General features: G+C 56.1%; 1 protein-coding gene across 1 annotated transcript; it reads right to left on the bottom strand.

Moving 5' to 3' along the window:
- Positions 1–8,288: 8,288 nt before the first annotated feature.
- Positions 8,289–69,865, bottom strand: SYT7 (synaptotagmin 7; the record flags this gene model as incomplete). Its single annotated transcript, XM_079707737.1, has 16 exons — positions 8,289–8,393; positions 10,574–10,773; positions 11,277–11,391; positions 11,774–11,943; positions 15,374–15,644; positions 20,189–20,324; positions 25,158–25,280; positions 29,285–29,653; positions 33,048–33,272; positions 34,190–34,321; positions 38,286–38,365; positions 42,508–42,638; positions 65,493–65,574; positions 66,438–67,357; positions 67,407–67,555; positions 69,849–69,865. The coding sequence occupies 16 exons, from the start codon at positions 69,863–69,865 to the stop codon at positions 8,289–8,291; spliced, it is 3,225 nt and encodes a 1,074-aa protein (XP_079563863.1).
- Positions 69,866–129,426: the final 59,561 nt, after the last annotated feature.

Below are 129,426 nucleotides of genomic sequence, written 5' to 3'. Positions count from 1 at the left end.
ACATGCCTGCTTGAGGCAGAACTGCCCCCAGAAGAAGGCCTGGCCCAGGGGCAGGGGCTTGGCGTTGCGGCTGGTGTCCAGGACAGACAGGTGTGGGAAGCCGGGATTGGGGCCCTAACACCATAGCTGCCCTGTTCCTCCACCAGGGCTCACGGTACATACCTCCCTCCCCAGGTCCCCTAAATTTTGTGTGGGGAAGGGGGGACTCAGAAGGCAAGGTCTCTGCCCTTGCCTTTTATTCTGTTCTCTTCTTCCAGCTTGTGCCTGGAATCTTGCTGGGAAAGAGAACATTCCCTCCCTTCCCCACAGCCTGAGCCTTCCAGCTGTCAAGTTTGAAAAGAAGCCACTGTGCCTCTAGGGCCTCGTGCACTGGAGAGAGAGGCTCTCTACTCTGGGCGGCTGCTCCAGTGTAGCCACTGCCTGTACTCTCCATTCCCTTAAATGGGCACCATCGGGGTGGCTGGCATGGCACGGGGCATGGGACGATCACTGTGTGCCTCCACTCCGTCACCAGGACAGCCTCCGGGGCTGAGGAGTGAGGCCTCGCTCTGCAGTTCCCAGGGCCAGATCTTTCCCGTCCAAGCAATAATGGGAGGAGGGCCCAGGGCCAGGGCCACTCAGGGACACTGTCGGGGGCAGGGCCCCCCCAGGGTAGCGTTTTCTTTAGGAAGAAAAAAAAAACTGGCTGTAAACATAAATTATATTTCTCGGAGAAAGAATGTGCGTTTCCCACATGCCTGTTTATTTATAAGCCCTGGGAGCACTGGGTCCCGTTGCTGTGGGGACTGTGGGCTCCCCCTGGCACTGCCCTCTGTCCATGTGCTCCAGCTCTATGTCACAGTGGCCCCGGCCGACTGTTGTGTCCTGTCTGGGGAACAAGAGCTTGTCTTCAGTCACAAATGGCTTTGGCTGCTCAAGACTGCTCTCTCATCTGGCTGTATCTTACTCTCTGCCACCTGGCCACCACCCCTCACCCCCAGTCCCCCTTCCTTGGTCTTCTCCAGCTCAGTTCTCAAATTCCTGACTCTTAATATGTTTCTGAATCTCAAGCTTGGCTGACCTTTCTCTATTCTTTCACTGGCACTGACCCCCATCCTCCCTGTCTGACTCTGTTCTTCCCTCCTTCCATCTCCCTGGCTCCATTTTCCTCTCTCTGTCTCTCCCTCTTAGTCTTTTTTTTTTTTTTTTTATACACAGTCATTACTTTCTCCCCTCATTGCTCAGAAAAAAAAGAAAGTATAAATATTTAAAGAAAGAGAGAAAATTGTAAAACCGCAAGCCTAGAGGCCCATCTCCCTTGAGAAGATGCTGCCAGGCCACCATCACCATGGCAACAGGGATGATGTCATGCAAGGCCCAAAGGTCAGGCCTGGCCCAGCAGCTCTGCTGGCCACTGGGCTGGACCTGGGGGTTAGGAGGAGGCTGGGGATAGATCTGAAGGAGTCAGCTTGGGAGAGTGAAGGCCTCCAATGGACAGAAAGTGCTCTTAGGGTGGGAAAGATTGGAGGCTGCCTCCTTCTTAAGGAGGAAGAGGAGTGTGGGGGTTGGCTGCAGACCTTGTCCCTCCCAGGGCTCCTCAGGTGCCCATGCTCCCCCTGTTGAGGCTCCATCAGGGCCAGTGGTCCCTCCTGGGGTCTTGGGACTTGCAGGAAGGAACTTGAGTTCTTAGTCACTCAGGTGGGGTAGGAGTGTCAGCCATCCAGACTGTCCTCTTGCCCTGTGATTCCTATGATGGCATATTCCCCTGGGCCTAGAATCAGAAGGCATGGATTTCAGTCCTGGGACTTCCCCGGTGGCACAGTGGTTAGGAATCTTCCAGTGCAGGGTACATGGGTTCGATTCCTGGTCCGGGAAGATCCCACATGCCGTGGAGCAACTAAGCCCGTGCGCCACAAAAGCCACAACTACTGAGCCTGCGTGCCACAACTACTGAAGCCCGCGCACCTAGATCCCGTGCTCCACAACAAGAGAAACCACCGCAATGAGAAGCCCTTGCTTGCCGCAACTAGAGAAAGTCTGTGCGCAGAAACGAAGACCTAACACAGCCAAAAATAAATAAATAAAAATTAATTAAAAAAAAAAAGAAAGCATGGATTTCAGTCCTAGTTCTACTATTGACCGAGAGATCTTAAGCAAGTCATGCCCCTCCCTGCCCCCCAGGCCTCAGTTTATCCATCTGCACACAAGGAGCTGGGTTTATTTAGAGCTGATGCTGCAGCTCAGCACTCCATGCAACCTGGTGTTTGTCCACCTTCCCTTTATGCAAATCTTAGAGGTAGGGGAGGGGGGTGCAGGGGAGCCACAGTTATCCTGGAATAACTGCCGGCCCAGCTTCCCTTCCTCTCTCTGGTCCGTTTCCCTGTGCCTCTTCCCCCGTTGCACTCGTGCGAGGACTCTAGGTCCCGGCCAAGGCCCTGTGATGAGTCCCCCTGGGCCCTCCCGAGGCACACAGGGCTGTGCCTTTTTGCATTGTCAAGGACGGCACCCTTAGCCACAGCCACTCGCCAGCCAAGCAGGGCTGCTGAGGCTGAGTTTCTCTGCAGGGAAAGAGGAGAGAAATGTGTTAGGGGCCCGGGAACCAGCTCTGCTGCTTGCTTGCTCTTCACATCAGGAGCCGCTTTCTCTTGGGAAGTTAGAGAGTTGGGTTAAAGTGGGTGCTGATGCCTGGTTTGAGAGCGCTATTGAGGGTCTCTGTCTCCATGTAGAAATGGGGGAGACTAGGATAGGAAAGGAGCTGTTGCCAGGGAAGCTGGGTGTCACAGCTCTCCTTGGTGATGGAGAGAGACCTGTATTAGGAGTCTTAGCTAGACTGCTCCCCACCCCCATCTGCCTGCTGGGGACTTCTCACTTGGCCTTGGGGGAGCAGGGAGAAAGGGAGACGCCTTTTGTAGGGGCACTTGTTAACAGTGACCACATCGACCGTTCCGCACGTTGTGGGGGGGACGGTCAGGGGTGGGCGGGCCATGGGGGAGCAGGGCAGAGGCCAAGGGAGTTGGCAGATCAGACCAGGAAGGCAGGCTGTGGGGACTGTGATGAGACCAGAGCAGAGGCAGCAATGGGGCAAGGGACAGGCCTGGGGAGGTAAGTGACTTGCCCATAAATGGGTGTTAGGTCTCCTAACCCAATGCTCAATCCGTGCCACAGGAGATCCTCTCTGTCCATGGCTGGTGGTCAGGTCTGGGTGTGGAATAAGTGGGAATCGTAGCCTGTCTTCCTCCCGGGGCCTCCCAACAGCCAGATCTGCTGGCCGGCGGAGCAGCAGAGATTGGATCCTTTCCTGGCTTCATTACCGCCATCCCCCTCTTCCCATCCACACTCAGGGGCTTCGGAAAGTAGGAGAACAAGGTGCTCGGGACCTGGGGGCCCTGCCCAGAAGCACCTCCCTCGCATCCGATGCCACCACATCAGCTTGCTCAGCCATCACCCCAGAGCTTCCTTAAGACACCTGGGCACTCTCGTTCTGAGGATGGACATTTATTAGCACACCCGAGTGTGCTGCACGGAACATGTATTCAGACAGGGATCCTTGCCCAGGGGGGCTCACAATCTAAAGGTGACACCACACATACACACAGGACACAGACACAGAGAGCGGGGCATCTTCAAGGGACACAGATGGTTGGGGAGACACGAGCTGGGGCATATGGGGCATGTTCAAGCGTTGTCCTTCTGGTTGTCTTTGTTGGGGAGGGAGAGGGAAGCAGGACGTGGCCTTCCAGAAAGCAGCGGAATCCAGGAGGGACTTGCAGGAGAAAGAACACCAGAGGGCACTGGTTCCAGGCACAGGGAGGGATGGGGAGTCTCTGCAGGCATGGATGAAGAGAGACCCCACGAAGTGAAGGCAGGAGAAGGCAAAAAAGGCCAGGAGGAGGCCTGGAGCCCATGGCATGGGGCTGCCACCTCTGCCAGGCCGAACTGTCCTGCTTTCAAGCCTAGTTTTTCCAGAGCGAGCCTGAACAGAAGTCCTGGCAAGGAGTGCTCGTGTGAGGCTACCTCCCAGACCCTAGGGCTCCCTCCAATCTCTGAGCCAGAGATCAGAACCTTTTAACAGGACACTGAAACCAAGCTGTTGGAAATTCATGGGGCAGAAGCGGAGAGGGCGGGCAGCTTCAGGTGGGGGTACTTAGTGCAGGAGGCACCGTGGCCCCTTCACTCGGAGTGGGCAGGGGACACACGACAACAGAGGGCACTCATTTCTTGGGTGCCTGTAACAGATGTAGCACCTTCCTTCTGAAGCACCCCGAGAGCCGCCAGGCCTCGGCTTCTCCTGGGCTGTGTGTGGGAGGGAAGGGGAAAGGGCTGGGATGGTTATTGCTCTTTTGTGGACGGAGGGAACTGACACCAGGAGGAAGGAACTAGCTTGCCCGGGGCCACTGTGTCTGGAGAAGGAAGACACTGGGGCCCAGCTTCCCAGGTCCTCAGGTTAGGACTGGCCTTGGGTGTTTTTGAGTTGGAGAGACTTTTACAATCCTAAAGGATGAAAGCAGAAAAGGATGGAGAGAAGCCACAGGTCCAGCCAACAGACCCAGAGCTTCGCAGGGAACAGAAGGGGGAGGACGTGCTGGCCTGAAACCACAGTGGCCCAGCCAGTGTTCAGGTGGTGGTGGGGAAGGTGGAGGGTCTCCCTTTGGTTTGTCTGACCTGCCTTGGAGAGGGCACTCTCCAAGTGCCTTGGAGGGTGGTTCCCCTGGGAACTGAGGAAGGGGATGTCGGGCTGGGTGAGCTAAAGGGGCACCCCTCAGGCCCCGAGGAGGCTCCACTCCCAATAAGCCTTGCTTGAGGCCTGATCCAGGGGGTATGGCTGCTCCTCTGCCTTCTGGGTAGCTGGTGGGCTCATATGCTCAGCCTGAGGATAGGCTGGAAGGGCCTCATCACCCGTGAAGCCAAATCCCAAAGGTGACAGGTGAGGGGAGATGCAGCCCCAGGCTCCCCATTCCCTCACCCCACTGCTTCTTCCCCTGGAAGGAGAGGGAGAGCTAGGACCCACGGAGGAAACAGCCAAGGCCCTACTTTTTCACGATCCTTTATTAATCAGAACAGGCCTTGCCACAAAAAGCACGGCCCATTCCCACAAAAATATGATTTTGCAAAGAGGAAATCTTGCTGGCTTAGAGGGTGCGTGTGGTGGAAAAATTTTGTATGATTCTTTTTTTCCTTTTTTTTTCTTCAGTTTTCCTTCATTTCTCTTCACTGCAAATTTTTTTGTGATAGTGGGTTTTTGTTGTTGTTGTTTTTATAAAACACTTGCACTCAAGGACTCAAACACAATACAAACAGCGACCACCAATCCCCACCCCTGGGACCCCAGAGGGGCTGGGGACTCTGGGGGCTTCCCTTGGCTTTTTTTGTGGCTGTTTTCCTTGTCCCTTCCCTGGCGTCTGGCGCCGGTGGGCAGGTGCGGGGCTCTGGAGCAGGTGGAATTTGTACAGCAATTACGTGGGGAGATGGTCACAAGAAAGGATACCTGAATAAGATAACGACTAAGTCTAGGGTGCCCACAAAGATGGCAGATGACCGCTCATGAAGGGACCGGGGACACAGTGGAGAAGAGATAGATGGGCCCAGGCAGGCCTCAGCTATCCCTGGAGGCTCTGTGGGGGGAGGGGAAGGCGGGCCTTGCCTTCAGGCTACAGTAATAATACTTTACTCACGGGTAGCACCTTCAGAATCCTCCTGCCTCCACCTCCAGGTCAGGTGACAGCGGCCTTACAACCTCCCCTATGAGGTAGGTGAAGTATTATTACCATCATTTTACAGATGGGGAAACTGAGGCCCCGGAAGTGTGGGTGATTTGTCCAAGGTCCTAGGATGGTGACAGGGCACGAGGGCCCTCCCCCCACCCTCAAGTTCCCCCTTTCCTTGTTCTTCTATAGCCTTAGACCGCCCCCGCCCTCACCCCATACCACCCGCTGCTTCCCTTGCTAGCCCACCCAGGCCTTGGCCCACTACTTGCCACCCTCCCCCGCATCCCGGAGCTCAGGGTGCCCGTCGCGGTTGGAGAACCGCAGGCCCGGTTCATCGACGTGCCTGGGTGGGGTCAGATTTGGAACAGGCACGGCCTGGAGACGCTCTCTTCGTGTGTGATTGGCTAAGAGCTTCGGGGACCGGGCTCGGAAACCGGGGATGCAGTTGCCCCGCCCACTCAATGCAAGTGGGTTCAACCCCCGACTGCTCTGTAGCAGACACCGAGGCCTGCGACTGGGCTCTCCCAGCGGCCTCCGGCGGCGTGGAGGGGCACAGGATTCCAGCGAGGGATGGAGGATGGCGGATCCCCTCCGCTTCTCAAAGCTCACCCTTTCTTCGCTTCCACTGTCTCCGGGGTCGCTGCCCTCCCGTCCCCGCTGGGGGCTGGTTCCCCAGCCTGCCCGATAAGGACTGTGCCGTTGGGGCAGGCCCCCATTTTAAGCAAAGCTACAATATGGAAAAATTGGGATTTACAAGGAATGTGGGTGACTGTTTGCTTTACGTTAGCACTCTTCACTCTACAAAATGATTCACCTACTTTGTATGATATTCCTCTAGATCCTTGGGGTTAGGGAGTAGGGGCGGTGGGGGGTGGTGAGATTCTAGGTAAGAAACTGTTGATACGGGCAAAAATGTGAGCGTCTACTGCACAGAGCAGAACGCTCAGCTAAAAGGGAAGTCTACTTAAGGAAAATGGTTCCCGACTGCCTATGCTTTTGCCGTGCTAAGTGGGGGACCCTTTCCAGAGTCTCCTTCCTGGGGTGTCAGACCCATCTGGGGTTGAACTGTGCCCCCAGACCTCGTCCACAGACTGTAGTGTCAGGGCGCCACCTCGCGGTGTGTGCCAGGAATGTCAGGCCCAGGCTCGCGGACCCCTGGATTTGAGGCTGTCACCAGCTGTCTTGCATCAATACCGGGACCGGCGTGGGGGTGAGTGGGCTTAAGCAGGGATCATCCCGAAATCTGCTGCCTCCACGGGGATGCCAGTTCTCGTCTCTGCAGTAGCTGAGGCAGAGGAACCGCAGCTTCTTTGTGTGGGGGCAACCTCAGAACTCACAGAATCCTGGAATGTTCCCTGCTTCCTCTGCCTGAAGGGACCAGGAGGGAAGGTGAAAGGAAAGTCCTGGAGAAGGTCAAGTGATGGAAGATCAGAGACCACGACGGAATGAAAGGGAAGGTCTATGAGCACAGGGGATGGAGGGGTGGAGGTGCGTGGCTGGGGAGGTCTGCACAGAGACGAGGAAAGGGAAGGAAGCTGGAAGGCGTGGCAAACGTTGCCAGCGTGGCTGGGATACAACATCTGGGAGGGCTGAGGGTGCCTTTGGATGAGGGTGTTAGGGAAGAGACCTAGTGGGGGCTTGGGACCCCTGAGACAGAAGGGAGCGGGGGAGTCCTGGTGGAATGTGATACACACAGTGGGTGCCTAAAAGGCATGAACTGATGTTCAAGAGATGAAATTGCTGGGGAAGGAGCTAGTGGAGAGTTCTGGGGAGGCGGGGGTGCGGGAGGAGGAGGCAGCCCAGCTCTCAGCCCAGCCCCTGTCGGCCCCCTCTTCCCCACCCCACCCTTCCTCCATCCCTGCCTCTCCTCTCCCCCCCCCCCCCCCCCGGCTCTGTGCACTGACTTCTCAGCCTCCAGCCCTACCTCACTTCACGAAACCCTGCCCTCTCTGCATCGTCTTCAGCACTGCGGGCCCCAGGGAAACAGGGAGCGAGTTCCCCCACCCGCACACACGCACGCACGCACGCACACGTACACACACACAGTGGACACAAGTACACAGGGCTGCGGCTCCAGGACCCCGGAGCGGGCTATATACTATCCTCGGGATTCAGGGCCCAGCCGGCACCTGAAACTGCCCTGGAACAGGCCTCTCTTGGTCGGGCCGGGGCCAAACGCCTCGACCTCCCCTCTCCTGGGCCCACGTTGGGGGCTGGGGAGGGGGCGGCCTTTCTCCACTCCAGGCACTGCCTTAAAGAAAACGGGGGACCGTGCCCACCTGGCGGGCCTCTGGAGGGATCTGCTCGTCTGCCCGTCTGGCTCTCGTGCTCAGCCCCCCACTTCTTTAGTATCGGCAAGTCAGGAAGGAAAGGGGCAAAGCAGGAAAATGGCTCCCAGAGCCCCTCCACCAGAGCTGGACCGGTGGGGAATGGGGTTGGTTCTCCCTAGAAATGGGGCTGGATTCCTGGGACCCCTCCCTGGCCGAGCCCTCAGGATCCTTCCCTCACCCATGGCAGGGGGGCCAGGCCAGGCATTGTGCATAAAGTGGTGAGGGCACGATGGGGACCCAGGCCCTTGGCCCCCTGGGCCTCCCTTGGCCCCATTCAGGCCTTCAGCTGGTGCCACTGAGCCACAGGCTGCCGGGGACGGGCAATCATGTCCTTCCAGTGTTTCACCTCCCCGGGCCCACTCTTCCAGGACAGGTAGATCTGGGGAGAAAGGGAAGAGGACGGCATTAGTGGCATTCTCTGAGGCGTTGCCCCTGTGTCATTGTGGAAATGGAATGTCAATGGTGGTGACACTCCATTTCCACAATGGCCTGTGCTCATGGGGACCAAGGGGCTTCTGCCTGCAGTGACAACCTACCCCACAGAGGCCACCCTCTTTTCCTTGTGCTTCCCCTCGGGAGCCTGGGCATGCCTGGCCCTTCCGAATTAGACTCCCAGACTCTTTTGTGGTTTGGGATTGATGGGGATGGAGGCAGTTCTCTCCCACACCCTTCCCTCCCCCACCTGTTGGGCACGGCCTATCTCTCCTTACTGACAATCACTCCCACCTCCTGGGCGCTTACTACACACCAGACACTGAGCTAGGGACTTTATATACACAGATCATCAAATCCTTACCTGTAAGGCAGGTATGTTATTATCCCCATTTTACAGATGGAGAAACTAAGGTACAGAGAGTTAAGAGACTGACCCATAGTCACAGGATTTATGAGTGGTGCAGAGGGATTTAAATCTAGGTCTTTTGGGCTCTATACTATCGGCCCAAGCCTACCTCCCTCTGTGTTAGGGGCCTCACAGCCTTGGAGGGCTGTGTGCATGATCCCCGGGCTGACACCAGCCTTGTGACTGGCGATTAGCTAAGAGCACAGGGCTCTCTAAGCTACCCAGACCAAAGTGAGAACAAATCCACCTTCACCTTGGTTCAGCCAACAGAAGGTAGGACTGTTTCAAAGGGAGCTATAAGTGGTATCCAAAGAATACCCAACTCCAAAAGGCTAAGCTTCAGAAGAGCTTACAAGTAGGTATGGTTACTTGGCCTGAGCTCATCAAGGAAGGGCTCAGCAGGTCCTGCTAAGAACACATAGTCCCACTGGGGTGTAGGTGATGCTGTCCTGGGGACCTGTCCCACTTGTGACCACAGGTCGGCAAGTCATACTCCCTGGGCCTTGCTAGATGGCGGGCAGGGCTAGCTCTCCTCTTTGGGGCCAGCTGCTTCTCTTCCACCCCCAGTAGCTAGGTTCTCCATTCCTATCTGTCTGAGAGGTGTCTCCACCTCGGCCCCCTTCCCTGTGGGTGCCCAGGTCACCCCTTCCCATTTCCCTCATACAGGGCTGTGCCCTGAGTGATCCATGTTCTCCCTTCACTTGCTCCTGGCATCTACCCTTCCCCTCCGCCTGCCCTGATCACTGGCTTCCTGCACTGTTCCTGGTCAAACTTCCAAGCCTAAATGGACACACATGCCCTTACTAAGAACTTTTCAAAAACAACTTTCATTATAATAGTAGCTAACATATATGTTCCAAGTTCTGAGCTAAGCATCTCTCTCACCTGTGTTATTTAATCCTCCCAGCACACTGTGAGGTTAGGATTGTCTTACTCTCATTTCAAGAGGAGGAAATGAGGCTCATAAAGGTTATGACTGTTAAGAGGTGGAACTGGCACCTGGATCCAGGTAGTATGACTATCAAGCACATACTCTCAACACCAAGCCATAAACAAACACAGGAATAGACATTTCAAAGTAGAAAAGTGGATGCGTTTATGTCACAGAATCGTATCCTGCAAAAACTCAAGGCCAGGCATGGATTTGGGGTTAAAATAGGATGAGGAGAGGTTACTTTCTACAAGGAGAATGTCCATGTATCTCAGGCAATTCTTACGCCACCCTGTGAGGTGCTGTAGGGTTGGTATTAGTAGCTCCATTTATAAATGAGAATGCTGAAGCTCACAGAGGCAAGTGACTTGGTGACCTTGGGGAACCACGATGAGGTGGGAACCAAAGCCAGGTCTTTGGAGCCTGACTACAGCTCTCAATACTTGCCTCACGCAGCTCGCCCTCTACAGATGGGACGCTGGGTGACATTGCTCCGATGTCCTTACCCTGTCAGAGGGTCCTGTCCAGAAAACCCTCTTCTGGGGATCCAGGGCGCTTTTTCCTACCACTTCCTTCTTTCCCTGCTCTTCCAGTGGTCTGTCCTGAAGTGGTGGACCCACAGTAGGACACTTAGGGAGAATCTCGTCAAATCCTCTCATTTTGAGATGAAACGGAGGTCCTGACAGGGGAAGGGACTGACCCTCTCTCTCCTGCTGTCCAGCCCTGTGCTCACCCACTACCCCGGCTGCTTCTTTGGAGAACAGACCCTTGCTGGGTGGCCCCCTACCTTGCCAATGACGTCGTTGCGGCTGAGCTTGTCCTTGTCCATGACGGTGATGATGATGGTCGTCTCCCTCAGCTTCTCCGTAGGGATGTCGAAGGCAAAGGACTCGTTGAAGATGGGGTTCAGGTTCCTCTTCATTGTCACCGTCTTCTTCTTCTCCACCCGCTTGTCCTTGTACATTAGCCACACCTTCACATAAGGGTCTGGGGGACAGGTGGGGGAAGGGTCAGAGGAGCGGCGGGGGGAAGCTGGGGCAGGAGGGGTTGCGTGTTTTCCCCAGAGGGTGAGGAAAGCCCGAAGGAAGGAGGAGGGGGATGTGGGGGGTGAGCAGATGGAGGGGCCGCAAGGGGCCTTAGCCATCACCTAGTGCCCTTCCGTGAACACGAATGAGAAGACTGAGAGGCCAGGTCTCACCCGAGGTCACGGACGAGTAGTGTTGGTGCTGGGACTAGAACCCAGGTCTCCCCACCATCGTGCTCGTTTTCTTCCTGATTCTGGGAAGGACAGTATCCAAGGTGATGCTGACCCTGAGGGTGCTCCAGAGACAGCACCAGGGCTCTAGGGTAAAGGAGTTGGGACTGGAGGTGGGGCACGGGGGACAAGGGTGAGGGCCACAGCCAGGACCCTGACGTCCACATGCAGTGAGACTCCCGTGCACCAGGACCTCCCTGGCCCGTCTGCCCTCTGCTGCGAGAAGCGCCAGCACCTGACGTGCCCCCGATGTCCATGGCTTTGAGGTTCCGGGCTTTGATGATGTTCACGATGATGGAGTTGGCAGAAGGGTTGTAGCAGAGAGACAGGAGCAGCTCCCCTCGGCTCCCCTGGGAGGGACAAGTGGAGGGGTGAGGCTGGGCCACTCCTCTCAGCTCCCCTGGGAGGGAGAACAAGAGGGCTGTGGGGACAAGGGGAGCCCCCACCCACCCCAGGACCCCTCCACTTGGACCTGGGTGCTTACCCGCCCCCTCTGTCTGGCACGGATGCGCACCTGGTCTCCCCTCATCCGGCAGGTTTGGGCCCTGCTCCCCAGGTTCTTTATCACAGCCCAGCCTCCCCTGAGATTGCGGGGGGGAACTCTGCTCCGTCAGGCCCGCCCACCTGCCCGGCCCCACCCATAACCCTCCCAATTCCCTGAGCTTGTGAAGGGACTAGGACCGGGCCAGGATCTGCCAGCCTCCCAGCCAGGACCTGCAGGTGGGGCCTTACACTCCCATCGCTGCATGGCTTCAGATCCTTCCAGAAGGTCTGCATCTGGGTCAGGTCCACCTTGTTGAGGGGGATGGACACCTCCCCGATGGGGTCATTGCGGCTGAAGCGGTCGTAGTCCAGGACCTGGAGGTAGAGGACTCTCTGCACCACCTTCTCGTAGGGGAAACCTGGGAGACAGACAGCACAGGGGAAGAGCAGGACAGAGTGGCCACACGGGGCCGGGGCAGGGCAACGCGCCTGGGCAGCAAGGCCCCGGGAGGAAGGGGAGGGCTGGCCCTGTGTCTTCCTGCTGCCACCCAACCTGGGTGCAGCCGGCAACACCCACGTTCAGACCTTCCTGAAATGTTAGCAAGGACTGTCATGGTCTCATCTGTCTCCCTTGACAGTTCTGCGAGGTGGATGGTATCTTGTCCATTTTACGGATGAGGAGACTGAGGCTCCGATGGCTTAACTTACCTGCCCAAAGTCCCACAGCTAATAAAGAGCAGACTGGGACGATTCATTCACTGGTTCATCACGTGTCCGTCTCAGTGACTGGGCAGTGGCCCCCTTGCTCTCTGGGCAGCCCTGCCACTACCAATCATCCTGAGACAAGTCTGGGCAAGTGGCCCTGCCTGAGATGGCCACCGCTGGCAGAAAGCAAGCCCCAGGAGGACTCAGGGCAGAGGGAAATGGCAAAGGCGAAGAAAAAGCAGTAGACGCCTGTCCTAGGACTCCACGCTTCCCCTTCCTCCTCCTGCTGATGCATCAGCCAGTCCTTCCGTCCTTCCTCATCGACCGGCAGCTGTCCCTGTCTCCACTGCCGCCTCCCCATCCAAGCCGCCGGCACCTCTTGCCTAGAGAGTTGCAAGAGTTTCCAAGCACCCCTCCCCGCTTGTGTACTTTCTCCTACAGCCCTTTTTCAACACGGCAGCCAGAGTGATCTTTTAAAAATAGAAATCACATTATGATACTCTCCTGCCGAAAGCCTTTCAGTGGCTCCCAGTGCACTTAGAATAAAAGCCGTGCGCCTTGTCTTGGCTTCAAGTCCTTCCACAACTTGGCCCGCTGTCCTCTCCCTGCTCATCTTGTGACCGCTCTTCACTCAATGACTGAACTCCAGCCACCCTGGCTTTTCCTGCCCTGGCCCCACCATGCCCCGTCCTGGCCAATCCTCTTCCATCAGGTCTCAGCTTTCTTTCCTGACGTCCCAGATGGGGTCAGATCCCCTGTTTTATACACTAGCACTTTCCTTTCGCAGCACTTATCACAGGCTGTACTAGAGATTTATGTTTCCTTGAGTCTGACTCTCCCACTAGGCCAGAATTTCCAGGAAGGCATCTCTGTCCTCAACCACTGGATCCCAGCATCTAACACTGTTTCTGGCACATAGCAGGCACTCGATTAAATATTTGTTAAGTGAATCAATAATTGAACAAATGAATAAATGCCCATGAAAGGGCATGGAGTGTGCTGGGCTGGAGCAGGAGATGAGGCCAGAGCGGAGAGCCAGGGGAAGGAGCTTGGATGGGATGGTAAATACTAGGGAGCCGGGGAAGGTCTGAAGCTGGAGTCACGGCCTTGGGAGGCTTAGTCAGAGGAGGGGCTGGCCTGGGGGTGCAGTGGGTGCAGGCCAGCCTGGAGGCCTGAGGTGCTGAGATCCTGAACCAGGGTGTGAGCAGGAAGAAGAGAGGATACTTACTACCTTAGCTCAACTGGTGGAGAAGATGAAGGGAGAGGAAGGGTTCTGGAGGATTCTCGCACCTTTTGCAAAAGACGCTGGAAGCACAGTTACCTCTCACCAGAGCAGGTGCACTGGAAGAGGAAATCCTATGCTCCTTCAGCCCCCAGACCCTGAATTCCTTCAGGGCCTCTTCCTCATATTGAGGGGGGTTATGGGCCATGTCTTGCTCACCTCGGAGTACCCCAGGGACCTGTCCAGGTGACTTTTTTTTTTTTTTTTTGCCACGCTGTGTGGCTTGTGGGATCTTAGTTCCCTGACCAAGGATTGAACCCGGGTCCTTGGCAGTAAAAGCACGGAGTCGTAACCACTGGACTGCCAGGGAATTTCCCAGGTGACCTTTGGCATCCCTTCAGGTAAAATGCATGAGGACAAGTGTTCTGGAAAGGTTGAAGGCTCCAAGAGGTCCCTGTGCCTGAGTCAGCTCTTTCAACACCAGAGGAGGCAGTCTCTTATCTGGCAAACTCCTATTCATCCATCAGAACCCATCATGAATGGCCTCTCTTCTGGGAAATGTTTTTCAGTGCCACCAAGGGGAGTTTATATTGGGTTCTTGCAGCATCTGTCATGCAATGTATGGCTTAATTATCTACACATCTGTGTCCTCCAAGGAATGCCTTGAGGGTCACAATGGTGCCTCATTCTTTTCTGTACCCCAAGTACCCAGCCCATACTTGATGCTGGGTAAATGTCTGCAGAAGGGATCAGTGGATTGGGGCTCTGCCCATGAACTTCACCCCACCAGCTGGCTACATACACCTGCAGACAGACAGCCAAGCCTCTCACTGGTTGTGCCATCTCTAAACCTGTTCCCATGCAGAACTGAGGAGGGAGAAAACGAACAAGCACTCACTAGCTCACCCTCAATGATTTATTTAGTGGGTGAGCTGGCTGTCACTGTGCCAGCTGAAGGGGTGAGGTATCAAGTGGCTGGTACACCAGAGGGGAAGATTCCTGATTCCCTGGGGCACACACTGTAGGTTCTGAAGAGCCAGGGCACCAGGCATTTGGTGTTGTAGGGATTTATTCTCACTGGTTGAACACAGCTGTCAGGAAAGGGTAATGGTTTCTCTAAGTGGGGTCCAGGCACCCAAAGGGCCTGGGACAGAAATCACTCCCTGATCACACACCCAGTCTCCTGGTTACCTTGAATCCTCAGAGACAAGAGATAAAGATGGGACTGCAGGAGAGAGGAAGGATATTTGCCTCTAGGACCCTGGGGCATGGTTCAGAGCTCTTGTTCCTGTGCATCTGGAGGGGCCTGTCCCGAATAGGGGGAGGGGTCAGAGAAGGGGAGCCGATGGAGTGTTTAACAAACTGGTATAAAGTGTTTTCTGGGTGTTGTAAGTGCTTTTACAATTCACTGAGTTGTTTAACCCTCACTAGTATCTTTATTTTACAGATGGGGAAACCATGGCACAGAGAGGTTCAGGAACTTGCCCCTGGTCACACAGCTAGTAAGTGGCAGAGCTGAGATTCAAACTCAGGCAGCCGGGGCCATGGGAAGAGCCTGGGCTCTTACCCACTACGCTATGGTCGCTGCAGGTGCCCCACCTCTGGATCCTGTGGCTGCCTCCCTTCCTTCCTGCACGCCTGAGGATGGGTCTTGTGTCCGGGCCGTGGCCCAGCTTTCCTCCTCGGCCTCTGGCTGTGATGCTGGCTCCACTCAGCCCTGTCACCTCATCCCAGCTGGACACAGTACGCAGCAGGTTAACCGGGCCGAGTTGCTCACCCGTGTGTGTTGGGACGCGCGTGTGCGCGCGCCTGTACGTGTGCGTTTGTGCATGTGGCCACGTGGAGGGGGGAGGGTTGGGCGGGGGGGGGGGGTGGAGGAGGGGAAGAGGGGGACTCTGGGGGCAGGGGGAGCACAGCCTCACCTTCAAAGAGGAAGGTCTCGTTCCAGTGGGGGTTCAGGTTCTTCCGCTTCACCTTGGTCTCTAGCTTGTGCTTCTTGTCTGGCAGCAGGTAGATCTTGACGAAGGGGTCGCTGGTGCCGCTGAAGTCCTTGGCTGGCAGCTCCTGGGCCTTCATGATCTTCACGGTGAGCGTGGACTCCTGGAAGTTGTAGCCGACGCTGAACTGGATCCGGCCCAGGTTCTCTCGGCTGCAGCCCTCGTGGACCTCGTCCTCCTCAGAGCCTGGGGAGAGCTGGGGGCGGGGGGAGAGGCAGGCAGCGCTGGGGAGGATTCTGCTTCCCTGAAGCCCCCTCTGCAGCCCAGCAGGGTTGGGAGGCCCCGCTGTGCCCAGGGCCAGTCCAGCCGCCTCCTCCCCCTGGTCACCACGCGGGGCTGGTGGTGGCACATCCCACATTCAGATCTGGGTGAAGATGCTGAGGTGGAGGGCAGGTGCCTTGACCAGGGTCACACAGGGAGGGAGGGGCAGAGCCGGGACAGCCCCTGAACCCCAGAGCAGTGCGCACCCCGCTTCCCAGCCTCTCCTCGGAGCCCCGGGTCTGCTTCGCCTCCCCTGGTGCACGCTGGGACCCCCCCAGCCCCCTCCTCCATCTTTCCACTCTTCCAACAGCCCTGCGGGGTCCCCTGTGAAATACACCGACACAAAAACCTGGGCTACAAAACAGATGAGGGCGATTGTTCTCATCTCAAAAGAGTTTACCACGATATTTCTTTGGAAAGTGACTCTGGGGTTCTGAGGATGATGTGATTTACAAAATGAGAGAGGCGAGTTTTCAGAAGCAACGTCTGTTTGTGTAAGGCAGGGACACTAAGAGTACAGATTCCCAGGCCCCATCCCTGGGGAGCCTCATTTGATGGGGCTGGGGTGGCCCTGGGCGGCAGAATTGTGTAATAGGAGCCTCAGATGACAGTACTGCAAACCAAGGCTGAGGACCACTGGAAGGGAGGCTACACCTGCATTCAGTCCTCATCCCCCGGAGGTGGCACTTGAGGCGACCCAGCAACCGACAGACATGTGGGGGGTGGCATGGTGTCCCATTCCCAGGAGGATGTTGAAAAAATAGGAGGTAATTCTGGGGAGGGTCTCCCAGCCAAGTGTTTCCAGCTGTGTTTGCTCGTTGGGGACACCTGGTTAGGTTTTAGAGTCTTGCCCATCCCCCAGCCACCTAGTGGTTAATAGATAACTAATAAGGACCTACCGCATAGCACAGGGAACACTACTCAGTACTCTGTAACGACCTATATGGGAAAAGAAGCTAAAAAAGAGTGGAGATATGTATACATACAACTGATTCACTTTGCTGTACACCTGAAACTAACACAACACTGTAAATCAACTATACCCCAATTAAAAAAAAAAAAAAAAAAAAAAAGAAAAGCGCCTGGGCTTCCCTGGTGGCGCAGTGGTTGAAAATCTGCATACCAATGCAGGGGACATGGGTTCGAGTCCTGGTCTGGGAGGATCCCACATGCCGCGGAGCAACTAGGCCCGTGAGCCACAACTACTGAGCCTGCGCGTCTGGAGCCTGTGCTCCGCAACAAGAGAGGCCGCGATAGTGAGAGGCCCGCGCACCGCGATGAAGAGTGGCCCCCGCTTGCCACAACTAGAGAAAGCCCTCGCACAGAAACGAAGACCCAACACAGCCAAAAATAAATAAATAAATTAATTAATTAAAAAAAAAAAAGCTCCTGAGGTGATTGGGTAAGAGCCAGGGTAGGACTCAGGGTACCATATTTATGACAAAACCGCTGGTACCGGTTTGCTTTCCCTCCTTCCCCTGCAGGAGACTTCTCTGTGCCCTCCCCCTTCATCCTGGAGAGGTGACCCCAGGCTCTGAAATACTACCTAATACAGATGATAAGAATGTGTATAGTGTGCCCCAACCGCGGCGGAAGACTCTTATATCACCTCTTCTTACTGAATCCTGACAACAGCCGGGAGAGGCAGTTATCACCGCTCTCCAGCTGAGGAGACTGGCTCAGAGAGGTTAAGTCACATGTCCAAGATTACACAGCAGTATGGACTCTCTCTGACTTGAAAGCCCACCCTTTCCACCAAAACAGGCCCACATCCCAAGAAATTTTGAGACTTGCTCCTGCAAGCCAGTGAGGACTCAACTGCCCTAGACGAGGAGCACGCAAATCACACTAACGGTAGTAACTACCCTGCTCCTTGGACTGTGCGCTTTGCCCTCCTTTACTCCCTACAACATCCTGATGAGGCAGGCACTACCGTGCTCCAGCTTGGTTGGGGGCACAGAGAGATAACTGCCTCAAGTCGCCTGTGACTAAGAGATGAGCCCGGAGTTCGAACCCAAGTCAGCGCCCAGCCACCATGAGTGCCCTTCCAGCTGCCCTCACTCTCACACTCAGATCTGGGGCTTCACTAGCCACACCCCTGGTCCTGCCTGGAGGTGGAAGGGGGGCTGAGCTGCCTCCCTTGCTCTTCTCACAGTGGAAGTGGGTCCCTCAAGCCCTGCCCCTTGGCGGGATCCAGGCAGCCCTGCAAGCTCCACCCAGGCCCGCTGAGAATCTGGCTTCCCGACCCAGATCCAGTTTTCCCCCTGGCGCTCCTTCCTTCTCCTCCTACCAGCCCCACTCCCTTTTAACCTCAGTTTTTGCATCTGTAGAATGGGACCATGAGACAGACCTATGTTATGGGGTTCCAGGGAAGGTTAAGGGGGGGGTCTACATCACTTTCGTGGTCCTGCTCTGTGGCCTGGCGCCTGCCACTGCTGGCCATGGACTGAGAGCCTGGGCATGCAGTCCCTGCCACGACCACTTGCCCCTCCACATTCCTTCTAAAGTTGGGGTGGAGACCCTGGTGACTGGAGCCCAGGTGGCCCCAGCCTCACCTGAAGCTGGTCACTTGGATCTTGGTTCCCAAACAAGGTAGTCTTGGGTGAGAGGCCCAAGCTGGGCCAGTGGACTTCACCTCAGAAGTGGGCAGTGGCTCTGTGCCCACCCCCAGCCTTCCCAAACCACAGCCCTGAGCCTTAATTAACCAGCTGGGGCGAGGCCTGGATCTGTTTCCATGGCAACCAGGCTAGCCACCCCCACCAAGGGCTGGAGGAGGTGCTGCCTGAGCCCCAGCTCCAGCAGAAGTAAGCAGGGCAGGAGTAACTCAGATGGGGATGCGGCCCAGCCTCCTCTCTGACCCCTCTCTGTCTCCTCGGTCCCTTTGTCTGTAAGGCTGAGGGTGCCTGACTCCTGTTTCTCCACGCCTGGGGCAGGGAGATCAGCCGATGGTTTACTTCTGCCCTGTTCATCTTCATCATCACTATTAATGTCAGTGACCCAGCTTTGGCCTAGGGCTAGGCAATTAGACCCTGCCTGCCCACCTCTGAGCATCTGCTGAGCACGTGAGAGGGCGCTGGGGCCTGCATTTCCTCCTTCTGCCTGCGGCTCTTGGCTCCCCCACCCCGGGGGCAGCAAGGGGGAGGCAGGCTGGCTGGGAAAGGGCTGTCCCTTCTGGGAACCTGGCTACCAGGAAGCTGTAGCCAATTAAGAGGCTGCACAGAGAGGCAGGATGGACTGTGGCGATGGCCCGTCCAGAGGAGAGGATGGCCGGGCTGATCTACATGGATGGGGGAAGACAGAGAGAAGGTGGTGGAGGACCAGGCACTCAGGGCCCCGGGGGCAAGGAGAAGGGGAGAGGTGGGGAGGCCCAAGGGAGACCAGATCTGGAACATGGAAAATCTGATGCTCTAATATGCATCCGAGAGAAACGCAGATTTGGGGGCCCGTAGCAGGCTTGCTGACTGGGAATCTGCATTTTAACAAGATCCCCCAGTGATTCGTGTGTCTATCACAATTTGAGAGGCACTGGGCTAGAAAACAGGAGTGCGGATGGATGGTTAGAGCCAGCCGAGCCCTGAATGGCAGGAGGGTGGGGCCTGGGGGTTCCGGGGAGGCTGGGGGCTGCGGTGTCAGAGCAGTGGGCAAAGGGCCTCTGAACTGAATGTCAGGTCTGGCGAGGGCCTGAGAGCCCACCGAGCCCCCTTGCCTCTCTCTTTGGGAGGACGTGGGGAGACCGGGAGGAGGGAAGGGGGAAGAGGAAGGGGGGCCGTAGGGACCTAGCAGGCACCGGGTTCCCACCCTCACGTCCTCGCCCAGCCTTCCTGGAAACTCTGGGCTGCCAAGCCTGTGACTGACTCTCGCCTGAAATTTCCAGCTGCCAAATCACAGAGTGCTCGCTCGCCCTGGGGCCTTGGTCCCTCCAGGAGCTCTTTGGAAAGTACAGATGAGGCAAATGGCTGTGACTCACTGCTGCCACCAGGGGGCGCCATGTGAAGCCACAACCTCTCCCGTGGCGAAAACACCCCAGATCCATAAGACAGGGATCCCGGGAGGCTGGGGTGTGGACAGGAGAACCCCAGCACAGCTGTCCCCTCATAGGGACTAGGACCAGAGGAGTTCTCCTCTCCTGTTCTCTTTGGGCCTCAGCTGGCCCCCCAGCCATGAGGATTGGGGATGGTCCCTGGGATGGGGATATGAGACCCGCTCCACTGGGAGCGCCACCCGAGACCGCTACTCAGTGGGATGCCACTCCAAGAGAGGGGACACCTTCCGCCCCCAAGCCCTCGCTCCACTAGCCTTTCCTTCTAGGATCACATAGCAGGTTTCTTGGGCCCCTGCTCAATCCAGAGACTGGAGGAGGATGGGAATTCTTAGTCTCTCTTGACAGATGACCATGCTGGTTCCCCTGCACGACTCCCACGCTGTCACCCATCTCCACACCTGCCCCTCCCCCTGCCCCGGGCCTCCTGCCCTTCTCACCATGAGCATCTCACTGGTGAGGGAGTTGACGAGATCTGAGACGGAGGAGTGAGGCTCGGTCCGGCGGTCAGATTCATCGTGGGGCGTCTGGCCCGGCACTGGGGCTGTGTTCACTGCCTTCCCTCCCGTAGGCAACCTGGGGGCGGGAGGAATCCGAATGAGCATGGACCTAGAGGTGGGCTGGGCTGGACGCCACGGGTCTGGGTGGCAGCAGAACCTTCTGAGACCCAAGTAGCTGCCACCTCCTGCGGGCCAGCGGGAGCTACGCTTTTGTCCATGGGGAGCAGGGCCGTCCCCCTCGCCTCTGCCCCGGCGTGATCCGGCTTTGACTTCCCCTGGCAGGGGCTTTTTCGGCCAGTGTTCCCACTCCTCCTGTTCCCCAGAAAATCCCCCACCCTTCAGCCCCTGCTTGCATGGTGGTCTCTGAGCATCCTCCCTCCCCAGAGGCTCCATCCATCCCTGCTTGACCCAGCCTGGGAGGCCGGCGGGGAGGCTGCCAAGACGGCGTGTCCTCTCTCCGCATCATTACCCTAGGCAAACACGCCCAGAGCACCTGTCTCCTGGAGGCCCCACCTGTTTGTTCAGGCTCAGCGGGAACACGGGTGCCCTTTAGACACGAGACTGACCACGTGAGCTCAGGACCACTGTCCGCACAGCTCTGTCCAATAGAACTTTCTATGTCCACCCATGGTGATTGAGCATTTGAAATGTGGCCAGTATGACTGAGAACTGAATTTTCACGTTTGTTTGACTTAAACGAATTTAGATTTAAATAGCCACCTATTGGACAGGGCAAATCTACATTCCCTTGCCCAAACCCGACCCTTCTCCCACTCTGAGGACTACACATTTGATAAGGCTCTCGCCCAGGGTCAGAGAAAGACAGGGTCCCACTGAAAAACCCAAGATCTGACAGCTCCACTACAGGCGCTGTGTGCACCCCGGCTCCACGCTGTCCCCAGCAAGCTGGGCTCTCTGGCCCAGGGGCTGGGTGGTGAGCCCAGTCTCCGTCTAGCTGGGGTTCAGGAAGGGGGCATTAAAAGCCTGCCCAGGGACCAGGCTGGAACACCCCATGAGGAGGAGAGATGGGGGCAGGCAGCGAGGAAGACGGGCTGATGGAGAGCACAGGGCTCAGGATGGGCTACAATAGAACAGCTTCGAGAGTACCAGAGCCACAGACTCAGAGACACACACAGGCTGGACACAAGCCGTGGCCCTCGGAATGGACCAGCCGCCAGCACACGGTTGACTACGACAGGCAGACAGACATGCGCAGGATATGCCAGGCCCTGGAGGAGAGACATCAGGACCCAACAGCAGGGTGTATGCACGCGCGCGCGCACACACACACACACACACACACACACACACGAGTGCACACAAGCCTGACAGACACCCAGGGCAACAGGGAGAGAATGGCAGGGGCAACCAGGCAGGTCAACCAGAGCAGCAAGATGACAGACATAGAGCGATGTGCGCACTTAGATCCTGAGAGGACACACGTTCAGGGAGGCCCCAGCATGCCAAGGTGCGCGTGTGAATTGGGAAACGCTGAAACAAAAAAGCAGGGAGCGGTTTCAGGGACAGACACTCTGAGAATCAGAGGCACGGCGCACCTGCTGTGAGGGCCTGGCCTTGCCTGGACGACACGGAAACGCCCCACCCCACCCGGGAGGCGCGGGGCGCCCTCCCAGAGGTGCGGCCAGAGCAGAGCACGCGCACATATACACACATGGACATGTGCTCACACAGACGGGCACGGGGAGGAGGAGGAGACTGAAATAGCTGGAGAGGTAAAGTCAGGTTAAAAATAGAGTGGGAGAGGAGGAGAGAGCCGAGATTGACTGCTGAAGGTATGAGAAAGTCGGAGTTATTCTGGCCACACCACAGCGTCAGCACAGCTGCAAAGCAGCCTGGGAAGAGATGGTCAGCACCACTGAAGCTATCGGAGGTCACGGGACAGAAGGAGACAGAGAGACAGGAGCACAGAGGCAGAGGGAGAGGCGGAGGGCCCGTCACTGGCCCAGGGACATCCCTGTGAGGAGCAGATGGGAGGAAGGAGACGGGGAGGGAAGGAGAGAGAGAGAGGCCGAGAAAGGTTAGTCGGAGGCGAGTGAAGAGGCTGCGGGGTGGACGAGGGGACGAGGAGAGTAGAGGCAGAGAGGAGGCGGGGGACACACACTGGGACAGAAGAAACATGGTGGCTTCGGAGCGACGGCAGCGTGGGGGTGGCCAGGTCCCGCCTGGCCCCGCCCCCGACTCCAGTGGGGGTGGGGCCACGGGGGAAACCATTCGGATCCCAAGGAGCAAGGGTGAGAGGGTGGCTGAGAGCATGAGGTGCGCATGGGTGCAGGGCAGCATGGGCGAGGTGGAACGGGCACAGCAGGGCGTGGGAGCCAGGGCGGCCTTGGCCTCCTTCCCTCCCTCCTGGGCCCAGCAGCATTCTGAAGTTCTTGGGGCCCCGGCGCTGAGGCCCAGGGGCTTGGGGGATCCTGGATGCGGGGCTTCAGGTCCACCAAGGACCCTGGGAGTGGGGGGCAGCGACTTGCTAGATGCACCCCACTTTGCTTGGGACCTGGAGTGGCCACTCCTCCTCCCAGGGCCCTCCTGTCTCCCAGGAGCCTGCTGCTAATAGACCTCGGGGGCAGAACGTCCTCCCCAACAACAGCCAAGGGCCACCCACCCGTTACCCCGGTGACATCCGGCCAAGGGGTCAGCTGGGTGGAGAAGGGGGCACTGGGGCCGAAGGGCAGACCCTGGGTCTGGAGGCAGAAGCCGAGGAGCAAGGGACAGCTGGCCCAAGCCCACCATTCCAAGATTCATGCAGCCAGGAACCCAGAGGGGTGGAGCCTTAAAGCGCCTTGTGGGTGGTGCTAATGCCAAGCTTGGGGACGGGGAGAGCGCTGAGCAGGAAGCACCCTTGCAGTGGCCGATCACCTGGGAAACCCCCCAAGAGCCACGAGAAATGAGCTTCCAGGATGGGGTGGGCGTGACCGGGTGGGAATGGCCTGTGTCCACTGGGAAAGTCGGGCTGGGCTGGGGCGTGGGCCCAGGGCCTCCAGCTCCACACTCACCCTTCCCAGGAAGGCAGGGGACAACTGATGTAATGATCAGAAGGGGTGAGTGTGTTAAAATATGGAGTGAGACCTGAGTGGCAAGGAGGTAAAAATAGGCTGTGGGCGAAAATGGAGCCACAGCTAGTTAACACACGGGTGACATGAAATCTCGTTTCCAGCCTGCATCTGCTCCCTCACGCTTCACACCTTTCTCGACAAGGGGGTCCTTAGCAGGTTTTCAGAGGGCTCCAGCCCTGCTCCTGCAGCCTCTGGCCCATGGTCCCTGGCCCTCTCCCCATGGCCCTCTGGCCCGCCTGCAGCCCAGCTCTGAGCCCCGAGCTCAGAAAGCCAGGACCCCGGTGGCTCCAGTGGGCTGGAGGTGGCAGACTCCGTTCCTCCCGCACCCCAGGACGCGGGCTCGGGGTGTGACACCATCTGTACCACTGAGTGAAAGAGCTGGTTCCACTCTCCCCTCCCACTCTCTGGGGACTTCTGGCTTTGTCCACCATAGACATGCAACTGTGAACTCGGGATGGGAAGGAAATAAGAGAGTTGGTTTCCAGAAGCCACCAGAGGGACAGGCAGGTCAGCTAACTCGGTCTAACACACAGGCCCCTGGCAGCAGCCCGGGACAGTCCCTTCCTGCACCTTCAGGCCTCTTAATAAGCAAGTGTCAGGGTCTCCGCCTGGCTGACAGGCTCTGACAAGTGCCCCAGTCCGAGGGTCTGCTCCCTCATTAGAGGCTTAGCATGTCCGAGCTCGAAGGGGTCACCCTGTCCAATCCTTCATGTGACAGGTGAGGAAGCAGAGGCCCAGAGAAGGGCTGTGACTTGCCCAAGGTTGCAGAACGAGGCTCTGGTAGCAGAGCTACAAGGAGGCAGCCTGGCTGCCAGCCCACACTCTCCTGTAGGCCTTTTCTGATGAAAAGTACACCTGACCAAGGTGATGAGCCCTCCTCCCACGATCACAGGTGTGTGGCTGGCCCAGCCCAAGGCCAGGTGGGAAAAAGCGGCCAGACCAGGTGCAGGATCATCCCACCTTAGTGATGCTGCCTGAACCCTGGGACCTCTGATCTTTCCCCGTCCCCTTCCCCGTGAGAGCGCTTCTAACAGGAGCATCAGAAGATGCCTCCCTGCATTCCTGGTGGCCAGGGCCATGGATGGTTGAATGCCCAGGCCTCGGCTCAGCCTGTGCTGTGGCCACACAGGCTACTCCTGAGGGCCAGCAGCAGGGCTCCCGGTGACAGAGGGCCTGACCAGCCCCTGCCGGCTGCTCTCACCCCCACCCCCCACCCCCTATCCCATTTCCTCCTCCTGGTACCTCGGGCTCAGGGGCTGCCTTTCTGGTCACCAGGCCTCTCCCAGGCCCCAGACCCTCCCCACCAGGGGCTCCCCTTCCATCAGCCGAGAGCAGCCGTATCACATCTCTGCGGGGTGTGTGTGTGTGTGACCATCACCCCAGCGGGACCTCCAGGCAAGAGGGAGGTTGAGGTGGCGGGGATGAGGGAGAACAGGCTGGCGCCCCTTCCCTAACATCCCCGCCGCCCACCAACCACCGGAGAAACTGGGATTTCTGGGTCGGGGTGGGGCAGAGATGAAAGATGAGGGTGCAGCAGAGGGGAGCCAAGCGGGAAGATGGGGCAGAAAGGCTGGCTTGCTCCGGGCGAGGGCAGGCATGCCCGGGGAGCAGGCTTGATCCAGAATGGTCCCAGGACAGCCACACGGGCCTCAGACCTGAGGGACACCAGCAGGGTGGCAGGTGTGAGGGCACCGGCTGGGGAGGGGGCTGTCCTCCCGCTCCAGCATCCGCTGAAGGCGCCGCCGCCTCGTCCAGCGACCGGCGGTCGAGGCTGGTGGCCTCTCCACGCCTCCTTCTCTGCCGCCGCCGCCGCAGGCCCTCGCCTGTGCTCGTACCTCTTGTCCCCCTGAGCGTTCTGGTTCTGCTGGGTTCCTGGGTTTTGCAGGTCAGGGATATTGGCAAAGTCATCCTGTTCCGAAAGCCCTAAGACCAAGGATAGCACCACCATCCGGCCTTCCCTGCCAGGGGTGGGCAGCCCACCAGCCAGGGTGAAAGGAGGCGGCCCCAGGGGCGGAGGCGGGGAGGGGAAGGAGAGAGAGACAGAGACAGAGACAGAGACAAAGAGAGAGAAGAAACAAGCGTAAGAAACTGGCCCTGCAGAAGAGAAACCAAACTTCAGCACTGTCAACAGTTGTAGAATAGAGCAGGAGGCGGCAGGGGACAGAGGGGAGGTGTCCACGGCCTGAGACCCAGCTAGCCATGGGGAAGGGGCTGGGCAGAGGCCTGCGAGGTGGCGTGCGACCGGGACGTCCCCAGGAAACACGCGGGGAAGGCTGCGGAGAGTGGAGCCCAGGCCCTGGGACATGGTCCCTTTCCAAGGTTGGTTCACCTCCGGCTGAACACAGGCCAGAGGCTACTGGCTCAGACCATCTGGGCCCCTGGGAGGAGAGGGAGGGCTGTGCTGCCATCTTGCTTGGGGACCGCGCGGGTGGGCTCCCAGGCGGGAGGTTCTCAGAAGGCTTGGAAATCCAATGGGCACTGCACCCAGTTAAGCCCCTCATAAAGACATCTCTGGGTCCTTTGGTCAGCCAGGTGTGCTTGATGCCAGGACGGGGGTCTCAGGAGCTCCCTCCCCCAGGTCCCTGGACACACGGCCCATTGGAGGAGAATGCGAGCCTCTTCTGGCGTAGGGCGTGCTGGCCGTCGCGGGCCTCCTCCTGCGTCCACCTTCCTGGAGATCCGGGGAGTAACCACAGAGGTTTTGGGGGCCAGTTCAGGGGCCTCTCCTTAGAGGAGCAGTCCAGAAGTCATCAAAAGGCAAAGGCGGAGAGAGAGAAAGTGCAGGAAGCTGGCAAAGTCTGGAGACGTCCCGGCAGGACTCGAGGTAGCCTGTGTCTGTGGTGAGGACAGTCTGGAGGAGGCTGGAGGGGTCCTGCTCTGAGGGAGGCTCAGTCCAGGTGGACATGGAGTCGCCATGCGGGCAGCAGTGTGTGGCCAGAGGTCAAGATGAGACATCTTTAGTGTGAGGCTCTCTCAGGGAACCGCTGGGCAACTGCAGGGCTGCCTGCACTTTCCGGGGGTGAAGAGTGACCCTCTGCCTCTCAAAACCATCTGAGTTCGTGGGTGTCTTCTGGGTGCTTTGCTGGGCTCCTCCAGTGTTGAGCTCTCATCTGAACAAGGGGAGAGGGATGCTTAGATGGGGCAGACATGAAAGCATGTCTCAGGAAGGGCCAAGGGAAAGATGGTAAACCTGATGGAAGGTTCTGGAGGGTGGGAGATCCTGGGTTAGGAAGTCTGCGACTTCAACCACCATCCAAGAGGGCGAGGTTCAGAGAGGAACCGCTAGCTATGGCTGTTTTCCAGAGAAGTTGTCAAAAAGGGAACTCTACCAGTGAGAAATGATAACCGAGGGGAGGGGCGGGGGTCCGGGGGTCTTGGAAAATGGGAGATGGCCGTGGGGTCCGAAGCTAGGTGGACGCTGCCTTCTTTGTCTTTGCATCTTTGTCCCGGGCACGGTTGCTCCAGGCTGACACTTGCAGCGGCATCTAACTTTTGGGAAACAACTCCCCCCTTCCCTCAGGACGAATCCTCATTTTCTTTGTTCCCTGCCCACCGGTACTGTTTCAGAGTTGGTAAAATTCCATTTGGCTCCTAGGGAGCTGGCTGTGCTGGGGGAAGGCAAACCCGACGAAAACAACCTGTTTTTCCCTGGTTAATGCATTTTTTGGATACTCCTTTTGCTCTGCTTAAAAACAAAACGGCTCCTCTGCATGAGTTGCCGATTTGTCGTTCTCCGTGGCATCACGGGGCGCAGGGGCGAGAATGAAGGGCACGAGGTGGAGATTTGGGGGAGAAGCTAGTGGTGTTGAGAGGAGTCACACCCACGAAGCAGGAGGAATGCCTTCTCCCTGCAAGGGGTGGGGGTGGGATCTCGGGGGGCCCTGGCTAGCCTTCTCACCCTGACTCTCTACCTGGGCCACCAGCATTTGGGGCAAGAGGAGGACGTCAGAAGCATGCCAGCTAAACTGTAAGGCGGGGGTCAGGGGCCGGCAAACTACAGCTGGTGGCCTGATTTTGTACAGCCCACAAGCTAAGAATGGTTTGTACCTTTTTAAAGGATTGTTTAAAAAAAAATGTGATTGAGACCACGTGTGTCCCTCAGAGCCTAAATTGTTTAGAATCTGGTCCTTTACAGAAAAAGTTTGCTGACCCCTGCTGTGAGGGACTACAGGTGGAAGAGGTAGGGGCATGAGGAGAGCTCTGGAGGTGGCCAGCAGGTGAGGGGCACGAAAGCTGCGGTGGGCAGAAGAAGCGCAGACAAAGATGCTGGCACGTGAGTGATGCTATCAAATCTTCGCCAGCTAGAGAGGCGGGGAAGAGTGGGTACCCTGGGGCTTTCCTGCCCCTGGTTCTTTTCTTCCCAGAGCCCAGGCATAGCCCTTGCCCCCATGTGATGGCTGCTAGAATGCAAGGCAGGAGGATGGCTGTGCAGAGAGCAGCCTGCAGTCAGGAGGAGCAGAGGGTTGCAGGCTTCTGGCTGGTTCTCAGCTCTGTTCAAGGCACAGCAGAACCAATGTCCACCACTCTCCTAATCCACGCTGGTGCCACGGCATCCGTCCCAGGACAAACCGCCACCTGGAGGCCAGGAGGCTCTGCTGGGCATCTTGTCTCATGCAGGCATCCAGCTGGATTCCCAAGGGTCCTTGGCTGGGGGAAAGCCCCAACAGACGCGCTGCCCGGTTTTGCCAAGTAGAGTCACAGGCAGCATGTCCTGCCTGGCCAGGGCCACAGGCCACTTGCACGGGTATGGGAAGCTGGCGTGGTGGGGTGTCTTCCATTGGGGTGCTCCTTCCAGGGGCAGCACTCCTGACCACCCTTTCGGGCTGGGGTCTCAGCCAGAGAGGCAGGATGCTCTGAGGACTTGTTTGCCTTCAGAATCCCCACATCTTGCCAATGAGCTGGGCCTTGACCTTGGCCTTCCCCTTCCTCCTCCCTTTCTCCTCTCCCAGGCTTAGTGTGCTGGTCTCCTGCTCCGTGAAAAGTGCTCCCAGGAAAGACCTGGGTGATCAGAATAATCCCCAGAGCCTGGAAGGAAGGTCACGTTAGGCCAGAGGAAGGAGGTGATGTCAGGGACTGAAGCCCAGACCTGTCCTGGGCTCTGAGAGTGAGTGTAGATGCCCAGAGGGACACTAGGGAGAGGGCACCCTGGGCAGGGCTCTACCAGTGAGGGCGGGGCACGTGGGGCACACGGTGGGGGGCTGGGGTAACGCACACAGCAGAGGGGAATGGCTAAGGCCAGACACCGATGGTGTCTTGTTACTTCTCTGACCTGTACACGCGAAAGAGGGCTCTGATTCAGAAACGTTTTCTAAAGCTTCGGGGGAACATCCGAGGTTTGTCCTCAGGGAATGGGTCATGGCGGGAGCCAGGGAGGGAGCTGGAGGGCAGGTGGCTACAGAAGGTCAGAGAGGCAGAGGACAGGGCCCACAGCAGGGACAGGGGAAGTGGGAGGGAGGAAGTGGCGGCAGGAAGATGAGCAGAGTTGGGTTACAGGGAAGACGGAAACTGGAGGGGAGGAGGCGAGGCCTGACGGATGGAGTGAAGGCGGCCAGGTTTGGGAGGAGAGGAGGAGAGAGGTCACAGGAGAGCAGGGAGGGGAGGGAGGCCAGGCGAGCCTGGGACTGGCCGGGAAGGGGAGAGACAGACGCGGGGACCTCAGCAACATCTCCTAGTGTCTCCACTGACTTCAGGGAGGAACTTCTCCAAGCCCTGGGGGCACTGAGCGGGGCTGGAGTCCTCAGAGGGGTGGCTCAGATACAAGTCCTTCCACGGGGGGGCTTTAGGCACGAGCCGCAAGCCACAGGAGGCTGGGGAGGGGGCAGCGGAGTCTGCTGGGCACCCTGCCTCGGAGATGGAGGGCTAAGATCGTTCTGGGCCAGCCACTCCCAAGGAGGCAGGGAGGAAAGAGGCTGGGTCGGGGAGCGGGGGGTGGGGGGCCGGGCCACTCATGGGGGGGACTTACAGGAAGGATTTCATGTCCAAGCCTCGGTTTCGAATCTGCCCCACCACGTGGTCCCAGCTGCCTGGGTTGGAGCGGCTGCGGCCGCCGGCCGGCCGGTACTTGGAGCCGGCCGAGGAGCCCTGCCGAGCCTGGCCCCGGCCGTAGGCCCGAGAGTTGGGGCCCGGCACGGAGGCCGCGTGGGCCTGCAGCTGGCCCAGGCTCTGGCTGGTGGTGGGCTGGCTGGTCTGCCGGCCCCGCTGGTGCTGGCTCAGCGGCTGCTGCAGGCTCTGCTGCCGCATCAGAGTGCAGGGTCGCTGGCATTTCGGCTCTCCCGTGGAGCTGGGGATAGACTCAAGGGTAGTGGTCGTGGACAGGGTGGAGTCCTCGAAACTTGGGGCGGGTGGAGGAGAGGAGAGAAAGGAGAAGCAGGTGAAGGGATCACAGTGGAGGAGAAAGAAGCCTAGAGCCAGGACGAGGAGGCCCCAGTATGGGGCGCGCTCTGCCGGCCCCGGCCCTTGCCGGGCCTCCATCGGAGTTGTCGCCACTGCCGTCGCCGCTGCCACCCCCTCAGCCAGGCAGCTGCGGAGCCCCGAGCCCACCCTGAGGCCCCCAGGCCGGCCCCGCCCAGCAGACCCGCCCCCCACCCCCCCGCGCCCGCCCTGGCCCTGGCCCTGGCTCAGCTAGTGCCCGATACCTCCTGTCTGATGGTCTGGGTGGGGCCGCGGGAGCTGCGGAGGCTGCGTGGTGAAGGTAGGTCCCAGGGCCCTGCGGCTGCCTGTCATGTTGGCCTGGGAGGGGGTGGAGGGAGCTGGGCCACCCCCTCCCGCTGTCTCACTGGGGGACCCCGGGAAAGTCTGCCTCTGCGTTCTAAGTACTACTGGCGTCTGGGGACGCGAGGAAATCCAGGCCAGCCCAGAGCTGGCCTAGTAATGCATGGTGAGTCAGCGGAAGCCAACGATTCTCATGCTTGGTCCTCAGACGCTGGGGCGCGTCCTCGGGCTCCCGGACCTCTGCCCTGTGGCTGGCGCTGACTTAGGGTTCAGGCTCTGGCGCAGATCTTTGCCCTCCTTCTGGGGTTCCTTGTTTCTGAGGCTTAGTGTCAATTCCCGGGATCTTGGGAATGACTCCCAGTCAGAGGAGGGGACGCAGGGAAACCACCTGGCTGGCCACTTTACCATGGTTCTGACAAAGAACAGGGTAATTATCATGTCCTCTGTGCACCTGCCTCATGGGCCACCAGGATCTCTAAAACACGCTGGGAACAGGGCAAGGACAGACAGGAGACAGGACACAGCTCATCAGAGGTGGTCTGGGGTCAGAGAGACCCAGGGTTCAAAGCCCATCTCTGCCGCTTCTTAACTGTGGGACTTTGGAAAAGGGAGTTCACCTCTCAGTCTCCCCTTCTGTAAAACGGGGTAAAGATTCCTGAGTTGCCTCCATCACACAGTTGCCACGGGGACCAATGAGGTCAGGCCCAGGGAAGCATGCTCCCTTGCCAGTGGAAGCTGCAAATGTCTCAGGAGGTGGAGATAGAAGGAGTCAGAGACCCCTGGCCTCCCCAGGCAACCTGTCTGCTTTGTCTCCTGGCCAGAGATTTCAGCGCATGCAGGGCCACAGCCTCAGAGGGCCCAACCTCCACTTCTTCTGTTCCTTCCCTCCATCTTCCATTCCAGTTGTCTAGGGCAGGGGTTGGCAAGCTATAGCCTGTGGGCCAAATCTGGCCCGCCACTTGTTTTTGTAAATAAAGTTTTACTGGAATACAGCCACTGTCATTAATTTACATCCTGTCTGTGGCTGTTTTGGGGCTACAAGGCTGGGGTTGAGTAGTCATAAGAGAGACTATGTGACTTGCAAAGCCTCTTCCCTATCAGGCCTTTTATAGAGATGGCTTGCCACCTCCTGGTCTAGAGCCACAGGGTAGCCGTCATACCCCCGAGCTGCCTGAGGGAGGCCCCAGGGCCCTTGGAGCCACTTTCACCACTGCAACCAGACCTCAGCCTGGCTCACCCCCTGAGCCTATCCTGGGAATCAAAAGGACAACAGTTAGGCTGCCCCTGTGTGCTGAGAGAGAGAAAGAGAGAAGAAGAGTGAGAGCAAAAGAGGGAGAGAAAGTCAGAGAATAGTAAAGAGAAAAAGAAAGAAAGAAAGAAAAGAAAAGAAAAGAAAAGAAAAGAAGGAAGGAAGAAAGAGAGAACAGCAAAACAGGGCTTTAGCTGGGGTCTTGGAAGGAGCAGCAGCCTTGCCTGGCTCAGGCCTGGAATCAGGGCGACCACCAGAGGCAGGCGCAGGCCTGGCTGGCCAAGGAGGCCCACAGCTCCCGGGGGTCAGGCCGAGGAAGCGGGTGGATGGCACTTGGGTGGCCGCCTCCTCCTCCGTGCTTGACCTCATTTTGGTTTTCTGTCACATCCCAAATTAGTCCAACTTACAACCTCTCAGTCACAGGAAAGTAAAATTGGTTCCTCCAGGCCTGGAGCCAGTGGATGGCGGGGAGGCCTCAGCCAGCCTGGAGTCTGTGGCCAAAGCCACCTGGCGTGGGTGGGGCACCGGGCCTGGCTCTCTGAGGGGGTGTGGGGCTTCCCTCTGGGGTTCTCCGGAGGCTCAGTGTCAGGGAGAAATCCGCTCGTGCTCCCTCAGGCCAACAAGCAAATGAGGTCTCAGCATGGTGGCCCTCGGTGGTCCCAATGGCGGGGAACACAGGCTTCCTAAAGAGAACCAGCCCAGCCGCTAAGAAGGGGTCAGGGCTGTTGGCCTTCTAAGTGAGAGGCTGCTCCATTAGCTGGGAATGAGGCAGTTCTAAAAGCTGAAAATGGAACCTATATCCCAATGGGTGAGAACGGCCATAGTTCAAAGGATTTAGAGCACGGAAGGCTCAGCTATGGGGAAATGGAAGGTTCTAAGAGCCAAGATGAGAATAAGGCTGCCCCATGGTGGGAGGGGAGAACATATTGTCTGCTGAGAACAGGAGCCAACCCTATGTCTGCTGCTCCCAGGGAGGGACTGACTGTTTGGCCAGCTCAGACAGTTATTAAAAAGGAAACAGCTCTTCTGTCTGATGTCCAGACCACCTTTGTCAGAAAAGAGAAGTTAGCTAGGGCTCAACAACCCAACCTCCAAGAACACACGATCCCAACAGCTGAGAGAGGGACCGCTCACTGACCAAGACTGGGACAGCCAATGGGGATGGCCGAGATGAGGATGAGCCAATGGGGACATCCCGGCTGCTCAGGGTTGCCCTGTGGAACAGATGGTGTCACGGTGCAAGCAAGACTGGGACAAGCCAATGGAGTCGCCTGATAGTCAAAATGAAATGGCTTAACCCCTGGGTCTAGAGCCATCTGCTGGCTGCAAGAGGGAAAGCCCGGTGGCAGATGAGTGGCAGAAAACAGGCTGAGAGCGGGCCAGCTCCCCAGGGATGGATGGTCCAATGGCTAACAACAGCAGCCTGATGCCCATGGAGGCTGAGATGGAGAGGCCAATCAAAGAGGATGGGATGACCCAAGGACTGAAATGAAGCTGCCCTGGGGGCAGAAAATGGAATGACCTGGTCACTGGCAAAGAAAGAAACTGATGGGGCAGCAGCCGGAGGCTGAGATGCACAGTGCATGGCTGAGTTAGTCGTGCCCGATGGCAAGGATGATGGGAGTCTCGTGAAGGGATGAGATGAGCCAGGGGCCGAGGACGGCACCTCTGGGGGCAGCAGCGGGCATGCCAGGGGTCCTGCTGTCCACACTGGCGGGGGCAGGCCTGAGCTCACGGCTCTGCCGGCCGTGGGGCCATCACTCACTTGGACAAGTTGAGCTTCCCGGCGGCCAGGTGGCTCTGCACCATCCGCCAGCGGCCTCTCCCCGCCTTGCCACCGCTGCCCGGCTCGCTGGGGGCAGCGCTGCCGCTTCTCAAGGCGTCCTCTCCGGGTGGCGGCACCGGCGCCAGCTTCTCCCCCAGCCGGCCTTCCCGCTCCACTGCCAGCCCCGCAGCGGCGGCCACTTTGGCGCCAGCCAGGAGGGTGCCACTGGAGGCACCACGAGGCAGCCGGTCCAGAGGGGCACCGGGGGTGGCGGTAGGGGGACAGAGGGCAGGCCACACGTGGGGGTGGGGATGGGGTGGTAAGAGGGGGAAAAACAACGACAGATAAAAGGAAGAAAGAGACAGTGAGAGAGGAGGAGGAGAGAGACAGACGGACAAGAGACGACAGAGAGAGAGAGAGAGAGAGAGAGAGAGAGAGACATCAGCACTGCAGATGGGTCACCAGCGGAGCCTGCAGAGAGGAGAGAGGGGACCGGGCGGGCTGGGGTCGGAGAACAACGCACCACGACAGTGGAGGGGGGCCCCTCCCCACCGCCTGGGGCTGGGGCGGCAGGGGTGGGGGGAGGACAGCCACCTCCAAGTCTATCCCACAGGACAACGAAGGGTTAACGACGGAGGAAGAGCGGGCTGTCCAGGCCAGGAGGCCCCAAGGCAGGGAGAGAGAGAAAGCTGTGTTAGTCAGAGTCCATCAGCACCACCACCATCACCGCCACCACCGCCACGACCACCACCGACCACCGCCAGAGCAGCCAGGGCAGCAGCACACAGCAGGGAGGAGGAAGCGAGCCACACCGAGAGGGAGGGACCAAAAACGGGCAACCCCATCCTGACTGCACAGAGGGGGCCGGGGGGGCCACGGGGACCAGCTGGGGGGCCGGGTGTGGCCGCGGAAGGGGTGCTCCTGGTGGCTAGCCCTGGGGGAGGGGACAGGGGAGGGGCAGGCAGGCGAGGGGGGTCAGGAGGGGTTGCTCGTCTCCATGGTCAGCCTGCCCATGGGGTGCGCGGGTGGGGAGGGGGGCAGGAGCAGGAGAAGTGAGGGGCCGGGTGGGATGGGGGGAAGGAGGGCGTGCGCGGATACTCGGATACTCGGTACATATGATCAAACCAGGTAAAGTCACTCACTTGAGGGACAGTCGTGGGTCGCCATAAGGGGCGTAGGGTGAAATGTTTAGAATAAACTCCTTGGGAGGGTAGGAGCTCCATTTCTGCTGCACTGTGCTCTCATTGTTATTCCAAAAGTCTCTGTCTAGATCACTGGAGGGGCAGAGAGAGAGGGGAGAAAACAGGGAGATACAAGAAGAAACAAGAACTGCAAGTCCTGTGCGGCGGGCAGAGGGGCCGGGCCCGGGGCACGGAGGGTGGGGCGGGCCGGGGTCGGCTCCTGTGAGGGGAAGAGAGGCGGGTGGCACACGCACGGGCGCACGCGCACACACACACGCGCACACGCTCCAGGGCGGGAGAAGCCGCGTGCAAGGAGGCGAGCTGCAGGCGGGCAGACTGGAGCCTCGCACCGGGAAGCTGGTGGGAGAGAGAAAGATGGTGAGAGAGGAGGGGAAGGGGGGGCCGGGGACACGGCCTGGGCTGGGATGGCGATGGCGTGGGGAGTGGGCGGAGGACAGGGTGCTGGCTTCTGGCTGGAGATTGCTGAAAGGTAGATCAGACCCTGCTGCCCACGTGCTGGGCCTCAGTCTCCCTGCCTGTCGAACCCGAAGGCTGGCTGTAACCGCTGAGCCATCCGCTCTCCCATGCCGGGGTTGAGGCCCCAGTTTTGGAAGACCTGAAGTTCTGCCCCCTTCCAGCTACCTAACGGAGCCACTCTTGGGACAGGCCCAGCTCCCTGCCAGGCTCTCCTCCTCCCACTGGCCTGAGGTCCCCCTGGCCTCCTCTGTTCTCTCCCGGCCTCGGGAAAGCCTGGGATGCAGCCTTCACAGAAGATTGGCCAGATCTCAGCTGAACGGAAGGCATTCTCTGCTCATTGCAAAAGTGGTGGCTGGGTCACCCCAGCAAAGGGAAGCGCCTCCAGGCCTCTGACCTGGTGGTTGTCTGCAGGTCACGGGGGGGCCCTTCACGTGGAGGCCTGGGCCTGTGCAGAGGAAGCCTGCCTTTCTCTGGGGGGACTGATGGGCTGACTCAGCCTCCAGCCCTTGGCATGTACCTGGCCTGCCCCTGTCCTTTTCCAAACTGGAGCTGCTGGGTCTGGAAGGGAACGTGTACCCCAGTCTCCCCACCCCCTCCTGTTCTGTGACATGTCCTACCAAAGAAGCAGATATGCTAGAAGCACAGAGAAGGCAGGGACCTCCAATGGAGGAGGGCAACAGAAGCCTCAGCAGAAGGCATGGCCTGGAAACCCCAGGAGGACCAGGGGCTTCACCAGCTCGTCAGGCTCCTGGGACCCTGAAGAGCAGAACTGGGAGCACAGGGAAAGGAGGGCAACTCCCAGGCCAAAGGAACATTCCGGAAAGGAGCCACGCCTGAGCCCTCAGGAATGCGTCTATGGGAAGGGGCCTGGGGAGGAGAGTCAGGGGTGGGCCTGGCGTGTGCTGAGGCCATGCCACTGCTCAAGGCCGAGGTGAGAGCCCTGCTCGGGGGAGGCCACTGTCGGGAGGCACACCCCCTGAGGATGGAGGAAACGTGTTCTTGGGGGACCTGCTTCTCCCCCACACCACCCCCAGAGTTTGACCTCAACCTTGGTTCTCAGCCTTAGGCTCGGGAACAAAGGAGAGAAAGAGGGAGAGAAGCTGAGCTGTCCCCACAGGCCAGGAGGAGACAGTGGCCCTGGGCTGAGGGTGGGCAGGGCCCCCTTGGGCCTCCCTGGTGTGGTCAGTGTCTGCCAGTCCAGAGAGCACCTTGGAAACATCTCACAGGAGACTCTGTGCACAGGATCCAAGGCTAAAGTCCTGAGCCAGCTCACAGGGGCAGTGGGTGCCGGAGGTGGGAGAGGCAGGACAGTCCACTGGGATGGAACCCTACTGGGGGGGGGTCTCCCTGGGGAGGCCCCCTCCACAGAAGAGCCTATTCCCTATTCCCACCAGAGACACCCTTTGGCCCCCTCCCCTAGTGTAACAGAGAGATGGAGCAGTTGGAAGGCCTCTCTCCCCCTGCCCCCTCCAGATCTCCAAAATCGAGGGCCATCCAACCCTAGGTCCTGGAGAGAAAGATCCAACCAGGGTCATCACTGCTAGGCTGGTCTCCCACCCTATGCTCCAAGGAGCTCCAGGGTCCCTTGGGTTGTGCGCTGTGGCACCAGAAAAGAGGATCTTTAATTAAAGAAATGTGTGAAATGCTGATTCCTGTACTGCAGGACTTCTCAGAGCCTTTAATGTGCCAATGAATATAAGTGTTTCCCAAACTTAGTTCGTCATGGAACCCTTGATTCATGGGATCACTATTAATCTTTTATGGGGCACAACCGCTCTGAGGAACACAGTTTGAGAAACAGTATTAAAGAATGCAGCTTCGCAGAATCCTTGATAACACGATCCTTTTGGAGGAGGTCCTAAGCCCGGGGGGAGATTGTGCAGCAGGTAAGAGGCAGAGACCTAGGAACCTGGGGGCATGTAGACAAGAAAGGTGGCTTCCTTCCCTTGGGGCAGAGGGTCTGAAAGCTCGGCAGGGTGGGAGGGGGCAGGGACTGCAGGGCCACAGAGAGGCAAGGGACGACCTACTGTTGCCCTCACTTTGTCTTAGAAAGCCTGCAGAGCCTGCTCCCCGCCCCACTGCCCCCTCTCCGCTTCTCTTGTGGGCCCTTTTTAGGTCTATCTAGTGCACACACAGCCTTATCCAGGAAGCTGATGGTCAGCTGGCAGAGACAGGCTCTCTGGCCCAGACCGTGGCTGCAAACTCGGTTAGAGGCCTGGCCTGGAGGTGGCAGGTGCCGGGCTGGCCCCGTGCTCCCGCCATGTGGTCCCTCCCCTCTTCAGAAAGCCTGGGGCCTGGGCTCTGCCACAGCCCCTGAGACCTGCCAGCTCTCGGCTTTGAAGACTGGAGAGCCTGCAACCAAACCCAGCTTCAAAGGCTCCCCGCAGCCTCCTCCCAAGCCCAGCCTCAGCCTGGCCCACCCCTTCACTTACCCGCCCTCCAACAGACACACACCCACAGCTTCTGCGAAGGCCCCAAACAGGGTCAGAGCAAAAGATGCAAAAAGAGGAGGGGGGCCGACGAGGGGCAGGGAGGGAGCCCTCAGGAGAAGGGGAGAGGAAGGAGGGAAGTAGGAAGAGGAGAAGATGGACCAGGGGAAGGGCAGGAGGGAAGGCATGGGCAGGCGCGGCTGGGGCCTTGAGTTGAAGGAGGCAGGGTGGGGCAGGGAGGCTGGGGGAGGCCCTGCTTCCAGGCGGAGCCCTTGGCTGGCAGGCCAAGATGGAGGGGCGTCCAGCAGCCTCCCCGTGAAGGCCTAGGCCAAGAAGTAGAGAGGAAAGGGCCAGGCCATTGGCCAAAGGGTACAGAGCCCTCTAGGGAGAGCCCCACCCCTACTGCCCTGGTCCCAGAGCCCCCAACCAGGTGAGAACCTTCTCCCAGCGTCTCCCAGTGACCCTCAGCAGGGGTCTGCAGGTGGTGTGCAGCGCAAGGCAGACCTGCCGACCTGAAGACGGATCTCAGAGCCAGATGGGGAAACCGGGGCGAGCCAGAGGCAGCAAGATGTGCAGTGGGGATCGGGTGTGACAGGGGAGGGGAGAGTCTCTCCCCATCCCTCTGCTTTCCCTGAGCAGACCAACACTGGGTCCTGCTGGGGTCCCCAGGGTTTTTGCCCGTCCTTCTTCCAGGTTACCCTCAGAACACTGGTGGGGTCTGAGGAGAGAGTCTGAGCCGCCACCACCCACCCCCAGAGAGGGGCTCCCCAGCCCCAGGGCTGGGGGAGGAGCTCGGAGGTGCAGGGGAGTTAGGCAGGGCTTGGGGACAGCGTGTGTGTGTGATGTGAGGGTTGGAAGGAGGAAGCGGCACCCGGGGTTGAGGGAAGAGGCAGACGGTGCTGGGAGCGAGAGCAGCCAGAACACGGGGCTGGGGGCCCTGGAACACTGTGAGGGTCTGGGAGGCACAGGCAGGAAAGGCGGAGCCCTGGGCCACCCTGAGGTGCTGGGAGTGGGTGTATGGGACTGGGCTGGGGAGAGAGCAAGGCAGCAGGTTGTGAGGGGGAAATGTGTGTGTGGCCAGATCTGCGGGGGTGGTCCTCCCACTTGGGCTGCCTGCGTGCCCCACCCCAAACTCGAAGCCTGGCACCTACTTGATGGCCTTCTTCTCGCTGCGCCCACGCCCTGAGTCTGGCGTGCCCACTGTCTCCAAGGAGTTCTTGTAGCGTTTGCCCTGTGGAGACAGCACCAGGGTCACTCCTGGGAGACAGGGCTGGACTCTCCCTGCCTCCCCAGAACGGGGCCCTGGGAGGAGGGGAGTACACTGGAGCCCAGCCTTGGCAACACGGTCTGGGGCCAATGTGTGAGGGTGTCACCACCTTGGGGTGCCAGCCCTACCAATCCCTGATCCCTGGTGGGCAACTCCTGGGCCCCATCGGGCTCTAGGACTTGGCCTGCCCCCTTGACCTGCACCCCATCCCTGACCCCTAGGGATGAGGTCCCTCCCATCTGCCTGTCTCCTGGGGCTCTGGCTCGGCTCCCAGAAGCATATCTCCCTCTGCCGTGGACAGACGGCTCTCAGGTGCCTGGCCACGTCCCACTGGCCACGTCACTGCCCCCAGATGGTGGGGTGGCATCCTGCAGGGCAAGGTTGGCAGTGGCCAGTGACGTGAGTGGCAGGGGTGGGGAGAGGGCCCGTGCCCAGTCCTGCCGGGGCCATGTCCGTCACTGTCTGGGGGCTCCCTGGGGTCCCTCCTGCCCTGGGCCCGTGAGGCAGGGCAGGGCCTGAGCACCCTCCTTCACAGGAAGGCAGCCTTGGGAAGCGAGGCTGCCCACTGACGCTGGGGCCGGGGGCAGCCTGGCTCTTCCTCAACCAGCGCGAGTGGAGGGAGGGGCAGGGCAGGATGACGGGGTGGGCGTGCCGGGTGCCCTGGCTAGAGGAAGGGCTGCGGCGGTGACAGGGCCTGCTGCCAGGAAGGTGAGCACCATTCACCTTTTCGGTTTGGGTTTCTAAATTTAGCTCACACAGAGCCCGGCACCATTAGCATTCCTGGCTACAACCAAACGTCCTCACGCAAACCCGGGGCCACGGGCCTGGGCGGGGGAAGGGGGCTGTGCAGGGGCCGGAACTGTCTCCCACTGGGCGCTGGCCTGCCCCTGCCCAGCCGAGTGGGGTCGGGGACACACACACATGCACACGCACATGCACACGCACACGCAGGCACACATTCCTCCAGCATCCCGTCATGTGAGCCAAGACCACAGCCACAACAGTCAATTATTGCATCCTCCCTAAAGCAAAATAAAAGCCGCACAGCCGCGTTCCCCGACGCTCCTGCCAGCTGCAGCCCCTTCCGGGGACTGGAGCCGCCTGTTTAGGGAGAACAACAGCGGAGCTCCCAGGAAGGGGGTGGAGGTGGGGGGAGGGCCCTCATGCCACCTCCAGTACCCCTGTGTCTCAGGGGTGCCAGGGTCCTGTCCCAGCAGTGCCCCACATTCTCCATGTCACCCTGCTCACGTCCCTTGCCCTCTGCAGCCTCCCTTTCCCCTCCTGTCCGAAATGGTGTGATGTCACTGGATCAGCCCTGGGTCCCTCACCCTTCAAGCTTCTCATCACAGATATTATTACTCTGCTTACCTACTTCAGCTCCCACCCCTGGGAACGTAGGCCCCAGTGGCAGGGACTGTATGGGCTCTGGTACTTGGTGTGGAACCTGGTACCCGACAGTTCCCCAAATCCATTAACTGGAAGCCCCACCCACCCAGGGGTCCAAGCCTCAGGCCGTTACCTCTGAGCCAGAACTTTAAGAGTTAAAAAACAGAGCTGCTGGATCCCCTGGGTCCACAAAAGCTGCTCTCTCTCAGCTCAACTCCGGTCCCTCCCATCATTACCCAGAAGTTCAAATCCCAAACAATTCCTAGTTCCAGCTGGGAAGATCAGGAGCCTGGAGCCCCTCCCTGGTGGCCAAGGGCCCTTCTTGGGCAGGACCCTCAGGCAGGAGCCCCGCACCCCGTTCTCCAGCAGATGCGGCAGCGTGGGGCAGGGAGCACCCAGCTGAGAGCCCCCCTGTCCCACCCCTCACCCCTTCGCCTCTTTCTTCCTCGTCTTCAGGGAACTTGCTCTGGTCAGCACCCTCTTCGAAGGCTGGACCGTTGCCCCTTCCCCAAGGCCCGGCACCTGGTTCACCCAGGGCGTTCTGGGAGCTTCTGCCCGTCCCTCTTCCTTCCACAGCTGAGAGAGGCTTCCCCCCCAGCTGCAAGGACCCCTTTGCAGAGGAGCTGGGGCACACGGGGGACAGAAACCAGGGCAGGACTTGCCTTGGGGGTCAGGGGAAGTTAATGGGGCAACGATAGGAACCCCAGGTGGGGTCCAGGAGACATAAAACAGCTCCAAAGGAGGCCAATCCCCCAAGCCTGATGATCAGGGAGGGGGTTGGCCAGGCTGATCCGGAAAAAGCCAGTTGGAGATTAAGGAAGTTATTAATGTTTGGAAATGGGATCTGGGCTGTCAGGTATCACGTCACTGCTGCTGAGGGGACAGGCAGGCAAGGAGAGCCCAGCAACTGTGCAGGGGGAGCATTTCAAAGCCCCTTCCACGGAGCATGGAGACAGCCTGGACAAAAAGCTCCCTGGCTTCTGAGACCAGAGGGTGGAAGGGGGTGGCAGGACTGGGGTGTCCTAGGCAAAGTAACGTTCTATCAACAGCTCAGAGGAGCAAGTCAAGAGGGACATACTGTGGTCTGGACCCCTGAGGAAGTTCTGGCTGGAGGCTGGGAGGAGGGGCTGGGCCAGGGAAGGTTCTGCAGCTCTCAGCTTCCCAAGGCACTTACTGCACTGACAGTCCCCCACCTGCTACAAAAGCTGTCATCTCTGAACTCCTGTCTCCAGGTGAGTGGGGGTAGGGCTCTCAACAAACACAGAGAAACACACACACTGCAGCACTTAACGTGGGGATCTGATGAGATGATCCACATCCCACCATACAGGGCCAAACACACACACACACACGCACACACACACACACACACACACACACACACTACCAATGCCCTCAAAGTCGACACCCTTAGCACAAAAGACCCCCACTCAAGGTCACCAGCAGCGCCTGTTCATACAACCCTCCCCTGCCTTCAAATACAGACAGACAGACAGCCGAACGGGCCCTGCAACGAGACGCACAGGGCTGCAGTGCATGCTCAGCCACTCCCAAGCCTCTGAGGACATTCGCACACACAAGCACGTGGCCAAGCCCCTCCTCCACCTCCCCTGAAATTCTGAGACAGACAGAGAGACAGGAAATCCAGGAACAATGCAGGGCAGCCAGTCTGGCACCTGCATGCAAGCAGTGGGCCCGAGTCACACACACACTCGCACACACTCACACGTGGGGCAGGGCTGGCCTTCTCCCTGGCTCGTCTCCAGGGAAAGGAGCTGCCTGAAGCTGAGCATCCCGGGATGAAGGATCACACTCCCATTTCCCGGGTTTGCCTTTCCTGAAGGAAGCACGTTGTGTTATGGGCCTCTTGGGCCCTCCCCAGGAGCATCTGCCCCCTTCTCTTCTTTAGGACTAAGGCACTGAGCCCCCGCCTACACAGCACCCATGGCCACAGCCCTTCCCCCCACCGCGCCCCCCGCCCCTCTATGGCCGGGCAGGGAGAGAATGGGGCTCCCAGATGCGGCACCCTGCCCTCACTCCCACCGTTCTCAATCTGGGGCATGGAAGGTGCCTGCCAGGGACCCTTCTTCACCTAAGCCCGCAAAGGCCCCACGCCTGGGACACCTCTGGGCCCACCTTCGGGGGTCCCCCCTGCAGTCCCCAAAGTCCCCATCGCACTTCTAAGCTGGGGCAGCAGGACGGGGGTTGAGTAGGGCTCTCGAGGCTCAGCCCCACTCAGGGAGCTGCCGGGGCGCAGGGAGGGCGGCTCAGCCCAGCTCCTCCGGTGATGAATGCCCCTCCTGATGGTCTCCTTACTTACTGATGGCCTAATCCTGCTCGTTAATTTCCCAGCCCTCGTTAAAAATGAAAAGAAGTCGTTTGTGCTTGTACAAACCCTCAGAACCAGGATGGATGTGCCGGCGCCGGTGGGGGGGGCGGGTCAGGCGGAGCCTCCTCATTGGACAGGAGGCCCAGCTCGGCCACGCCCAGCCCTGTGCTGGGGGCCGCGGGCGGAGGGCACGGGGCGCTCGGAGCTGTGTGGGAGGGGGCCTCGATTCTCAGTCTGCGCGTGCGTGCGTGTGGTGTGAGTTTCCACGGAAGTGTGCCTATGTGGGCAAGTGGGTCATCTGCGCGCGCCCTTGAGAGTGTTCACGAGCCTGTAATTGAGGGGGGGTGGGGGCAGGGCCAGGCCCCGTCCCCGGGGCCCTTGGGAGCCTCACCAGTTTGCGCTGACACCAGTGGCAGAGGCCGCAGAGGACGACAGTGACGCTAAGGCTGACGGTGATGATGGCAGAGACCAGCAGGACATCGCGGGTGGGCGCCCCTGGAGAGGACACACACAGGTCAGACCCTCACTGGCCGGGGCCAACTACCTTTCCTCAGCCCAGAGCCCCCGGGAACAACCACCCTACCCACACTGGGAGCTCTGCGCCCCAAGTTCTACTCCCAGCTCTGCCTTGCTGGCTGACCTTGGGAAGTCTCTTCCTCTCTCTCCATCTCACTTTCCTCATCTGTAAAATGGGAGTCTCCAGGCAGGTCTCTCCCAGTTCCTCACTGCACGAGCCCTGCGTGGGGTCCGCACCATCCCCCAAACTTCACACCCTCGAAGGGAGAGGCCAAGTGTGCCCTTGGCCTAGCCAGGCCTCACCCACCAGGCTTTCAAATGCCTCTAAAAGAGCCACCGCTTCTGCGTGGCATGCTTCCATCCCCCACCCCCCACCCCACATACCCGGAGCTACAACCCCAGCCGAATTTGCCCAAAGCGTTAGTTCCCATAGTCCCTCTGAGGACATCTGCCCCACAGGCACTGACAGACCCTCTTAAGTGTTGCCCAAGGCTCAACAGCTACATTTATAGTCAAAGAGGGAATCTCTGGAACGCTCTGACCTGTTCTCATCCCCTTTAGCTCAGCTTTTTTTGGGCTGCAAGTCCACCCAACTGGCCTCTGCACACCCTGTCCTCCCATGCCCTAGCCCCTGAGCTCGCCTCCAGTCCTCCCACCCCATCGGCTCAGCCCCACCTTTGTTGGCTGGCAATGTCCTAAATGTTCCCAGGGGCTGCCCCACAGCTTCCATTCTAACAGCTCGGGGGTCCTATGCTTTCGGAGCGGAAACCTTGATGGACTTGCCCTGGGAGCAAAACCCCGGGTTTCTGTGCCAATCCCACCACTTGCTAGCTGTGTGGCTTTAGTCTCCTAACAGCTCAGTTTTCTCCCCCCTTAAATGCAGATTGAACCTCCTCCCTCCCTCCTCACAGGTGGCTGTAAACAGGAGCCCAAAGCAAATGTAAGGAAGGCAAAACTTGACCGGAAATTGTCATGTGGGGGAGAGTCGACAGAGACCGGCATAGATCACATGTGCTTTGTAAATATGTGTACCGCGGGGATGCGTCTTAAAGTCAAGGAGACGCTGTTTATTTACAGAGGAGCCTGCTTAGGCTTTTCGGTTTCAGCGATGGTGGTAATTAAGAGTTGACAAGATCTGTCTGGTCCTGGTTCCTTCGGTTTTAGCTTCTGGGTGTCCGGGTGTCTCATGCTTTTGCTGCGGGGCCTCATGAAGGAGGGCCAGGCGGTCATCCCCTGTTCTCAGGGCCCTCGGGCCACCTCCCACCACCACTCCAGTGCCCTGGGCAGCCAGTCTGCTGCCCGCTCTCCCCAGAATCCTGATTGGGCCCCACCCCTCCCTCCCCAACCTCCAGAGCCTCTGAGCTGTGGGAAAAAGCCACCCTTGCTGGGCGCCTCCCTGTCCACCTGCCAGGCCAACTAAGCTTCCTTCCATCCCAGGTCCACAGCCTCGGTCCCCAGAAAGCCACTGCACCCGTTCACTGTCAACCTCAGGGCCCACAGCACCAGGGAGCTCTGATCCAGACAGTCCACAGACACCGAGGAACTGGTCCTGCCTTTCCCTTCCTCGGGTGGAGGAGCACAGCTCTGCAAGGCTGGAGGGGCCACATTTGTCACAGTTCTCAGGCCAAATGGGAGGCCTCTATCTTTAACCTCCAGGCTTCTGGGCGTGGGGGGGTGCATAATACCACAGGGCACACCACCAGGGCCCCCAGACCCAGGCCTGTGGTAAAGAGGTGTGCGAACATACCTTCCGAGAATGGGGCCGGAGCTTTTTCTAGCTCTCTTCATGGAAGCTGCCCCTGCCCCAAAGGGAGGGTCTGGGAGGCAGGGTGCTATGTGGGCTGGGGGAGCAGACCTTCCCTTGTTGAACTCACTTTTAAATAAAGTAAATTCCATTCTTGGGCTGAGCTTTCTTCAGCCACTGTCCATTAAGAACCTACCATGAGGCACAAGGGACAGGTGAGAATTCAGCTTATTATTTCTTAGCACGTCAGGTGTCCTAGAACCAGGACTGGCAGAGCACCCAGGCTGCGGCTCAAGAAAACACCCAAAATACCTGAGAAAAGACCCAAGTGTGACTACAGCCTCTGCTTCTCAATAGCTGTGTGGCCTTGAATAAGTGTCTTAACCTCTCAGTGTCTCCACTTTCTCCTTTATAAAGTGAAGATAGGGGATTTCCCTGGCGGTCCAGTGGTTAAGAAGCTTCCACTGCAGAGGGCACGGGTTTGATCCCTGAGTGGGGAACTAAGATCCTGCATGCCGCGCGGCACGGCCAAAAATGAAAAAATAAAAAAATAGGGACTTCCCTGGTGGCGCAGTGGTTAAAAGTCCGCCTGCCAGTGCAGGGGGCCCAGGTTCGATCCCTGTCCCGGGAAGATCCCACATGCCACGGAGCACCTAAGCCTGTGCGCCGCAACTACTGAGCCAGCGCTCCAGAGCCCGAGAGCCACAACTACTGAAGCCCGCACGCCTAGAGCCCGTGCTCCGCAACAAGAGAAGCCACCGCAGTGAGAAGCCCGCGCACCGCAACAAAGAGTATGCCCCCACCCCCGACCCCCGGCTCGCCGCAGCTAGAGCAAGCCCACACGCAGCAACGGAGACTCAACACAGCCAAAAATAAATAAATAAAATAGAAATTTATTTTTAAAAATCCCTACATTAAAAAAAAATAAAGTGAAGATAATAATGGCACCCACCCCATGGTAGTACTCAGTAGATACGGATTATTATTAAGGTTCTTGGGTTAGTTCCCCCTCAGGTGTACAGAGAGCTCTGGAAACACAGATGAAGAAGTCGTTGCTGGACTAGGGAGCTATCTGGGAAGGCTTTCCTGAGGAGTCGGTATTTGGTGTGGTCTGGGACAGGGGTGTGAGGCAAGGGTAGGACAGTCTGGGCAAGGGAACGGCGAGAGCAAAGGCATGAGAGGGGAAGAACGGTCAGGCGTGTGGCTTGAGGAGCTGGACTAGGTTATGGGGAGTGAAGTGGCGAAGACCAGGCTGGGAATGAGAGTAGGGCCTGATGGCGAGGGGCTTTGTCTTCCAGGCTGAGGGGCTTCCTGTGGTTGCAGGCTGTAGGAGCCATGGAGGGTTTTTGAGCAGGGGAGGGGCAGGATCAGAGGGGGAGTTAGCGAGCTCAGGAGCTGGGAGCTGTGGCAGGAGGTCGGAGTCCAGGTGATTCCTCTGCCCTCGTGCCCTTTCTGCATGCACCCTCCCCCACATATCTCTGGCCATGGGGCAATTCTCCAAGGAATTCCCTCCCTGGAGCCTCTTCCTCTCTTTGCCAGACAAGGTCCTTATCAAAAACTGCTCTTCAACCCCTGCTCTAGGCTAGAGAGCCCCTGAGGACAGAGGCTGTCAATCCCAAAAGCCAGGGGTCCCTCTGAATGGTCCCCAGAGACCCAGGGAATGCCCATCTTAAGCAATTAGTATTCTGTGGGCATGGAGAATGAGCACTGGGCTTGGAGTCTAGGAGAATGAGGCTGAGGCCTTATTCTGGCCACTAACCAGCTGTGTGGCCACGAGCAAGGCGCTCGACCTCTTGGAATCGGTGCCTTCATGTGTGGAGAGCTGATCCTTCCTCACTCTGATGAGGAGCAGGTGTTCTAGGTGTTCCACATACAGCAACAAATTCGTCTTCACAACAATAACTGAGGTGAGCATTAAGATTGTCCCCATCTTACAGATGGGGAAACTGAGGTACGGAGGGCTCAAGTACTTTGCCCAAGGTCATTCAGCTAGTAGGCGGTGGAGCCAGGGCTCGAACCCAGGCAGTCTGACTCACAGTCTACATTCTTTGTCTTGACATCACACCCACTACAGAGGCGAGTGGTCAGTGGTTTTCCAGGTGTGTTCTTCGGAACACCTAGGGTTCCCAGGAATTTCTCAGGGGCCACAGAGATGGATGCTGAGTAAATGGGGCTGTGTCCCCTCAAGCCCTGTTCAACCAAAGCAGCATGGTTTCCCTGTTTCACATCTTGGGCTTCCACAGAAAGTTCCATTTGAGGAAAGGGATGTGTTACTAAGGAAAGTTGAACCCTCCTGGATCAGTGACCCTAGGAACCCTACGGATTATTATTGAGTGAAATGGCGAAGACCAGGCTGGGAAGATGCAGCATGAGTGGATGCTGTCATCTTCCAGCCAGCTGCCCCCTCCCCCAAAGATTCCCTTCCCCCCACCCCAAGCAACCCTTGGACAGCCCTTGAATCCAGGGTAAAACAACTGCTTGCCAGTGCAAATTGCATCGATGCTGTGAACAAAAGTGACACGATGTCCTCGGCCTGCACGCAATATTGCCGTCAAGGGAGGCAAGCCTGTTCTTGCCTGCCAGCCAGGGTGAAACCATTCCCAGAACACGGAGTCACTGTGTCTCGGGCTGCAAGGGACCTTGGAAGTCAGGCCTCGTCAATGAACCAACGCCCTGGGCAGCCCTGTCAGGGGCAGGAAGCTGCTTCTGCAGGATGCAGACCCTCCACAAATGGGCATTGGTAGCTAGGGCTGCTGTGTCTTGAGCTGAGACACAATCTGTCTCCCTGTCTGTCTCCCTGGAACTTCCCCCCCAAGGTCCTAAGCTTGTCCTCTGGAGCTGCTGGGAACAAGCCGGCTCCCGCTGCCACCTGACAGGCCTCCAAATCCTTGCTGACAGCTCTCATGTCCCCTTCCAGCCTTCTCCAGGCAAAGCTGTCCCCGGCCCTTCTAACCCTTCCTCAGATGACATACATGGTTTCAAGTCCCCTTAGCGTCAGCAGTATTAACATTTGGGGAAAGAAAATATTGCAGCCCTAGTCAGCCTTTGACAGAGCTGAGTTCCACGACCTATCCTTGGGCAGAGGAGACATCTGGGTCCCAGGGATGAGACACAGACAAGGGCAGACAGATGACATGGGGAGACCTGGGAGGCTGGGTGAGCCAGGAACAAGGAGAGCTAGGCCTCTGGGGTCCAGTCCCAGGGGTGCCTGGACGTGAGATGTAAACTCAGACATGTCCCTGCCCCCCTGCCCAGGCCTTTGGCGGCCATGTCAACCGATTAGAGCCCAGGATTAATGACAATCCAGTAGAGTCCTGTGGGCTTTGCCAGGTGCTGTGGGCATAGCCCATGGTTCTGACCAGGCCACCCCACTGGGAGCTCTCAGGGTAAATAAAACCTGTGTGCTTGAGGAGGTGGCCCCCTTTTGAAGGTGGACAAGATGCCCACACACAGCCTTCCCTTCTAGAGCATCAACTCCATGAGGGCAGGGCTCAATCTCGTGTTCACCGCTGTCTTCCCAGCACCAAGGACAGAGCCAGGCATATAGTAGGTGCTCAATAAATGCTTGTGGAATGAATGAGTGAAGAGGAATCCCAAGCCTCTAGGAATGATAGTAATAGAGGCTACCATTTATTAAGTGCCTACTGTGTACCAGACTATGAAGGTAGGGGCTGTATCTGCTTTGTTCATTCTGATAACCTCTGTGACAGGCAAACCCACAGGAGGTGCTCAGTAACTATTTGTTGAATGCCCAGTGCTTGCGTACGTTTTCTCACTTGTCACCCAAACAAGATGGGATAGAAGAGATGGGACGGGCTGCAGTGACAGAGTTTGAGAGCCTCTCTCTTTTAAACACACACACACACACACACACACACACACACACCAGGATCCCTTCTGGTCCTCCCCCATGCCCATCTTTGACTGACAAGTCCTGATTTTTCTAGACCCAGATGAAAAGCACCTCCTCCAGGAAGCCTTCCATAATCTCCCCAGTGGGAATTAATTTCACAGAGCTCCCATCACACTGTGCCTGCACCCTTCTTTTAAGGTGCAGTGACTAAGTGCCAGGGCTCTGGAGCCAGACTGTCAGGCAATTCGGATTCTTATTCTTCCAAGCTGTGTGACCTCATCTCTGTGTGCCTTGGTTTCCCCATCTGTAAACAGGGATAGTACAGGCCCCATAGCACTACTGTGAGATTTAAAGGAATTAGCACAAAGAATGCACTTAGCACAGTGCCTGACATGGAATAAGTAGGCAGTAAATGCTAGCTATTATCGTAGCCTTACCACGTCGAACCCTGCATTAGAGACATCTGAGGCATGGAGTTGGCCCTCAATGTGTTGAATGAAATACTGAATACACATTTAGTTTTCCCCACAGTATAGCGGAAGCCAGGGGTCACGTCTTATTCGATCTTGTGCACCCCGATCCCTACCCCAGGACCTGGCCCAGGGCTTAACCAAGAGCAAGCATCAGTGAACACCTATGGCAAGGAATGGGGAGGGCTGAGGCATGGGGCTGGGGGGTGAGGGTGGGCAACAGTTGGAAGCCAGGCTGGGCTTCAGGTGTGAACTGCAGACCTGACCCCGTCCCTTGCCAGGGCTCTGCCCCCACTCCCAACTCCTTCTCATCTCCTCAGCAAGCCATGATTTATAGATGAACAGAATCAAACAGGGCCGCTGGCCGCTAAGATGCCCTGAGGAGCTGCCGGAGAGGGAATGGACTTCTGAGGGCAAGCTCACCAGCTGCCCAGGGTGGAACAGGAGGGGAGGGGGGAGTAGGTGCACACCTACAGGCCAGAGACATGGACACCCACGGCTCACATACACATACATGAGCCACGGAGACTCACCCTTGGCACAGACGCCTATGCCCGCCTTCCGCGTATAAACACACGTGCGCGTGTGCACACACACACACACAAGCCATGCTGACTCACCCCTTGAATGGACACCCATGCTCACACTCACACACAAACATGCACACACACCCACGGTCACGGTCACGGTCACGGTCACGGTCACGAACAGATGCCTAGACCACTCTGCTGTCCACGAGGTCTAAATGTTCATGCACTTCCTCTGGCCTAGAATCCTCTCCCCATGCACATCTGTCCTCTGGCGCAGAGCAGTGGGACAGGCAGTAGACTTGCAAATGACTTGGGCTCAAGACCCAACTCTGCTCCTGGCCAGTGATCCAGGGTGAGTCCCATTCTGGGCCTCAGTGTTTTACCTTCAAATGATGATAAGAACCCCTGCCCTGCCCTGCTGGGGTGTTGTCAGGATCAAATAATAGCTAACGCTCATTGAGCACGTGCCTTTTGTGGCAGACACTGTGCCAGGAAGTCTACAGGCACCATCTCATGTGATCTCCGCAACCTTTACCATTATTATCCCCATTTCACAGAGGAAAAAACAGGTGTGGAGAATTAAGGCAACTTGAACTTGTCCTTGACCCTGCTATGGCTGTCCCCCTCTGAGCTGAAGCACGTGACAGCACTCTGTAACATGCTACACTGTGTGACCCAGCCACACCCCACTTCCCTCCTTCCTTCAAGAAGGCCAGCCTCTTTCACACTTGAGACTTCACGTAAGCTCTTCCCTCTGCCTGGAATGCCCTCCCTTCTATTCTCTTCTTTCTATTCTCAAGATCCCTAGACAAAGATGGTCTTCATTCCCTCCCACATTCCTTTCTGTTGCCCCTGTAACTATGACAATTCATCACTGTGGATTAATAATTAACATTTTGTATGTCTTTCTCCCACTGGGAACACTTGGAGGGCTAAGACCCCCCAGATCACTCATCTCTGTAGCCCAAGGTCTGGTACATAGGAGAGGCTGGATAAATATGTGCTAAACAAATGCATGAAATTATTCAAGGTCCACGTGAGCCTTCCTCCTCCAGGAAGCCCTCCCTGATGACAAGCATTCACAGCAGTCTCCAAACTTGAATGAACTGCCTTCTGTCCAGCCTCCTTTTCTTGGGAGTAGGCCTGTCCTCCAAGCAGGGCCAAGAGGTTCTCCTCATTGCTCGGTGTCTCCGACAGCCCATAGTCCAGGACACGATATAGAGGAGCCATCGGACATGCTGGAAATCTGGGCACATAGGCTCTTTTCCCCAGAATTCACTTGCTCTGACACTCTCAGATGGTGACACACACACTCCCCACATCTAGCCCATCCAAAGTTGTCCCATCACCCCCACACCCTCCTAACGTCCTGGAGTCCTCCTCAGATCCCAGGCCCTTGCTTTCCTCACCAAGTGCCTTTAGTCATAGTAACTAATGTATGCTCAGCACTGAATCACGTTCAGTCCTTAGCATCCTCTGAAGGTAAATCCTCTTATCCTCATTTTACAAAGAAGGAAACTGAGGCTCAGAAGGGGTCAACACTTTCCCACACAGCAGAAGAGAGACAAAGCTAGGATTGAGCCTGGAGTCTGGAAGACCTCAACTCTGTGCCCCACGGAAGCTAAGCCTTAAAATAAGTTGCTCTGAGGATAGACGGAAGGGAAGAAAGCAATGGAGTGAAGACAAAACAAAACGCAGCCAGGGAAAGGGCTTCCACTTCCCCACGAACTTTCCCAAGCACTTCAGCGACCCCTCTTACCCCCACACCTTTGCCACGGCTCCTTCCCACCTCCACCGCCCCAGCCCTTGGCCTCAGTAAAGCAGCCTCATTAGACAGAGGCTCAGATGTTCTCAAAGTCTCAGAACGGGTTGGGGGTTGGGTGCCTGGGGCCGGGCAGGAGCAGGAAGAAGAGGCGGGTGGGGTACCTGAGGACTTTCCCAGGGCCGTGTCTCTGGTGCGGACTAGGGTGCAACCACTATTCCAGAGACAAAGCAGTGATGCTGCGGATCACATTCCCATCCTGGTCCTGCCTCCTCCCACTTGATTCTGCACGACAGTGCATCCTGCCCCAGCGCCTCCCCCCACCATCCTTCGGTGGCTGCAGGATGACGTTCGAGGTGGAAAACAGCGAAAGCTGGAGTCACAGGTTTCCACAGGAAGCACCCCTCCACGTGCACGGAGAGCAGATGGAAATGGGGGAAGGTGGGAGGGCAAGGGCAGAGCCTACCAGCCCCGGGGCTATTTGGGCACGTGGGCAGGGAACATTTCTGGTGCCTATCCCACCTCCCTTCCTCTTCTCAACCCAACACGCACAAGAAAGCCAGAAAAAGGCAGAGTGTGGGAGAAAGCAACAGAAAACCAATGAGCTAAACTCTGAACCCCAGACAGCCGGGCAAAGCTCCAGGCCTCGAAAGCAGTGTTGGCCTTACCTGGGGCGGGAACAAGGCTGGCAAACAGGAGGCCTGAGGGGAATTGTTTCGGAAAGTTACAAGTAGCTGAAAATAGGGGCTTAGTGAGAGCAAGCCTCCTCAACCTTGACTGTAATAAAAACAGATAATGTGTGAGTGAGCTAGGGAGAGGGTGCTGGCAGGGGCCGCAGAGGCCGCCTGGATGCAGACGGTTTAGAATTCAGAGGAGATGCCAAGTGAGTAAACAGCGAATGAAGGATTATCCGGATGGGCCAGGAGCCGTTCCAGCAAGAAATTGGACGGGGACATGTCAGGATCCACAAGCACTCCGACTCATCAGGGAGCGGGGCCTGGTGAGCTACGAGGGCCTCATCCACACCTTCTCTACCTCTTCCAGCAGAGAGCGTGGCCTTGGTAACAATGGCTCAGGTTTGTTCAGTGCAGAACAGTTTACAAAGTGCTCCAGAGCCTACCGAGGGTTTTAAATCCATCGTCTTTTTTTTTTTTTTTTTTTTGTGGTACGCGGGCCTCTCACTGTTGTGGCCTCTCCCGTTGAGGAGGATGCGCAGGCTCAGCGGCCATGGCTCACGGGCCCAGCCGCTCCGCGGCATGTGGGATCTTCCCGGACTGGGGCACGAACCCATACTCCCTGCATCGGCAGGTGGACTGTCAACCACTGCACCACCAGGGAAGCCCCATCGTCATATTTAATGGAGGTGATGGGGACATCTTCTGCCTGGTGAGCCCCTCCTCTCACCATAGCCACCCCCCGCCAAAACTCCCACAATTCCTGGCTTAGGAAAGCCTGGTGCATCTGGCTTCAGTCTTCAGCCTCAAAGGAGGGGGTGCGGGGGTAATAGGCCATCTGTAGACCCCAGAGAGCTGCTGAGTATGGAAGTCATCAGGGTCAAAGCCATTCAGGACAGACAGGGCCAGGTGCCAGCTCTGAGCAGGGAGCCCAGACTGAAGGGTGTCCAGCCAGAAGTTAGCCCGGAACATGCCACCCACCCTGATCCCAAAGCTGATGAGCTGTCTGGGCAGCCATGAAAACGATCATGTCTGTCAGGGCAACAGGACCCCAGGAAAAGGAGGAGCTCAGCTGGAGGGTCTCTCCAGCAGGAGTGCGGAGCGGCAGCAGAATCAGGGACGTGTGATGATTCAGTGCAGGCCTTGACCACTAGTTACTCTTATGAATAATGCACTGTTGTGCCTTGGCCTAAATCAGCATCTTAATGTTATTAATAATACACGGCTGCAAAGAAGCTGGGGTTGGAACGGTGTGCTGTATTTTATCTGAGGATCTCAGAGCACTTAAGAGTTCCTCATGCTGATGACTCAACACTGCCTCCCCAAGTCATAGGCTTCCTTACAGGACAGGGCACCTGTCCTGCCCTGACGCCCTCCCACCTGAAGCTTGGAGCCATGAAAGCCACAGGGTCTAGGAATCTTCTGTCCTGGGATTCAGATTCTTGACTTGAGCTTTTGGTGGCGGAGGGGGTCCACTTAATCTTCACCAGCTCAAGGGCTCTCGGGGATGCAACATAATGTGAAGCTGCTCTCAGAGATGGTCAGGAAGGAGGGATATAACCAGTGGGAATCCAGGTGTGGGAGAGATGGATGGAGAGAGACCACTGTGGATCTGAACCCAGTTCTGCCACCCACTGTCACTGTGGCTGTGTGACCTTAGTCAACTAACTCAACTGCCTGGCCCCAAGTCTCCTCGTTAGAATATAAGGTGTCTGAGACTCCCTCTTGGAGGTGCCATTCTTCCATATTCTGGGGGTATTGTTTGCACCACAAATATTTGGATGGATCCACAGAGCCCGCTGCTCTGAACTCCGTCCGCGGTGCTGAAACAACGATCGGCCCACGGCCTCTGTCCTTGGTGCTGAAACAGAAACTCAGTCCCGAGGCTGCCCCCTCCTCCAGGCCACCCCGTGCACTGCCCCGGGCGAGCGGAATTCAGGAAACCAGAACCTTTTTCAGGACTGCAGCGTAGCGGTCCTACCTTACTCTGCTAATCACTCCCTGATAAGTCCGAAGTTGAAGCCACAGCAGTGAGCAGCCCGACCTCAAGAGCCCCCTTTCTTGGATGAGGTCCGCAGATACCAAGAACCCCAGTCAGCAGCCCTACTCCAGACAAAAAGAGTTTCCCCGCTAATGTAAATACCGCATCCCATTCCCTCAGGGGACCCCGCCGCACTGCCTCCTGGCGGCTGGCGCGGGTACTGCGCTCAGAGCAGGAGCACAGACGGTCCCCAGCGGTGGCGCTGGGCGTGTGGGGAAGGAGCGGCAGACGCCGCCCCCTCCCCACTCCCGGGGCAATCTGGAGCTCTGAGCTTGCAGTGCTGCCCAACACCCAAAAGCTCCAGGCTGTCTGACTGTTTTCCAGCCACCCTGGGGTGCCATGCTGCCCCATTCACGGCAAAGACTCAAACCACATTGCTGGACCCTACCAGGTGGAACTTCCTGTTCCCTCCTCCAAGGTGGGTGTGGTAGACCTGTTTAAACAAACCCAACTTTTTCTCCCGCTGCTGGGCCAGTCCTAACGAGATGAACACACAGACCTGTAATACGCCTCCACCGGGGCAGAGGCTCTCTACCTCACACCCACCCACATAAGAAACTTGCCCACAGCTCTTGCCTAGGAAGAAGTGTGGGTTGGGGGAGAAGCCCACAGCTGCAGCCCACTCCTCTCCTCCCACCCCACCCCACGGGTAGGGGCACTTTGAGAAGCAGATCTGCTTGGTTAGCCTCACTGGGTGTAGAAATTCCCCTCTTCTAAAAACAAACAGCAAAACAAAACCAGCTGAAGACAACACCCCAAATCAGCTTCTCTGGATCCAGGCATGGAGTAAAGATAATACCCTTTAATTACAGTAGATATAGCTAATAACAAATATTGAGCACATACTGTAGGCCAAGCACTGTGCTAAAAGCTCTGTGAACATTATCTCATTTAGCCTTACCAAACCTCCCTCTCCCAGGAAAGCATCATGATCAGCATCCTACAGATCGGGAAAGTGGAGCTCAGAGAGGTGAGGTGACCACTCAGGGTGGTGCAAGTATTGAGACTGGCATGGGAAACTACATATGTCTGCCCTTAATCTTGCAGCTCAGCTGGGTCTACCTCACCATCCTTCCATGTTCTTCGGGAAGCCTCAGTGCCACTTAGGTGTTTCCAGGACTACCCCACCACTCCACGATCCTCACGTCTCAGCTGAGAGCCACATGGAGGAAGACAGTAGCACCTCACACTCCCACAGCACTTTGAAGCCTGCAAATTGCTTTCATAGCCACTGTCCAAATCAGCCCTCATGGCACTGAGGCCCTCCTTTGATTTTACAGGAGAGAAAAAACTAGGGCTCAAAGGAATAAGTTTTGTCCCAAGTCACACAATGAGCAGTGGAGCCAGAAGTCAGATGAAGATGGTGGGACTCCCAGCCCAGTGCTCTCTCTCGCCACTTCTTCAAGGCTGGGGTCCTGCAGGCAAGCCAGAAAGTGGGTCTTAAGGGCTTTCATCCCAGGTCAGGCTTCCTGAGGCCCTGACCTGAGCTGCTTCCCTTCTCCTGCTCTCTAGGGGCCATCTGTTGGCTCAGCTCTAACTTGGAGTCTCCAAGTCTCATTCTAAATGAAATTTTTTTCCAGGCAATTACTTCCTGCTAATTAGGAGGCAAGATTGACAGTCCCTGGGCCCTGGGCTGACCCCTTTACTCAACTCACAGGGGTGGGGGGTTCTTGAGGTACTAGGTAGCAGCACCAGCCACAGAAACTGCCTGGATCGGCCCCATCATTTGAAGGAGGCCAGGAAACTTATGAGGGCAGGGGGACTGGTGGTGGAGTAAGAGGCTCCAAGGAATGGGAAGAAGGGAGGTGGGGATGCTGAGGGGGGAGGGACTCTGAAGTGGAAGAGAGCCAGGGGACAAGAAGCTGGAAGGAGCCTAGACGTGCCACGCAGAGTAAGAGAGAGACCTAGGCTCAGGAGCAGCAGGGGGAGCCGGGAGGATCCAGAGAACGGGGGACACGTCACAGGGAGGAAAAAGGAGGCATCTCAGGAAGCAGGAAGACAGAAGAGGAGGGAGAGATCTCCCTTCTGCAGAGGGAGGAAAGAAGGCACCCTGGAAAATGGTCAAGATTACAGAAGTGGAAGAGGTAGAGGCGGGGGGATACTGGGAGCCTCCAGAAAGGGGAAGGAGAGAAGAAGGAGGAATTGCTAAAGGAAATCCCTGGGGAGAAGGGGAGGCGAGCGGGGGAGGACAACTGGAGTGGCGGCTCTCAGGGCCCCAGGAAGGGCCCTCTCTACATCATTGTCCTTGAGCTCCCCCCAATGTCAGTGCCCAGCCAGTCGGGCCTGCACGCCCTCCTACGCAGCCACAGGTGTGGGCGGGCATGATGGCAGGCCACCAGCCGGCTCAGGCCCCAGATGCTCCACTCACCCAAGGCAGCCAGCAGACTTTCCTTCCTGCCAACCTGCCACCCCCTCCAGCAGGCTAAGCCCAGGACCCTCCTGGGTCACAAAACCACATGACCAAGGGGCTCTGGGGCTGTGTGGTCCAGCCCCTCCACTTTACAGGGGGAGGATCAAGGCCCAGAGAGGGAAGAGTGCTTGTCCAAGGTCATAGAGCCAGTGAGTGATGAGGCCAGGTGAAAAGGGATCAGGGGCTAAGCTGCAGTGGTGGGTCCTGTTCCCTCCTGGGCAAAGCCAATAACAGGAGACAACACAGGTCTTGGTCACCAGCAAGTCAGCCCCTGATCAGTTTAAGCTCTGTGGAGCGTGGGGTGGCAGGCAGGAGTGACTGAGGGTTGCCAGGGGCTGGAAGGGAAGCAAAGGAAGTCACCACTTATGGAGCACCGGGTGGGAGCGTTCTGCAAGGGTTACAACTGCAGCTAACATTATTGAGCCCTTACTAGGTACAGTGTTCTCACCACTTAAGACATTACGCGCAGATCTCATTTAATCCCCACGATAACCCTATAGAGTATGTATTACTGTTATTCTATTATAGGGAGGAAACTGAGACTCAGGAGGGTTGAGTAATTGGCAAAGTCCGCAGACTAACCAGTGGCCTGGTTCTAACTCAGGCGGCTGGCCACTGCTTTGAGGACCTCTCTACCCCAGCTCAGATCCCAGAGTTCCCAAGATCCCAGCCCAGCCCCGGCAGAATCTAGGCCCCAAATGCCAATGGGGTTACAGTTCTGTGTTGTGGAGGCTTCTTGTGGCCCAAAGGAGGTCTCAGACTTGAACAAGCCCTGTCTTAAGGTGCTGGAGTCTGGGTTCTAGTCCTGGCTCTGCCACTAACATACTGTGTGACCTTGGGCATGTCATTGGCCCTCTCTGGCCTTGTGCTCCCACCTACATCATCAGAAGGTAGGACCAGATAACAAGAGCTAGTATGCACTGTGCTAACTCTGTGACAGGCACGGTTCCAGGCAGTGTATGGACATTAACTCAGCGAACCCTCCCAGCAGCCCTCTGAAGTAGGAGCTATTATTGTCTCCATTGGGGAAATGAGGCAATGAAAGGTTAAGTAACTTGCCCAAGGCCACAAAGCTAATCAATACGTGGCCGATCTGGGATTCGCACCCCATTGCTTTTGATGCAGAGCCCCTGCTCTGGCTGCTACTCTGCACTGTTTCCCTAATGACTCTCTCAGCCCCTGCTTGGTGCCCCAGAGAAATCTGCCTATGTCCCTCTGCACAGGCACACATGCCATCATATTTCCACATGGGAAGCACACACACCATCATGTGTCTGCATGACATGACGTGCGTTTGCTCATGCTTCCACGCCCACTCCTGTGCTTCCACCCAGTTTCTGTCTGGAATAGCCACACACGGCCATCCATGTCCACAAGAACAGGCCAGCTCCGGCAGGCCCACATGCACGCATACACACGGACGGCCCCCTTTTCTGGGCTGACTCGTGGAAGCCGTGTGCCAGGCTGCAGCACATGGCCATGTGGTAGTGATGTGGGCCACCACACCCCTTCTCCTCTGCCCCCCTCCAGTGCCTGGGTGGCTCGCACGTCACATCCCGCACCTGCCGGCACCCCCATCCACGCTGCCTTCCTCACACCTCTCCCCTAACAGAAGCGGGCACCTTCTCCAGGAAGGAAGCAGGCACACGCCCAGCCTGGCTCCCACAGCCCAGAGATGCCAGCCAACCTGGGGGTGGAGAGGGAGAAAGAGGCATCGATCGGAGGCTCTGGGGGCCCGAGGTCCACGGTTCCTGTCTGAGACTAAGCCCTCCCTTAGGTCTGAGTGCCAGAGCTGAGCTCTCAAGACCCTAGAGATGCCAGCTCCCCTTTGCATTGCCAGATATGGAGCCAGACGGGGGACCAGGGGACAGTGGCTCTGCCCATCGCTCCCGAGCAGGACTGTGGTGCCGAGAGGGCTTCTCTGCCCAAGTTACCATCGCACCCCCTACAACCCCATCCCTGGTCCCTGCTCTCTCCTCTCTCTGCCCAAGCATCTCAGAGTTCTGGGTATTTTTAGGCCTCAGCTGACAGGCTGTGAAATCGCTCCCTTCACACCTCCCTAACCAGGCGGGGGCTGGAGAGGGAGGAATGGGGTTCTGTGTGCGGGGGGTACACACACAGCCGATTCATCAGGCTCCTCCAGGGCTGGCAGGTGCCAAGCAGGGAGTAAGGGGTGCCTCCCCTTGAGTGAGAGGATCCTTCCATGGGGCCTGGAGAGAGGGAGAGGAGACAGGGTGGGAAGGAGGCTCCGCCCCACTCCAGGGACCTGAGAACAAAGCTTTAGGGGACACCGAGCGCTAAAGCGGGCGCTGGGGCCAATACTGATGCCCAGCCCTCCCTTCCGAGTGATGGGCCGAGAGACAGGCTGGCTCAGATCCTAGTGGGATAAAGGAGGCACAGGACAGTGTTGCCCAGTGGTTAAGACCTAGATTTGGGAGTGAGGCTGACTTGCAATCTCATCCCCGCTCTACTGAGTGACCTGGTGAGACACGCCACTTCTCTGGGCCTCAGTTTCCTTATCTGTAAGACAGTGGTAATGATATCTCCCCGAGGGACTGCTGTGAAGATTAAATGAAACATGTAGGTGAAGAACAAGACGCTCTGTGGACCCACCAGGCACTGCTAAGAGATTCTCCTTTGCTGCTTTCCCTTACCGGCAAATCCTCCTAACTATTTCTTCTCTGGGCTGCCTTCCTTACCATGATCCCTGAGGCAGGAGCCCATAGTTCAGCCTGGCTCTTTGGTGCCTGCTGGACCCTCTCCCGCAGGGGAATAAACCCCCAGCTAAGGTGGTTAGAAAACGTAGACCATCCCCACCCCCCTGCTTCCTGCGGCAGGGCACACATACACATCACATGTGCACATGGACCCAAATGCCAACATGCTTGCATGCTGCCAGTGCCTGGGTGTGAGAGCGTTTGCTCTGGGATGGCCCCCTAGGGAAGTGGGAAGATGTACCCAGGCCCTGCTGTGAAAGGGCCCCTGTGCCAGGGGCCGTGAGCACAGGGAGGGGGGCGGCCTGCCTAGTTGCTGTGGAGACAGGTTGGCTCTGGCGGGGCTCTGGAGCTCAGGCCTGGCAGCTGGAACTTGAGCTGTGCGGCTCCTCCAGGGCTGGGCCCTGATGCCCACGGTGGGGGCAGCGGGTGCAGAGCGATTCTCAGGAACCTTAACCGCGTTCGCTGGGCCCTGGGCCTGTCCACCTTGGCTCTACATTTCTCCCTGGGAGGCTTTCTCTGATACCCCAGCCCCCTAGGTAAGCCCCCGGTGGGGAGGGAAAATCTGTGCCCACCTGCGCCAGGCTGTCCCCTTGACTGCCCATTACCCACCACAAGCTTTCGAAGGCCAGGGTCCCAGACCACCTGGTATGGGTGCTTTGGACACAGCCTTGTGCAGGTGAGGGACTGAGGAGGGTCTGGGCAGAGGTGGGAAAAGATATGTTAATGGCTGGGCCTCCAGCTCCAGATATGGGCCTGTCTCCAGGCTTCCCACCCTCCACACTGCCACCGAGTTAAAGTTCTTTAGAGAGATATGCTTGAAAGCCATCCATGGCCCACCATTGCCCTAATTAAAAAAATAAATAAAGTCCAGCTTTCCTATTTCAGAATGCCAGGACCTTCATAATCTGGCCCAGCCCACCTCTCCCAACCCTCAACTCCTGCTATTTAAAGGACTCCCTTCCCGCCCCCCACGCTCAGACACTCACTGCTGCCTCGACTGGCCAAGACCTGTCACACCTCCGGGCCATTGCATGTGCTGTCCCCACCACGCAGAATGCCTCCTCCCTGCCTGCTCACATGGCAAGCTCTTATTCTTCCTCCAAGACCCAAAGCCCCGGACCCAACGCTCATGCTCCTGGGTCTGGTGGTGTGGCTGGAATCCCAAATCAACTTCTAACTGCAAGTGCCCCCGTCCCAGAGTGGTCTGAGGATGGACGAGCTAACGTACGTCGTGGCACCTATGGAACGCTCCACACATATTTGCTGTTTTGATGGTAACTGACAGACTCTGCCTCAGTGAAGCCCTCCCCAGGCCTCCTCCACCAGGGCTGAGGCAGGCCTATCCTCCTCAGAGCTTCCGGAACCCTCATCCCACACATCAATCACTTGGTGCAGGGTGATGTTGATAACAGCTGCCGTTGACTGAGTGTTTACTATGTGCAGGGCTTTCTGCTAAAGATGTTTTCTGCCTTATCTCATCCTCCAACCCCATGGGAGGTAAGAACCATCATCATACCCATTTAACAGAGGAGGAAACTGAGGCCAGGGTGGTGAGTAACTTGCTTCAGGGACACAGCCGCAAATGTCTCCGCCAGAAGCTGTTTGACCCCACAGACCTAGCTTAAGCAAGCCATCCCCTGCTTCGCAGACGTAAAGTGCGCAGCACATGCTGCATGCTCCACAAATAAGAACTTGCTATTATTGTCCTATTGTTATTATCAGGGGAGGGAACAGGGTATGCTGGGTGACCTAAGAGGGGCTTCCTTAGGCTGAACCCCCTATAAAGCAGGGGACCCCCATTTTCCTGGAGAAAGAAAGTGAGGGCTCAGAGGGGCCCTTGGGCTGCCAGGGACTGGGGTTGGGATGGCAAGGATGTGTACAGGGAGCCCCGATATCTGGACCCGGTGGACCTGAGGAGCCTGAGACAGGCTGGAGTGAGCGAGTGCGCGAGGGTTTCACGGCAGGCCCAGGCTGGGCAGAGCAGGAGAGGGCCTGCCGTGCCACTGGTTGATCTGGCCACCACTCTCTGGCCCCACTGACACCACCCCGTGGTAATGAGACGGATCCAATTTGTACCCAGGGCCCCGCCGGGAGCATCTGCCACGGCAGGGTTTGAAGTAATTTAATTGGACACATTCGCCACACAGCTCTGTCCTCTGCTCCCCTGGTGGAGGGCCTCAAGCAGGCACCCCTCGGGGCCTCCCACACCCACCACCCCGCCTGGCTGGAGGCAGGGTGCTCGCTTCGCCAGCTAGCACTGTGAGACGGACCTGCTAGGATGGACCCCTTGGCACCCCACCTCTCTCATTTTGGGGGCTCCTGAGGGCTCTAGAACCACAGGGCTGGGGTTTTGGGGTTCTCTAGGCCCAAAGTTCTCCCCTTTCTCTGATGCAACCAGCAACTCCCAGCTGGGGCTCAGACCTCTCCCGCCTGCCTCCTCTGATGGGCAGAAAGGGTCACCCCCTTTTCTCCCCGAGCCAGCTGGAGAACTGCAACTTCCTGACTCCAGGAAGGGCATCGAAGAAGGAGGGCCACTACCAAGATTGGGGTTGGGTGGGCAGTTCTCTTAGGGCTCTGGGAAGGGGTACATACACACACACACACACACACACACACACACACACACGGACAGACCCACACGCTATCGTGGACATGCCTGTATCTGTACAGGCCAAAGCTCCACCCCCCCACCCCCCATCCACGCCCGTGCATGCCACACAGCCAGGTGAGGCCCTGCTCCCAGCAGATGGAACCCTCGGAGGTGGCCAAGCTGGCAGGTGGGAGGGTGTGGCAGGGGGCAGGCAGGGCCCCTGGAGGGCACAGGCCCCGCCTGGCTGGGTACAGGGCCAGGGGAGCTGCCCTCCCCCAACGCTTTCCGTCACAGCTCCCCGGGCACCTCGACGCACCTCGCTACAAATCCACTCATTAGGTGCTGTTTAAAGCGGGCACGGAGCTCAGACGAGCACAGCGATTACGGTCGTCCAGGTGTCACCCACGCACACACAGGTACACACGCAGCGCAGCGCTTCTGTGCACCGGCCCCGCCCTCCCGCTCCCTGGGTGCTGCAGCCCCACACACTCAATCCCTCAGACGTGTCAACTCCCCAAATGTCCCAGCTCACCATACCGGTCGGCTCCCAGCCCAGCCTCACAGGCGACACACCTCTTCCAAGGGGCTCCTCCAGGCAGAAGCTGCCGAGTCCCCCAGGGCAGGCCCGACATGCCAGCCCACTTTCTGACCATCTGGGTCCAGAGTTCCAGGCACAGACTCTGGGCGCCGTCCAGCCCCTTCCACAGGTCCCATGCTGCCTGCCAACTCCATTCCAACCCCTGGGGAATTCTGCTGGGTGAGACCGAAGTCCTGCCCTCCAGACACAAGTTGGACAGGGCCCAGCAAGGCTGCCCCTGCTGCCCGGAAGGTCAGGGACATCCACATCCATGGAACTGGCAAGGTCCACCTGGCACCACTGGGTGGGGTCCCCTGGCAAGGCAGGTGGGCACCCGGGCTGGCCTGGCACAGGCTGGCTCTGGCACCTGGCCAGACCAGTGACAGCTCCAACAGAGAGCGCTGACCTTACCGGCGGCATGTGCCACCTGCCCGGCACTGCCCAGGGGACAGGGCACCGGCTCCACGCAGGGCTGCCCGCGCCCACCTGAGATGCCCCCGTGCCTCTGAGGAGCCTGGGCAGCCAGCTGCTCTTCCAGCCAAGAGTCCTCTGCTCAGGACTGGGCCTCCCACACGCGCCCCCGACCCCGAGGCCCCCCCAACACCACGAGGCCCCCCTTACCGCTCCTCTCCCTGCTGGTCCCAGCCTCACTCCCCTGCGCGAAGCAGTTATTGAGAACCGTCCATCAGATTCAATAAAGATTCAAAGCCCCTGAGAGAATGGGGGTGGGTGGGCGGGGAGTGCGGGTGGGGAAAGGAGGAGTGGGAAGGGGGGGCCCACACGCTCCTCCTCTGCCTGTGCCTCAGGCAGGGCTGGAGGGGGTAAGAAGGGGACAGTCCTCCACCGTCACTCTATGTGGCCTGCAGTGCCCCTTGGGCCTGAGCTTGGGGTCAGCCAGGGGCAGGGCCCAGCTGTCCGGGGCCTGTCTTTGTTCGCCTGACACCCACCTGTTCCTCTGCCTTCCAGCTGCCCCTCACCTGTCACCTGCTGGCCTGTGGGTTCCCACCCCAGTCCAGCCTGCTCTAGCCCCTCTTCCCCGACCAGGAGGCGCTTTGAGGCTCTCTCCTTCTCCACCATCCCCCAGTCCTGAGCACCCAGCCTATCGGTCAAGCTGTCCCCACAAGGCCACTGAACAGCATGATCCAAGGCCGAGGGGCAGGGGGCAGTCCTGTCTCCCCGGGAATGCTACAGCTTGGGGGCACTGGCTACCCCGACCCAAACCCTGCAGAAGTCATACATCCAGCCCTGCATTTTGGACCTATTCTGTCCCAAGTCCCCCTCACAGCCATGGCCCGCTGGGGGTCACTTGATCTTCAGTCCCAGACTGTGAGTCAAGCCCAGGAGGCAGGCCAGGGAGGTCTGGGCCCGTGCAGATGGGGTAGCTGGGGGTGGGGGGAGGGTTTGTCAGTGAAATGGTCCGTCGGGTCTCCTCGGACAGTCCCCCACGCCAGTCCCTGTCCCTAAACTTGTTGGCCCTCACAGCGTACACCGCTGATCTGCCCTTTCAGCCCCCATTCCTGCGCCACGCGCCACCCAACAGCCTCTGTCCCTAACTTGTGCCCAGTGGGTGGAGGGTTGGCCTGGAAAATCGTGTGGATCCTCCTGCCTTGAGAGAGAAGACCCTATGTGCCAAGGCCCCCTGGTCCATGCAGAGGGTCCCCCACACTCCCTAGGAATGACCTGCCTGGAAGAGTTGCTGTAGGGGGCAGAGCCCACTAACAGGTGGGACAGACAGAGAAGACTTCAAGCACTGCTATCCCCAAGGACAAGTTCATAGAGGGCTGGGGGCAGGGCTGGCAGTCCTCAGGACCTGAACCCTCTCCCAGAGCTGCTGCACCAGCCCAGACTTTGCCTCTCTGGCCTTGCTCACCCGCAAGGTCACCTCTCCCTCCCTCTCTCCCTGCTGCCGTCCTGCCTGCCCACTGCAACACTGACCCCTGCGGGCCTGCCGAGGCCCTGCCCTGCCGGGGGACAGGGACACAGGGAGGCCTGGCCAGGCCAGCTTTGGGATGGACAGAGGATGGAGGCTGAGGGCCGGGAGAGGGCCGCATGTCTATTGGAGGGGACAGAGGGGGGATTGCAGGCGTGGCTGGGGGGAGGCGAGGCAGAGTTTGGAGCAGAAGCAAGGGCGGGGGGCGGGTCTTCGTTCTTCACTGGGCTGTGGCTTTTCCCCACAGTCCCTTGCTTCAGCCACAAAAGATCAGGAAGAGAATTGCCTGGAGGCTAGGGGCCCACAAGGGGAGGGAACTGCTCCTGTCCCCTGTCAGGATAAGGGTCTTAGCAGCAGGCTGAGCCCTGTGGGGACTTGCAGAGCGCATGGGCTGAAGGAGGGGGTACACAGGGACCTTCTGGAACCATCCTGGGACAAGAGAACAGGAGATTAAGATTTTTTTTTTTAAAGATTGGGCCACAGGTGTTCCAGGCAGTGGGATGAGGGGATGAGGATGTAAATGGTACTGGCCTTTGGGGGACCAGACGGATGGGCCTGAATCACATGAGAATTAATTTGCATATCTTACTCCCACCTGGTGCCTGCCTTGGGGGACACATACCCTGCCTGGGGGAGCAGGGTCTGGGGAGACTGGGGTGAGCTGGGGTGGAGGGGTGGTGGTGGGAAGTCTGGCTTGGAGCTGTAGGGATTATAGGAGGTGGGCAGGGATGCCAGGGGGCACAGAGGCCAGATTGAGGCCCCCAACCCCCTGGCCCCTCAGAGATCCCCAGGGGACTAGGATCAAAAGCAAATTCTGCCCTCTCCAGCCTATGTCTGACCCCATCCAGCCCACTGTCCACATCAGAGAGAAGTAAACGTAAGGCTGGTCTGTTTCCCGGTCAGAATTGCCCCTGCCACAGGACTAGTGGGTCCTGCAACCAGAGTGGGCAAGACAGGTCTCCAGCCCAGAGAGCAAGGCCCATTCAAGGGGGAGAGGGAAAAGCCTGGGGGCCACCAGCACACCAGGGGCAGCGCTGGGTTCCAGGCCCTTTGCCCAGATGATGCCAAGCACATCAAGTTGGCCTCCATGGAGAGGGCAGAGGTGCTTGGAGGAGTGGTGATGTCATGGTGCCCAGGCGTGGGAGGAAAACGGAGGGAGGGAGAGGGGACGAGGGCAGGGCCCCAGGTCACTGGCCTAACAGGAAAGGGGAGGCTGCCAGCCTGGCAGCGCAGGGGGAGGGGAGTGTCCTCGCTGTATCCCCCCTTCCATCTTCATACCCTGGAGCTGGTCTCTGAACTAAGCTGTTGGCTTCTGAGAGGGTGATCCAAGCAAGAGAACACCTCTGTCTTTGGTCCAAGTGCTGGAAGCTGGCAGTCTCTTGGGGAAAGATGCCAGGGTAGGTGACCTGGGTCCAGAGAGAGGAAGGGAGGGGTCTCCAAAGGCAATATCCCTTCTACCATTACCTAGAGGACATTCATAGATGGGCATGAGGTTCCAGAGAGGGAGACTGAGTCTCTTTCACCCATACACGCAAGCGCTGAATGAGTGCAATGCCTGGCACCCAGGAGGTCCTCCTCAGTGGGCTCGGGCTGCCATGACTTGATGAGGGTAAGAATGGAGGCAGTGACAGGCTGAGGCTGCCCCTAGAGGGAAAGAGCAGCTGTGGGGCTGGGGCAACAGTGGACAAAGCCGGCGCCCACTGGACTGCCCTCAAAAGCCTTGGGGCTCTAGGCCCCTTCTGTGGAGGGCCTTCGAGGTATCCCTTCCCCCAGGACGCCCAACCCCCAGAGGTTAGCAGGAGTAAGCCTAGAGGCTCTTCGTCCGGGAGCAAGTCCTCAGGCTGAGGTGTCGTGCTTTCAGCATCAGAAAGAAACCCAGAAACCCAGAAGCGGAGACCCTGCTGCCAGAACTGGCAGATTGCGGGTGCTGGGTCAGGGGTGGGGCACCCCAGGTGGGAGCTGAGACTGAGACTGGGCAGGAGCTGCAGGGGACCTGCCTACAGGTGGGCGCTGTGTGAGGAGGCGTCCGGAGCCAAGGAGGAAATGGCAGAGCAATTTCCCGAGGAAGGTGGAAAGATTCCTTGGCTTGGCTTCCAGGATGCCAGGCAGACGTGGGCTCCCAGGCCACTCCCCGGCTTGGGCTCAGGAGAAATGCAAAGGAGCGCGGCCTCTCCCCCTGCCAACCCTGACAGGACCGGAGTGAGTTTGGGGTTCTTTGCTTCCCCCCTCCCCAAGCCCAGGAGAACATTCCCCTGGTACCCCTATTCTCACCAATCTGTGCTCTCTTTCCCTTCAGGTACCCCTCCCTCCCTCCCTCCTCAACGCTCCTGTGGCTCACCACCCCCTAGAAGCCCCCCTCCCCTGCTGCTGCACCAGATTCCCACTTGCCCCCTGGCACCCTCTCAATTCACAGTTGGCACCGCCGATGTCACTCTGCTTCCCGGTGCCCACAACCTTGGCCGAAAGCTGCCCGGGATCCTTGTTCTGGGGTCCCCTAGCACTGGCACCCGGGAGGCACTGGTGCTGGGGACCCGGGGGTGCCTCTGAGGGCACTGCGGGGGCAGCGGCTCCTCGCTCCGCCACACACGTTGTCCTTGGGCTGCTGGGGGTGGGGGGGGAGGTCCTTGTGGGGACACTGCAAAGCCGGCGCCCGGCATCAAGCTTGGCAGTGCCCGGACTGCGGGGGGTCGGGGTCCGAGCTGCTGCCGCTCAAGCCCGCGCCCCCGGTGTGGGGTGACCCTGGGTGGGGGGAGTCCGTGCGGCTCCGGCGGACAGCAGCCTCGGGCTGGGGCTCCGAGACGGCTCCCGGCGCTGCCGCCGTCCTGCCCGCCGGTTCGGGGCGCCCCAGCCCGCGCGGGGCCTCGCTTACCTGGGCTGGCCGCCTCCGGGTCCCGGTACATGGTCCCCTCGTCGCCGGCTCCCTCCGGGCTCTTCAGAGCCGCCCGTGGCCGCGCGTTGCTCCGCCGCCGCTGCAGGGCATGGGGCCGGGCGACCCCCGGGGGCGGGTCCGAGGGCGGGGGCCGCGCGGGCTGCACAGAGCCGCCGAGCCGGGGAGCGGGGGCCGCCCGCCAGCCCTCCCGCCCGCCCGCCGAGCACGCTGCAGCCGCCGCCGAGCCGCGCCGAGCCTCCTCCCTCCGGCCTGCGCGCCGCGTGTGCGCGCCGGAGTGTGTGTGAGTGTGTACGAGGCCGTGTGTATGTGTGTGTGAGCTCGTGTGTGAGCGCGCCCGGGGCACCGCCGGCGCCGCCCGCCCGCTGCCGAGCGCCTCTGCCACCGCCTGCTGCCCGCTGCCGGCCGCGCGCCGCACTGCAGCCCGCGCCCGCCGCCGCCCCGAGGGCACCACCGCCGCCCCGTGCCCCGCCCGCAGCCCCTGCAGGGAGGGCACGGAGCCCGCCGGCTGGGCCCTTTGGGCCTGCGGGTCCCGCCGCACTGATCGACCCACCCCGCCGGTGCGCCCCTGATGGCAGCGGCTTCGAACCCCGCAGGGCGGCGGAGCCGGCCACCTCCTCCGAGGTGCCCTTTGACTCCGTTCCAAAAGGCGTGGAGATCCACTCCTGGTTTTCCGCTCGGTGGCGGCTGCAGGGCGTCAGCTCCGGACTCGACAGCGCGGCGTCCCGGGAAGGGGAGCTGGCGTGTGTAAAAACCAGGAGTGGATTTTTGCCAGCGCTGAGCCTGGGTCCACCACTCTGGCCATCCCCAGAGCTTGCGCACAGCTGGAGTCTAGGAGCTCCACCCTCTATGAGGGACTAGGCCTAGTGACCCTCCCCACTTAACCCAGCCGCACAATAGAAGAAAACAGACCTTTCAGCTTCTGCCCCTGCTTCTCTCGCTCCACTCCTCCAGTGCCCCCCTCCTTTTCCTTGACCCCAGCACTTCACGGGGTAAGAAGGAAAGGCCTCCTTCCCCTTCCAACCCTGGGGCTCAGTTGGCCCTCTCTGTCCCTCTGTCAGCTCAGCACAGTCCAAATCAGGTGAACCCTAATTCTCCTTTCTCTACAGAATTGGAACTGTTTGATTCTGGGGCAGGGAGGAGAAGGGGCCCATATCCCAGGGCTTTTAAAAGTCTGGAACTGGGGGCTTCCCTGGTGGCGAAGTGGTTGAGAGTCCGCCTGCCGATGCAGGGGACACGGGTTCGTGCCCTGGTCCGGGAAGATCCCACACGCCGTGGAGCAGCTAGGCCCGTGAGCCATGGCCGCTGAGCCTGCGTGTCCGGAGCCTGTGCTCCGCAACGGGAGAGGCCACAACAGTGAGAGGCCTGCGTACCACAGAAAAAAAAAAAAAAAAAAAAAAAGCCTGGAACTGAACCACTGGTGGTTTCAGGTACACACACACACACACACAGGCACACAAATAAACCTCCTACACCACGAGATACTGACGCTGGAGCCTCACACAGTACAGGGCATGCCCCTACCCTGAACTGAAGGGAATAAGCAGGAGGGCAAAAGCCCTGGGCCTGCCACAGCATCCGGGCCTGCCACAGCATCCTCCCCTCCCCTCCACTGAGAATGCAGTTCACAGGTGAACCAGGCTCTCCAGAGTCAAGGATTTCTACTGTCACCTCGAGAAGCAGACTCTGCACTGCTCAGCTCACACCCAGCCACACCTCCACCTTCCCACAGCATCCACAGGGGCAAGCCTCCATCTCAAGTCTCCCTCAACACACTGACACACACAAACCATTGCCTTGAACTCACATGGAGCCTCTTACACACACACACACACACACACACACACACACACACACATTCACCTCCACCCACAGCTTTTCTGGTTGAGAAACAGACAAGGAAATTCCCCCAAGCAAACCTCCATGAAGACTGTCCCGGTGGAGGACAGATTTCCTTGGATTGAATGTTCTAATTAAAAAGGGAAGGAAAAAAGTCAACTGTAGGTTCTAGCCCATAATTCCTCAGTGGCCAGAAATCTCAGCTCCTCATCCCCTGGTCAAGGGCCATTATATTTCACACACCCTGCAGCCAGTCTCATCCACATGCAGCCAAGAATTCAGGCACTATCCACACACCCCTTTTTGGCAAACCCCAGAGAACCAAGCCAACAGGCTGGGACTCCAGGGTCTCCAGGCTTGCCTTGCTCTTGCTTGCACCCCCAGCCGCCTCTCTCACTGCCCTAGTGAAGAGCAAAGAGTTCATCCCTCCCCGCCACCAAGTTCTGTACTTGGAGCCCAGAACTTATTCTTGATCGATTTTGAATGCCATTTACTGTCATTAGTTTATCCTTAACAGGGACACCACATACTCCCCATTCCCATGTTTTGCCTGTCAGGGAAGTTCTTCTAGATGTCTAACCTTGAAACATTCTCTTGAATTTGAAAGCTATTCTCTCCTGCTGGAGCATCATTGAGAGCCAAGCCAACTGTGAGTTCCTGTCTTCTGAGCACTCACGGAGGGCTTGGCACAAGCAGGAAATGAAGCCTGGGGGAGTGAGCAGGTCCTCTGAGAAAGGAGATCAGAGCATGTGAATCACCCCTGTTCTGCCTGGTTCCTCCCAGATGAGGGCCTGGGGATTTGGCCTCTCCCCTTCCCATCCCACTCTCATTCTCTGACGCTGCTGGCCCCTGTGTCCTGGGTTCCATGTCGTGGCAGGAAATGCTGGCAGCACCTGGTTCTCCAAGGACTGTCACAGTGCTTGCTGTGGACCCCTCAGGCCTGCTTCTGATCTGGTGCTGTCTTCAGCGTCCAGGTGTCCTGGGTCCACTTTGGGAGGGATGCGAAGCAGGGAGGGACGTTCTGTCCCACAGAAGCAGATGCCAGGCCTGCACTCTCCTAAACAGGGCCCCTGAGGCCACCTGGCTCTGTTGCTAGGTCACGGCAGGAGGCAGGGCTCCTGGGTTCCCCTCTGGCTTCCACCTGCCATGGTCTCCAGTGCTGCTATCTCCCCACAGCTCCTGTCCCCCCTACCCCGCTTTCTTGGCCATGGGCTGAATTATTAATAAAATGCTGAGGAAGCTGTTTGTGCAGCTCACGTGACAGAACAAACACACCTCTCTCCTCGCCACCATCCATGTAGCAAGAGACTCAGGCTCAGCATCCTCTTGATGTAGGAGGGGCAGGTTCAGAGATGGGCCAGAAGGCAGCTGTGCAGGGCAACAGCAGAGCCTGCCGATGGGCCAGACCAGGAGCAACCTGTTCTGCCACCCTGTCCCCAGCCCCGCAGCTACCCCCGCCCCAGGCTTCCCCTTCCTCATCTACAGAGGACAAGAGTCTGGACAAGGTAAAAGCACAACATTAACAGACGTTATCTCCCCAGAAAGGACGCAACGGCAAACCCCTAGAAGGCAGCTGCAGCCCTCTCTCTGCCCACCTCCTCACAGTGGAGACCCAGTAACCCCCGAATCTCAGAGGTCTACCCAGGGAGCCCACAATTCTGCTGGGTCCTGCTTTGGAGGCCTGATACTAAAGAGGCAGGGTCTGGCCCACAGCATCCAGGGAAGAATCCTAGACTTAAATTCTGATCCTGCCTCTGCCACTACCTAGCTGTTTGGCCTCGGCCAGTTACTTGACACCTTTGGGCCTTACTTTTCTCATCCATAAAATAGGGCTAATAGTTGCACCACATGGGTCTGTGAGAATACACTGGGGAGATGGCAAGGCAAGGGCTAGGTGTTTTTCTTAGCTCCCTGGGGAGTGCCCCAGGGACCAAAGACCCTGCTCCAAACTGACTTCTCATAGCCCTGGGTCCCCATTCCACATCCTCAGGTCATGTTGTAGGGCCAGAAACATTCTCTTGCCAGAAACCCCTTCCCCACTCCCAACCCCACCCACATCCTTTCTCCCTGTAACCTCCTCCCCTTCCAGATTCTGGCTCTGAGTCTCTCTCTCTCTCCATGGCTACCCTGACACCCTTGAGGGCTTGGCTCAGCAGCTCAAACCCCCGTCACCCCAAAAGATGAAAGCTATTGCCTTTTCTCCTTGCCAGTCCCTGCTGGCCACAGCCCCGCCCTCAGTCAGAATCTTGGCCTTAGGCCTCTGTTTTGAGACACCCCTACCTCAGTTTCAGGCAACTCTGGGCCCCTGAGACAGACAGAGCCATGGGGGCTAGTGAGATGCCCTTATCAGGGTGCATTGTGGAATCACCTTGGCTTGCCGATTACAAGCTGAGTGACCTGAGGTAAGTGATTCCATCCTTCCAAGCCTCAGTTTACCAGTCTGTACAACAAGGATGTTGATTTTTAGCCTTAATTTGGCCTTGGACTCCTCTGGGAATCTGATGAACTCCATGGACCTCTGTTCCCTAGAAAAACACATATTCAAATACAGACACAACATTCTGTCCATAATTGGGTGAGAGAGAGTCCTACAGGTTCCAGATAAAAATCCCAGACCCAGAACTTCCCTGGCAGTCCAGTGGTTAAGACTCTGTGCTCCCACTGCAGGGGGCACGGATTGGGTCCCTGGTCTGGGAACTAAGATCCCACGTGCAGCGCAGCTTGGCAAAAAACACCAAACAAACTAACAAAAAACCCTGACCCAGAGATTTACAAGGTCTCGTCCAGCTCTGACAGTCTGAGCCCCGTTCTCTGCCCTACCCACCCTCCCCACAGTGATTCCTGGGTCATGGCGGGGGAGGGCTGGTGGTCTATCCCCACCATTTCTCCCTCCTGCCTCAGCGGCCCCCTCCCCCAGCACTCGCTGTGGCTGGAGCCAGCTTGCCGGCAGCTCAGACTAACATTTCAATACCTCCTGGAGCCTACTGAACAGGCTTCACCTGCCTTTCAAGGTATTTAAAGGTTTTTTGACCAAATGCTTTTTGATCCTCCGCTGATGGGAACCAAGGAGAGGCTCTTTCACCAACGGCCCCCCTCCCCCCCATAGATTAGTGACTAAGAGCTCTTTTGATACTGCAGAAACCTTCTGTGGTTTGTTCAAAGCCCTGGCCCTTGGGGGCCACCTCCCCCTGAACCCAAGCCTGTCAGCTCCAGCCGCCACCGCCCACCCCCAGCAGTGGCCTAGTTAATGGGGGCTACCCAGCGTTAGACGGCTCTGCCTGCAGTGGCTGGACCCCAGACCCGAGCCCCGCTGGTAGAGGGGCCAGTTCAGTCAAGCCCCGCCCCTCCCAGGGAGCCCCCACCCGGTCCAGATAAAGCTGGGGTCGGAGTAAGTATCCCCCAGACTCCGGCGGAACACGCCTCTTCTTCCCTCCCTACTGAGGCTGCATAGACGGGCACGCGGCCCAAGGGATCGATTAACCTGTTTCCAGGGTCCAGTAAAAGATCCCTTAGCCTGAAGCTGAGAAGGGGAAAATGAGGCTTTGAAAAGTCTCAGGTACAGGTCTCGGTGTGTGAGGGGACAGGAGCCGGCACCCACCGACTCAAGACCTTCGCCCGCTCTGCAAGCCCCCAGCACAGCCGGCGCCACTCGCCCCTCCGCGCTCCGGTTCCTGCAGGGCTGCGCAGAAGGCGCGCTTGGGGTGGGCCCCTGCTGCGGAATCCGTGGGGGGCGGGGGACGAGGTATCAGGATCAGGGCCATCAGCCCCCGCGACGGGCGCCCCCAGCGCGGCTGTCCTTCTCGTCAACTTGGACGGACCCACCCGGAGCGCCCGGAGCTGAGTCTCGGGCCGGGCGGGGGCCGAGGCGGGGATGCGCGTGCGCGGAGGGGGCGCCGCGGAGCCCGCGTGAGCTGGTGGATTACCGCGTACGGGAGAGGAGGCGTCCGGCGTCCGCGTCCGCGTCCGCCCCGAAGGAGGAGGCGCCGGAGGCGCGGGTGCACCGAGCTGGGGACACGATACGCCCGCCCGGGGTCTGAGGCCCCCAGCCCCGCGCCCCATCTGGAGTTGAAGACTGCAGTGGGTGTGGGGTCCCCTTTCTCAGCAGGTGAAAGGGTTATCCGCGCCCAGAGAGCTGTGACTGCCCCCGTTCTACGATGCCTGGCTCTGCGCTTGGGAGGGTAACAGAAGGGGCCTCAGCACTCCGGGAGCTGGGAGAGTTAACGTTGCCAGGCTCCCTTCCTCGCTAAAGGCTCCGGGGGCTGCTGGGCTCCTTGGCCCGGCCAGACCGAGCGCCAGAATCCAATCCCGGCCCTGTAATAATCATAATAGCAGCAGCCACCATTTATTGAGCTCTGAGGGCCTGCCAGGCCCAAGTGCCAAGTGCATAACACGCATTATCCCACTTAATAGTCACAGCAGCCTGATGAAGAAGTCCTGTTGTGATCCCCTCGGGAAGGCGAAGAGGCTGAGGAACAGAGGGGGTGTGGCGCGCTTCTGAGGTCACACAGGGCATTCCCCCCTCTCCCACCTCCCGGGCTCCGACCAGTTCTAGAGCCCAAGCACTCAATCGCTGGCTCGACTGCCTTTCACCTTGGAGCCTTCCGGAGGCTGGGCAGGCACCAGGGTCCCTCCGGCCCCCGCTCTTGAGAGGTGAGTGGGGAGCAGAGGTGGGGCAGCCCTGGAAAAGAGGGAGAAGATGGGGGAACCACCCCCATCTCTCTGGCGGCTCCGTTTCCTCCTGGCTCCCTTCTCTTCCTGCTGCTGTCCTCCCACAACTGTGAGAGTCCTCCAAGGCTCTGTTCTCAGCCCCGTTTTCTTTCTCACCCCACACTCTCTCCTGCATGAGCTCATCCACTCCCAGGGCCTCGGCTTTTGCTTCAGCCCAACTCCCAGCTCTGTCTCTGGGGCCCCGACCGCCCTCCCAAGCTGGCATCTGCCTTCCTAAGGAAGCATCTCCACCCAGGTGGAGTGAACTCATTACCTCCTTGGGAAGCAGCCCCTCCCTGGGATCACACCATGCCTGTTAAGGCCCCATCACTCTCCCAAACTCCAGATCAGTTCCCCAGAGCCTAACCTGCTCTGCCCTCACATCTAATGGGCTTCCAGATCCTTCAGACCCTTTCTCTGTGGAGCCTCTCACACCCTCATTGCAAACTTGGTGGCTGCCTGCCTAAGTCAGAAGACACTCATCCCCTCACCCCCCGCCTCAGCAGTGGCTCCTGACCTGTTGCCTGCCTCCTCCATTCCAGTCCAGGGTCCTCCTCACTGATTTTCTGGTCATCTGATCATGCTGACCTCTGGCCCCAAGGACTTCGATGGCTCCCCACTGCCTGCGGAGTCAGGTACGAGCAACTTTGCCTGACACAGAGTAACCCCCGTCTGAGGACCTTGCCCTCCTTGTCTTGCCCAGTGCCCTGCCTTCAGCTAAAAACTGTTCCTGAGTTTCTGCCCTGTGTTTCTAGCCTTCAAGGCCCATCTCAAATTCCACTTCCTCCAGGGAGCCATCCCTGATTCTTCCAGGTGATTCTCCTCCTCTGTAGGCCCATGGTACTTCTTCATCTCTACTCTGATGGAATTGTCTACTTTAATAGTGTTTGTACACCTCTCCAGTCCTGCTCTCTACCCACCTTCCCCACCCGTGGAACAGATGCGGCAAGGATAGCCCATTCCTATCCATCTTCATCTTCCTTCTTTCATTTTTTAATTGATCTGTTCAGCCGACATTATGCTACTGTATGCTAGGTACTGCATATTCACAACCCCTATCTGGGCTCATCCCCTGGGTCACTGGCATTCAGTGGGACAAGTACACTAATGGAGAGATGCTTCGGGCAAGCATGCCCTGAGCAAGAATGTCTCCAGGCTCCCGAATGCCAGGCCCTGGCCTAGACACTATGGGAGAAAGCCAGCTTGAATAAGACCAAGCCTGCCCTCCAGGACTGTTGATCTATAGAAAGACGATGACATGTGCACAGATGCAGGTTTGAACAAAGTGCTCTGATACCACAGAAAACAGAGCAATGACTTTAGCCCTGGGGAAATCCAGAAGCTTCTCAAATGCCCAGTCCTTGCACCAAGTGGGGGGCCTCTTAAATCTTTGCTGAATTAAATTGGATCGGAGAAGAAAGGAAATAATAGAGGCTGAAGAAGAAAAGGTTATGGAGGGGAGGGCAATGACGGAGCATTTTCGCAACATCTGCACGAAGCGGCCCTGCGACCCATCCCAGTGGGATGTCTTGCGGACAAATGAGATCACAGATATGCCCCACTCTGAACTCTCGGGAAGAAATGAGTTATATATATATATATATATGTCGATATTATTAGTCTATCCCCATCAGAGCAGTAAGTCCTTCTCTCCAGGAAGCCTCAGTTTCCCACTGGGAAAACCAGATGTACCCTAAAACAACTCGCTTCTCCCTCTGGGCCTCAGTTTCCCCATCTGCAACGTGAGGATGTGAGATGAGATAGTTTTGAATATCCGGCTCCTCCGAGGAGACGCTCTGTCGGACAGCTGTGTCTGACCAGGAGCTGCCCTCTGTCCTCTGCTACCCTCCACACCCTGGGCTGAGAGCTCAAGAGTCCCTGTGATGTCACCAAGGCCACTGCCTGTCCTATTTGTCTTTCTGCTCAGACAAGGCCAGGCAGAAAGTGAGGCAAGTGTGGACTTTTTGGCCGGACGTTCTCCTGTAAATTTAGGGGCACAGGCTTCAGGCCTGTGTTCTGAAAAAGCCCCCTTTGTGGGGCCCTCCCGGCCATCCCAGGTCCAAGGTCTGGATTCCTCTGGGGAAACCCCATCCTTCTCCAAATCCCCATGGGCTGCCCCCTTGATGGCCAGAAGTGTTGGGGTGCAAGATGCCCCAGTGAAACGGCATGGAGGCTGGAGCTGGGGGAGGGAGAAGCTTGTTCTATAAACCTCCTTTCCCCTGCCAAGTGTGATCCCTGCCCATTCCCTGTGCTTGGCCAGCTCGTCACCCATCCAGCCCTGTAAATCAGACACCTCGGCTGTGTTCCTACCACCCCGAATTGGTGGCAAGGCCTGGCCTTTCCCTGCTCCTGGCTACCTCTCCAGTCCTCCTTGGCCTCCCCCGTCCCTCATCCGCTGCCAGCGGGTCCTCTCGCCTCTCACCAGCTTCCTCCCTGGGTCCCTTCCTCTGCCTCCAGCTGGTTCCCCTCCCACCCACCATCTATGGGCATCAAAGCCCATATGTGACCATGAAGCTCAAATCCCTTCCATGAATTCCCATTGCTCTTGGGGAAAAGCTCTCTCCCTGCCTGGCAGGCAGGGCCCTTCCTGACCTAACGAGAGATGAAGTGCTCTTTGAGAGGGTTCTGAGTAATGGATAGTGTCTCGGGGTGTGTGTGTGTGTGTGGATGGGTGTAGGGGAGGGTACATTTCAGAGAAAGCGAACAAGTGCAAAGGTGGGAGATGTGATGGAGCCCGGTGGGGGAAAAGTCCGAAACCCTCCTGGGGTGGGTGTCCAGGGGGTATCAGACACTCCTACTGTGTGCCAGCCCTCATCTCATGCTAGTGGACAGCAGTGACCAAACAGAGAGCCCCCTGGGGAGCTGGCATCTAGCCGGGGGAGATGGGCAATCAGCAATAAGCAGAGCAAGTAAATGTCATAGCATGCTATAAGGTGATGTGTGCTGTGGAAAAATGAAGGGTCTGGAGAACTAAGGGTGATCTGGAACGCTGGGGACGGATTGCAACCTTAAGACAGGGTGGTCAGGGCAGGCCTCGTTGACAAGACTGCATCTGAGCAAAGGCTGGTGAGAGGTGAGGGTTGTGACTGTCTGGGTAACAGTGTACCAGGGATCGGGTACAGCTAGTGCAAAGGCCCTGAGGTGGGACTGTGCCTGGAGGCTTTGCTAGGAGGCTTGTGGGGCTGGAGCAAAGTGAGTGAGGGAGAGAGGAATATCAGGAGAGGAACAGCAGAGGGCTCAGGAGAGGAACGGGGAGTGGAGAGGGAGGACCATTGTGAGAACTTTGGGAGATGGGAAGCTTCTGCAGTGTTAGGTGAAGAGGGACATGAGCTGACTTACATTGTAAAAGGATCGCTCTGGCTGTGTGTCAAGGGAGCAGCGGCAGGGAGACGAGAAATAATCCAAGCGAGAAATGAGGCAGCTCAGACCAGGGTAGATTCTGTGGGGGTAGCAGGGAGGGAAGTGGTTGGATTCTGGATCTATTTTGAAGGCAGAAGCAACCGGATTTCCTGATGGATTGGATGTGGGTTGTGACAAAAAGGGAACAGGCAACATCACTTCCAAGGTTTTGGCCTGAGCGATGGAAGGAAGCTTGCCATCCATGGAATGAGAAATCTGTGTTAGAGCAACAGTGCTTCTCAGCCTTTTTAAAAATTATCACCCACCCCCAAGGAGCCTTTTTAGACTTTCTTCGTCTATCAACCCCTCCCTATGAAATGTTAATTCCACAGCTGTGGGGTATATACGTTTATGTACTTTGGCCCTTTGGAGAGTCACAAACCATTGCAATAGCTAAGTGTGAGGAGAGGAGATCGTGAGAAATAGTCCCCCATTGCAATAGCTAAGAGCTTTTGTCCCCCACCCCCCCAAAAAACAATTTTCGCCCTCTTAGGGGAGATGGCGCCCCCATGCAGAATGTGGGTGTTAAAGCAAGTTGCATGAGTGAGAATAGGATTGGCACCTGACAGATTCAAGCTGTCTTTGCCGGTGGGAGGGCGGGGGGTTGTCCAAGAGACAGTTGGGCGTTTGAGGTCCAGGCTGGAGGAAGGGGTTTTGGAGTCATCGGCATAGAGGTGGTTGGTGTAAAGCAGTGAGATGGGTAGGATGGCCCAGGGGAGTGAGTACTGAGAGAGACCAGGACTGGAGGCTGGGCTTGGGGTACCAAGGTCTGGGAGAAGAGAAAGAACCAGCAGAGGAGACCAAGGAAGAACGGTCCAGAGAAGCTGGAAAAAAACAGGGGAACACAACAGCAGGGAAAGTGGTGCCCAACCGTCCAGTGCTGCGGGGAGCGCCAGTGCGGCCACACTGAACTGACCCCTGGATTTTGCCATGGGGAGGCCACTGGCGATCTGGACAGGAGCACTTCCGATGCAGTGGGGTGCGGGAAGGCCAGATTGGGGTGGCTTTGAGAGAAACAGGAAGAGAGACACGGATGATAGTGGATACGGACAACTCTGAGGGGTTCCCCTGCAGAGGGGAGCAGGGGAATGGTGGTAGCTGGCGGGGTGGGGGGGAGTGGGATCAAGACAGGTTTGTTTAAGATGGGGTAAGCTGGGACGAAGTGAGAGAGTGGCATGGACATATATACACTACCAAACGTAAAATAGACAGCTAGTGGGATGCAGCCACATAGCAGGGGAGATCAGCTCGGTGCTTTGTGACCACCTAGAGGGGTGGGATAGGGAGGGTGGGTGGGAGGGACACGCAAGAGGGAAGAGATATAGGAACATATGTATATGTATAACTGATTCACTTTGTTATACAACAGAAACTAACACACCATTGTAAAGCAATTATACTCCAATAAAGATGTTAAAAAAAATTACTACCAGAAGTGTTTAACGATGTGTTTTCCAGGCAAGTTTATTTTATATTAAAAAGATAAAATGTTAAAAAAAATGGTCATGAAGAACCTAGGGGCAAGACGGGAATAAAGATGTAGACCTACTAGAGAACAGACTTCAGGATACGGGGAGGGGGAAGGGTAAGCTGTGACAAAGCGAGAGAGTGGCATGGACATATATACACTACCAAACGTAAAATAGACAGCTAGTGGGAAGCAGCCTCATAGCACAGGGAGATCAGCTCGGTGCTTTGTGACCACCTAGAGGGGTGGGATAGGGAGGGTGGGAGGGAGGGAGACGCAAGAGGGAAGAGATATAGGAACATATGTATATGTATAACTGATTCACTTTGTTATAAAGCAGAAACTAACACACCATTGTAAAGCAATCATACTCCAATAAAGATGTTTAAAAAATAAATAAATATGGGCTTCCCTGGTGGCGCAGTGGTTGGGAGTCCGCCTGCCGATGCAGGGGACACGGGTTCGTGCCCCGGTCCGGGAAGATCCCACATGCCGCGGAGCGGCTGGGCCCGTGAGCCATGGCCGCTGAGCCTGCGCGTCCGGAGCCTGTGCTCCGCAACGGGAGAGGCCACAACAGTGAGGCCCGCGTACCGAAAAAAAAAATAATAATAATAATAAATAAATAAATAACCCTCCCCCCAAAAAAAAGATGGGAGGAAGAACAGCGAGTTTGTTCACCGATGGGAAAGATCTGGTGGAGCGGGCAAAACTGATGATGTGGGAGCAAGGGAGAGCGAGCTTGCAGGCTGGGGAGACTTGCTGGAGTGACGTTCTTGAGCGGAGCAGAGGCTGGGCTCCGAGTGGCAGTGGCGGTGGGAGCGTGGGTAGTCGTGTCTCCCAGGACGAGGGAGGCCGGGCGAGTGGGTACAGATGCTGGTGGGGGCGGATGTGCCCCTGTGGATCTGGAAGCACTTCTGAGATGCTGGATTGTCTTCGGGGAGTGGGAAACAAGGTCACAGCGGAGAGTGAGGGTTGGGGAGGAAGGGGTGGGTGTGAGGAGAGGAGATCGTGAGAAATAGTCCCCCTCGAGCAGGGGGTGGTAGTTGCGAAGGGATCTGCGGCAGAGAGCCTTCCCGCCCCGGGCCCAGGTCAGCTGCCAACCTCCCGTTTCCAGCAAGGGCTGTGCAATCAGGCAGCCAGCGTTTGAATTCTCTTCCATGACTCACTAGTTGTGTAAACTTGGACAAGTGTTTTCTTGTCCCCATGCCTCAGTTTTCTCATCTGTGAATTAGGGGCAATGGTAGAGTTGCTGACTGGCACACAGGAGGGCTCAGTGGATGAAGAGTGAAGGCGTGACTGAGGGGAGGGGAGTTTGCTCTGGCCCCCTGCATGCCAAGGAGTGGGGAGAAGAGGGCAGCTGTCAGGTCTGTGTCCCCCTGCTGACAGAGGACTCCATCCCCCATCCTGTGGCCAGCTCCCACCATGTGAGCTGGGGACCCTGACGCAGCTCTCAGGTGGGCAGCGGCCAACTGGGGACGAACCCCCCCGCCAGCGCAGCCCATGACAGTCCCTAACTCAGCCCTCAGCCAGGGTCACACTGGCCACTCCCTGGCGCCTCTTCCTCTGGCCTGGCACCACCCCCAGGACTTCCTGCCCAGCCTGGCCCTTCCTGTTTTTCCTCCCTGGCCCCTGGAGGCCGTTTCCTCCAAGGGGTCAGAACAGAACGTTGCTTTCTCTCTCCAGAGCCCAGAGTTTTCTAGACTTGCAGACTTCCAGATGTGGGCCTTCGGGACCCCTAGAAAATAGCCCAATAGCCCACTGGCTAGCCCCTCCTCTGAGGCTGTGATGCAGGGCGTTCTGCTGAGGGTGCGTTGTGTGTGTGTGTGTATGGAGGGAGGGGATAGAAGGATTCATGGGGGTAACACACTAGGGAAAGACCTTGGGATGGGAGCTGGCATCCCTAGGCGGGGGCTCACAGCCCTGGCACGGGGACCTGCTCTGCCATGCCCAGCTGGGGCCTCTTGCTCCTGGAATTTCACTCATTCTCCCAACCCCCTGTAATCTGGAGGTAGACACCCTCACGGGGGCCTGCACGGAGCGAGTGCTAATCTCCAGAGTGGGCTCTGTAGTCTGTTATGAGATCCCCAAGGTTCCTTACGTTCCCAAATGCCTGGTGGGAAGGGAGCTGCTAAGTGCCAGGTGGTGGTAAGGCTGATGTGGGAGTGGGAGACAATGAAGTGCTCAGCAAGGCCCTGGCCCTGCCCCTCACCCCCTTAATGAACCAGGCAGCATCCACCATCAGCTTGGCTCTCAGGCTGGGCTGATGCCTGGCTGTCCTGATCACTCATGTGTCCTGCAAGTAGGCAGCCTAATAGAGCCCAGGCTCCCAGGAGCCTTGCAGACTGGCTACTGCCTCATTCCCATCCCTCGTGTCCAGCCCTGCCCCTCGGCGCCCCCTCCAGGTACTCCAGAGGGTAAGGATCAGTGCCGTTAGGCAAGGCCACGGCACAAGGTCCAAGAACAGTTCCTGGACCTGGAGGACTTCAGTCATCACTTGGCAATGCCCACCCTGTACCGTGGGGAGAAACCAAACAGAAAGAGCATGGGACTTGCCTAAGGATGCACTGCCATTCTTTCTAGGATGCTGGCTGCTTCCCTCTGCAGCAGCCAGATTCCTCCACTTTCCTTCAGGGGACTTGGGAGTTGAAGATGTCAGCCAGAAGTGGCATGGCACACAGTGATGATAACTGTTCCCTTTTACCGAGGGCCTGCTGTGGGTCAGGTATTGTTCTGGGTGCTGGGAACACAGTAGGGAATGAGGCCAAGTCTACCCTTGTGGGGCTCGTGTCATTGCATTAAATCCTTAGAGCACCCTATGTGGTCAGTACTGCTATCCCCAATTTACAGATGGAGAAACTGAGGCTCAGAGAGACTAGGGGGTGAAGGGAGGTCCCATAGCCAGTGAGTGGCAGAGCAGGCATTCGAGCCCAGGTCTGTCACACTCCATCCACAGCCTGGCCTCTTAACCACTGATATACCAGGAGAACCTGGACTAGAAGTCAGAAGACGTGCATTGGCCACTCACTGGGGTCTGGGCTTTGGGACAGTCTTCCTCTCCCTGGGCCTCAGCTCCCTCATCCATAGGTGATCCAGAAGGTTCCTTCCAGCATTTCTGTAATTCTGGAATGTCAAAAGGTCTGGAAGTATGGCTTCTCGGAAGATCTAGGCACGAATTCCTTATCTCCCTCCTATTGCACCCCAGTTGGTGGGACAGGAACCCAGCCCACGTATGGACAAACCTTTTCAGCATAGGGGAGGCATAGAAGCCATGGTCAGGCTTGGATCCTGACCCTGCAGCAGCCTGGCCTGGCTTTGTCACAGTTCTCAAGGTGACCCTGCTTTTCATTCCCGCCGCTGGTCCCAGCCCTGGGACAGGACTCAGAAGCCCCAAGTTCTAGTCCTGACTCTGCCTCCTTTTTTTTTTTTGCGGTACGTGGGCCTCTCACTGTTGTGGCCTCTCCTGTTGCGGAGCACAGGCTCCGGACGCGCAGGCTCAGCGGCCATGGTTCACGGGCCTAGCCACTCCGCGGCATGTGGGATCTTCCCGGACTGGGGCACGAACCCGTGTCCCCTGCATCGGCAGGCGGACTCTCAACCACTGAGCCACCAGGGAAGCCCCTGACTCTGCCTCCTTTAACTTGCTGTGTTGCCTTGGAGAAGCCCTGGCCTCTCTCTGGGCCTCAGGTTTCCCATTTATTGGATGAGACCATTTCTGATGTCCCCCTGACTCTGCCAGTCTGATTCCATAAGCTTGTTAAGCCCTTCATGGGGGCCCAGGCCTTCCAGGAATTGAGCCAGGCTCAGTGTGTCTGCTGGTCATGGACTCCACTCCATCCCCACACTCTCCCTATAAACCAGGAAGGGAAGAATGACGGGTGTCAAGCTGGTCCTAGGGCTCCCCTCTCCCCGCTCTGTTCTCCTTGCACTGACACCTAGGCTCCGAGTCCCCAGCCCACCATGAGGGATGCCTTGTCCACCCCTCCCCCAGTCAGGCAGGGGGTTGGCAGCCAGAAGATCAGGACAGGTAGGGCTGAGTGGTAGCGAGGGCTCAGCAGAGAGGCATTTCTCATCGTGGGTACGCCTGCCAGGAGGTAGGAGGACAATTTCTTTCGTTTCTTTTTGCTGTACGCGGGCCTCTCATTTCTTTTTTTTTTTTTTTTTTTGCTGTACGCGGGCCTCTCACTGTTGTGGCCTCTCTCGTTGCGGAGCACAGGCCCCGGACGCGCAGGCTCAGCGGCCATGGCTCACGGGCCCAGCTGCTCCGCGGCATGTGGGATCTTCCCGGGCCAGGGCACGAACCCGTGTCCTCTTCATCGGCAGGCGGACTCTCAACCACTGCGCCACCAGGGAAGCCCTTGTTTCTTTTTTTAATCCCCATCCAAAGGGGCTGGGAGGGAGGGGGCCCAGAAAGAGAGACTCCTGAGACAGGGGTCCACAGCCTGGCCTCAGACTGGTGGGCACGATCTCCCCACATCCCACTGCTGTGGACCCAGGCCCCAACCCAGGCTGCACCCCCTGGCCAGGCAGGGAAAGGACTGAGCCTGCTCTCCTCTACTTTGGGCCTCTCAAAATATTAAATATGTGGGCCTGAGGGCCCGCCTCCACCCCCCCTGCCATTTAACAGATGAGGCAACTGAGGCTCAGAGTGGAGAAGTGACTGGCAGATCAGGGGGCATGTGGCAAATGGTCAGCCTCTTGGGAGTCCTCGGTCTGTTCAGGCAATGATCGGAATTTGGGAAACTCATCCACTGGGAGAGAATGAGCTCCCTTTCTTTATTAGAGGAGTGGGAAAGAGCCAGATAATCAGGGGGCTAGCCCGACTACTGAGAGTTTCCAGAATAAATCATGCCTCCTTTACACTCCAGACTCTGTCTGGGCTGTTCCCTCTTCCTAGAACCCTTCCCTCCACCTGGCTAACTCCTACTGATCCTCTGAGTCATAATTTAGATGCTGCCTCCTCCAGGGAGCCTTCCCTGGTTTTCCCAGGATCAAGTAGCCCTGATATGTGCTCCCACTTCTCCCTGGGCTCTTCTCCACTAGGGCTCTAATCACCTGCTATGTAGTTGTGTCTCTCCTCAGCAGACTAAGCGTAAGGCTGTGCCTTATTAGCCTCTAATATCCATATCCCATTACCCAGCATGGAGCAGGGTCCACAGTTTGCCCCAAGAGCTGTCTGTTGAATAACTGAATGACTGAATGAACATCTGTGGAGATCAACCATGTCCCAGGCCTGTGCAGGGTGTCCAGGTGTTGATAAGACCCAACCCCAGCCCCACGGAGCACCCACATGCACAGTGGTCCAGGACACCTTCCAGAGTGAGCCTGGACAGGGCGTGCTGGGGGCTCAGAAAAGGGAGGGGCAGCAATGGAGAAGGGATCCTAGGAGGCTCTGCCTGGAAGAGATGCAAGGGTCCTGGAATGACAAATAGTTTGGGTCAGGGGTTATGGCTGAGAGTGGGGAGCTGGCTTAGTGACCCAAGAGAGTAGGTGGCTTTGTCCCAAGCTTGGGACTGCACCCAGGAGTGGACAGGTGAAAGGGCTGCTGGACAGAGAAGCCGGGTCACATTATGGAGAGCCATTTCCAGACCAGAAAGGGCAAGCCTTGTGCTCAAGGTAACACAGCTGGGCAGTGGCTCCCAGCCAGAGCTCTGTGCCATCCACTGCCCTGCCCCCCGACCTCCTGGCTCCGGTCAAACAAGCTGCCCCAGGTCCCGGGGATGCAGCACCAGAGGGAGGTGACAATAAAAGCTTATCAAACAGCATGTAGGAGGCAGCCACAGATTTCAGCAGCCAAGTAAGCTGTGTCTAATGTTCACTTAGCAGAGCGCGAGCCTCTGAAATGTCAGTGCTCGCGGTCTGACCCTGCAGCAGCCAAGACTGTTGAAGCTGGGGAAATGGAGTCACTTGGCATCCCTAGAGCTCCGGGCCCGGGCTGCAGTGGAGGTAGGAGAGTTTTCAGACTCTAGACCGTCCTGGCGGCCTTAGCTGGCTGCTCCCCGGGGAGTGAAGAAGCATCTTTTTCGGTCCTGGGGAAGCCCTTCAGGAGCACGGAGTCAGAGCTGGCCATTTACAGATGGGCAGATGGAGGAGGCTGGTGGGAACACACTGTGGAATGACTTCAGAGCCTGGTTTCACCCAGGAGCCTCTGCTGCTGCTGAGTGCCCTGGAGCCCCTCCTGCAAGGGGCGGAGGAGAGGGGTCCTGGGCTCATCCAGCCCCCACCCACCAGGACCATAGAAATGAGGCCCTGCATGGACCACATCGGGGTCAACCTCACCTCTGAGCCCACACACAGGGTCTTGGGGTCTGCCTCTGCCCTGTCTTCCTGGGCAATCTCAGGCAAATCCCTAGCCCTCCTGGGCCTCAGTTTCCACATCTGTCAAGGGACTGGAAAACACTCCACAAGATTTCGTTTTTCTACAATATCTTTCAAATGACAAGTAAGGCGACCACCCCACACCCTCCTTTACCCTGCTCTGCTTTTCCTGTTCCCCAAAGCATGGGGCCTTGTTTCGTTCACTACAATATTCCCAGCACTGCAGCTATACCTGTCACATAGTAGGTGCTCAAAGAATTTAACCTCCCAGCAGGCATGTCCCTTCCTGATTAACTGCCCCCTCCCATGCCCCAGGTTCTGTTTAATCCCCTCCTGGGTGGGGCTGCTTTGCAGACCACTGTGCACAGGTTGATATGCAAATCTGGAAGCTTCCCCTGTTTCTATTCCACCCTCTCCTTTCCATAGTGGGTGCGTGGGAGTCAGCTATGGCTTCTTTTAGATCCCCCCGGCAAGGCTAGGACGAGTGCCAGGGCCTTGGTGGTACAGCCAGTGCTCTGTAGAGTTGTTTACAGTCTGCCCATGACTCACCCACAACAGCCCATAGAAGGCTCTGCCCAGGCTGGGCCCAGGCTTGGGGAAGCGAGGCAGGTGTGGTCTGAAAAGCCCGCTGGGATCCTGGAACCAGGGAGCAGTGCGCAAAAGGACTCCTGGAATAGCCGTGGCCAGGGGAGCCGGCACGGGGACTAGAGAGGCCAAGGACGGGCCAGGCTGGACAAGGACTGAGAACCTGTTCTGACTCAAACCCGCCGATGTCAGTCCTTTACCAGGGCCTCACTCTGGGTGCCCTGGGCTGGGACTGAGGGCCTGGAGATGAACCACCCAGGTCTTGGCCTTCGGGAACTTGCAGGGTGATCTAGAAGGTAGTAGGCATTACTGGCTGTAACGGAGGTAGCGTGCGCGGGTGACGTGGAGATGCCAATGAGGCTGACATTCATGTGGTGGGCTGAGGCCACACCGAGGAAGGGCTTTCTTGGCAAAAGGACCAGCACTTGCAAAGACACAGAGACGGAGCTCAAACGACAGGGAGCAGTTAGAAGCTGGCCCTGTCCTCCTGCGCTGTGACCTCCAGCCACTCCCTTCCCTCTTGGGTTGTCTGATCTGTCAAAGTGGAGGAGGTGTTGCTTGGGTAGGCGGTTAGGGGATGTCCTAAGAGTGTTCCATGGGCCTCTCCTGCTCTGGCAGGGACTCTGTGGGAGCAAGAGGCGGGTGAGTCACTGACGGAGCAGGGATCTGGGCGACAGTGAGGCCCTGGTGGCTGGGCAGACAGGACAAACAGGGCTGTGTGTTTAGACAAGGAGGGGAGCTGGGAGTAGGACACCGCCAGCCAATTAGACTGTCCCTCTAGGCCCACTGTTTGCTGTTGGAATAAGGGAGACGGGTGTGTCAACAGTGGGGAATGAAGTGGCCCTGAACTACACACACACATGGGCTGTCGCTGGACAGGGTACCACCCAGGGCGTTGGCTGGTGGGAGCCCAGGCAGCCTGATACACCCACGGAGCCCTTTAGGATCGTTAGTGGAGGTGCTCAGAGAACGGGGCGCAGGCTGGGTCTCCAGCGCCCTTCTCTGGCTCAGCCCGAGAAAGGGCCCGGGGAGCGGGGAGCGAGAGAGCCCTGAGTCTCTGCCTCGCTCCGCTGGGGAAGTCCCACCACCTGGGTCTAGTATTGGCTCTGCCTCCAATATGATGGGTGACTCCGGTCAGTCCCTCCCTTCTCTCAACTTCAGTTTTACTCTCTGAAGAGGAGAGGCAGGGAGAGAAGTACATATTCAATTTTCCGACGGGACCCCATCTTTGCTTCGGTCAGAGCAGTTCTGCTTTAGGCAGTTTGCTGAGGATTCCTTCCTATCCCGAGCAGTTGCTGTGCACCCCCTCAGTGCCAGGCGGGTATGAAGTCTAATGGGACAGCCTCACTGAGTTCCCACTTGAGAAGGGGAGCCCCTGCTCCCAGAGCCTGCGCTGGGCCACGTGTGGCTCTATGGCTCGGTGAGGGGGCTCCAGAGTCACACAAGTCGTGGTTCACACCCGAGAGCTGCCACGTGCCAGCTGTGTGAACTTCTGGGGCCCTTTGTGCCTCAGGCCCCTCACCTGTGGATGAGAGCACCCCACCTGTGAGACCACGTGGTGTAAAGCCTTCAAAGGTGCAGGGTGGGTGCTCCATAAGCCTCAGTTGCTATAGTTATTCCTGAGGGTCCTGATGGCTCCTCCCAATTCTGGGAAGGGGCCGCTGTGGAGAACAAGTCACGTGATCCAGGCAGGAGGGTACTGAGGGGATTGAGGACCCCAAAGTTGGAGAGCAGCCTGGGGTTGGGCGGAGCTAACAGGTGCCTCTGCCCGCCTCCCTCTCCACTGCACCCCATCCACACCCCAAAGGAGTCAGCAGTTCAGTGTCCTCTACTGGACCCCAACACACACAGGAGCCCCAGGAAAAACATGTCAGGAAAACACCTTCACACAGTAGGTCCAGTTAGCTGGAGAAGCTGGGAGGGAGCTGGACAGCCATTCCGTCGTGCAGATGGAGACCCTGAGGGTCAAGTGTTCGGGAAATGAGTCACTGAATGTCCATCAGGGGCCAGAGACAGACCCCAGCCTCCTGAGCCCCCAGCCTGGACCCCTGGCCCATTCGTGGGGAACAGAGCGAGGCTCAGAAGCCCCAACACCAGGCCAGGCAAACTTCAACTCCACCCTGCCTTTCCAGGGGCACAAGCACCCTGGCACACCCTCTATGGAGCCTACTCCCCAGGGGGAAGAGGTGGTGCTGGGCCTGCTGAGAACGGGCTGTCTCGGAGCCCAGCTGTTGCACAGATGTGAGCGGTGGAAGAAGGGTGGAATGGGGGTTAGGAAGGCAGGGACCCTTGGCAGCCCGGGAGAGGTAATGAGCGGCTTAGAGTTATTACAGCCGGAGGACACGGAGCATGCTTGCTCACCCCAGCAACCGCCAGCGAAGGGCTGATGACCGCGACTGCCGCAGCCATCACGCCAGGCCCACCTCGCGCCTGCCCTCCCATAACCTGGACCCCGAGGCAGCCTCTGTGGCCTTCACACGCCTCATTAGAGCCTTCTGGGCGTGCCTGCCGGCCCTCTGCGCAGACATCACCCTCCCCCCGTTTCTCTAGCCTTGCAGGGGGGACACTGGAGCCTGCCTTGGACACTGGTAGGCGGGCACAGGATCCCTGTCCAGGGAAGCTGGTATAAAGTCCCCCCATCCACTTGGAACTGGGGCAAGGACAGGTGTGGCAGGGCCAGTCCTTGCCTGTCTGGTCACCTTGACCAGGCGTCTGAAAACAGTGGGGGCCACATAGATCTGGGTCAGGGACACCACGGTCTGCAGTGAGGGCAGTTCCTCCTTTCCCACTGGGCTTCATGTCTTCCCATCTGCTTCCCCCCAGAGCAAGAACAGAGAACCGACATGTCACGTAGCTTAGGGCTGAGTACCAGGGTGACAGTAATAATAAATAACAGCTGAGACTTACTGCTTACTATGCTCTAGCAGGCTCTGCTCTAAGTGCTGGACATGTTTTAATTCACTTTGTCTTCACAACAACCCTAAGAGGTGTGTTACCACCATCCCCATTTAAGAGATGAGAGGACTTAGGCCCAGAGGGGTTAAGTAACTGACCCAAGGTCACACAGCTGGTGAGCAGTACAACTGAGCTTCAGTCCAAGGATCCTTACTCCAGAAGCCTCTCTTTCAACTCCCATGTTCTGCTTGTCACTCTACCTGCCCCAGGGCCTCTCTTCCTGAGCTGGTGCCCCACTGGTGGCCTGATCACCTCCTCTAGGAATCATCTTCTAGAAAGACACTTCTCATCGTGCCTGTCCCCCAATCAGAAACCTCCCATGGTGCCCCAACGCTTGTCTCCTGGCTTTCAAACTCCTTCCTTCTTTTTTTTTTTTTTGCGGTACGCGGGCCTCTCACTGTTGTGGTCTCTCCCGTTGCAGAGCACAGGCTCCGGACGCGCAGGCTCAGCAGCCATGGCTCACGGGCCCAGCTGCTCCGCGGCATGTGGGATCTTCCCGGACCGGGGCACGAACCCGTGTCCCCTGCATCGGCAGGCGGACTCTCAACCACTGCGCCACCAGGGAAGTCCCGAACTCCATCCTTCTTGACTAGCCTCCCAGCCTCCCTCCATTCCCCATGCTCATCCTCCACACTCTCGAGACCAAGCTCACATCCCACACTTCTCGTCCACTCTCTGAACGGTCCCACCTCTAGACACTTCTGAGTGGGCTGTGCCCTCTTCCCGGAGTGCTCATTCCTGTAGGTTCTACCCGGCTCCAATGCCCCTGGCCTGTGTATCTGAGCTGACCCAGGACGTACAAGCCCCTCCAGAGGCACGGCGGGAAGAGACGGTGGTGGGGAGGCAGAAAAGAGATCAGGGGCTTTGGGGGCAGGTAAGTCACCATCCCTCTGAGCCTCAGTTTCTGCAAAATGGGAATATTCATCCCAGCTTTTCATGAGGTTTAATCATGATGTAGGTGAAAGTCCCGACACAGTAGGTCTATAACCACCTGTTGAGATAAGTGTACGGCAATCCCTCCTCCATTTGTGGAGTCCAGCGAAGACCCTCTGGTATTGGCAATGCTGGAAAAGCCATCACCTGAGGCCCTTGTCCCTAGGGAGCCACCTACCCTCAGTCCCTCTCTGCTCTGGTCCCACCACTAACAGACTAGGAAGGGGCTCCTCCATACACAAGGTAGCCCCCAGTGACCAGTCCTGGTGGAGGGCCCACCCCCGATCTCTGAGAGCCCAGCACCAACCATCCCCCACTCTGGGAGGGGGTGGGCGGCTCCTCCCTCCTCCACATTGCTGCCGCCTCAGAGGCAGAATCCAGGGAGACGGTCTCCTGGCAGCACAGCTTCTGCTGCTAGCCCTGCCTGGGTGTCTGTGATGCTGTCACGCCGGGGGACCACAGGCGTTTGGGCATCAGGGCTGACTAGACCCTGGGAGTGGGCCGGGGGTCTGGCCAGGGAGGCTGGAGACAGGGCCAGCCCCAGGTGTGCACTTGCCAGGGGGCAGGTGACAGCATGGCACACCCCGCAGGGAGCGTGGGCAGGTGAGACAGCGGTCCTGGCTGCCCGAGGCCTGTTCCACGACGAGCGAAAGCACCTGGCACAGGGCCACGGCAGGTGCTCAGTGAGGGGGAGGAGCCTTCCCTGATGGGATTCTGAACACTTCAGGTGCCAGCAGGGCCAGAATCCCCAGCGGAGGGGGTGGGCATTTGATAATGGCTGTTGGGAAGATGTGGCATGTTCATTGTTTCTGCACATGAGGGGCAGTAGTGGTGACCTCAACCCCAGGACCCTCTCGTACCTATCCCACCCACCCACTCCCCCCTCAGCATGCCCGCTCTGTGCCAGCCTCAGCCAGATGTGGGCAGAATGTAATGAGGGCCGACCTGTCCTCTAGGACTTTACACCAACTTTGGGGCCATAGCTGAGCAGGTGCCAATGTAGCTCCTTGGTCCCAACATTTTCCTGCCTTTGGGGTGGACTTGAGGTCACAGGCCTGGCCCACCCAACTCCTGGGGGTTCCACCTCACTGCCCAGACCCCTGGGCCCAGCTTCTGAGGTTCCCACCCCTGGAAACATGGAGCCAAAAGCATATCTAAAGCTCAGTCTCAGCCAGGAGAGTCTAATTTTTAAAATGGATATTTTAAAAAAATTACAAAAAAATAACTGACCTTTGTATTTTGAATGGGTAATGCATTCACATGATTCAAAATTCAAAAGGACATATAGCTGATTTACTTCGTTTTACAGCAGAAACTAACACAACGTTGTAAAGCAACTACCCCACAATTAAAAAAAAATTCAAAAGGGACATACAGCCGAAGGTCATTCCTCTACTCCGGCCCGGCCACCCAGGTCCCCTCTCCAGAGAGGACCACTGTTGCCAGCTCCCGTGTGTTCTTCCAGAGATATTCTATTCTATGTATCAACCATCACCTTCCTACCTGTTCTCATTTGCTCTGCTTTTAAAATGCATACACATCCTGCTCTGTACCTGGCTTACTTCCCTTAAGACTATCTCTTGGTTATTGTTGTATGTCAGTTGAAAAACCGTTCCCCATTCTTGCTTTATGGCTGCATATTACCTCATTGTATGGAGGGGCCACAAATTATTTAACTGATCTCCTACTGATGCACGTTTAGCTTGTTTCCAGTGTTAGGTAATTACATTAAATATTGTAATAAATAACCGTGTACATATGTCACTTCAAATGTGTGCTAGTGAACCTATAGAGAAATTCCAACGAGTGGAACAGCTGAGTGGGACGTGGCTACGAGCAGCCATAAAGGAAAGGAGGGAGTGAAATTGCCCTCACCGGGGCTGCGTCATGTTACCTTCCCGCCAGCCGTGTCTGCATTTGCCTGTTCTCCCATAGTTTTGCCAGCACAGTGTTTTATCAAACTCTGTGAGCTTTGTCAATCAGATATTTGAATAACGGTATGTCACTGTGGTTAGAAATTTTAAAATGGCAATTACGGGACTTCTCTGGTGGCGCAGTGGTTAAGAATCCGCCTGCCAGTGCAGGGGACACGGGTTTGAGCCCTGGTCCTGGAAGATCCCACGTGCCACGGAGCAACTAAGCCCGTGCACCACAACTACTGAGCCTGTGCCCTAGAGCCCACGAGCCACAACTACTGAAGCCCATGCGCCTAGAGCCCGTGCTCCACAACAAGAGAAGCCACCGCAATGAGAAGCACCTGCACTGCATTGAAGAGCAGCCCCTGCTTGCCGCAACTAGAGGAAGCCTGTGCGCAGCAACGAAGACCCAACACAGCCAAAAATAAATTAATTAATTTATATAAATAAATAGAACAGCAAATATACCGGTGGCTGTTTACTGAGCAGGAAGGCACCGCGTCAAGCACGTGTTGCATGTGATATTATGTCCATTTCTCACAAAGAACCGTTGGAAGCAGATAGCAGTTGTCCCATTTTATACGGGAGAAAACTGAAGCCCAGAGAGGTTAGGTATTTCCCTAAGATCCCACAGCCTTCAAGAGGCAGAGGAGAGATTTGAACTCAGATTGTCTGCCTGGAGCCCATGCTCCTTCCTCATTTCTGGCTGCCATCCAGTGCTGGGCTGCTGAAGATTCCCCAGGGTGAGGACCACACCCTCCTTGCCCTCCCCAGCCCCACCTGGGCTCTGGGCCCACCCGTGGATGTTCCTCCCCAGGAGTAGGTGATGGACAAGACCTGGTTCCCCACAGCCCTGGCTGGGGATGGGGCCTCCCTGAGAAGGACTCCCAGAGCCCCAGTGCTGCCCTTCGAGGGCAGAGGCTCAGCAGGAGGTGGGCTCCGCTGGTCCTCAGCTCCAGGCAGGTCGGCATCCCCGGAGGGCAGAGCCAGTACTAGCTCCCGTGGCACCCACGGGGGTACGTTTCGCAGCAGCAACTTCTGCGCGCGGCTCCCCCAGGCCTCTCTCTTTCCAGAGCCCTCCCCTCCTACCTTCCCCAGGCAACCCACAGCCTCAGCGGCCTGCCCACATTTAGCGCTGGGTCCCTCAGGCCTGGCCCCTCTGCTCGCTGAGTCCACGCCCTCTCTCTGGCACAACCGACAACCAGCTGGTGAATGTTTCTGGATTCTCCCCGGCAGGCCCAGAGGTGGGGGAGGGAAGGCACTGAGCCAGGGGTCAGGAGTCCACCTCACTGTGTGGCCCTGGGCCCTCCGCCTCCCGGCCTCACCTCACCCACACCTCCTGCAAGCAAGCGTCAAGTGCCTCCCTGATCTGCCCCATCCCAAGAAGGCTGAGGAGACTCCAGCTGCCCAGGAGGGGCGGTTCCTCTTGTTCCTCTTATACCACCCACCAGGCGGCTCTGGGGAGACTGTGAGGCCTTCACTACTAAGGCCTTTTTCTCCTGCTCCCCCCTTTCAAGCCCCAAAGGCCCAAGAACAGCTCTGAGCTCTGGGCCGGCCCGTCCAGCACGGTGGGGCAGTGTCAATAGGATTAGAGGCTCTGATGGTCCAGTGGCTGAGTGTGATGTGACGTGACATGATGGACGGTGGAGAAGGGCTCCCCAGGGCAAGGGTGTGCATGTGTGTGTGCATGTGCATATGTGCGTGAGGGCTGGGGAGAGAGAGAGAAAGATAAAGAGGGAGAGAGAAAGAGAAAGACAGGGAGAATGAGGAAGTTTGCAAATGAAGACTGAGCCCTGAGAAGTGTTCTGCCTGGAAGCCTTCTGAGGAGGCTGAGGACAGCCTCCCAGGGGACTCAGAGTGACGGGTGTGTCACTCAGGCAAGGATGAGCTGTATCAAGCACCCACGGGGTGTCAAGCGCTGCACTGGTTGCAGCTGGGGCGGGTGGGAGCTGAAAGAGCAAAGAGAGAAGAAGGTCGCTTCAGCCCTGGGGGGTTCCAGACACACGGAGGAGTGGGCAGGGGGCAGACTTAGAAAGACCTCTGACGGGGCTTCCCTGGTGGCGCAGTGGTTGGGAGTCCGCCTGCCGATGCAGGGGACACGGGTTCGTGCTCCGGTCCGGGAAGATCTCACATGTCGCGGAGCGGCTGGGCCCGTGAGCCATGGCCGCTGAGCCTGCACGTCCGGAGCCTGTGCTCCGCAACGGGAGAGGCCCGCGTACCGCAAAAAAAAAAAAAGAAAGACCTCTGACCATCGCCCTTGGGTCACTACCGAGTCCGAGGCTCAGAGAGGCTAGGTGAAGGTCTCGAGGTCACTCAGCAAGCCTGGCGCTGATCGGGTCCTGAACCCAGGACTCCTGGCCCAGTGCTCGCTGCAGAGCACTGCGTACCGCACAGCTGAGTGTGACACACGCACAGACTCCCGGTGCCTGGTGCAGGGTGAGGAGGACGCCTTTTCAGGTCTTCTGGGCTAAGTGGCCAGGAATGGTGGGGCCGAGTCAAGTGTAGAAACCTGCTCCCTGCATGTCGGAGATGATGGAGACCCGGGTCTGAGTCCCAGCCCCGCAATTCCGTGCGTGTCTGATCTTGCCAAGGGACTTTCTTCTCTGAACCTCAGTTTCCTCTCCTGGGACAGCAGGCTGATAATCACAGGATATTAGCAGGTTTAAAGGAAAGGCCCTGGCCTGTAGCAGGGCTCCACGATTCTGCCCGGGAAGGTCAGTAAAGTCTCATGGAACGGAAATGGTCCTGGGCAGAATCTGAGGCAAGCCAGAGAAGCAGAAAGGAGGGCTGGTTGGGGTCCAGTTGTTCTTGTCTGGCCCCTAGGACCTCTCAGCTGTGGAGCCAGTAGAACTGGTGGTGGAAATCCCAGGCAGACAGCCGGGTTCCAGCAGGATGCGCCCCACCCCAGCAGCCAGAGCAGCCCTGCCCAGGCCCTGCTGAGGCCCCTCCCCTCACCGTACCCCGGGGCCCTCCTTGGGGAGGTGCCCACAGCAGTGGGGAATCCCAGAGCTACCTGGTTCTGGGCACTGCCCAGGACATGTGCTGCCCAGGCTGCTGGCTGGCATACAGACAGGCCGGCAGGCTGGCCAGCGGGCACTCGGGAGTGTAAATTCCACATTTGCATTGTGGATATTCCTGGCCCCAAGGACTGACCTTTACAGCTGCTGCCTCGGTCCTCCTTCCCCTTCCAGGCCTCTGGGCTCAGCCTGGCTGGCTGTCCCTTCGATGCTGGAGTCTTGTAGAACAGCAGGAGGGGCTGCTGGGCAGGGGGCCAGGGGCTGCTGGGCAGGGGGCCTGAGAGGTGGGCCCTGCCTCTTCACCCAAGCAGGGGGAGCCCACTGTCCCCTGACTCAGCATCAGTTACCCAGTTACTCAGCCCAGTCACTGCCTGACTCACGGGCAGCTTGAGCCCCCAGATGAACAATATCACTGAGACATCATTCGCCCCCAGCTGGCATCTCCCCGGGGATTGCCCCGTCGGTGCTGAGTGACAGCCGTGCTGAGCACACTGTCAGCTTTTCTGGGCTCAGCAGTCAGGCCTGCCCTTCTGAGGGGCAGAAACCCTTCCCGGGCCCACCCCTACCCCTCCTGGCCCCAGAGGACTGTGGTCACGGGTGGCCTGGTCACCCAGCTGGCTGGGAAAATTCCCCAAGAAGCATGTATATTAAAATCCATCTAAGGCCCTCCAGGAAGGTTCCTCTGCCCCGGGTCCTAGGAATATGGAGATGGGGATGCTGAGTCCTACCCCTGGGGGCTCGCAACCAGGAGACCCCATTTATTCATTTTTATTGTCCATCCCACTTACCTCTCTAGGACCAGGTGCTGGGGATGCTTTGAGGAGTGTTATGGGTTGAACTGTGTCCCCGCAGAGGATACTTTGAAGTTCTTAACCCCCAGGACTTCAGAATATGACCTTATTTGGAAATAGGATCATTGCAGATGGAATCAAGTTAAGAGGAGATCACACTGAAGTAGGGTGGCCCTTAATTCAATATGACTGTTGGTGTCTTTATAAGAAGAGGGAAGATGGCAATGTGAAGACCCAGACACAAGAAGAGAACACCATTTGACAACAGAGGCAGGGGTTGGAGAGATGCATCTGCATGCATAGGGACACCAGTATTGCTGGCAACACTGGGAGCTAGGAAAAGGCAAGAGGGGATTCTCCCCCACAGATTTCAAGGGCACCAGGGCCCTGCTGACACCTTGACTTCAGACTTCTGGCCTCCAGCACTGTGAGACAATACATTATTGTGGTTGTAAGGCACCCAGTTTGTGGTACTTTGTTACAGCAGCTCTGGGAAATGAATACAAAGAGTGACATGGTCCTCAGCTACTGGAACTTACAGTGTAGCAAGGGGAGATGGGACTCATTAACAAACAGTTGTAGAATCAGACAGCGCGCCCAACTAACAGTAGCTGACCTTTATGGAGTGTTAGCTACCTGCCTGGCATTGTTAAAAGACTTTTTAGATAACAATTTTAATCTCCACACCAAAACTATGAAGTAGGTACTCTTAGGATGCCCATTTTACAGATGAAGAAACTGAGGGACAGAAAGTTTGGATAGCTTGCCTGAGGTCACACAGTTGGCGTATTACAGGGAGAGGATTTGAACCCAGGCAGTTTGGCTCTGGATCCCGTGCACTTAACCACCACTCTCCATCTCCATGTAGGAAACAGGAGGAAAATCAAGAATATGGACTTTGGGGGTGGTGTTTAGAAAGACAACCAAGGATCCTCTTAAATACAAATGGGACCATATCACCTTCCTCTCGCTCAGACCTTCAATGGCTCCCCGTTCTCAAAGTCCAGGCTCTGCTACTGGCCCCTCATCCTCCCTTCCAACTGCAGGCAGCCGAGCCATGGGGAGGCTAAGAGCGCAGACTCAGGAGGGAGGCAGATCTGAGCTTGAATCTCTGTTCTGCCGCTGACTAGCTGTGTGACTTCTGAGCCTCAGCCCCTTCACCTATGAAATGGGAGTGCAAAGAGGACGCCATGCTTGTTGGCGGTTTCACCCCCTCGTAGCAGTTACTGCATAAGTTGTCCCCACCCCCACCATGTGCCTCCAGGTGCCCCTCACTGGGAGTTGCAGCAAAACGGACCCTGACAAGCTGGCAGTCCCCCATGCCTTTGTTCATGCTGTCCCCTCTGCCTGGGATGCCTTTCGTGCCCTCCTTTGCTTCCTCCAACTTGAAGCGTCCTCTGCCCTGCCCTCTGCCCCCAGTTGGGGTGGGGTGGCCCCCATTAGGGCCTCCCAGGGACGTCTGGAGACCCAGCCACAAGAGGAGTCCTACACATTAGCTCACTCTATCCCTGGGGCAGGGGTGTAACCTCGGTCTTGCCTCAGTTTACCCATCCTGACGGTGCTGTGGCGCCTGGCATTCTTGCTCTGCCCTTAGTCCCACTGTCCTCTCTCACATGTCTATCTGCCTACCAGCTGGCCCCCCATCAGCGCCTCCCTCACTGGCTGCCCTGCCACCCCCTGCCTGCCAAGTGTCAACCTCAGCAGGGGGTGGAGGAGGGGGGCCCCCTCTCTCCAGCTGACAGGCAGATTATACGGCTGTCTCACCCAGAAAACAGTGGGCGACAAGGGTAATTAACTGCCTGTCAGCTAGCCACCCCGAGCAGCCGGCCCTGCCCCTCGGGGATGGGGACAGTAGGGAAGGCCTCCTTCATCTCCCACTATGGTCCATGTCTCTCCTCCTCCAGAACGATTCTGGGTGCCAGAGCCTTGGGGTCACCAGCTCCTGAGTCCTTTAATGGGGGCTTGTCAATGAAGTCACATCATGTTGGTCAGGGGGGACAGCGGAAAGAGTTCTGCCTGTGCGCTTTGAAGGCCTGGGTTTCAGTACTCCCTTGCTTTGCTGTGTGACCTTTGGCAAGTCACTTCCCCCTCTAAATCCTGGTGCCCTAATATACACATGGGGGAGGATGAGCTTCAAGCCCCCTCCATCGTGACTTGCAGCAAACGCTGCTGATTGCCCACCTAATACCCATCCCCCCGCCTTGCTAACCACACTCCAGTGTTTTTTCGGGGTTGCCTTGTCCCCTATCCTCATGGATGGATCAGAGATTATCTGAGCTAATCATGTTCCCCGATTTTCCAGCTTCCCCTGAGTCTATGACTACCCAATGAGGCATAAACAGAAGTTGATTGTGGGAATTTCAGGAGAGTATTTGTTTTTTTTCTTAATAAGGAGCCGACTGGGCTGGTAGGGTTCCTTTTGATTCCAACCTCCCTTTTTCTTTCTCTGATATAAATTTATTTATTTATTTATTTATTTACTTATGGCTGCATTGGGTCTTCGTTGCTGCGCGCAGGCTTTCTCTAGTTGTGGAGAGCAGGGGCTACTCTTAGTCTCAGTGCGCAGGATTCTCATCCTGGTGGCTTCTCTTGTGGAGTACGGGCTCTAGGCACGCGAACTTCAGTAGTTGTGGCTCCCAGGCTCAAAGCACAGGCTCAGTAGTTGTGGCGCACAGGCTTACTTGCTCTGCAGCGTGTGGGATCTTCCCGGACCAGGGTTCAAACCCGTGTCGCCTGCAATGGCAGATGGATTCTTAACTACTGTGCCACCAGGGAAGTCCCAACCTCCCTTTTTCTTGCAAGGAACCTAGACATGATGCCTGGAGGTATGGCAGCCACTGTGGCACCATGAGTTTCAAAACCAACATCTAAGGATGGTAGAAGACATCATGAGGCCAGCCCTGGGGAGCTTACCTCTAGATTCCTTGTTATGTGAGAAGAGGAAGACCTGAAATGTTTAAGCCACAGTTTTCAGGTTTTCTTTGACTTGTGCCCAGATGTGTTTCTCACAGATGCGGACTTAAATCTGTCTGTGGATGTCTCCATTGCTCTAGGTCGCTGTAAGATATTTGGACTCTGTGCCTGGTGGCACTATTACATGCCTGTTGACTGACTGAGTGAGTGAATTGTAAGGATCAAGGTTATATAAGTTTATGATAATAATTGTCATATCATCATCATCATCATCATTACAATCCCACATACTGAGGACTTGCTATACCCTCTATATGAAGCATTATCTCATTTAATCCTTACAACAACACTATGAAGTAGAACTGTAACTGTTCCCATTTTATAGATGAGGAAAACTGAGGTCAGAATGGGTCACACAGCTGGCAGGTGGTGAGGCTGGAGTTTGCCCTGGGTCTGTGAGCTCCAGTGCATGCTTTCTGTTCTCCTCACCTCACACCTTCAGGTTGAGGGAACCAGCTTGATCATTTTGTCTTTTGGCCAAAGAACAGTATGGGGAGAGAGGGTGGTCTTGCTAGACAGGGTGGCCTGGAGTTTCCCTGAATCTCAGCTGTCATGTGCAACTGTGCTGAGCTTGGGGAGCTGAGGGCTGGGGTGAGGGCTGGAAGTCAGGGGAGGCTGAAAGAGGGGACCTGGGAGGGAGGGAGTCAGAGAGCTCACGGTGGACCAGGCAATGAGGAGTCTGTCCCCAGGGCCTCTGGCCTCAGCGACCCAGATCACGAGGGGACCACAAGGTGCCGCCCACCTGGCCCCAGACCCCTCTGGGAGGAAACCACTTGTTCTCAGAGATATCACCACAGAGGAAAATGCCATGGAGGAAACCGGGCCCTGCACCTCTCCTAGCACTTCAGGGTTGTGCTTCCTTGCTCAGCCAACTTGGCCAAGACGCTGTTCTGGGAGGGAACCCTGAGCCAGGCAGCAGGTTACTGCCCTCTAAGGGCTTATCCTCTAGGTAAGAGGAGCGGGGCCAGGGGAAAGTGAGAGCCACTGCCAGAGAAGAGAGAGGAGAAGGAGTGTTCCCGGGAGTGGGACCCGCAGGGCAGAGGCCTGCTGGCTGGGCAGCGAAGGGCTTTCAGAACAGCAGCATGAGGGGCAGAGGAGAGAGAGGAGGCTGGGGGATAAGCGAGGGCCGGCTCTGGGGCTTGAAAAGCCACTCTGGGCCACAAGGAGGTGTGGGGTGTGGAAGGGTGAGGGACAAGCCAGAAGGAACAGGCGTTGGGCTAGCATTTGAAGCATCCCTCAGGTCTCTCCTGGCTTAGATGTTCTGTGTCTCTGAGGCCATAGTTTAAAAAACCATGCAGAATGGGTACCAGCCGCATGGAAACATTCTTGAGAATGAACCCACAGGAATGGGAGACCTAGGGAAGGTCTGCAATTTCCCTCAGTCCCACCCTCAAACTAGGGGTCGAGAGTCATTTTCTGGTTCTTCTTCATGTACTAACTCTTGGTTCGAGCAGTTCTTGTGAATTAATGCAATATCCACAACGATGCCCGTGGTGGCTGTGGAACATTTATCTTGCAATGTTTAAACAATTTCTATTACTCCTAAATCTGTACATATAAATTTAGATGTAATGTGCATGGAGTGTGATACCGTTTCTTACGTTACCAGCTAGATGGGCATTGAACACTAGAATTGCTAAGAACATTATTTTTTCAAAAATGTTTCGTAACATTTAATTAAGATTTCAAGAGATTAATAAAAATTCAGATTTGATTTTAAATGTTTTCTTAATTAGAATTTGTATTCTGCCTTTTGATTTCAATAAATATCTTTTTTGAAAAATATTGTTAAATTTTTACATTTACTATAATGTATCATTTTCGTGAAAACATTTTATTTCTTTAGTCTTTTCAGATCACTCCTTTTAGTAGAAAGCAAATTAGTATTTTTGGTGAAATGAAGGCATGAACATTTTTGTGGAATAAACCTATAATAATTTATGAATTATGTATGTCTTTATTTTATCACTTGTTCGAACAGAGCTGTTCTATCAACAGAATACCCAAACATGCCAGCTTTCAAGCATATATGGAACTTAGCTTTATACATACTCATCAATTTTGCCACTGTGGAGGTATATTTGTCAAGGTAAGAGAAGGGAACATATTTTATCTGATAGCTTGTTTGCTTGATTTTTAAACATTTAGGCATATGGTATGTGTATCTCCATTTATGCTCTTACAAATATTAGAGACAGATCTGGGTTGTTTTATTTTATTATTATTTTTTTTTTGCGGTACGCGGGCCTCTCACTGCTGTGGCCTCTCCCATTGCGGAGCACAGGCTCCGGACGCGCAGGCTCAGCGGCCATGGCTCACAGGCCCAGCCGCTCCACGGCATGTGGGATCTTCCCAGACCGGGGCACGAACCCGCGTCCCCTGCATCGGCAGGTGGACTCTCAACCACTGCGCCACCAGGGAAGCCCTGGGTTGTTTTATTGATATATAATTCACGTACCATAAAGTCCAACCTTTTCAAGTGTACAATTCAGTAGTTTTTAGTATATTCATAAAGTTGTTCATCTACAACCACCATCTTATTCTAGAACATCACCCCCCAAAGAAACCCTGCCCCCTTAGCAGTCACTTCCTATCCTCCCCTGACCCCAAGCCCCTGGAAATCACTAATCTACTTTCTGTTTTTATAAATTGGCCTATTCTGGGTATTTCATATAAACGGAATCATGTGTGTGGGCTTTGTGTCTGGATCTTTCACTTAGTATAATGTCTTCAAGGATCATTCATGTTGTACCATGTGCCAGAATTTCACCCTTTTTAAAGGTTGAATAACATTCCATCACATGGATACACCATGTTGATATCCATTTATCAGCTGATAGGCATTTGGATTGTTTGCACTTTTTTGGCTCTTATGAATAATGCAGCTGTGAACGTTCGTGTACAATTTTTTTGTGGACATATGTTTTCAGTTATCTCGGGTATATACCTATGAGTGGAATTGCAGGGTCCTATGGTAATCCATATTTAACTTTTTGAGGAATTGCCAAACGGTTTTCCGAAGAGGCTGTGCCATGTTTTTGCATTCCCACCAGCAATGCACAGGGGTTCCGATTGCTTCGCATCCTCAGCAGCATTTGTTATTGTCTGACGTTTTGACTCTAGCCATCCTAGTGGGTGTGAAGTGGATCTCATTGTGGTTTCACTTTGCATTTCCGTGACGACGAATGGTGTTGAAAATCTTTCGTGTGCTTGTTAGCCATTTGCCGATCTTCTTTGGAGAAATGCTTAATCAGTTCCTTTGCCTGCTTTTGAACTGGGTCACTCAGGTCTGGTTTAGTAGTTGTAAAGATACAGCAATAGTTATTACCGATCCAACGCAGAAGACTTGTGCTTCCTTCCTCACCAGCCTGTGCACGTCGGGATGCACAGACCGCCTTTTTTTTCTTCTTCTTCTTCTTTGTGGCTGCCCACGTAGCTTGCAGGATCTTAGTTCCCCGACCAGGGATCGAACCCTGGCCCTCAGCAGTGAAAGCGTGCAGTCCTAACCACTGGACCACCAGGGAACTCCCCAAACTGCCTTTTGGTCTTTGCAGAGTCAGTTCCTACTGCCTAGAATTCCTTCCCTTCTTACCTTCTCAGCAAAGCCTTCTTGGTAATCCTTCTCTGCTTCACAGAGTGATAACTGACCACACTGTAGTAGACCAGCATCGCTTGTAGCCCGTGGCTAAGAACTCAGGCTCTGGAGCCAGACTGCCTGGTTCACACCTGGACCCCCAAGTCTCAGCTGTGCCAACCTGGGCAGCTAACTTCTCAGTGTCCTCCTCTGTGGGATGAGACTGCAATGCCTTCCCTATGGCCCTGTTGGAAGGACTTGCCGAGAACATACACGGAAATCCTGCTGCATATTATGCGTGACCAGTACTTGGTGGACGTCCCCCTGGGCAGAGCACTGCCAACGACAAGAGGGTCTCTACTTTCAGGGCAGGACTTGCCGTTTATGGACGATATGAATTGGAGGAAGCCGTTGGGGTATCTGGCTGAAAATCTCCTGCCTATGATCCCCCCCCTGCAGGGTCCTGGGGCAGCAGCCCCAGCTTCCTGAGCCCGCGAGTCTGGAGTGAAGGCTGTGGGTCCCCCCACCTCTTCTGGCCCCAACTGTCCATCCACTCCTCCCCTCTGTGTCACCCACACCTCCTCCCTCCTTCCCGAATGGCGTGTGACTGCTCAGGGGACAGGAGAGGCAGCTGGAAATCAACACAACGTTCCTATTTACCCTTGTTCCTTCTATATCCCAGCACCTAAATTTAGCCAGCAGAGCCTGGGCACTGGGGACCTGGCTCCTCCCTACCAAGCCCCCCACCCTCAGCAGAGGCAGGAAAATGAGCCCCAGGACAGGGTTTCTTACCCAGCACCTGCTGCTCACCGCCCTGGGGGTGGGTCAGGGACGTTGCTAAGAGGCTGGCTGGGGGCACTGGGCTCCTAGAGGGATCCTTCCTGCCGCAACTGCCAGCTGGGCCCCCAAGTCATGACAGAGTAGAGGGCCACTTGCCCACCCCCTGCCCTTCTTAATGATGGGGATGCCTGGGAGGGAGGGTCGGAGACAGTGGCTGGAGTGTTAGGCACACAGGTTTGGAGGTCAGACAGCCCTGGGTTCTCAGCTTCTACTCTCCACCTGACAACTGTGTGACATTGGGCAAGTCAGCAAACCTCTCTGGGCGTGTTTCCTCGTCTGAGAAATGGGGACAATCATAGGATCTCCCAAGGAATGTAGTTGTGAAATTGAAATGAGATGATGCAAATAAAGCATGTAGCACCAAGTGGGTGCCCAACAGAGTGTTTCAAAGCCCACCCCCTCCAGGAAGCCTTCCTGGCTGGCTCCAGCACAGGTCCCCCCATGTTCCCCAGGGGCAGAGTGTGTCTGCTGCAGACCACAATCCCCTCCCAGGCTCCAAGACAAGTTCCACAAGGGGAGGGCTTACTTGTTGCTTCTGTGAGCCTTTAAGGTTGCAGGACAGAGTTGCTGTGAACTACAAGTCACTGCTCTTTGGAAGAAATAGACAAAGGGGGAGCCAGCAGGTGGGACTAGAAAAGTGAGTCCGGGTAGAAGGTTGGAGCTGGAGGAAGAGAGTCAGCCGAGGAAGATGTGCCCGACGCACTCTGTACCCCGGGGAGGTGACAGTGGCTTCACCCCGGAGCCGGGAGGCCGGGATGTCCTGGTCGGGGTGGGGGCCTCCAGGGTCGGTCAAAGCTGGGATCGACACCCCGTTTCTGGGTTTCTGGGCCTCAGTTCCTCATCTGCAGAATGGGGCAGTAAATGCCAGCCTCCTAGAGGTGGAGAGAGGATGAAGGGGGGCAGGCGACTAGGCACCCACCCTGTGCCCCTCATGGCTGGGCCCCCGGCGGGGTGGGAAATCTGGATGAAGCCTGAATCTCCTGTTTCACCTGAGGCAGGTGTGGCCCCTCTGGGCAACTTCCCTGAGTACAGCTCTCTCTCTCTCACACACACACACACACACACACACACACACACGCATGCACACACACACACACGCACACACAAACACTGCTTCTTGGCCACGCTGGAGCTCCTGAGCACCATCCTTCAGGGGCACAGAGGGAGGTGCTGGGGCAGCCACCCCCCCTACTCCACTGGCTCCTGGTCTCCCCACACCACCAGCGCCGGCTGTTATCCCAGCTCATGTGGCACTTATTGTCTCACTGATTCATTATCCTATGTCACCGGTGAGGAAACGGGGGCACAGAGGGGTTAAGGAATGTTCCAGAAGGAGAGAACTTGGGTTCAGACCCAGGCAGTCTGGCCTCAGAGTCTGTGCTGGAAACTACTACACTCCCCCGCCTCCCTGGATGGATGAGACCTTCTCCCCTGCTGGGCTGGAGTAATTAGACAGCTTTACAAAGTGAGAGGTGACGTTTCAAGGTGTGTGCTAAGGTAGCACCTTAGGAGTTAAATTCTTCACCGGAAGTCCCCTTCTCTGAGGGGGCTCCTTGAGCTTGAGCTTCTCTCTTGCAATATATAATAGTAATAATCATCATAATAAACTAGCAGCTAATATTCTTCCAGCCCGTTTTACACACTGTGCGCCCATCCTAAAACTGGACATGTGTTAACTCATTTAATCCTCATGACGGCCCAAAGAGGAAGGTATTGTGAATTTCCTCATTGTCCAGATGAGGAAACTGAGGCTCAGAGAGGGTGAATCACTGGGCGAATCCCAGAGCGGCTGGTGGAGCCGGGATCAAACCCAGGCATTCATTCATCCCAGGCCCTCTTAATCTCAGCCTCCTGCCTTCTCCTGCCATAGCTGGTGCAAAGAACCTCTCCCTTTCCCCCTGTCCACCCCCGTGCTGGGAAGCTGCATCCCGGCCACCAGGAGGGACCTTCCCCCAGCAGCCAGGATAATGAGGAATGGCCCAGGCAGTCCCCACCCACAGCCCCCGTGCAGGGAGGCGGGGTAGGCTTGGCCCTAGTGACAGCCCCGGGTCGTCCTGGCAGAGCCCCTGCTGGCCCACCCCGGCCTCCCGCTGCAGGCTGGCCTGGCTGAAAGCTCTGGGAGCCTTACAAGTCACTACTGAATGCAAACATAAGTCTCAGAGACAGAACAACCTGAGCCGCGTAGCGAGGAGGGAAATATTTTCCCAGCTGCTTCCCTTTCTCAACAGGGCTCCTGCCTGGATCCAGTAAGTGGCATGACCATAAGAGCAGCGCCCAGGCCTTTAACAACTGCTGCCTCAGTCACGTAAAGAGGTTATTCCCGTAAAGGGCTCCATTAAATCCTTAGCCGAGGGCTGTGTTCTCCATCTCAGCTGAGGGGGAGAGGCCACTTGACCAGTCCTCTCAGACAGAGCTGAATACTAGAGGGGCTTCATTAAGTGGCAACTTACTATCATCATTATTTATCATTATCATTTCTTCATGACAGAGATAAGACCACACAACCCTGTCTATTGGGAAAGGGGTTAAAAGGACCCACCCAAGCATGCCAAGGGGGCTATAACTAAAGTTTCTCTCATGTATTTACTCCTCCAACCATGAGTGGCTCAAGCCCCTGGTGCCTCTCTGAGCATGTGGCTCTCAGGCCAGGGGATGGGGTCCCTGAGTCATGGCATCCAGAAGAACAGGTAGTCTGGCTTTCTCAGGATGTTGTATCTTATCTGCAATAAAAGCAGTGCGTTTCCAAGCATCGTACTGAAACTACAGGGAAGGGAGACTCTGGAAAGCGTCCAGTGGATGAGGGTTGATACCTGGAATGGAATTGTACCGTGCCTGTTGTTACTGCTTAACAGGTATAAAAACCCCTGGGGTTTTCCTTTTTTGTTTTGTTTTGTTTATGGATTTATTGCAGCGGTAGAACAATTGGGTATAAGGGTTCTCAAGGTCCACTTCTGACCTGTGCGTTGTTTAGAATTACGTTCTGCCGAATGAGACAGAAAAGCTCAAAGAAACAGAGCATCAAACAATATAGAAGTCTCTTTTCTCCCAAGTAAACAACATTTGGACATATCTAGTCTAGGACTGATGTGGCAGCTTCATGAACATCAGAACCCAGATCACTTCCTTCTGGTTGCTCGTTGGGTCATCCTTAACACATGGTGTCTACCTTGTGATCCAAGGTGGCTGCTCCAGCTCCAGCAATCATATGAATATTCCAGCCAGTGGAAAGAAGAAGAGGCAGAAAGGGTGCAAACCTCTGTCTTTAAATAACATTTCTGGGGCTTCCCTGGTGGCGCAGTGGTTGGGAGTCCGCCTGCCAATGCAGGGGACACGGGTTCGTGCCCCGGTCCGGGAAGATCCCACATGCCGCAGAGCGGCTGGGCCCGTGAGCCATGGCCGCTGAGCCTGCGCGTCCGGAGCCTGTGCTCCGCAACGGGAGAGGCCACAACAGTGAGAGGCCCACGTACCGCAAATAAATAAATAAATAAATAAATAAATAAATAAATAAATAAATAAATAATAACATTTCTTACACCCCAGTGGTAGAGCTTATTCACGTGACCATAGCTAGCTATAAGGGAGGCTGGGAAATGTCTTTATTTCAAATGTTTATAGGCCTAGCTAAAAATCAGGAGCACTATGGCAAAGAAGACAGGGAGCACAGATTTGGGGGAGTAGTTAGCAGTCTCTAGCGCACCATAATATTCTTCCATTCCACTGGGGAAGGATGGCCATGTACTTTCTGGCACTGTGTTCCAGGCAGCCTGGGCTTGCCCTCAGCTTGTTCTCATGTGTTATTCTTGACTCCCCATCACAAAACCAGAACTACTCTGAGAGCAAGATGCAGCTCCCAGAACATAGCCCTTACCCTGGCATCCAAGGCCCTTGGGCATTGGGTTTCCTCACCCGGCCACAACCCCCTGCAGCCTTCGCCCAGCGACTCCGAGCCCCCCGCTGCTCCATTTCTTGCTTAACCAGATTGTTGCCTCTGCCTGAATTCCTCCTCCCAGGCCTCCTCTGCCAGGGCGACTCCTATTCAACCCCGAAGACTCACCACGGAAATGTTGCCTCGTCATTGCAGCCTCACTGGGCCCCTCTGGGGAGAATCAGAATCCCTCTCTCCTGCCCTCCCTTGGGCTTCCGGAGCCTTCCGTCATCCCTCTATTTATAGCCTGTTCAAGTCAGGTGCCCCTGGACATGTTGCCTGGATGGAGGGAGGGGCCCCAGGCTGGGAGAGCAGGTTCTGTGACCTGCCTGGGGAAGGGCTGGGAGTTTCCAGGATGGCTCTTCTGGCCTGACGTCCCCCCTCATTCATCTGTCTATAGGGGAGACGGAGCTCCCACACCTGGAGCAGTCCCATCATGGTGCATGTGGGTGGTCGTGTGTCTCCCCAGCCTTGCCACTTGTCCTGGGGGCTGCACTGTGCTCATCTTCATCCCCCGAGGCCAGAGCCCAGCCCTGGGCCTGACACTGACCCCACCATTGCTGCCCTGAGTAACGGGGTGGGCTTAGATGTCTCCATGCTGGGGAGGGGGCTGACTCAGGCCTGCTCTGGGGGAGGGTTCTGGCTGGGATGCCCTGACTGGGTGAGAGGGCAGGAGCTGGCTGTAACTTTGGGGAGGCTAGGAGGCTCTCTCCCCAGACACTCGGCTTCCTTCCTGCTTTTCCTGGCTGATCCAGGCCACCCGCCCTGGGTGGTAGAGAAGCATCCATGCTTCAGAAAGCCAGACAGGGAGAGAAGGGCCCCGCAGCCCCACACTCTGCCACTGTCACCTCCCCTCACCCGGCCTAGCCCCTCCTGTCAGCTCTGCACCAACTGACACTGGATCCGTTGCTCAACACCCCTCCGCAGATGACAGGCTTCTCAGCCTATCTCCGAAGGCCTCTCCCCACCCCAGTTCCCCAGTCAGCAGCATCCTCATTACTCCCATACTCTGACAAACCTGAATTCTAAGCCAGAGTGACCTGGGGCTCCTGAGCCGGACGCACTCCCCCTCCGCTCCCACCTCCCACTTGCACACCCACTTTCTGTTAAAGAGGTTGACATCAGTGTCAAGGATATCCGCCAGCTGCCAGCTGAGTGCCTCCCCTGCCCTCTCACAAGCCTCCATGCCCGCCCCTGACTGCCCGGACCAAGGGACATTTTGGGGAAGGCTCAGCCCTTTTGTCACCACCAGGGCTCACAGGCCCAGCTGACAAGGACCTTCCTGCCTGCCCTGGGCCACCTGAAGGGCTGAGTCCAGTGCAAGTGCCCAGAGCCTCCCCTGAACCAGGACTGGGCTCCGGCATTTAGAACCAGACGAACCTGGCTGTATGGCCTCAAGCAAGTTACTAACCCTCTCTGAGCCTCTGACACTTGTAGCTGACCCCAATCTGGTACATGGGGCTCTCAAGGGACCCAAGGAAGGAACCAATGGGCCCTGTGGGTTTGAGACCCCTCTCTTTTCTCCCTCAGCCTTGGAAGGAGGCTCCTCCATAGGGGGTGGGTTGGGAGAGGGAGGGCCAGTGTGCCTTCTGACCTTTGCCCCAGGAGCTGGCAGCCCAGCCCCCCCAGCTCAGAGAGCACCCATTGGGCGGGGTGGGTGAGGGGGGAGATCACACGGGCTGAGGAAGAAGGGGCTGGTGCCAACCAGGAGAGGCAGTCTGGGGCGCCTCCTAGTGGACACCAGGGGAATGTCTACCTGGGCAGAGAACGCTCACGGGGCTTCTAGTCCAGCCGGGTAATGAACGGCTCTCAGCTTGGAGTCGGGGTCCAGTACTGACCCATCACTGTCAGCTCTGGCAAAGGTCACCTCTCCTCAGGGAACCTCAACTTCTTCATCCCTCAAACGGAGCTGATGATAACACTACCACTCCTGGGACCACAGCGAGGCTTCACCCGGGTGGCTTGACCACCCCTCCTTGCACACAGCAATGTTTCTCAAGGTCCAGAGAGGCAGGAGCTTGCCGAGGGCCACAGCGAGCTGGTGGCCAAGCCGGGGTGAGGAGCTGGGGGCTCAGACTCCTGGTCCAGTGCTCTTTCCACTCCTGGGTGCTGTTCAATGTGACCTTGGACTCTCCAGGCCTGTTAATTCCTCCGTGTGGCTCTGGGCGTTTTCAGATGTTTTAGTGCTATTAGCATGGCTGTCCCAGGAACAAGCTTATGACTGTGTCCAATTAACCTTCCTGCCAACCATTATGGGATGTGATATCTTTTCCAGCGCTGGGAGGGATATCTCTGTTCCCATCTCCTTCCCAAAAGACAGAAGCCTCACGTGAGCCCCAAGGCAGCTGTCATGTCCCTCCAGCTGGTGCCATGAGACCCCAAGCAAGGCTGACCTGCTCAGCCAGGCCCCAGGTGAGACTTTGCTTCTGCTGCAGAGGGAAACTGCGTGTGTCTGTTGTGGGGTCAGAGGAGAGGGGCCTCCCCAGGGGAGAAGGGAGATGTGGAAGGGGAGCCCCAGCCCCAGCCCCGGAGGACCAGTTTATTTGGTCTCTCATGAAAAGGGCCCTTCCTGAAACACATGCTCCTGAATTCCTCTACGGTGGGGCTTGGGGTGACCCTGGGGACACGGAGGGGACCAGAGGGAAACTGAGCCCAGCCTGGTGCTGTGCTTGCACAGCAGGATCTCATTTTTTACTTGGGTTGTGTGCTTATCTGGGGGTGGCTGGAGACTCCCCACACCCCACCCCCGGCTCCTTCATGCTGGTTCCATAATTCTGGGCCCCGAGAATCCCCTCTTTCATCCTGGGCAGGCCCTGGAGCCTCACTGAGAATCTGAAGGGGTTACGTTCATACACCTGTATGCGTTGTGGCACACCCAGCTTTTAAGAAACACCCACAGGTGGGGCTTCCCTGGTGGCGCAGAGGTTGAGAATCCGCCTGCCAATGCAGGGGACACGGGTTCGAGCCCTCGTCCGGGAAGAGCCCACATGCCACGGAGCAACTAAGCCCGTGCGCCACAACTACTGAGCCCACGTGCTGCAACTACTGAAGCCCACGCACCTAGAGCCCGTGCTCCACGACGAGAGAAGCCACCGCAATGAGAAGCCCGCGCACCGCAATGAAGAGTAGCCCCCGCTCGCGGCAACTAGAGAAAGCCCGCGTGCAGCAATGAAGACCCAACACAGCCCAAAATAAATAAATAAAATAAATAAATTTATTTAAAAAAAGAAACACCCACAGGTACACAGATTCACAGACAGGCAAAGACAGAGACTGCATGATCACATGACCCTGAAAAGACTCACACACACACACACAGCGTCCAAAGGATAGGGTCAGGCCCTTGGGAAGTGAGCTGAACTAGGGGTGTTAGTGGATGGTTGGGGCGCTGTGGCAGTTCCAAGCAAACAGAGGTGCGCCCCCTCCCAGGCAGAGCACCTTGCAGAGGGAGGCCCCCACGAGCGTGTGGAGCAGTGAGGACTCACTTAGGCCTGAAGCTGGTAAACTGATCCACGCTGGGCATCTGACGGCTCCAGGAGGCCAGGGTGGAGCCAGCCCTGGAAGCTCTCCCCCACCGGGTCCCAGTTGAACGGACTTTTACCTTCTCCCTGCTCAGCCCCTCACAGACCTCTTCCCCCCTCATCTTTCGCTGTTCTCCCAGCTCCCCCCTCCCCCAATCCCCTCCCCTCAGGTCCTTCCCCTCCTGGCTTTTGCCTAGCTGGCCCTTTACCCCGGTCCTTGACAAACACCAGCTTACCCTCCAAGGCCCAGCGCCGTGCCTCCTTCTCTGAGAAACTTTCCTGCCACCCCCTCCCTGAAGCAGGATTAATCTCTGCCTCCTGGTGCCCCAGGGGCCTTGCACAAACCTCTGCCATAGCTCCAAAGGCTTCCTGATGTAACGCTCCATGAACACACCTAACTCCTTGACTCTGCTGAGAGGGTTGTGCTTTTTTGTATTTTGTACTAAGGGCAACAGGAGGCCGTGCGACGGTTTTAATGGAGCTGAGTAGGATGGGATTTGTGATTTGGAAAGGTCATGGGGCAGCTGCCTGGCAGAAGGAGGCAGGGAGAGAGGGCCTATGGGACTTTTCATCATCAGAGTGGGTGGCCGAGGCGGGGGAGGTGGGCAGATTCGGGGGACGTTCAGGGTATAGCTTCCCTGCCACCAGGGATCCCCAAGACTGGCTGTGCACCCGATCCCTGGGGGAGAGTTAAAAAGTAGATTGCTAAACTCTACCTCAGCTATACCTAAACAGGATCTCAGGAGTCAGGAACAGAAGCAGTAATTTTTTTTTTAATTGTGGTAAAAAACAAGCTACATAAAATTTACCATCTTGACCATTTCTCAGGGTACCATTCAGCAGTGTTAAGTAAGTTCACGTTGTTGTGAAACAGATCTCCAGAACTTTTTTTATCTTACAGATCTGAAACTCAACATGCATTAAACAGCCCCCCGCCACCCCCTGGTGACCACCATTCCTCTTTCTGTTTCTTTGAATTTGACTACTTTAGATGCCTTATATAAGTAGAATCATGCAGTATTTGTCTTTTCGTGACTCAGACTCTGTATTTTTTCGAATCCCCAAGTAGCTCTGATCCAGGTGGTGTACGCCCCAGAGTTTGGAAACCACTGTCCACGTTAACCAAGCTGAAAGGGGCCCTCTCCCTGTCTCTTTGCTCTTAGGAGCAAATTCAGATCCTCGTGACCTCTGACCTTCAGGGGGTGTTCCCCTTGACCTCTGGGGAGAATTGTCTCTCAGACAGGGCCCTGTAGTCTACTAAAGTCAAACCAGATAATAACTCAGTGACCCACATTATTATTAATTTTCATGACCTATGTTTATATAATGTTTTGGATCCTGGCTCCTCGAGTCTGGTCCCAAACCAGCAGTGACGGCATGCTTGGGGGCCAGTGAGAAATACAGGGTCTCAGGCCCAGGTTTAAGGTGTACAGAGTGGGTCGGCTGGGGGCTGGGGGAGGGAGGGGTAGTCGAGAGGCTGCGGAGGTGGCCCAGGCTGAAATGGGCTTGGTTTGTCTCTTCCACCCCACAGCCACAGTCTTGAACTTGAATAAATTCCCCACACCAGGCTTAGCCCCTCAGTCACCTGCCTCACGGTCAGCTCTCCAGGGCCTCGACTACAAATTCCTGGGGCTTGGCCTCCATGTGGGACATAGTCTGTCTCCTTCGCAGCCCAGCTGTGGAATGATGCCCTGGGCCTCTTCTTTCCCTGGCCTGGCCTGACACTGACTCTTCCAGCAGGCCACCAGCTCTTGTGACGTCCCAGCAATCCCATCTGGTCTTCACAATGACCCTGAGAGGTCATGGTCGTAATAATGGCTTACTGAACACTTACTAAGCCCCAGACACTGGGAAAAGGGCTCAGGCCTCCCAGGACTCCATGAGGTTGCCACAGGGATTATCTCTACTTGGCAGACAAGGAAACCGAGGCTCAGAAAGTTGAAGTGACTTGTGTAAATTCCCATCATTCAGAACTGCTAGAGTTGGGGTTTGAATTCCCATCAGTGTGTCACATCTGAGTTCTTAACAGGGATGCCTCTGTTCTTTCTGTCTTTTTACAGAAGGGGACTCTGAAATTCACTTCTGTAACTTGCCCAAGGTCATATGGCTGGTAAGTGCCAGATCTGGGACTTGAACTCAGGACCGTATACGCCCACGCCCTGAATTCTTCACTGATGGGCCTGCTTTCTTTACCCCAGTAGCATCTCCGAGTGCTGGTCTGTCCACCCCATTTCCAGCCGCATCAGACCCTTCCGCTTGGGTTGTCATGTCAACGATAACTGGCACCGGCGGATCAGGGTCCCTGGAGTCACAGCAGCAGCCCAGAATGCACGGGAGCTCAGCTCTGTGAGGAGAAATAGAAAGTGACACTTCCTGGCCTCACGGCTCTGTGCCTGGGCGGGGGAGCAGATCGTGCACCTGCGCACAGGAGGTGGCAAAGCGCAGCAGTTGTCAGAGGATCAGGAGGCGGAGGGAATGGAAGCTGACAGCTCACCCACCCCGGGCACCGCTGGGCACTCACCACAGCTGGGATGAAAGCTGGCGGGGCCGGGGCTGCAGAGCTCCTGCGATGGCCTGGGGCTACCCAGGCAGGAAGGGGCAGGGGCTTTCACAGGCTCCCCATAAAAATGGCAGGAGGGGGCTTCCCTGGTGGCGCAGTGGTTGAGAGTCCGCTTGCCGATGCAGGGGACGCGGGTTCGTGCCCCAGTCCGGGAGGATCCCACATGCCGCGGAGCGGCTGGGCCCGTGGGCCATGGCCGCTGAGACTGCGCGTCCAGAGCCTGTGCTCCACAACGGGAGAGGCCACAAGAGTGAGAGGCCCGTGTACCGCAAAAATAAATAAATAAATAAATAAATTTTTAAAAAGGAGCTTTTTAAAAAAAAAAAAGAAAAAAAATGGCAGGAGGGCTAGGGGCTACAAGCACGGATTCAAACAGCAGGTGACCCCTCACAACTAGCTGTGCAACTGCAGGCAAGTTGCTTAACCTCTCTGGGTCTCAATGCCTCATGTATCAAATGTGGACGGTAATACTACCTCTGGCACTGCTAAGAGCCTTAGGAGTATCAGCATATATAAAATGCCTAGCAACCAGTAAACATCATCATCCAGGTTGACCAAGTAAAAGAGAGGCAATTTACACCTGGGTGCTGTGGGGGACAGATGAATTATAAATAGGAGAAGCAAGTAGTACCTGGCATACAGCAAGCTTTTTATCAGTAATAGGTATTATTATTAGGAGCAGAGCAGGCTACATAATTCGCAGAACCCAGTACAAAAGAACATGTGGGGCCTCTGTTAAAAAATGATTAAGAATTTCAAGAGGGTGACAGCAGACCATTAAACCAAGCTTGGGGCCCTGAGCCACTGCACAGGTTAGACACCCGTGAAGCTGGCCCTGATCAGGAGATAGGACACCCAGGTCCTTACAGTGGCTCAGCGGTCTTTCTTCGGGAAGGTCGTCCATCTGCTCAATGCTGGAGCTGGATGGGGGCTTCCCTGACTCTGCCTTCCATGGTCTCCGGATTATTCCTGGAGACCCCCTTGTGACCGGGAGCTCCTGACAGCTCCCTCTCATTTAGCCCAGGCCCAGATTCACTTGTCCTGCATGAGAGGAGGGCCTTGGGGCTGCCCTGGGCTTTGAACCCTTCCTGACAGCCCCAGAGTCTTTGGGTGTTAGGGCCCTTTGAGATCATCCCTGTGCCCACCCCAAGACAGGCAGGCACCTGCCCAAGGACACACAGGGCCGAGTGGCAGGATGAGGACCCGGCCGCTGACTGTCAGCCTGGGAGTTCTTTCTCAGGGAATCAGCTCAGACACAACGGGGGGGCCCCAGGGCTGTGGTGGGAAAAGGGTGTGCCGGGGAAGTACATTCTTCCGTGGGGGAGGAGGGAGTTTCAGGATGGGGGAGTTTCTGTCCTCTTGGCTTCTCTGTGTTTTCCGCAATGGCACAAACTCCTTTTGTAATACCAGGAAAAAAATAAAACATAAGTGAACCTGCAGTTAAAGAAAAGCACAGCGTTCTCATAGGAACCAAGAAGACAAGCCCTTGATGCAAAGTATATTCAGAGGGAAGAAAATTAAAAAAAAAAAAAAAGCGAGACAGTTAGATTAGAGCAACTGATCTTCTTGTAATAGATCCTCAACGCTCACCCCCTCTGGTGTGAGGGGCTAAGACATCTTGGCCAGTCTCTGAGATTCCGGATGGGGGCCCGTCCCGTGTGTGTGTGTGTGTGTGTGTGTGTGTGTGTGTGACTGAGTATATAGTGTGCTGTGTGTGTAAGTGACTGAGTGTGTGAGGTGGGGGACAGTTGGTCCCTCCAGAAGCCAGGCGTGAGGTGCCCCAGGGGAGATGAGGGAGGCAGATGGTCCCGGAAAGCACACAGGCTCTGGAGCTAGGCCCAGTAGAGCCAGAATCCAGACCCATCTATGACTCTGGCACTTCATTTCTCTGAGCTGCAGTTTCCTCATTTATAAAATGGAGAAAATGACGTCTGCTTCACAGGCTGGCAGCTGCGGGGATTAAAGAAAATGAGCTGTCACAAGGAGTTAGCGCATAGTAGGTGTTCAACCACCATGAACACCCCCCCTCCCAACAGTGACCCCTCCCTCTTACACTGACATTGTGCTGGACAGTTTCAGAAGCTGATCCTCACCGTCATCTGTGATCTGACCCCAGGAGGGATCAAGGGGTACGGGTGGCATCCTGGAGGCCAGGGCATGGCAGCCCAAGCGGGTCGCCATCTAGCCTGTGCTCAGCGGGGCGGACCCTTCTCCCAAGTTAGCCAAGGCTAGCGGAACCCTTGGAAGGACCCTAGAGGAGCCATTGTGCGGAGCGTGGAGACCCCTAGTGGCCTCATGGGGGGATTGCAGTCTCCTTGTGAAACCCGCCAGGAATGTGGCAGCTCTGTCCAGGAACTATCCTCTGTGGCAATATTTCTTGAGTCCTTCTTAAGTGTCAAGGCTTGTGCTAGCTGTTGTGGAAGCAAAGAGGAGAGAAGCTCACCACCCCCAGAGAAGCAGAAGCTTCCTCCCCCCCTTGTACTCCCACATCCATCCACAAAGAAGAGAACGCGGGGGTCAGTCGGAGACCTGGGGCAAGACACCCCTCTCCCACAAAGCACCTGGAATGAGCAAGGTTTTTAAATTATTATGATTATTAAACGTATAAAAGGGCAAATGCATTGGGTTAGGGGTTATGCTCCCTTGCTTTTCTCAGAGCACGCTGGAAACTGCTAGATACTTGCATAAAACAAGTGCTTATGCATATGGCATCCATCTGATCCCTGTGATCTACTAGCCTGTGGATGAGAAAACCGGCACTCAGGGAGGCTTAGGTAATTAAGTAAGAGTTGGGATTTGAACCCAGGTCTACCTGGCTCCAGAGCCCATGCTCTTATGCAAGAGGTAATATGTCTGCCAAGTGAAGCAGCCTGTGACTTGTCAAGAAAATGGACTCACCTCTCTGGGTATCAGAGCCCTCCTCGGACAGGCCAGATGTTTCACTTTGTTTGTTTTGTCGTTGTGGTTTTTATTTTTAAAGCTGTGAATTTTTTTTTTTTTTTTTTTAATTTATAGCTGTGTTGGGTCTTCGTTTCTGTGCGAGGGCTTTCTCTAGTTGCGGCAAGTGGGGGCCACTCCTCATCGCGGTGCGTGGGCCTCTCACTATCGCGGCCTCTCTTGTTGCGGAGCACAGGCTCCAGACGCGCAGGCTCAGTAATTGTGGCTCACGGGGGCTAGTTGCTCCGCGGCATGTGGGATCTTCCCAGACCAGGGCTCGAACTCGTGTCCCCTGCATTGGCAGGCAGATTCTCAACCATTGCACCACCAGGGAAGCCCTGTCGTTGTTGTTTTTCAAGCTCATATGGACACCTGTTCCGAGTCCCGGCTGTGCGTGGGATTCACTGGATTTCCTTGGTCTGGGTGCATCCAGGGCATTGGGATTATAAAGCTTCCCAGGTGATTCTAAGGTGCAAGGAGGACTGGGGAGGGCCTTGCTGGCCATGATACAGAGATTAAACTTTATTTTGCTTGGTATTAAGCCTGTGGGGTTCCCTCCAGCTCCCTGTGCCCAGTTCTACTCAATTGCCTTTTATTATTTATTTATTAGAGAAAATTCCTCCTTCTCAAGTGTACAGTTCACTGGGTTTTAGCATGTTCACAAGATTGTGCAAGCGTTCCATATCAGATTGCAGGAAGTTTTCATCACTCGATAAAGAAACCCTGTACCTATTAGCAAACCCTCCCCGTCAGCTCTCCCTGGCAATCACTAATCTACCTTCTGTCTCTACAGATTTGCCTCTTCTGAACATTTTATGTAAATGGAATCATACAGTATGTGCCTTTATGTGTTCAGCTTCTTTCATTTACCTTTATAGCTTCAAGGTTCATCCTCCTTGTAACGTGTACCAGTTCCTTTTTATTGCTGAATAATACTCCATCGTATGGCTAGATCACATTTAAAAAATCCATTCATCAGTTAACAGATGGTTTTAAGGCTCTGATGTTCTCTTTGCCAGGAGAGGTGACTTGATATACCCAGGTGGAGGGGCCAAGAGAGGAAAAAGGGAGCCAGGACACTGCCTCTCATGCCTGCATGAAGGAAAACCCAGAGGGGCAGAGATGTGAAAATCAACCCTCAGAAGCTCCAAGGGGGCACAGTGGAACAGAACCTGAGCAGCCATGAGAGGTGGGTCATACCTTGTCCCCCACTTCCTTCCACAAAGATAACCAGGGACCCAGGCAAAGCTGTATCCACAAAGCTGCATCATTGCCACATAGCTGAACAGTGAAAAACAGAAATAACCTGGGTGTCCAACAATAGGGAACTTGTTCAGTAAGCGGTGCTGCTTCTATCCAAGGGGATACCATGCAGTCAAAAATGATGCAGCTATCAGCTCACTTTTATTATAGTGCCAAGCCCTCCTTGTGCATTTCACATGTGCTGACTCACTCAATCCTCAGGGCAACCCCATAAGGTAGGTGCTCTTAGGATCCCTGTTTTAAATGTGGGGATGGAAGTAGAGAACAGTTAGGTAACTTGCCCAATGCTGTGGAGCTAGAAAGCGGTAGGGCTAAGATTTGAACCAGGGTCCGCTTGCTTAATATCTCAGCTCTACCACCTCTCCGAGGGTAGAAAAAAATATTTGCCAACAAGAGAAACCGTTCACAAAATATTGATTCAGTGAATAAATCAGATTATGGAATAGGATGCAGGGTACGAAGCAAGACTTGAAGGAAATATACCAGACTGTGGATAGGAGAGATCTCTGCACAGCTGGAGCAAATATAATTTTTGCTTTCTGCTTTGTGTTTGTATTTTCCCAGTTTCACACAAAGAGCATGTTTTCGTTTTTAGGAAGAAAAGTATTTTATGTGATTCACTTAAAAAAATAAACGACTTTCATATATTCCTGGTGGGAATTCAATATGGCGCATTCCCTACGAAAGGCAACTTTGTAGTATTTATCAAAGTGGCAAATGCATTTGCCCTTTGACTCAGCAATCCTGAATCTACATTTTATCCTATAGGTAGAGCTGTTCATGGATGACATATGAGGCTACTCCCTACACCATTGCTTATTATATAGCAAAAGATTGGAAACAAATTAAACATGCACTGCATAGGGGTTTGGTTAAATAATCTTTGAAAGGAATACTATACAGCTGTAAAAAAAAAAGAATGAGGATGCTTTCTCTACTGCTAGGGAAAGGGCACGGGGATATTTTTTAATGAAAAGGGCAACATTCAGAACAGCGTATTCATAACTTCTGTGTGAAAGAAAGGAAGGGAGAAAGTATATTTTGTGTCCGCTTGTACTTTATCATAATGATGCTGAAAGGCAAGGTGACAATGAGAATATTTAACAGCTAGTACACAACAGATTACAGCTGGCCTTATAATCACTGCAGAAGGGGAACCCAAGAAACTAAAGAAGTAGCTGCCCTTAGAGACGGGTAAGTGGGGTGCACAGGACAGGGGTGGGGACAAGACTGACTTCTCAGACTCTGCCATTTCATACTGTTTTAATTTTTGAACTATGGAACGGTATTACCTGGTCAAAAAATAATAATTTTTTAATTATAAATTATAATTATATATTAAATTATATTATATATTATTATATTATATATATTATATATAATATATATATTAAATTATAATTATAAATTATAAAAAAATAAAAATTGTACCGCAAAAAAAAAATAATAATAATAATAATTTCAAAAACACCACACACAAAATAGGGGCCTTCAGTCCCTGTTACCCCCACCCCTGGGACATGAGGAAGGGGTGAGGGCTCGTTGGATTGCGTGAGCAACGGGTATCAGGACATCCCCTGTTGTACTGGCCCAGGTATGTAGAAGACGGCCTAGGTAAGGGTCAGGGGTGTTCCTCCTGTCCTCAAAGACCTCCGCAGGCTTCCTGGTGGGAGCAAAGGCCTTGGGGCTTTCTCGGCTGCCTCAGCCTGGCACAGTGCCTGGCACATAGTAGGCTCTTAGTAAGCGCATGTCTAATTAATTGCTCCGCTGCTGGCCTGATTATTTCACCCTTTGGGTGTAAGTAAGCCTCTTACCTACACAGATCTGCCCCCGTGGCTTAAGCCGTGGAGTTGCTGGTACGCGGGGCCATATTACTTTAATCAGATAATCAGATTACTCTTTCCCCTTGCATCTGGCAGAGGCCAGGGCATTACTGAACGGGAAATGAAAGCATAAAGCGTCCATCCCATTGGGCAGATGTTTATCAAGTACCTGCCATGCACGGGCCCCAGGCCTAGGATCTGCAACACAACATGCCCTTGGACTTCCTCTCCCAGGGCAGCTGTTCTCTGTGCATCCCCTTGCAGCTAATGTCTATGCAGCACTCACACGCAGCATCTCTCTTGGTCCTCCCCCTAGCCCTGCATGAGAAGCGTTTTCATTATTCAGTGCCTGCAGGTGCAAGTGACACAAACCAGACTCGAACTCACTTAAGCAAGAGGAGATTCTTTTTTTTAATAAATTTATTTATTTTATTTTTGGCTGTGTTGGGTCTTCGTTGCTGCGCGCGGGCTTTCTGTAGTTGCGTTGAGTGGGGGCTACTCTTCTTTGCAGTGCGCGGGCTTCTCATTGCGGTGGCTTCTCTTGTTGCGGAGCACGGGCTCTAGGTGCACGGGCTTCAGTAGTTGTGGCACGCGGGCTCAGTAGTTGTGGCTCGCAGGCTCTAGAGAGCAGGCTCAGTAGTTGTAGCGCACGGGCTTAGTTGCTCCGCGGCATGTGGGATCTTCCCGGACCAGGGCTCAAAGCCATGTCCCCTGCATTGGCAGGCGGATTCTTAACTACTGCACCACCAGGGAAGCCCAAGAGGAGATTCTTATTGGCTTGTACAACTGAAGGTTAGTAGGTTTCAGGTATGGTGAGATCAAGGCTCTGGCTGTTTCTGTTTCCTTCTGTATCCCCTCTGTCCTGAGGCCGGCTTCCCTCATGGCAGCGAGATGTCACCAGTAGCAGGGGGCAGTATGTTTCCCTGTTCTCTGTTCTTGTTCTCAAGAACAAGGAAGATTCTTTCCCAAAAGCCTTGAGTAAACCTAACCTCACATCTCATTAGCACACATTGGCTTAGACTTACCCACCCCATAATCCAGTGGTTCTCAACCCTGGGGCTGCACATCAGAATTACACAGGGAGTTTTTGAAAAAATATCTGGTGCCCAAGCCCTTCTACCCCGGTCCTATTAAATCAGAAATTTTGTAGGTGGGGCCCAGGCATCAGCATTTTACGAAAGCTTCCCAGGTGTTTCTTTTCTTTTTTTAAAAAAAAATATTTATTTAGGCTGTGCCAGGTCTTCGTTGAGGCATGAAGGATCTTTAGTTGTGGCATGCAGACTGTCAGTTGCGGCATGCATGTGAGATCTAGTTCCCCGACCAGGGATCGAACCCGGGCCCCCTGCATGGGGATCACAGAGTCTTACCCACTGGATCACCAGGGAATTCCCTTCCTAGGTGTTTCTAATGCACAATGAGGGCCTCAGGATTAGGCTTGGGGAATTGTCCCCCAAGGAGGTCATCTGTCCAGTGACAGAGAGCCTGGCCTGACTGAATCAGAAATCTTCACACCTGTGGCCCATTGCTGGACACTGCCGCCTGTCATACCAGCAATTAATAATTTTAATAAATCCTATAATTTTCTTGTGAATAGCGTAATTATATTGCTTAGCAATTTGTGTGTGTACTAAAAGCATTAATTTGTTAAATGCAAACATCTAAAATATGCTACAATTATCGTAAGCCCTGTTAGCATGTCTTGGTTTTTTAATAAGCTGGGAGCTTCCAGAACTGGATGTAGCCCAGGCCTCTAGGCTTCTGGGAGATTCCCAAACTGATGTCTGGCCCCAGGCTGAGTCACCCAGCCCTGGACCCTTCCCTTTTTTGGGAGTTTGAAATTTTGATCCCAATTCTTCATTGCCCTGTAGCAGTTTTGGCAATACCCCTTCACAGGGGCCTTGTGGTGGGTGGGGTGCCCTCCCTGCTCTTGACCGTGAGCTTGGTCACGTGACTTGCTTTGACTGGTGGGGGATGAGGTGAACCGATGCTTGAAATGTGCTTTCCTGGCTGAGCTTGCTCCCTACCCTTGCACATCTGTCAGAGCCCCTGGAAAACCACATCCCAGATGCGTGGCCCCTTCAGTCTGGGCCGAGGATGAGACATGCATCTGAGCTGAGCTGGACCTGCTGCCTGGAGCAGAGCCACATAGCCAAGCCCAACCCTGCTGCAGACCCAGAGTGTGAGAAGTCGTGATTGTCCTTTTAAGCCACTGAGTTTGGGCGTGTCTTGTTATACATCATGATTGCCACATTCATTGCCTGATACAGCTTCTCAGACTGTGCGGTGGACAGACATATCAGCCCCAAGCTCTTTTGGCCCCAGAGGACATTAGGGACCAAGCATGGTGACAAGGAGAGTCTGAACAGAAAGCATTTCTCTTCTGCGACCCAGTGATAGCATCCAATGCTTATGAAGGTTATGGCCAAGCCTTAGTCTAAGTGTAGTGATTACAAGCATAGGTTAATTTGGAGCCAGTTTGCCTGGGTTTAAAGCCCAGCTCCACCACTTACATGCTGTGTGACCTTGAACAGGTCACTTAACTTCTCTGGGCCTCAGGTACCTCATCTGTCAAATGAGAATGTTAATAAGAATACCTACCTCTGTTGTGAAGATTAAACAAATTAATTTGTATAAGATGCGTAAAGCAGTGCCTGACACATAGTAAACAGTATACAAGTGTGAGCTCCTATTAATTCTCTCAACAAAGCAACCAGAGAATCTTATCACTGTTTTGTGGATAAAGGAACTGAGGTTGAGAGAGGTCAAATAACTTGTCCAAGGTTACATAACATGTGAGTCACTGAGCCGAGGTATGAAAACAATTCCATCTGATTCCAAAACTTTTTTTTATCTCTGTATCCCCACATTTAGTGCAAACTTGGTGCCTGTCAGGAAACGATGCATGTTGATGAATGAATGAACAGGCATGGCTGGTGGGCAGCGGGCTGGACTGTGAGTGGAACTCCTTATCCAGTGCTCTCTTTACTTCTCCCAGTTTTTTTTTTTTTTTTTTTTTTTTTTTTGCTGTACGCGGGCCTCTCACTGCTGTGGCCTCTCCCGTTGAGGAGCACAGGCTCCGGACGCGCAGGCTCAGCGGCCATGGCTCACGGGCCCAGCCGCTCCGCGGCATGTGGGATCTTCCCAGACCGGGGCGCGAACCCGTGTCCCCTACATCGGCAGGCAGACTCTCAACCACTGCGCCACCAGGGAAGCCCATACTTCTCCCAGTTTTTAATTGGGCTGGGCCTGGTTGATGAGTGGGAGCCTCCCCCAGGATGGAGTGGGGGGATGGGGTGCCATGGAAGCTGCCCCAAGCTGGGAGGCCAGGTCCCACATTCCAGTCCTGGCTCTGCCCAATCCAGCTGTGTGTCCCAAGGCCAGAGGCTTTGCAAACTCTCTGAGACTCGGTTTTCTCTCCACTTAAAGCAGGATCCTGCGAGAAGGAGAGCCAGGGAGCCGCAGGGCAGCCAAAGCCAAGGTCTCCCCTCTGTCCTCTGCTGCCTGCAGAAAGGCTCTGTCCTCCGAGGGAAATCTGAGCCCTGCTGAGCTGGCACATTCTGGGGTCCAGACAGCTGTGTCCCCTTTACCCGCAGCCCAGAGTGAAGGCCTGTGCCTCCAAAAGGCAAGGACAGGCATGGGGCCTTCTCAGGGTAACAACGTGCTACCCACAGGCTGAGCCCAGAGGGCTCAAGGGCCAGATACACCGAGGTGTCTCCTAATGGAAAAGGGCAGGCCGAGCCCTGTGGCCTGGTGTAGGGGAGAGAAAGGACCCGGAGGCGGAGCCCAGGGCTCACGTCCCAGCTCTGGTCTCTTAGCCACATGGAGCCTCAGTTCCCTCGGAATGGGAATCATAATTCCTGCATCTCAGGGTTGTGCCGAAGCTACAAAGGGGGTTCCTGGAGGGAGAAGGCCCTCTGTAAACTGTAAGGGCATCTGCTCCAGGAGGCTGCTTTCTGGACCTCAGTTTCTATGTCTTAAATGAGAGCAGGGAGCTCAAAGGAGGCTTCTAGCTGGGAAGACCCTTGGCCCAGCCCTCTAAGATATGGTGACCATAAGTCAGCATCCCTTATGAGATATTAGGCAGCTTCTGGTGTGATGCATTGCAAAGGAGACCACCACCAACCACCCTCCAGGCATCCTCGTCCAAAACGCCTCATAACTGGAGTCCAGCAATTTTCCTGGCAGTACAGGAGACAAAAGGATGAACTTAACAAGGCAAGAGGGAAACAGGAAAACAAATCCTGAAGGTGGAGCATTTGGCAAGACAACAGGTCTAGTCCTCACAAATCATTGTCATAAGAAAAGGACCTGCCAAACCCAAAGAGACCTAAGTGCAGCCAACCAGAGGGTCCTGATAGCACCCTAGTTTACACAAATCAGCTTAAAGGACGTTTGGAGGACAATGAGGGAATTTGAATATGTTCTGTGCCCTAGATAAGATAAAAATGTATTGATGGAGAGGTCGAGATTGTTCATTTAAAAAAAAAAAAAGCAGATTACAATGCAGCAAGGACATTTTGAGCTTGTCTTAATAAAAATATAGGGACTGCCCTGGTGGCGCAGTGGTTAAGAATCCGCCTGCCAATGCAGGGGACACGGGTTCAAGCCCTGGTCCAGGAAGATCCCACATGCCACGGAGCTACTAAGCCAGTGCACCACAAACAACTGAGCCTGTGCTCTAGAGCCTGTGAGCCACAACTACTGAAGCCTGCGCACCTGTAGCCCGTGCTCCGCAACAAGAGAAGCCACCGCGATGAAGAGTAGCCCCTGCTCACTGAAACTAGAGAAAGCCGCGCACAGCAACGAAGAACCAATGCAGCCAAAAATAAATAAATAAAATTTAAAAATATATATGTGTATATATTCATAAAAAGAGATCTGGGAAGACAGACAAGAAGGTGTTTACAGCGATCCTTCCCAGATGGTAGGAATAAAGTGGTTTGTTTTATTTTTGCTTATCTGCATGTTCCAACTTTCTACAATGCACATATACAGCTTTGGTAATAATCAGAGGTTATTTTCTTTTATTTATTTATTTGCCGAGTCGTGCAGCATGTGGGATCTTAGTTCCCCAACCAGGGATCAAACCCAAGCCCCCTGCACTGGAAGCATGGAGTCTTAACCACTGGACCGCCAGGGAAGTCCCTCAAAGGTTATTTTAAATTAGAGAAGTTCTCTGCACAGTCCCTAACTCTGATGGTCCCCTCTGGCCTCAGCCTCCTCTCCGAGCTCCTGCCCCATCTGGGACCTGCTATCGACACGGACCAGGCACTGGCGTCTCCCTCCCTCCCTCCCATCGTGTTTCCCCATGGAGGAGTGTCCGTTGAATTACAGTTACATTCCAGCCTCTCCCATGAAGCTCACTCCCTCCTTCTCCCCTGCAGAGAAGTGACTTATCTGATGGTCAAGTTTCAGAGGAGCTCTTGGGCACACCCAGCCCAGCCCCTTCTCTTTTGGGACTGAGTAGTTTTGGTGGGTGAATGTCAAATTCAAGGGTGGGATTGTAGGAAGCCCCCTTGGTCACCGATCTGAAGTCACAGCCAGAGGGAAATATTTTGATCTCTGTCTGGGTGGCTGCTGTGTGTTTCTCTCAGTGCTTCCAGGCTTGGATGGGGAAGAGGAGTGCTCCTGGCTGAATTCTCTAAAACCCGCATCTTGCTCTCCCTCCCCCAGTGGCCACTGCCCCCCTTCTCAACTCCAGGCCTCAGAGGAAACCCATCTTCTACCAGTGGAACTTCAGGACTGAGTTTCTATTGAAGAGGAGAATAAGGCATCCCTGGGTGTGAAACCGTGCACCTCAGATTGGGACTTGAACCCACGTGCCGGGCCTCTAACCCAGCCTAAACCCAGATTGGGACTCAAACCCAAGCAGCCAGGACTCAAACCTGGCCAAAACCCACGGCCTTCCAACTGAGGTCACACGCCTGCTTTCAGGACTTAATGAAGCTCAGGTTCTTGATACCTCGGCAGGAAGAATTCAGTGAGAGAAAGGGATAGGGAAGAAGTGGATTTATTTAGAGAGAAATACACTCCACAGACAGAGAGTGGGCCATCTCAGAAGGCGGGAGTGGCCCCAGGGTATGGGGTGGTCAGTTTTTATAGGGCTGGGTAATTTCATAGGCTAATGAGTGGGAGGAGTATTCCAGCTATTTTGGGAAGGGGCGGGGATTTCCAGGAATTGGGCCACCAACCACTTTTTTTTTTTTTTTGCGGCCACTGTTGTGGCCTCTCCCGTTGTGGAGCACAGGCTCCGGACGCGCAAGCTCAGTGGCCATGGCTCACGGGCCCAGCCGCTCCACGGCATGTGGGATCTTCCCAGACCGGGGCACGAACTCGTGTCCCCTGCATCGGCGGGCGGACTCTCAACCACTGCGCCACCAGGGAAGCCCCACCGACCACTTTTTGATCCTTATTGTCTGCCTTGGAACTGTCATGGCGCCTGTGGGTATGTCCTTCAGCTTGCTGACGTGCTACAATGAGTGTATACTGAAGTTCAAGGTCTAGTCGACTTGTCCGCCATCTTGGACCCATTTGGTTCTAATCTGTTTATGTCCTGTCCTCGGGCTATGTCATTGTTTCAAAGGTTGTGCCCTCCCCCCTTCCCTCCTGTTTCCAGTCAGAGTTTTGATGGGTTTGAGTCCCGGCTGCGTGGGTTTGAGTCCCAATGTGAGTTGCACGGTTTCGGGTGGATGGAGCTGAGAGTGGTGATGAGGCTCGGGCATCCAGACAGAGGAAGCAGCCTGGGTCCAGGTACAAAGGCTGGATGGCAAGGTGGGAGGGAGGAGTGAGCAGAGAGGAGGCCGTGCCCTGTGCCCAGGCTCAGCGGGCACCCTGCGGGCCAGGCTGAGGGAGTCGAATGTGGGGCCACAGACCGGTTTTAGGTCCAGATGTGGCACAGTCACCTTCAGATATTGGGACCATCCCTTGGGGCCACTTTGTGAAGACAGACCAAGGAGGAAGTGGCCTAGGAGTGAGGGGACCAGCAGTGAGATGGTTAACCCAGAACATTTACAGGGAAGGAAAAAAAAAAAGAACATTTACAGGGGAGAGGAAAAAGAGCTGTTTAAAAGAATAAATGATGGCAGCAGCCTCCACATTCAAGTGAGCTGAGAACTTCGTTTCAGAAACAAATCACTCCCGGTTGGCAAGAGCTCAGGCGTGGGCTCTTAATTATGCAAAGGTGGGCCCTTGAGCAGTGGCTGGCAACCCCGGCAGACCCAAGCCCCCTTTGGATGACACATATTTTGTAACTACCCCTGTTACCAAGCTGAAATGAAATTCCTAAGTAAACACACGTGCCCTCATAAGTGCTTTTTAAAAAAAAAATCAGTGTAATATCCTAACTATAATATGAAGGAGAAATTAAAGGAAAGTAATTTATAATAAAATCATTTCAGGGACTTCCCTGGTGGCGCAGTGATTAAGAATCCACCTGCCAATGCAGGGGACACGGGTTCGAGCCCTGGTCCGGGAAGATCCCACACGCCATGGAACAGCTAAGCCTGTGTGCCGCAACTACTGAGCCTGTGCTCTAAAGCCTGTGAGCCACAGCTACTGAGCCTGCATGCCACAACTACTGAAGTCCACGTGCCTAGAGCCCGTGCTCCACAACAAGAGAAGCCACTGCAATGAGAAACCCGCACACCACAACGAAGAGTAACCCCCCACTTGCTGCAACTAGAGGAAGCACACGCACAGCAACAAAGACCCAACGCAGCCAAAAATAATTAAATAAAATAAAAAATAAATTTATTAAAAAAACATCATTTCAGGGTGAAAACGCACAAGCCAACTGCAGAGGAGGTGGGATGACGTGGCCCTGACACTTGATCCTAGTGGGACCACTGGGAATACGACAGCCACGGAGGCAGACGGACCCAGGTGGTCCTGATGGTGACTCAGACACCACGAGCCGTGCTGTGGCTGGTGATGTGAAATGGGCAACAAGTCTTGGCAAAATTCCAAACAAAACAAAGGACAATCTTTTCCTTCCGTGTAGGTAATAGTCGTGTTACTGGAAAATTCTGTGTGTATTAGAAGCATGCAGAATTACTTTGTGTTTATATATAATAACTGGTTACACACACATTGTGACAAAGAAAAATGCCCTTACAGATTTCCCTGACCTCTCCTAACAGGGCTGTCTGGGTCTCACTGAGCCTCATTGTCTTAGAGCCTGTTCTACAACGACAGCAATTGAAGCCAAAATGTAGATGCCCTGAAAAATCAACTTTGCATCTTCTGGTGGCTGAGAAGGGGGCAGAAGCCTATGGAAGTGGGAGGAGGGGATGGAAAAGGGGATGGTGAGCAAGCCCCAAGAAATGGCATCAGATCTGGGCCAGAGGAGGCAGCGGGCTGGTGAGACACTTCCTGAGATGGGCATGGACAAGAGATGCTAAACATGATGAGGTCCGTGGTTCAGCTGTAAACTGTTCTGATGCTGCACTGTAATCCCCCTTCTCTGTCCCCAGACCTTCCATAAAATCAGTTATAAATAGTAATACTCAGTGGGGGATAAATAAAAATGATGGCTCATGCCCTGTAACTGCCAGGTACTGGAGGCTTTACCCACATCAACTCATGTGACCTTCAGCCAGCCCAAAGAGGAGGGGCCGCACTTGCCCCTATTTTATAATGAGAAAATCAAAGCCCAGAGGGACAGAGAACCTTGCCCAAGGTCAGGCAGCTGTCTGTCAATAGCAGAGCTGGGCTTTGAACCTGGACAGTCTTGCCCTCGTGGTCCCGCTTGATCACCCCATCAGCAAGGGCCAGGCCTGTTCTTGGGTGAAGCACTATGGAGAGAAATCGCTGCAGGGGGGACCTGAGACAGGGTTGCAGAAATCTGGACTAGGAGAAACCAGGAGAGTGATCATGAACATCTACTGGGGATTCTCAGAGACGCAGAGAAGGATGCCAGACTTCCCCAGTACAAAGAAGAGAGACTCGAGCCACTTCAGCTGGATCTTTTGGGGAAGGGTGACTCGAGGGAGGTGGAAGACTTGAAACATTCCACCTCCCCCCACATTTTGGTTACCCCCAAATGGTCCTACTGGTTGACATCCAGGGCCATCTGATCTCTTTTGTTTTCTGAACTCCTGCATTTCAGTTTCACCTATTCCCACCCCATTTATCAGCAGTTGTATTTTTGTGAATTCACTAAGAAAATGTAACACAAAGATGACTGTGAATACTGAAAAGCTTTCAGTAAACTTGAATGGCATTAATCATAATGGGATCCACATACATTGAAAAACATTACATACGCAGAAGCCGAATGCTTTCCAGCTACAATGCTTGAGGACCTACAGACGATGTTGGGTTAAGGGCACAGGTGGGAACCAGAGGCGTAGTAGGGGCATGCGATGCGTCAGTCACGCAGTTCTCCTAGGCCCCAGATCACCCCACGGTCGGGGGGGCGCTTAGGGTCACCACAACAGTACTGATCCATATCATCGGCTCCCTGCCGGTACTATACGTCCTGAGGAAGGACTTTGACTGGGTTGTCCTAATGCCACACTTTTTGAGATTCCTGGACCCAATTTCAATGTGTGTGGGGGGCTTTCCTGCACCAACAAGCAATTCTGCTGCACCATCAGGGTGTCTGAGAATTCAGCTCAGTCCTGACACCATCTACCCAGATAGCATCAGTTTCCACAGGTTAAGGGCTCAGTCCCACAAGACTACCAGTCACAAGCCCAGGTTGTTACCTGTGCTTCTGGCCGACCAGCTATAAATCAAAAGTTCCTCCTTGGGTTCAGTTAATTTGATAGAGCGGCTCACAGAACTCAGGAAGCCAGTTTACTCACCAGATTACAGCTTTATCACAAAGGATATTAAAGTCAACAGCCAGATGAAGAGGATGAGGTCTCAAACAAAGGAGCTTCTGTCCTCAGGGAGTTTGGGGCCGGGCCTGGTGGCACGTGGAAGCATTCTGGTTCCCCAACCTGGAAGCTCTTCCAACCCCCATCCCTTTTGTTTTTTTAATGGAGACTCTCTATTACTTAGGCATGATTGATTAACTCATTGCCATTGTGATTGATTCAACCTCCAACCCTTCTCCCCAACCTGGGAATCAGCCCCACCTGTCCCTCTGTTCATGGTGGTTCCCCTGACAACCAGCCGCCATTAGGCACTTTCCAGAAGTCACCTCATTAACATAAACCCAGTTGTGGTGGAAAAGGGTTGGTTATGAAAAAACAAAACACCCATTTCACCTTTATGTATGTGGAGGGATTTCAGGAACTGAGGACAAGAGACCAAATATTATTATTATGATTTTTAATCTATTTATTTATTTATTTTTGGCTGCATTGGGTCTTCGTTGCTGCACGCGGGCTTTCTCCGGTTGTGGTGCCTAGGCTTCTCATTGCGGTGACTCCTCTTTTTGCGGAGCACGGGCTCTAGGTGCATGGGCTTCAGTAGTTGCGGCATGTGGGCTCAGTAGTTGTGGCTCGTGGGCTCTAGAGCGCAGGCTCAGTAGTTGTAGCATACAGGCTTAGTTGCTGTGAGGCATGTGGGATCTTCCCGGATCAGGGCTCGAACCCGTGTCCCCTGCATTGGCAGGCAGATTCTTAACCACTGCACCACCAGGGAAGCCCCAAATACTATTATAAGAGATGCTCCCATTGGCCTTACTGCAAAGGAAATACCAAGGGTTTGGGAGCTGCGAGCCAGGAACCATGGACAAAAGCCAAATATATGAGAAATATATGTTTGGCCATCTGAATAACCAAATATATATTTCTTTCTTTTTTTTTTTTTTTTTGCGGTACGTGAGCTTCTCACTGTTGGGGCCTCTCCCATTGCGGAGCACAGGCTCCGGACGTGCAGGCTCAGTAGCCATGGCTCACGGGCCCAGCCGCTCCGCAGCATGTGAGATCTTCATGGACCGAGGCACGAACCCGTGTCCACTGCATCGGCAGGCGGACTCTCAACCACTGCACCACCAGGGAAGCCCTATATATTTCTTATGTATCTGTCACAGCATCAAATACTCATTATAGTGTGACTGCATGGGGTGGAGCTTAGATCAACCCCCACCAGGGGTTAACTGACCTTCTGTCCAGTCCGTATAGACGTGCCTTCAGACCAGGGGCCAGCCCAGGGCAATCAGCTCTGACCAATGGAGTCACTGCAGGGAGTGGGAAGGGGAACAAGTTGGGTCACATTAGCTGGAAAGTTGGCTAAAACTGAAAGGAGAGACCCTACCGAATGTTGGCAAGGATGTGGAGCAACTGAAACTCTCATACATGGTTGGTAGGAGTGTAA

This window comes from Hyperoodon ampullatus (assembly GCF_949752795.1).
Source record: "Hyperoodon ampullatus genome assembly, chromosome: 7".
In the NCBI taxonomy this organism is placed as follows: Eukaryota; Metazoa; Chordata; class Mammalia; order Artiodactyla; family Ziphiidae; genus Hyperoodon; species Hyperoodon ampullatus.
This window is presented reverse-complemented; position numbering and strand designations above follow the sequence as displayed.